This window comes from Sciurus carolinensis, chromosome 2 (assembly GCF_902686445.1).
Source record: "Sciurus carolinensis chromosome 2, mSciCar1.2, whole genome shotgun sequence".
In the NCBI taxonomy this organism is placed as follows: domain Eukaryota; kingdom Metazoa; phylum Chordata; class Mammalia; order Rodentia; family Sciuridae; genus Sciurus; species Sciurus carolinensis.
The window spans coordinates 12,561,291-12,683,186 of record NC_062214.1 but is presented as its reverse complement, the minus strand read 5'-3'; the positions used below and the strand labels follow the sequence as shown (position 1 = coordinate 12,683,186).

The following is a 121,896-nucleotide window of genomic DNA, read 5'->3' as shown; positions in this document are numbered from 1 at the left end:
AGCCACTAAGCATAAGGGGCCACCCTGCGGGGGGTGCTGGCCTCGCAGGGCCCCTCCTCCTGTTTGGCTGCAAACCTGGACATCCATCCCAACCACCTGGAAAACTGCAAATTCGAGGACGACCAAGCCATTTTGCCAAAACAGTTTAATTAAAAAAAGGTGAAGAATCTGAAAAACCTGGGAGGGAGGGAGGGAGGGAGAGAACCCAAATGACCACACCGTGAGTCCACTGGCTCAGTCACAAAGAAACACCATTGTCAAAAAGATATTTAAGTTTAATACAAATTTTATACAAAGAAAATGTGAAAAAATACTTCCATATGCTAAAAGCAATTATGCTTCACAAATAAGGCCAGCTAGGCTATTTTTTTTTTTTTGACAACTGCAATTCACAAGTGTTCTTTCTCTCCTGTTTTCTTCTAGTATCTCTTCTTATTTCTTCTCTAATATGGGTAACTAGCTGGAAACTGTACAGTTTGCATCCTCTTATCAACAATGAAGAGAAAGTAAACGAGACTAAAATGTACAACAGCATGTTCTGGAATGATATCGTACAATTAATATTCTCATATACATACATCACCTTTTGCTTTGATCAATGCTTTTTGTTTTACACAACATACAAAATGGTACTACAGCTTACGTAGTGTAACAGACAGCATGACGGGTCTTGCTTTCTCTCATACCGCCACTGTTTCATGCTCACATAAAAACATAGAGCTCCATTATATAAATAATACATACATGCTTCATTGGGCTCACGGGTCCTCTGTGCGCCTCTTGCCTTTGAGTTCCTGCTTCTGGGAAGTACAGCATCTCTGACGTGTGTGTGTGTGTGTGTGTGAGAGAGAGAGAGAGAGAGAGAGAGAGAGAGAGAGATTAAAGGAACCACAAAGCAAAGACAAGACTCTCTGTCGCCGTTTCTGACCCTGGCACTTCTGCGTTCTTGGCTCGGTGAGGAGCTGGGCGGGGCCTGCTTGCCCCTGAGCATCTTCTGTAAACAAGGATGTTGTTTTTCCCTTTTAGGAGCCATCACTGAAATCACACGAGGTAAACACACCCCTGCACGTGTCCCGGTCTGGAGAGCTCACGTTGGAACACAGTGACGTAGTATCTGCAAGGGACCGATGGCCTGGCACGCTGTGCCCATCCAATCCTGACCAACGTGCTGTGGACAGACGCAGGACAACGGCTCGCTTCCCTGGGTGCCAAGGATGAGGACCTGTGCACGGCGATCCCCAGGCCCAGCCCCAGGACCGCGGTGCCCGGGGCCGGCTGACCTTCCCGCCTCAACAGCCAAACATTCCTTTTGTTGTTGGGTGTTTTTTTTTTTTTTTTTTTTAAACTTGTTTTTCTTTTTTTATAAGTTAAAGTCGATACAAATATAAAAAGGGAAGGTACTCTAGATTCAGTGACATCCACAACTGTACATTATCTACACCTAAACATCAGGCTCCTGTCGTCCAGCAGTGCCCGGGCCACCGGCTCGGGACGCCTGTAGTGTCGGCTGCCCTCGGCCCCGGCGGCGGGGCCAAGTCTGAGTGTTCGCCACGCGCAAGTCTGAAGGTGGCTGCTCTCCCGCCTGGTATCCGAGTCGTCTCCCCCGTGGGTGGCCTGGGTCACAGCTTGCCCCTAGTCCCAGAAGGTGTCAAGCCGAGACTCTTTCGGGACGAGGCTCTTGGTGCTGGCGCTGTGCTCGGAGCGGGCCGACCCTCGCTTCTCTTCGCTGCCGCTCCAGCAACTGGACTTACTGCTCCGGGGATGGTCTGGGGAGGAAAGCCGACAGGTCAGCCCACGCACGCCCAGCGGGTCGCGCCGTCCTGCCGCTGGATCTCCTAGCCAGACGCCACCTCCTCCTCCCCACTCCATATGACACAGACGGTTAAAATACTGCCACCGTCCAGCTCCCTAAATCCGTGGCTCTCTAGAATACAGAGGAAGAACAGTTAGGATCTCTGCCTGAGGGGTTTTAGGACTTAACACACTGGTTCCAAAATCAGTAGGGTGTCGTGCTCAGAGAATAAAGATCAGTGGGAGAGGGGCTCGGCTGCCCAGGAAGGCATTTCTTGTGCCAGACCTGTACCCTCATCCCTCGAGGGCTAAATCATTAACTCCCAGGCACGTCTGTGTCAGGTGTGGCCTGGAACCTGGCATGCGGTGTGCTTACACCACAGACGTCCTCTCATCAATCTAGAGGTAACTTGAAAATAAGACTCAGAACCAAATCACCCATGCCCACCGAGGGGGAGGACCATAAACAGGAAGGACCGTGGACCAGTGGCTAAGCCCATCTGGACACACAGACCCAAGGGCTCCCAGGAAGGACACACTTAGGGGTGAAACCAGGATGCAGAGCCAGAGAAAGACCTAGGATGGCTTCAAGGACACATATACACAGAACTAGGTGGGTAGCCGAGAGAGAAGTGAGTTGAAAGAAGAGTCTAAGGAGGTGCCAGTGAAGGGCACAGGTCACACAGCCCAGGTCCGCAGGCTCCAGGGACAGCGGCAAGCAGAGCCCAGCAGCCAGAGCCCACAGTGCTAAGATCCCACGGTACTTAGGTCACTTACCAAGTTCAGACAGATTTTATTATTTATTTATTTATTTTAAGTATTCTTGAGGTGAGGTGAGGACATTAGGGCTGGAAGAGGTCAAGGGTCAAGCTTAGAATAGGATTGGCTGAGGAAGGGACCTATCACCTAAGGCGGCTGCGATTCTCGCTGCCTAGAAAGGCCTGTGTGGGTAAGTCGGCAGTTTCTGGAAGCCAGGGTGTGCAGAAGGGTGGGCCGCAGTCAGGCGTCACCAGGAGACCTTGTGAGTGACCGAATGCCTGCCCAAAGCGGGCAGTGCTGTGGCCCGCGGAAAGGGGGCTGGGGCGGAGCCTGAATTCTCCATGCCCTTCCCCATCGGGAAGCCTGCAGGACGGGCTCTTCTGGAACCTTCCTGCGGGTGATGCTGCTGGTCATCACTACACATGGGAAAAATCCCACGACGCAGTGGTGAAACCACACCAAGCCCTTGGGGCTCCGGTGACAGCTGAGACCGCTGGGGCACTGGAAGGCAGTGGAGCCGGGCGCAGCACGGCCACACAGCCTGGCGGAGGGATCTGGGGGCGCGGGTGGCCTCGTCCATGTGTGGAGGGGGACAGCTGGTGTCAGTCCGCTCAGATGGAGGCGGCCCTCCGAAGCCTAGCCCTACGCTGGTTCGGTCCTAAAGCAGCGGGCAGTGGCCACGAGAGGCGCAGCCAAGAAGGAAGCTGCAGAGCGCGGGGGAGCCCCCACGGGACAGGACAGGAGAGGACAGGCCCACAGGGAGGGACAGACACACACAGGACAGGCTCCACCGGCTGCTGAGCAGGGCATACTTACACTTCTGGGCGGGGTAGTTGGGGTGCGGCTGGTGGTCTGTGGTTGGGGCAGAGGCGGGCTGCTTGTCACACCTTTTGCTAACTGAAGAGACAGCAAGGCAGCCTCAGGGTCTGGCTCGGGCGCGGCGCCGCACCCGGGGGGCCGCCAGCGCGCACCCGGCCGCGGTCCCAGGCGCCTTGGCTCACAGCCCACGCTCCCCTGGGGCCCCCGGGACCCTAGGCTCTTTAGACACGTGTCAACCCGCCAGGACCGCCGCACACAGCAGGCACCGCAGCTGCGGGAGGCGCACAATAACCGAAAGCCACACGGCACGTAAGGCCCGACCGCTTGCTCCGCCTGTCGCCTCACTGAGCAAGGAAGACGGGGCGCTGGACGCAGCGGTGGGAGGCGGCACCGGGACCATGAAGGCCAGAGGCGGCTCCTCCGGGTGCAGGGAGAGGGCAGAGCACGCCGGGCAGAGCAGGTGCCGCCCGCGAACCCTCCCTGCAAAGCGAATCTGGCCCAGGAGCCGAAGAGCAGAAGAAAGGGGTCCCCAGAGCGAAACCGGTGGGGTCGGGGTTGGAACAAAACTGAAAGTGAGAAGGGGGAAGCCTGAGAATGGGACGTAACCACAGCCACCGCGGGACACGCAGACGGCCACCGGCACTTCGCCTCTGCAGACTCAGAGACCGACAGGAGGAGACGTGACTGAGGTTACAGAGCGTGCTCCTGTCCCCAGCAGGATACGATGGGGAGGAGAGGGAGGTCAGTGGACGGTGCCCCCAACTGACACAGCGCGCTCGTGGGGGTTAGGGCTGGGGGGCTGGGCCTGCAAGGTCACCCCAAAATAGTAGCCTAAGTCATACTGGAGGAGGAAAAGTCACAAGAGGGACCTCAGTGCTCACCTTTTGTCTAAAAACAAAAATCAAGAAACAGAGCTACAATGGCTACAATAGGCCATTACTGGAAAATAAGAAGGTAAGGGTCAGAAACAGCAGCGGAGACTGGGCCTGGGCGGTGGCCCTCTTCTACGTCCTACTCTCCTCTCGGCCTAAAGTCTCTTGTGTGTGTGTGGGGGGGGGGGGGGGGGGGGGGACGGGGGGCATAAAATCTTTTTTTTTTTTTTTTTTTTTTTTTTTTTGCAGGGCGGGTTCTAGGGATTGAACCAGGGTGCTTTACTGCTCAGCTACATCCTCAGCCCCTTTTATTTTGAGACAGCTCACTAAGTTGCCAAGGTTGGCCTCCAACATGTGACCCTCCTGCCTCAGCCTCCCAAGTCTCTGGGATTACAGGTGTGCCACGCACCAGGCTGGGGTAGAATCTTAAAAGGTGAGCAGGAGAGGCCTCTGCCCACATACCAAGGGGGCTCACGCCCGACAGGCTCCTCATTTGCCATCCTGGTAGGGGCAGGGGCAGCTGCGACACCCCCTGCCATGGTCCACTGCTACGCGCACCCCCACACCCCGACTCCGGCTAGCCAGATGTGGGAGACGGGCCAGGATGAGTCTTTCTGCTCTGACATGACCCCTCAGCACAAGTGGCCTCGGCAAGAAAGCAGGGAAGAGAAGAGGGCGCGGGGTCTGCTGTCCCGGGAGGGCGGCCCGGCCCGGCCCGGCCCTCGGCCTGCTCCTCCTGCCTGCAGGCCCCACTGGCTCCAAGCGCTCCTGCCCTTCCATTTTGGCGATGAGCCCTCTGGTCGGTGCTCCTGCTCTGCCAAAGTGCCTTTTTTGGTTTTATTTTATTTTATTTTATTTTACTGGGGAGGGGGGTGTTTTGGTGGGGCTGGGGTGGAGGCCAGGACCTGGTGCATGCTGGGCAAGTGCTCCACCCCTGAGCCAAACCCCAGGCCTGCTCCTGTGCCCGTGCCCAGCCTCTTCCCGGGCCCCGAAGTGGGACCAAGTTTCCATCTTCACAGAACACCTGGGGGGCGGCCCCTGCAGATATGGAAATCCTACGAGTCACACCATGTTGGTTTCTTCTAAAACAAAGCCTCAGAACAACATGTAGATTTTGGGAGGGTACCTGGGATTGAACCCAGAGGCACCCAACCACGGAGCCACATCCCCAGCCCTATTTTGTATTTTATTTAGATTAGAGACAGGGTCTCACGGAATTGCTTGGTGCCTCACTTTTGCTGAGGGTGGCTTTGAACTCGGATCCTCCTGCCTCAGCCTCCCAAGCCGCTGGGATTACAGGTGTGCACCACCGCAATCAGCAGCACTTAGATTTTAAAATGTCGTTGGCTTAGTAATGGCCCAGAGATGGATGGTGACCACCGTCAGCATCAACACGAGGTAAAGTATCTGAACAAAAGTCAGGGGGACAAGTTTAGGAGTGTGAGAAGGGGAAATGGAGTCAGGGTGGAAGAGCAGGAGAGATCGCTGGGCTGGGAAGCAGAGGGGCAGGTTTCCTAGTCACAGAGGCCTTTTGGGGTTTGTTTGTTTGCTTTGTTTCGTTTTGTTTTTGGTACTGAGGATTGAACCCAGAGGCACTTTAGCACTGAGCCATACCCCAGACCTTTTATGTCGAGATAGGGCTTCTCTAAGTTGCTTAGGGCCTTGCTAAGTTTTGAGGCTGGCCTTGAACTAGTGATCCTCCTGCCTCAGCCTCCCAAGCTGCTGGGATGACAGTTGTGCACCACTGTGCCCAGCATGGCTGCTGTTAAATAAACTAAAATAAAATATTGAACTCTATTCCCAGTCACAGCTGGAGGGTTCCACAGCCACATGTGGTTAGTGGCCACCTGTGTGCACAGTGCAGATACAAGAACAGGGCCCTCACCGTAGAACATCCCACTGGTGACGAAGTGGGTGGAGGAAGGAACCTGGAGAGAGATGAGCATATTTAAAGGCCTAGGGAAGGAAGCGGCTGAGCAAGAGGAACCTGGCTGTGACGAAGGACAGGAAGGAAGACCCGGGTCAGATGCAGCAAGGTCTGAGCGACTGGGAGGGAAAGGCAGAGCGTCCACCCATCCTGCACAGAGGGCGGCAGGCAGGACAAAGGGTCTGAAAGGGAGCAGGAAACAGGGACCTCGCCACGGTGGAGGGTGGAATTTGGGGCCGATGAAAGGGATTTGGGAAGAGGATCAGGCAGTGAGCATCTGTGTTTTTGAGGTCGACAATCAAGGTCTGAGGGGGTGATGGGACAAATCTGTGGTCTTGGGAGCTTCTCCAGCCGAGCCGAGGCTGGGGTGCAGGTGAGTAGTACAGTCAAGCTGCAGGGCTGAGAGACAGGAAGGCCGGGGTGGCCGGGCGTTAGCAAGGCTGCGGCTGAAGGGCTGGGCCCTGCTCACCGGGCCCAGCGAGGAGGGAAGGAGCAGAGGCTGGTGGAGCCGGACGCCAACACCAAGGCCGCATCTGTGCCCTGACCTCCCGAGACCTGTGCCGTTACACGACCACTTCTGACCTCCAGCAACAGTGATTTTATCTGGGTCCCGCGCACGAGTCTGGGGTCACGAGAGACCCGCAGCTAAGTCCTGCCTCAGGCGTCTGAGTCGGCTTCCCTGCGCCTTGAAGGACATGTGGACTCTTCTTCCCCAGGTACTGGGGAATGCGGCAGCGGGGTAAGCGCCTCCGGCCCCTCGGGAAGCACCAGTGAGCATCCGCTGCCCCCTCGAGGCTCCAGAAGGTGCTTTACGTGCCAGGCTCAGGCCCCGCTGCCGCTCTGCCCGCAGGCACCCCCGGTCTTGCTTCCTCACCTGCTCAGATACCAGAGGCCGCAGGCCCAGCACCGCCCACGCCTGCCTCTGCACTTCCAGATTCAGTAGCACCCCATCCCCTCGGTCCCTGTCATCTCACGCCGGCTTCCCTGCTACCGTGGCAGAGCAGAGCGACTGGACAGAGACCACGGAGCTTGCGGTGCTCCGTTTACTCTCTGGCCACCTACAAGAAAGTTTGCCAGCCCTGGCCACACCCTCCTGTCCACCACGCTGTGCGCAGTCCTCCTTGTTCTGGCGCATTCCACATGCAGGACCTGGCGAGTCTTCCCCAGGGCCGCCTCCACCGAGCCCCAGGGCAGCGGCTTGGACCCTCTCACGCACCTCCAAGACTGACACACCCACCCCCCGCTCAGCTCTGGGTTAAGCTCACTGTTCCCAAGTTCCATCAGGAAAGAAGCTGCCAACGTCGCGACTCTTCAATTCCCATAAGCAAAGCCAAGGTGTGATGCTCTGGGGCTGCTGTGCACTAGACCTCAAGTCTGCCGTGCCTCTGTTTAGAAACGATCTGGGATGCCGGTGGCATCTGGGGACCACAGGGGACATGTGAAGGGAGGTGCTCGATAGGCACTTCAATCAAATTCAGTGCCAAGTTGGCATCTGCCACACCATCCAGCTCCCTGCCCTTCTAGGCCTTGCCCCCCAGGAAACCTTCCCACCTAACAAGACATCACGTCTTCCTCTAAGCGCTCCACGTGCACAAGGGACATTAAACTTTTGGTTTTCAGTTAAAAAGAATCAGCAGGAAGAAAGGTTATAGGCCACCAAATTCAGCAAATCATCCTCAGTCCGCCTGCAATGACCAGCACGCGTTTAGGAAGGTGCAGGAAAAGACCACCCGGCTGGGAAAGAAGCAGGGCTCAAACCCAGAAGAGATCCGCACGTCTCAGAAAATCCCCCAACGGGCCGCCAGAGGAAAGGGCTGTCCGGAAAGGTCGCCCGCCTCAACCCTATCTTCACCTCTCTGAGGCCCGAGGACCCTCGGGAACTGAGCTTTACTGGGCTTTGCCCACCCTGGCGTTTCCCAGGGCAGAACCCTGCACCCAGATAATGTTACCTGGGCCCCACAAACGAACCACAGGTGGATCCGGATGGGTGCGCAGAGCTGTCGGGGAACTGCCTTGCCCAGCCACACCCTCACCCCACAAGCCCACCCACCTGGCACCCCAAGATCAGCCTGAGAACCACTGCCACGAACCCTGGGTCTCCCTGGCAAAATGGCTCCCGAGCTGCCCGCGTGAGAGGGAAAGTGCCATTCGCCCACCAGGGGGCGACATACCAGAGCCTTGGTTGGAGCCTAAGAGAATGGAGGAGGGCGTCTCTCTGGAGCCAGAAAGGTCGAGGGTCTAGAAATACAAAGAAAGATGGACTCAGGGCACTGGGCCGACGGAGCCCCCCAGGGAAGCCCAGGGAGTCCTGGGAGTGCTCACCGCTCCCCCAGGGCACCTCGGTGCCCTCTACCCGGCGCGGTCTGGGGGGCCAGGTCGGACAGGTGTGCCCACACCTTGTGCTGCGGCCCCCAGACTCATCGGCCGAACTCAGCACTGGGAAGGCCCCTCGCTTCCCGCTGGAGTCTGAGCTCAAGAACCTTCGGCTTCCTAAACTTGCCGCTGACCTACCAGCACCCTCACATATCTGCTGCACCACAGAAGGAAGTACATTCCTTTAAAAAATCAATTCACTTTTATTTCAAAGAAGCCTCTTATCAGGCAATACCATCAGCGAAACCGAGGTCTTTACTGATAATCTGATGATGTCGTTTTCTCCTAACACGCACCACAGTCCGCAATGGCTACCAACATAAAAGAGGATCCGTGTGCCCCCTCCCCCCCACCGAGATCCCTGGCACACAATCGATGTCACATATTCAGCCTGGTGGGAGAGGAGCGGGTGTGACCTCCACGGTCCAAAATGGCAGCACCAGCCACGTGCGGCTACTTGCATCTAAGTTAACTAAAACTGAATCTGAAGTCACAGTCAGCACTCAACAGCTACCGGGGGCGCGTGGCTACCACACTGGAGGGAACACGCCCATCACAGGGAGTTCTACTGGACGCACTGCTCTAAACTTTGAGGGTCCCCGGGAGCAGCTGCCAGGTCCCGCACACACCGAACCAGCCTCCACGTTCCGACACATCCACTGGTGAGAACGAGCCCTTGGCGAGACCCTCGGCCCCTGTTCCAGACAAACCCCAGACAGCATGGGACTTGGGGGGTGGAGAACACGGGGGGAAGGGTCCTTGACACACAGGGTGTGGCACTGGCCAAGGCACGGGGGGTCCTCACCGAGCCACCGTCCTTGCTCTTCTCAGCCGGCGTCTCCTTCTCTTTGGAGGTGCTGGTCGTGTCCGAGGCAGCGGGCTGCGTGCCGGAGGAGCTTCCCTGGGAGGACTTATTCAGAGTTTCCGTGTTCACCTCGGTGTCCGCTTCCTGCTGAGGGGCGGTGGCTGGGGACAAAGCGGAAAGAGAAGCCATGGGAAGCCAGGCACGATGGTCGCAGGCCCCTCCGCACCCCATGGCACGGGTGGCTTGGCGCCAGTCCACACAGCCAGGCTCTGTGAGGGGGGACGGCTGCAGTCAGACCCCACCCAGGGTCAAGTGCAGACCCGGGGGGCCAGGTACCCAGAGGTGTCCCGGGTCTGGAAGTCCAGATCCTGTGTGAAGGCGTCTTGACTTTTTAGTACTTAGCAATTCGAGTTTTAAGTCATTCTGGAAAGGAAAGCTGTTCTAGGAGCAAATGACATCCATCCACAAGAGCCCCCTTAACTCCAAGGCTTGGTTCTACCGGAGCCCCGGACGCCTGTGTTTGCCTGAGGCAGGTGGGAAGAACCGTGGGAAACATGACGTCAGGCAGAGGCACGGAGCTTCTGGTGACAGGGGAACATGGACGTATGAGGGTGACTTATGAATGAGCCTTCGCCATGCCCACATGGGAAGCTGAAGGGCAGCGTGGCCAGCCTGAAGGGACAGCGAAGGCCACATCACACACTCCAGGATGCAGGGAAGACACCGGCAGAACGCAACTCCACCGCAGCAGGAATTAAAGTCTCTGCAAGACATCTCCGTGGAAGGTGACAAAAAGTGGCATGTGCTGCGTGTTGGGGGCCTAGACCAGGAGTCAGTCGACTAGAGACCTGTTTTTATGAATAAAGTTTTATTGGCACACAGCCAGACTCTGGCTATAAAGCCCTTCAGAGTCTGCCAGCCCTGGACTGGCGTTTCTCGAATCTGAATCATCGCACACCGCCTCTGCAAATTTTGCCATGGACACACAACCTTGTGTTACGTATATAAAACTTGTGATAAATTCTTTTAAAGAGAGACAGCGCTTAGGATGGAAGCCAGGGCGCTCTAACCCCAAGCCACATCCCCAGCCCGAGACTTCATTCCAACCCCATGAAGCTAGAATCATCTGCCATAAACACTAAATGTAAAGATTAACCTTTGAAGTTTTATTGCTAAATCCCAACGAGGTGGTGTTCGCGGTTGTAGGCGCTAGGCCCGAATCCCGCGGACCCCGCTGCCGTCTCCACCGCACCTCAGTTCCAGACTACACTTCTGCCTCAGCCTAAGACTCCAGGTCATTCAGAGCTGTGGACCTAGCATTTGGCCAGACCGCTCTGTCTGGGGGGGCCGCCCTCCGCACAGCAGCGTGCCGAGCTGCGTCCCTAGCCTAAGAGAAGCTCCAAAGTCCCACAGAGGAGTCAGCCGCCCGATCCGTGCGTGGGCCCACCCTCGCTCGTGTGTCCCCAGGGCGCCGGCCACCCGCCCCAGCCTTCCGGGCGAGCGCGCTACCTGACTGGGTGCAGGACTTCATGTGCTCGGGCCAGTGGGCCTGCTGGCAGGGGTAGTCGCAGTAGCTGGTGTTCCAGCAGCAGTAGAAGATGGCCTCCTTCTTACAGTTGGCGCACCACTGCTTCTTCTTGGTCTCGTCCACCGCCTGCTGCTTCTCCAACTCCAGCTGCTTCTTCACCTCGGCGATGAGCCGGTCCCGCTCCTGCTCCAGGCTCTGCCGCATCTCAGCCATGGTCAGCTCTGGAGGAGGGGAGGGGCGCAGGCTTCATCACCGACCACAGCCCGGACTCAGGCATGGGGTAAACCCTGACTTGGAAATGCCGCCAGCTGTGTGACTATGGTCAATAACACAGCCTCTCTGAGCCCAGGTCATCATCCATAAACAGGGCATTGTCCATTCAGACCTGACAGGGCCACTCGCGACCGTGTTCATGAGGGTTCCAGTATGGCGACAACAGGAACCCCGTGGCAATCCTCAATCCCAAGAGACATCATGGACATTCCTCAAAGGAACCCGTCAAACAATCGTTGGCACTTTGTTTCCCTATCAAATACTTACTATCTACAGCTGTGGCTCTGAGTACTTTATTAATCCGTGAAATCCTTCTCATAGTTGAGGGGTAAGGACTACCATTCCACCCCTTTCCCAGATGAGGAAACTGAGGTACGCTACTGTCAGGAGCAGAGCGGGGCCCAGGACTCAGAAGTGCTTTCTTATGGGCGTGTCTTGTGGCCCTAGGTCAAAGGCATCACAGGGACTCTGTGGATGATCACTACGCTAAAAGGACACTCCCGGGTCACTCGGTCTAACCAGAGTGCTCTATTTTTACTTCAGGCAGTGAAGCCCATTTACTTCAGAAAATAAGTCCATTTGCAAATCATTCGCAAGTGGCCTAGATAAAATAAAAGAAAATAAATCGTTCTTCAGTTCCTTAAATACTCTTCCTGAAATTTAAAAAGATCAGTTCAGAAAATTAATCCTTTATAAGGACAAACGCAGCCAGGAACTGTGGTGCATGCCTGTCGTCCCAGAGATTTGGGAGGCTGAGGCAGGAGGAGCCAAGTTTGAGGCCGGCCTCAAGAATTTAGTAAGGAAGGCCCTCAGCAATTGAGAAAGACCCTGTATCAAAAATAAAAAATAACAGTGGCGCATGCCTGTCATTCCAGTCACTCGGGAGGCTGAGGCAGGAGGATCACGAGTTGAAAGCCAGCCTCAGCTAAAGCGAGGTACTAGGCAACTCAGTGAGACCCTGTCTCTAAATAAAACACGAAATAGGGCTGGGCATGTGGCTCAGTGGTTGAGTGTCCCTGAGTTCAATCCCTGGTACCAAAAAAAAAATAAGAAGGACCAAGCCGTGGCTCAGCGGAGAGGCCCAAGAGTTTAGTCTCCAAGACTCCCAGAAGAGAAGGGGCAAAGAAAACAACCACCCAAGGAGGATCTGAGCCTCCTGTCACTCCAGCCGACAGAGGGATTCGGGACAGAGAGAGAAATGCCGAGTCTTAAAGGAAACCCCACAAGCCATTCACGCTGCCCTACTGAGAGGGAAATGCACACGCCCAAGGAAAACGGGAAAATTGTGCGGTCCACCTGGGCCCGCCTCCAGGCTGCCCCGGACAGCCCTCCTGTGAACAGGGGACCCCAGCCCAAGTCAGGGCCACGTCGCGCTCTCCTGACGGTGTATCTGCCTTCCCAAATCCACCTGTCCCCGCCTCTGTCTTGCTCCCGCTGAAAGTCTTTTCCGCCCCGCAGGCCAAGAACCACGCGGGCCTGGGTGGGTGCCCTCTCCTCTGGGAATCCCGCAGACCCTTCTCAGGAGCCACCTCTCCTGTGACACTGGCTGCAAGCCATGGCAGGTTCTGGCCCCTGTCATCTTTTCAATGAGCAGCCAGTGTTGAAACCTGGGCATCAGAGACACCCGTCGGTGCCAGGCAACGGAGAGGGCACCAGCACCCGTGCGCGTCTGTGTGGCAGCAGGCCAGGGACGGGTGCTCCCTCCAGGCAGGGCCCAGAGGCTGCTCTGCACAATGTGACTTTGACACGACCCACAGGTGAGCGGAGGTGCTCGCAGCAGGTGCTCCGGAGGCTCTGCAGCCTCTGCCTCCACCGTGCTGGGGAAGCTGGTCCTAGCGGTACAGGAGGCTGGATCTGCCCACCTAGCCCAGGTCTTCCTAATGCAAAGCAGGTCTCCCTCCCCGGGGGCGTGGGGCCAGGCCAAGCAGCTAAGCGCCAGCATTCCACGGTCAACAGAAAAGCCTTCACCTGAAATCTGGGACACGACAGAACCTTCCACAGAGGGTTTCTGTAGGAACTAAATCGGGAAGAAGAATCCCACTGCTGATGTGGGATCGCGAAGCCAGAGCGAACGCTGCTCAACTCCCAGGGAAGCCACGTCCCGAGACACCCGCCGGGACCGAGACTCCCCAGGAGGCACGCCAACCCACCGGCCAGCCTAGCAACCGCGCCACGTGGAGTCTGTCCGCCCTCCAGATGGCACAGCTGTGACCCACTGCCAACCGGTATCAGGAGCCCAGGAAGAGACACAAGTTCAAAATTCAGGTTCTAGGGCCGGGGCTGCAGCTCCGTGTACAGCGCCTGCCCCTCACGGGGGAGGCAGTGGGTTCGATTTTCAGCACCACAAAAAAATAAAGATATTGTATCCATCTTCAACTAAAAAAAAATATTCAGAAAAAACGTCAGTTTCTACTAAATGCGCATCGATTTTGTACCACGAGGCTGAAGAAGCTTAAGTGGAGCCATCCTAAGTCAGCGACCGTGGGCAGCATCCCAGGAAGGCAGGGTTCCCACCACGCCTGGCTTCAGGGCGCCCCGAATCGCGCGTCCCGCCAGCCCAGCTGGAGTGTCCGCACCCGGCCGGCCTCACCCAGGTTGTGCTTCATCTCCGAGAGCTCCTGCTGGTGCAGCCACTGCAGCTTCTCAATCTCGATCCTCAGCCGGCGGATCTGCAACGGGAGCAGGTGCTGACCAGCCCGCGGCGGGCCAGGGGTTCCCAGCGGGGCCCAAAAGCCCGGCCCCTCATAGGCCGGAAGGGTTACAGGTTCGTGTGGCTGACCGAGGACTCAGGCAGTCGGGATGGGCGCCGACCTTCCCGTATGCCAGTCCAGAGACGGGGACACCACGGGAACCCAAACTCACGAGAAATGCTGGCTCAGAAAACCAGCGTGGGGACTGCCTCTCCTGGAAGCTGAGGACCAAGTTCTCACATAAACTCGACATCCAGAGTTTGGATGGGCTAGAGCGTCAGCTCCGTGGCGGAGCGTGTGGCGAGGTCCCGGATTCCACCCCGGCCCCACTAAAAACAACCGCGATCATTCTAGCCGGGCCTGGTGGCACGTGCCTGTCCCCCCAGGACCAGGAAGGCTGAGGCATGAGGATGGCAAGTCCAAGGCCCCTCTTAACAACTGAGCAAGACCCTGTCTCAAAATAAAGAGGTAAAAAGGGCTGGGATGTAGCTCAGTGTCAGAGCACCGCTGGGTTCCATCCCCAGTACCACCAAAAAAACAGAGCTTGGGATGTTAAGTCTAAGAAAATAGAATTAAAATAAATAAATAAAGGCAGCTGTGACTGATCACCTAATAAAACATCCAGGTGGACTCCATAATCATTCACCTGAAATCCCGAAGCCCAACATCTCTGAACATGAAAGGGTCACCTTGGGGAAGGATAGATTTGGAGCCACATTCCGAGAGAGGGAAAAATAAACGTGGCCTGAATTGATCTGAGCGTTTTGATTACCGGGTTGGCTCTCCACTGGAGCAGCTTGGTCACCCAAGACGATGACAATGTCCAGAGTCACTTTGGGTCGTCACAATTGAGCATTACTACTGACACCTAGTGGGTAGAGGCCGGGCCCTGAGCATCCCTAGCACAAACGCCAGGAGTGCCCAGGTCCCTCAGCACGCGAACACTCTCGTTTCAGTGCAAAAGTCTCTGTGCACTAAAAGCACTTTTTGAAAATAAGTTTAATCCCCCAAAAGGAATGCCAATCAAGTTTCATTTACTGTCATCGATTTACCCTCGAACCTCAGCGTTCATTCCCATTATCGCATATCTTTTTTAAAAAGCTGTTATCGACGCCTTTCCGCTTTCCTGGAGCGTGCACTACTGAATATGCGCAGGTGCTTTATGTTTACCGAGCGAGTCTTCCCACGCACCATCCCCTGATCTCACTCGGGGCCCCTCAAACCTTTCCATTCACCTTGTTCTCCTAAAGAGACCACCAGGTTCCCCTCCTGAAGATTTCCTCTGTCTGAGCAAAGCCAAGAACCCTGTCAGTGCCCGTGCCTGGGACTCCCAGTCTCCTGTCTGACCTCCCATGACCTCAGGAAACCCTGCCACCTGCATGTCACCGGGTGACCCGCTAGCACCTGGCCCACACTGTTCCAGCCACACAGCCAGCAGCACGTTCTTCAGGTCGGTCAGCTGGAGAAGGGAGTCTGGGGAGGTCACTGTGCTAGGAAGTCGCTTCCCCAGAAGTCTGAAGCTTCTCTGGGCTGTCTCGTAACTGTGGAGACTCCGGCATGCAAACTCTTAGATTAAGATCGCTTCTACAGAAAAGTCCAAACTTATGGAAAAGACTAAGGCGTCCAGCAAAAGGAATAGGGGTTTCCAGTTTCCCCCACGGACTAATCCTGCTGGGTTGACTGGGCTCGTTGATTAGCAGTGGATTTACCACAGACAGCCCGGCAAGTCTCAGCTGCGGATTGTGCCGCCAAGTGAAGCAGCAGCCACATACGCCCACGGCCAGCAGGGAGAGCGTGGCGACTGGAGCCAGGGCCTGGAGGGGCCCAGGGCAGCCTATGCCCCTGCGACCTTCACAGCGGCCTACGAAGGTCCGCCGCAAACAGGGAAAGCGCGCGTCACCACCAACCTCAGCGATCGTGCTTCCGGTAGTGTTTCTGGAAAGATCGTTGTATATCTCCGTCATCGTTCCTTTGATCGCGTCCATCATCTGAAAGATAAGAACAAGCAGTCCAGGTCTCACTCCGTGGCTTCTCCAGGGAACGGGAACCGACACCCACGCGAAGAACGCAGGGGTCGTCAACCCCAAGTGACTGCGTCCCTCCCAAGATGCTGGACCCTCTGACTGTCATGACGGCTAAGAAGGAGGAGCGTAGGGTGGGGTGGAGGCCAGGAGGAAGCCACCAGCCCAGTGTCACTGAGAAACCTAGAACCAGGCAAGGATCACCCGCAGACTGTCGCACGCTGAGGACGCAGTGGACAACTTGAATGCTAGCCCCATACCCCTAGGCTTGCAGCACAGTGGCAGCATGCACGCGGAACACGCACAAGGCCTGGGTTCACTCGCCGGCACACGCGCACACGCACACAAACCACCGAGGGAAGTGACAAGTTCCTCACGACGGATCAATTCCAGAACATTTTCATTACTCCCTGTTAGTCTTCACCCCTCCAATGTCCCCGTTTCGGCCCCACCATGTACCCCCCGGGTCTCTGACAACCCGGCCCTTTTCTGGTATTGAGGATCGATGCCAGTCGGGGGCACATTCCCTCTGAGCTCCCCCGAGTCCATTTTATTTTTCACACTGAGGCAGGGTCTCACTAAGTGGCCCCAGCTGGCCTCAAGTCTGAGCTCCTCCTGCCTCAGCCTCCACGATGCTGGGATGAGGGGCGTGCACAGCTGTCAATCTGTGCCCAGCTCTGCTCTCTACTCCGGTCGCTGCCTATCATTTATACTCACACACAGGCAGGCCCTGGGGCCGGCTCCAGGGCGTACCCACCGGTGTCGTCTCCTTCCTCTGTAGCCCACCATGTGGACGTGGCTGTTTGCACTTTAATGCCCTCAGAGGGCACTGCCTGGCTAGTTCATACCCTCTTCTTTTTCTTTAACTAGTCCCTGAAGGCATCAGTTAGCCTGAAACCAGCCCAGCACAGGGTGGCAGCACCCAGAGATTTGCCGACCAAATGTGTGTGTGGGAAGAATTTCTCTCCTCCCTCCCCTACCACAGGAGAGAGGCCTGGGTCTCGGGCCTGCTCTGACCCCGGCCAGGTCTCTCCTGAAGCACCAGCTCAGTGAGAAGGCAGGACAAAGGGACCCTTGCCCCGATGCCTCTGTCCCGCCACCACTTCTTACCCCTCTCCTTTCCCTAAGCTTCAGTTTCTGCCTGGAATAAAACACGGACGGCAGAGGCGCCCCCTGTAGGGTGTGCGCAAGGTCACATGAGGGAACCCGGCCAAGACTGGTGCAGGACCTGCCCTGGAGGTGTTCACAGGAAATTCCTGCTCCTGTCATGTTTTGCTGGGAAAAAAAGAAAAAAAATTGCGAGCAGGCAATTGCATAACAGTTGCCAAGCCCCCAGAGAGGAACCCCACGTTCACCCCAGAGGGAGTCAGATGGGTAAGACGTCTCTCGAGTCCCCCCCACGCCTGCTGCAGGGGCTTGGCCAGGGGCTGCCAGCGCTCGCACGCACTTCCTGTTGGACGTGGCCTCACAGTGGGCCAGTCTTCACGGGTCCCCCGGCTCTGCTGCCAGTCACGTCGATATGACACATTGAATTAAACTGCTTTACGAGAGAACTTTAGACAGTGGGGGAAATTCAACACGCCACTCGCGCAACGCTCACATTCCATTTTAAAGATATCATGGATTTGTGGAGTGACTGACTCTGACTTCCAAATATAGCCAAGACCTCGAGATTAATAAAGAGGGCATTTCTGCCAAAACACACAAACCTGGGACTCCAGCTTCAAGTCACCTCGGAGACGGAGAAGTTCATCAGAGTCCCTCCCCCAAACGCCAGTCCTGCCTGTCCTGCCTCAGAGGGAAGGGGCTGCAGAAGGTGGCGGAAGGGCCTCGGCTGCGGCAGCTAAGGAAGTGGGCTCAGTGTGAGCCGCAGGTTCAGGTCTCTCCCAACCCCACAGAGCACGTCGGCAGGACGGCGCCCCCTGCTGGCGAGAGCTGTAACTCCTTGACGCCAGTCTCCCTCAGGCTCAGCCTCGACGCAAACAGTAGCTGGTGAAATCAAACTTGGTTTTATCTAGGTTTTTAAACTAAATCGATTTAAATAACAGGAATGAAATTTAAATAAAAATATCAAGTCAAAACTAGCTCAAGTGATGAACAGGTAGGAAAACCACCCTGGAATCCTCCCTGTTCTGAACCTCAGGGACCCTGGTCTTCAGCAGGGGGACCGACACGCTCAACCCAGTGGTGGCCGAGACGGAGGTTCTGACGACCCATGGACGCAGCTGGAGAGCAGTTACTGTGAGAAGCCAGGGGCAAGTCTGCGGACAAGACCGGCCAGCCGCGGGCTCTGCATCCACACACACGCTGAGCCAGGTCAGGAGTGCTGTCCGGCCCGGGCGCCACCGAGCCAGTCCCAGTAGACACACTCAGCGCCAGCCGTGTCGGGGAGAATGGAGCCAGGCCTCTGGCCAAGAACCCTCGGAGGGCGAATGCTGACCTGACCACCTACGGGAGCCTGGAAGAGGACCCTTCCCAGTCAGCCTAGTGACCGGCCCCCAACCCAGGCGGATGCGGTGGCTCAGCTGGAAGGGTCCGGAAGCAGGAGGAGCAGCCCACAGAGCCCTGACCCCTGACCCACAGAAATCCTGTGGAGGGACGTGTGCACTGTTCTGAGTGGCCAAGCTCTAACTATGGACATCAGATGACAGTGGCACCTAGAGAGAAGGAAGGAGGAGAAACAGCAGAGCTGGGGTGCAGCCCACTGGGCACGTGCGAGGCACTGGGTTCCATCCTCAGCACCACAGAAAAGCACATAAATAAAAGGAAGTGTTGTGCCCACCTACAAGTAAGAAACATACACATGAAATAGGAGAGAAAAATAAGAAAAAGTCACTTTGCTTATTAGTTAAGGATAAACTCTTACTGCTTCGGAAGTAACTTACCAAATATTTGGATTATTATTAATTAGCTATTACAAAGTCATTAACAGAAATAACCCCAAACCAGACATGGTGGTGCACATTTGTTGTGATCCCAGCAACTTGGGAGGTTGAGGCAAGAGGATCACAAGTTTGAGGCCAGTCTCTGCAACTTAGTGAGGCCCTGTCTCAAAATAAAAAATAAAAAGGGCTGGGATGTGGTTTGCTGGTACAGCGCCCCCGGATTCCATCCCCAGTGCTGCTTTAAAGAGAAAGGACGACAGAGATACAGCCACATCAATGTTCATAGCTGCTCAGTTCACAATAGCCAGATTGTGGAACCAACCTAGATGTCCTTCAATTGATGAATGGATAAAGAAACTGTGGTATATATATATACAATGGAATATTACTCAGTCATAAAGAATGATTAAATTATGGCATTTGCAGGCAAATGGATGAAATTGGAGAATATCATGCTAAGTGAGATAAGCCAATCTCACAAAACCAAAGGACGAATGATATCGCTAATAAGTGGATGATGACACATAATGGGGGGTGGGAGGGGTTAGTGTTAGGGTTAGAGTTAGGGTTAGGGAGGGGGGCAAGAATGGAGGAAGGAAGGACTATATAGAGGGAAAAGAGGGGTGGGAGGGGTGGGGGGGAAGGGAAAAAATAACAGAATGAATCAAACAGCATTACCCTATGTAAATTTATGATTACACAAATGGTATGCCTTTACGCCATGTACAAACAGAGAAACAACATGTATCCCATTTGTTTACAATAAAAAAAATAAATAAATAAAAAATAAAGAGAAAGGACGAAGCCTCAGCGAGAAAGCAAGGCAACACGCATCTACTCAACATCCCATGGGCCACACACCTACTGCATGTCCTTGCAGTGAGAAGCAGGCAATCTCCCTACACTGGAGCCGCTACGGGTGGTCCCTTGAGCTGCCGAGGGGTCCCTGATAGACAGCTGCTCCTCGGGGCAGAGCACTCACGGTGCTGAGGAGAGTGAGTGGCAGCTTGGAGTCATCTGACCCCACAATGACCCCAAAGCACTGGCCCATAACAGAGCGAGCCGGTGCTGCGTGGGCGAATCCCGCCACTGTGTCAGCAGGACTGTGCCCGGAGGTGGGTCACGTGCAGGAGGGGACCCACAGCACCCAGTCCACAGCCTCCCGCCACGATATGCCACCCAGAGGTACAGGGGTGACCACAGACCGAGACGTCTGAAATCACGAGCCCCAAGTAAACTTGTCACACGGCTCTAGTCGGGTCCTTGGGTTGCAGCAGCGAAAAGCTCACTAAAAAGTCGCTTTCATTCCCCGTGACCCGGAAGTACAAACCACCCACTGGGTCAGCTGTCCTTCGCTCCAGCACTTAGGGAAAACCTGTCCCTCAGGAGCGGCCTGGATGCCAAGGGGGCGCCTACGCCTTTGCGCTTCCTGGTGGGTCTTCCTGGCGCTGGTCTGGTCCACTCTACAACGCGCTGCTCAGAACCGGCTTCCGATCCGGGGAAGGGCCGGGCTTGGAGGTCCCCTGGAGCGACCGAGTCCCCCGCCCGGGGCGCCTGTGACAGCCCCCACGCCCGCCACTCACTTTGCTCGTGTACTTGGCGATGTCCGCGGCGACATCGGCCGAGGCTGTGGCGATGGGCAGGTCGGCGTTGACGGAAGATGCAACCAGGGGCGATGGCTGTGTGCTGGTCACCAGGGTGATGGTGGACGTGGACGGGCTCTGGGTGACCTCCTTCTGCTGCACAGCTAGGAGAGCAAAGGGCCCTGGTCACCCCAGACACGTGGAAGGGCTGTCCCAGCACAAGCTGCGGTGACAAGGGCAGCCCTCCCTCGTACACGCCTCGCGGGCTCGTCTACTCTAAAGTGACCAAAGTAGCCGGGCTCCCGAGTCCTCTTGGTTTGGCCCGGAACTCGGCATAAACACTGACTTTTAATTTTTTTTTTTTTTTTTTAATGCGGTGCTGGGAACTGAACCCGGGGCCTTGTGCTTGCGAGGCGAGCACTCCGCCAACTGACCTACCCCCCAGCCCTCGGTAAAAACACTCGAACAGACACGAACTGTCTCTAAGACTCAAGGTCGCAGGTGGCACGGGCCTGGCGCCCTGAAGCGCCCGCCTGGACAACGCCAGGCTGCCTGAAGAACCACAGCTGGTTCCAGCCTGCGACCGGGTAACTGAAGGTGGGGCTCGGTCTTCGGGTCTCCACGGGAGGGTGGGCACCTCACCCCTTCTACCTTCTGCTGTCCACTCTCCTGAGCCTCCGCTTCACCCGGCGCTGCTCCCCCCGCCTGCCTTCAAAAGGCCCGAAACCTCTGCCCAGGCAAAGCAGGGGTTAGTTGGCCTGGACTCCCCTGCCCAGCCCACGAGTACAGTACTGGTTAGCATCGGTCCTCACCACCCTGACTAGTGGTGCGGGAACACACAACTGATGAAGATGTGTCATGTCGCCTTAACCAGCGGAGCAGTCCTGCCCAGGGTGCTACTGATTACGTTGGTCCTCGTCACTTTATTCTGACAGACCATTTGAAAGCTGAGGACCGTCATGTCAACCATCTTGCTGGCAGCAACGAACCTCCCCTGGGGAAGGATCGCGGGCTCACGGGTATGAAGACAGAAGACGCAGCCATGCTCGTCTCTAGTAACCTCGATCCAGCTCCGTCCCGACCACGTTGAAGCAGCAGGATGGCTTCAGCTGTCTCCCGACTTGACCTCTCCAGCTCTCCCGTCCTTCCTCTCCCCGTCTCCCACTTTGGAGGGTTTCGCTGCAGCCCCCTCCGAGGGCCAGCTGCCTTTCTACCTCACATCCTGCTGGGACTCGGGGACTTTCCATCAGGGATCTAGGGGAGGCTTCCCGAGGAACCAGATCGGCACCAACGCTCACAAACCTGGGCAAACTGATCCCGAGCAGATCAGCATGTCTGCCCTACGTCAGCTGCAGATGGAGCCTCCTGCTTCAATCCTGCAACTTCAGCAAGCAGTTCCTGCTGCTGGCCCACCTCACCGGGGTGGCGAATCCCCAGTTTTTAGAGTAACCTTTGCTACAGATTATCTCACACTGTACTCACACTGTACTCTTCCCAAAATAAGGCCCAGGGCTTCACTCATGTGCACATGGATACTTTATACAAAGATACATTTTTTTTTGCAGCACTGCTTATAGTAGGAAAAAACTGGAAGTAACCTAAATGCCCACCAGGAAGCAAATGCTTTAAATAAACTAGGGAATACTATGCAGCAGTCCAAAAGAATAAGGCAGGGCTGTATGCTCAGACATAGACAGACCTCTCAACATGCTGATGGGTGAAAAAAAAAGCAAGAATGGTACCATTTTTATGTTTTAAAAAAGAAAAAAAGGGAGAAAAAAAAGTACTTTTATGGTGTCACATATATGTGTGTGTATAAATATATAAAATTACATGTGCACACATGCATAGGAAAGGGTTCTGCAGTGACTGACCATGGCTACCAAGGAAGGGAGGAAAATGAAATGGAAGGTGAACGGGACAACATTCAACACTCAGATTCTTGTATAAATATTCTGTCCCCTTTCTAAGGAGAATATAGGTATGGATCACCTATAAAATGGACACACACAAAAAAAATTTTTTTAAGTAAAAAAGCAAGTTGCAAACCAGCTTCTAAAAATAATGCCAAATGGAACGCGGGAGGCCTTCAGGACACCACGGCCGGGACGCAAACAGGGAGGGAAAAAATAAAAGCGCGATGGTTTTTCTCCTGTCGATGCGGCCGCCGGGAGCGGGCGCCACAGCGGGGAGCTCGGTACCTTTCACGGCCTGCCTGGTCTGATAGCGCGTCCCCTGGGAAGACTGAGGCTGCTGCTGCTGCTGCTGCTGCTGCTGCTGCTGCTGGCGCTGCATCTTCTGCATGTGCCACTTTTGGGAGGACGTTTGAAACTTACTTGACGAGTTCCACACGACCCGCTGCACGGCCGGGGCAGTCTCCTTCGGCAAGAGTGGCCTCTGCTTTTTCACCGGGCTTCCTGTGACGGCGGCGGCGGCGGGCGCGGTGACCGAGACGGTGGACGTCGTGCTGGTGGTGGCCGGGACCCCAGCCACGGGAGTTTGGGAGGAAGAGCGGGTGAGCACCGGTGTTTCGGGGGGAGACTGGCTGCCCGACGTCGCGGACGGCGGCGCTTTACCTCCAACTGCAGCCGGTGCGGGAAACAGAGAGACAGCGGCGTTGGACTCGGCTCCCCGGCAGGGACCCGGTGCCTGTGCGCTCGGTAACACCCCACGGCCAGGAGTGCCCAGGGCGTCTGGCACACCAAGCACACCCCACGGAGCGGCAGTCCCACCACAGGCCTCTGGGCTGCTGGGCAGCTACTGAGGCACCGTCCATCTCTCCTCCACGGAGCCCGGCGGGCACCGCGAACACAGTCAAGACCCCCACAGGGAAGGACCACCAGTGGACAGAGCAGGGGACGCCAGAACCCCTGCGAGTGCTCGACCCAGAAAGGCCCAGCTGGACTCTGCCCAGGGGTGAAGAGGAGCCCCTTCGACTAGGGAACCTCCAGGCACGCACCCCAAAGGACCAGCTGGCTCCCCTGCCCGGGCCCTGAACAGCACTGGAAGCATCCCCAGGAAGGACAGTCTCCTTTTTATCCCTCCTTGTCCCCTCCAGGACAAGGTCTCAGGGAGGAGCTGCCGTCTTGACGCCTGACACTAAGAGGAATTCCGCCCCGTGGCCGGAACCTGCCCCCTGAGGCACCGCGAGCTGTGAACGTCTGCTCCCGCCTCTGAGGACAGCGCACTGCGCAGATCTTCCTCGTGCAGGGGTCCAGTTCAAGTGTCAAATGCGTTTGACTCTTTTTAAATGAGTAGCGGTTAATAAAAGTATTGCCACTACCTACACGAGCAGGGCTTGACGTTCCACAGCCGTGCGCGTGAAGGCCTGAGGCGAGACGCCCAGCGCCCTGTGGACCCAGCTCCCTGGAGGAGCGGGGCTGGGGGCTGGGGGGTTCCAGGCAGAGCGGCGGCCGAGGCAGCCTAGGGTGGGGACACTCTGGTAAGGAGGCAGCAGCACAGGAGCAGCGGGAGGCAGGGTGGCGCCAGACCCACTGGGGGCACAGAAGGGGTGGGCAGGCAGGGCGCTCGCTCAGCCGGCGGGTGGTTATGGCGCACAAGTCCCAGCCACGGGCTGGTGGGCTGGCCCCCGAGAGGACACCAGGGAACACACAGCAAACACGGTGCAGGTCAGCCCCGGACCTCAGACCCGCTCCTGGACATCAGACTCCCCAAATGACTGAGCTGGACTTGGGGGCGGGGGGGGGGGCAGTGCAGTAGGCTGTGGGTACAGAAGGCCAAGGAGAGTGAAGGGAAGGGACAGCAGCGGGGCGGACTCCGGCTCACGCTGCTCCTCTGGAGGGGAGCGTTCGGCCCAGCTGGTGAGCAACAGCCCGGGGGGCTGGGTGGGGTCTCTTCCTGCAGTGAGGGTGACCGGCAGGGACTGGACGCAGACCCTGTGCCTTCACCAGGGCTCTACTGAGAGCAGGCAGAGGCCTAGAACCCTGCAGGGCTCCCACCTGCAGAAGCGCGTTCAACGCCTCCCCCTCCCAACGACAAAAATACGTGGCCCCGCCGAGGGCAAGCCCAGGAGGTCACTTCTCTCTGACTTACAGGAGCGAGCGGCCAGTGCAGCGGGCAGCCGCTCTGCAGGGGTCGCTCTGGCCCTTTTCCTTTAGGAAGTGGGGTGGTCTGAAAAGACTGTAGGCTCCAGCCCCCCACAGTTATCATTCAGAAGTAAAATATCTTAATTTCTCGGGAACTCTGATGGCTTACTGGGGGTGCAGGGGGCACCTCAAAGAAATTTCATTTGTCCTAGAAATCTGGATTATAATCACCCAAAATGCATCTCAAAAGGGAAACTCCTTCACAGGGCCAGCACCCTAGACACTGCCCCATCAAATACCCCGACGTCTTCCAGAACTTGCCGCTGTGAATCAGCTTCCCTGTGGGGAAGGATAAAATGACTCCCGGGCCCAGGGGCCCAGCGAGGGAGCAGAGTCTCTAAGTGGGCTGAGTCTGTTCAGAGCCAGAAAAGCCACCGTGCTCTGAGGACTCGCTCTACCACGGCTGAAGCAGGACATCGCCACGCACACTCCCAAATGCCTTTCACCGATCCAAGTAGGAGGGAATGCTCACAGGTGAGGCCACCCTCCACTGCAGAGTCTCACACTGAGCTTTCAAGACCCAAACCACCACGGGGACTCTGGATTTAAGATCAATCAGTTCCGCCCCAATCCCTGGGAAGCTGCTAACTGAATGGTGTTCTACAATCTTCTGCTCAATCATCCAGAATCTACTCCGGGGCTCCTGGAGACATAGTATGAGGAAGAACCCTACTTGTTCTCATCAGCTGGAATGCTTTCGATTTTTGGAAAGTATGAGATCTTTTAAGAATCTCTTCCTTTTTTCCTTTCACTGCCAGGAAGCTCAGAGCCCAAATGGAAACTCAGCTTCGCTAATTCTAAAAGCTGAACAGCACATATTTCTGCATAAACTGTTCCCCAGTTATTCTACCTTCATGTCCCTTTCACACTGACAAACTTGTTTATTTTCATCCTGTTTCACGGTTATGCACTCTTGTCAATCTTTTGCAAATTCTTTCTGGAAGAGGAAGGGACACAAAACAAATCAATCAAAAGACCTGTTCCAGAAAGAACAGAACAGTGTAAATGCGCCACAGGAGTCCTGAACCACCTACACCCAAATAACATGCCCACAATCCTCATGGAACAAACGCTACTGCTCCTGTTCTCTGCAGTAAGCAGCAGCAATCTCGGACCTCAATTCAGGACATCACTGCATTTTCCAGAAGCATCTTTAATCTAAGAGATGGTTGGGGATGGTTGTCGGCGTCCTCTCTGCTCCTTCTCCCCGCGCCCCTACGCCACACGGAGACATCCTGTTCTCTTTTCCTGAGCTGTGGGATCCCCTCTCCCCACTAACAACCGAGGCTCCCAAGCAGCCCAGGGTGACCTCACAGAAGGAAGATTCTCAACACACATCAAGGCCTTGCTTTACAAAGCCACTAGGCCGGGGGAATTCAAAGGACATGGACTTGGTTCTTACTCAAGGGACTGAATGGGACGTTAGCTCCTGTCAGAAGTCAGGCACAGTCAAAAATTAAGTTACTGGACAGTACCCAAGGTCTTATGGCTACGACCTCTAATCTGTCCTCAGGCAACATTTCTCCGGGGACCCTTAATTAATCTTCAATACCTTCCGACGGCACACTGGACTCCAGCTACCACCCGTATGCCAAGCCAGCTGGAAAAAGTGCTGACAGCTTTCTCGAGGCAAGAACACCCTTCAACACAGGCCCAAGCTCCTTCTGGAGGGTCTGCCTGCAAGCGTAGACATCACGGCTGGTTCAGGACGGAAGAGGGTGCCCTGCTGAGACAGGGTGCCCTACCCAGGAAGTTTGGTGCCCCCCAGGGATATCTGACATATTTTTTGACAGCCACAACCAGAGGTACTGCCGCCATCTAGTGGTAGAGGTTGGGATGCTCCTGACATCTTCCACTGCACAGGACAGAGAATTCTGCAGGGCAAATTGTCAGTAGTGCCAAGCCAGGAAGCCCCGGGCTCGGGTCTGCCAAATGCAAACAGGAAGGACGTCAGGTCAGGTGGATGTCACCGGATACTGCCCCATAGAGCATCGAAAAGCTCTCAGGCACACTGGTACTACTTACCAAACAGTTTCACATTCTCATAAGAAAATTTATCTGGCGATGCTTGGGTAGTGACAGGAAGCTGGACTAATAAGGTTCTTTGGATGCTCCCAAGTGCCTGAGCCTGGTCAGATGTGGACATGTCAAGAAACCCTTTAGAGACACTAGTGGGCGCACTGGAAAAGCAGCAGCTTAGCTAAACAGGAGTTCACTAATCAACTACTGCTTTCTAAGTGGCTTCTCTTTCTGGGCTCCAGAAAGAAAGTGGTTGCCAAGCAGGCCAAGAACAGTGGGCCTACCTCTCAGCCCTGGGCCTGCGCTGGGGGAATTAAGGCCATCCAAGCTTTCCTTGCTCCACGGTGCTGGGAGCCCCATGGCTTCTGACAACACACGGGCAGGTGGGGTGCCAAACCTGGACACAGACACGAGGACTTACCGTCCTGCTTGGGAGGTGGCTCTTTGGATTCCTTCTTGTTTTTCCGACCCTCCCGCCCAGAATGGTCTTCTCCCAAGTCTATGACAAGTTCACTCTCCGAATCAGAGTCCAGGCCCAAGTGCACCGTTGGGGAATCCGTCTCATCTTTTCCCTTCAGTTTGTCCTTTGTGGGATGAGGTGACGGCTTGGCTCTCTCCACAGAGTCCTTCTCGGGCTCTGGGCTGGCCTTGGCCTTGGCGGCCCCTGGGTCTGCCTTCTCGCTGACTGGAGACGAACTTTTCAGCTCCTCTTTGACCTCCACGGGGTTAGTGGGCTTGGGCTTCTTTTTGGCAGCAGGTGGCTCTTTGTCCATTCCGCTGCCCTCTTTGTCCTCTGCGTCTTCTGGCTCATTCTTAGACTTCTGCTCATCGTCACTTATATACTCACTGTCACTACTATCTGATTTCTCAGAATCCTCCGAATCGCTGTGCTCCACGGCCGTATACACATCTTCCGAGATCTCATTTATGCCTAAATTCAAAAAGAAAATCCGGCATGTGACATAGTCGCCAAATAAAGGGCAGGACCAGAAAAAAGGCAGAGAGTTTCCATGCCAAAGCCTGGAACGAGAAAAACACAATCAAACCGCATCGCACTGGCCTGGTGGGGTCAGGGGTAAACTGAGGCAGCAACTGAAAACAACTGACCAAGGGGAGCTCCGTCTGCGGAGGGCTTCGGAGGCTGGGCTTCAGAGACAACGTGGGACCGACCACCGTGTCACTAAGTGCGAGCAAGCTACATCCGCGTCGCTGATAACTGGCTGAGAAGAGAGAGGGGGCAGGGAGGGCCGGGAGGGACCAGCCACTCAAACACCAGGTTAAAAAATAGAGGCTCAGAGAACCGCCTGCCCCAGGACACAAAGAAAACAAGGCGGAGGCAAAAGCAGAAGGCGGGCGTCCTCCGGATGCTTCCGAAGACTTAACACCCGTCATCAGGCCTCCAGAAGAGAGCCCGAGCCTTCAAGCCCATCTAGCCGTCAGACCTCTCACTAGGGAAGCCGTGCTTCGCACACAGCGTGTCTGAGTTTTGCTCTTTATGACTTAGAATTCAGTACCCAATTCCCACATCAGGAAGACTGCATGGAAACCAAGATGGCGGGCAGAGTCATCAAAGACCAGAAGACACTTTGGGACACGGGGCTGCAAAACAGCGGAAGGGTGGGGCCAAGCAGCCGTGGGCCCATTGTGGGGAAGGGGGTCTTCAGGTGACCCGAGAACCCAGTAGGCCCCAGCGCAGAGTCAACTACCAGGGCAACTGTACTGTCCTTCCACTCACAGAGGGGACACGATGGACTCTCACATGTCTACGTCCATCTAAGGGAAAGCACAGACGCCCAGGTGCGTCACACCAACAGGGACAGCAGCACATTCCTAACCGGTTCTGCGCAACCTCGCTGTGCTTCCTGCGATGAACCGAGTGTGGCCAGGCCAGAGGTAAATAATACTACGTTCCAAAAATTAAAATAAGGAAGAAAACCCAATCAGCCTGGGACTGTCTCTACCCAAGAGCCTCTTGAATTGTCTTGACCTGGACGCACCAAAGAGAAACCTGCGAAAGGACAAGAGCCGTGAAGGCCCAGGACACGGGAGGCTGGCAGAAACACTGGGGAAACACACCTGCCTCCACCAGGCCTGATCAAAATCACAAGAAAAACACAAAACACCCCGGGGTGATAGGACTTGGATCCTAGGCTTGTGCTAGTGTAGCCGATGGCTGGACACGGGAAAGACACATGACCACGAGTGTGGTAAGAAGTGCTTAGGAACTGGAACCAAAACAACGACAATTTAAATCCTGCTCCCGTTTTTATTGGCTGTGTGATCTTGAACAAGTGATCCACCTCTCTGAGCCTAAGTTTCTTCATCTGAAAAATGCAACTCAGAATAGTAACAATCTCCCAGAACAATCCATGCCTAGGGCTGAGCATGGTGCAGGATGTACAAGAGGCACTCAGTTAACATGAATACTAAAATTCTTATTAGCAATAATAAATAAGGGCATTACATGAATGCAAACACCTTCTAGTTCAACCACCGGTTCAAGGTCAGAGCAGCCAGGAACCAGCCCTCTCTCGTCCAGGTGGACGTCATTACTACAAACGCCAGCGAGCCTCAGCAAGCAACCCAGAGCCATACCTAACTGTGCTTTGCAGCTCTCTATGGTCTTGTCGAGATTCAGCTGGAACCTGCTGCGGATCTGCCGCTTGGGGGAGATGAGAGGGACCGGGGTGGACTGCTGCTGGACGGACTCGCTCAGCTCCTTCAGGTCCATCTCCGCTTTGCTCCGATCTGGAAGACACCATGGCAACGTGGTAAGTCCAGGCACTGGGGCCCGGACGGCGCTCACCACTGTGCTTCCTGGCAGCTGAGTTTGAACAAACGTGTGCACGTTTTAGGACAAGGCATACAACAGGTTTTGGTCATTTGCCCCCACAGTGTCACCCGCGTGGCAACATGGGGTGACTGGAAGGTAACGTCACTAAGTACCCGTGGCAGGCTGAGAGCCACAGGGTTGCTTTCAGAGGTAAGCTGGACGGTGCTGGGCAGAGTCTCTGGAACCTGGGGTCCTCCAAAGCCAAAGGAGTTCAGTCTCAAAATCAGATCCCACGCCCAGCGCCAAGCCCGGGTGAGGGAGGGCTTCTACCAGGGGAGGCTTGGGCCCCGCTGCCTATTATCCACAGGGCTTCGCTGTTCATTCTGGTCCACCCAATCTAATCTGGGGCTCAAACTAGAAAGGGAGGAGAAACAGGAGAGGCCGTCCTTCCCGCTGTGCCTCCCTTCGCCCGACAGCCTTCGCGGAGGTGAGTGAGTGGATTCGCCCTAGATGCTAACCTGTGGCCAACAGGTCTTCTCAGGTAGGAACCGAAGTTCCTCAGCCTGACTCCCAGGCAAAGCCCTCTGCAATGATATCCCCCAACCCAAGTCCCCTCCCTCGCTCCACCAAGGGCTCTTTATATGACCAAGTGGACCAAATTCCAAAGAGCCGGTGAGTTTACATTTATCAACTTGCTCTCCCACCTCCTCTGCAGCTGTTTGTCCCAAAGCAATGTAAAAACTATGGTGGCCGTAAAGGTCCATAAAGCAGTGAGAGGCGCTGTAGGGGGCACCTCGTCTTTCCCTTGACCTGCTATCCTGTGGCATCTCTTTCAACCCAGCCAATCCCAGATCACAGGTCAGAAAGCAGGTGGCATGTGACCACCCACCAAGGAGGACAAAACACCTCTAAGCCTGTTCCTACCAGCTGTGAGCTCATTCCCTGGACTTTCCTTCACCTCCCTGCTGAACCCACACCCAAGGCAACAGATTCATTAGACTGTTCAAGTAGCTCCAGGAGATCATCTCGGAGCTTCCAAAGCCCTTCACATTCACCCAGTAAGGGCATTCGCTAGCACTGCCCCAGGAGAAGCTAGCTCCTTTACAGTAACCAAAGCACTCGGCCCCAAAGACCCCACCCAACAGAAGCAACAAACTACTCCAACGACATTCCCACCCAGGTTAACTGGGAAGGGCTCTTTCCTCAAACCACATGCTAACCACAAGCCAGCACAGACCCTGCTGCTATTCAAGAAAGGCACCCCCAGAAGAGCAGGTGTGTGTGTGTGTGTGCTCCCGCGTGTGCGCACTGTTCACATGCTGATCAGAAGGCTTTCCGGGGAGGGCAGAAGCCCGAGAGCGAAGAAGACTCATTGCAACCTCCTGGAGGAAGAACTAGAAGATCACCTACGCCGCCTGGTCGGCAAGCACCCTGAAGCAAGGGCTTGCAGAGAGCATCCACGGCGAATCGGCGCTCGGTGCCCGGCTGCAACAGCCCGCCAGCCAGTGCTACATCCTGATGCCCCCAAACCCTGAGGTTTTCATGTTAACTTGACTCAAACCAATACGGAGGAACTGAGAGGCATAAATAAAAAATATACATATGCTGACGGATGGGATGGCTCCCGCCCTCGGGAACCTGCCTTAGGCCGCTGGGAGAGCTGGGAAAATGCCCCGGGGGACTCTTAGGGGCACAGAAATCACACACGCTGCCTTCGCCTTTGCCCCTGTGACGCTGGCAGCAGCTCCGTCCTTCCGTGGGGCTCATCAGCTACAGACTGACCTGAGCCACCGACCTCTGTGTGTGTGTGTGTGTGTGTGTGTGTGTGTGTGTGTGTGTGTGTGCGCGCGTGCGCATGCTCACAAAGGTGATAAACACAGCCCCGTAGGTTTACCCTCGGAAGACTCAGCTTTTGAACATTGACCATCAAGAACACAACAAAGGGAAAGCACCCTCTTCTACAACACAAGTTTTCTCCCCTCGATAAAATGCTACTGTGCTTTTTTTCTTGTTAAGAATAAGCCACCAGCCAGGCGTGGTGGTGCATGTCTGTAATCCCAGCCGCTCAGGAGGCTGAGGCGGGAGGAAGGAAGTTCAAAGCCAGCCTCAGCAACTTAGAGAGACCCTATCCCTAAATAAAATATTAAAAAGGACTGGGGATGTGGCTCAGCAGTTGAGCGCCCCTAGGTTCAATCCCTGGTACCAAAAAAAAAAAAATAGGAATAAGCCAACAAGAGGGGGTGGGGGTGCTGGGCTCAGCCCTGGGGCCTTCAAGGCCTTAGCCTTTTGCAATCAGCATTTGGGCCTTTCTCTCCTCCACAGGGAGAAGCAGCAGCTTCCCTCCTTCCTCTGGCTCATGGTAGCTTATCAGGACTTCTTCCACCCCTGCCCTTCTATATCAGGACCATCTTCAGAATCTACTGTGCTGCCAGGATTTTGAACTTTTCAGTTGATATGAAGACAGCTCAGCCTATAAATGGAAGCCAGGGATTTAAAAAAAAAAAAAAGTGAGAGAAGCAGCACGATCTTACATTTCTGCAGGAAGCACAAGTCAGAACAACCACTTTAGAGGTCAATTTGGCAGTCTCTCTCAAAATGTCAACTGCCCAAGGCTTCTGACCTCCTTCCACTTCTAGGAATTTCTCCTATGGATACTGTCCCACATGGGCAAAAGCAGTATCCATTGGACCTGTTTTTCAAAAACAAAAAATGGACAACCACCCAGAGTCGATACATAAGGTGCCTGGACAAATATTAAAAAAAAAAGAAAACAGTAAAAAAACCAGATCTTCTTTGTTTTAAAGCTGTTGGCAGACTATAATGAATGGACATCCAGGAGCTGGAAAATGGTGGCTCCTTCAGGGAAACAATTCATTAGACAAGAGACCCTGGCAGATGCACCTATCAATCAAAGCCCAGCAGAGGGCTTCCCATCTCATTCACTGTAAGAAAATGAGAGAACATCTGGGCAACCTAGGCCGGGCTCGCCTCCCTGCTCTTAAGGAAGGGCTGATTTCCAAGGGGCTTCTCTGCACAGAAACAAAGGTGTCCCTCCGTCAGTGACAGAGCAGAAATGATAAAGCTGGGTCTGACAACTCTCCACGGCGCTGTCCGCATCTCCAACAGAGCATCGGGGCACACTGTGGTCACCACCAGGAGCACTGGACTGCTGGGCCTGTTCACCTCTGCACAGGGAGGGAGACACAGGGTCTAGGAGATAAGAATTCAGCACCATGTTTCTCGGCAAATTTCAGTTTTTGGATGTATGATTTATTGCTGCCATTAAGTCACAGAAGGGGGTCTGAAACAAACCAGCAGGACCCAGCTTCCTGCCTGGAGGAGGGAAGAGGCCCAAGACAGCAAATGAGGCCAGTGAGCAGGCGGGGTGAGAGCCCAGCCCCACACGCCTCACCCACCCGCCCGGCATGCACAGGAACCATGACTCACTGAGCAAAGCTAAGGCACCAGCTGTCAGCCTGGGGCCAGTTTCTGTATTTTGGGTTGTATTTGTTTGGCTCCTCAAGCAGAATTATATTTTGCTTTTAATGCATATGAGCCAGTGTTTATTGTGTTTTGCTTAATTTGTGTTGTGGGGTAATGGGGATGGAACCCAGGGACATACTGCCACTGAGCTACACCCCCAGACTTTATTTTGAGGCAGGGTCTCATTAAGATGCTTAGGGCTTTGCTAAGTTGCTGAGCCTGGTCTCAGATTTGAGATCCTCCTGCCTTAGCCTCCCCAGTCACTGGGTTCACAGGTGTGGACCACTGCGCCCAGCGCCAACAGCCAAGTTTTAAAATCTAGGCGAGTACATGCGCATCCGGGGAATTTTGTTCTTTAATTCCAAGCACAGGTTCAACGGGCAGGAGCTTCCTCCTTCAGAAAAGAACTTTGCCCGTGTTATCACTGCCCAGAGGGAATCTTCACCTAGCCTTGACCCCCGGGCTGACCTCCCCAAGAGGCACAGGAGACTCCAAGGCGAGGAGGCTCTATCTTGTAGCACTGGGACTCGGGTTTCTCAGCTCCAGCTTTACAGACAGGCCTGAGCCCGAAGGCCAAACTCCACCCGATTCCTGTGTGATTGTGAGTGGGTGACTTTGCTTCTCTGTGCCTCAACTCAACCTTCCCCCAAATGGGACTATGTATTACCTACCTGAAAGGCTGTGGAGCTTGTTTTTATAAAAGTCATTTTAATCTACGGAGAGCAATATTCACTTTGGGGGGGACCCAGTTCTGTCTTAACAGAGGCACAGGTGCACACGAACACCCCTGGCAAGTCCTTGTCCCCAAGCACTCCCTGCTGGGCAGCGGGCCCGCCTGGCAGTGCTGGTCTGCAGCCATCACCATGACTTGCCTTTCCCGGTGTGGTTTTAATGAAATTCTGTCTCGTTAGACTGTCTCGTCCGTCCCTGGCACACTGTGTCCTTCCTGCCTGGTGGAATTGTCACATGGACAGACATGACCAAGCCCACAAAGCATGCTCTCAGTCCCAGGCAATGCCTGGGGAACCCCTCACCTCTCCACTGCCATTACCTCCACTGCCCCCAGCACGTCCAACGCCCATCAGGGAACTGAAACCCCACCCGTGTTCACACTGCTTCCAGGGAGGCCAGGCAGGAGCCTCAGCCTGCGCCAGGGCCCACGGCCATGCCCGCCCACCAGGACACGCCACAGAAGGATCCTGCACTCCCACAGTGCGTCAAGCCACGCTGAAAGACCCACAGTGTCACGAGGATGCCCACCCCACTTAGGGAAGGAGCTATTCCTGGTGCACACGACTGGCAGGGAGGAAATGTCACGCAAGCGGGCCTCCGCACGGCCTCTGTTCAGGGAGTGGAGGAGGGAGGCGGCCGTGGGAGAGGAGACCACAATTCTGGGAACAGGGAATGTTCCCAAGGCAGCGAGTGGGCTCCCATTCGTTCCAGGGAGGAACCAACCAGTCACTCTGACTCAGAGTCCCCAAGTTCTACCCTGGTTGCCCAGGTCCACCCGGACTGCGGGAACAGGTGACGCAGGACGCAGGAGACAGGGGCCCAAGGACAGAGGGCTGGGCTCCAGCCGGCTGCCTGTGGCGCTGATCCTGGGCACCTGAGCTGCTCTCCAGATCTGGGGTCTCCCTGCCTGTCAACCTAGATTGCCGGAACTCGCCTCCCGCAGACCTGGGCTCAGAAGACCCTGCGTCCCGCCTCCGAGTGCCCACTGACCTCTCCACCGCGGGCGCTAACACGCATTTAACAGACTCTACGGGGACTCTTGGCTCATCCTTCTGCCATTCACAATCAGGAAGCCCAGTTACAGGCGCGGTCCAGGAATTCCACGCTGTGAGGCAGACCCGGGCATCACGGGAGGCTCAGCAGCATCCTGGCCTCTCTCACTGGATGCCGGTGCACCCCCGGCACAACCAAGTGTCCCAGACATTGCCACACGTGGGGTAGATAGAACTTACCTGAGACCAGAAGGACTGACAAAGGACTATCCTAAGCACAGCACCCTGAGAGTGGTCCTTCTAAACCCGAGGTAGGCTCCCGTCCCTCCACCCCAGGGTCTACCAGGCCTCAGTCTACTCACCTTCTGCTCCCTGCCCACTGAGATGCAGCCACCTCAGCCTCCCGGCTACTCTTACAACACACCAAGGGAGTCCCTACCCTAAGGACCTCCAAAATCTTTTTTTCTAGAATATTCTCCCTCCTGTTACTGACATGGCTGGTTCTTCTTGACCTGCAAACCTCAGCTCACCCACCTTCAAGAGCCCCTCCTTACCTGCTCCACCCGGTGAACCACCACCTCTGCCCCCAGGCTGCCTACCTCCCCTCCTGTGGCTGCAGTTCACCTCCAAGAACCCTCCCGCCTGCCTACCTTGATTAACTCCCTGGCCCCAAGCTCTGAAAGAGCCAGGTCCTAGCTGACTTGCTAACCTGTCTCTCTCCCCTGTCTACCATACCACCCAGCATGTAAGAGATACTCAGTAAAAAGCGGGAGTTCCGATGGAATGGCTCAGAAAATATCTTCCTACTTGGTTGTCTGGCATTACTAGTGCAAATCTGTGACACTTTGGCCTAACATAGTATTTTTTTTCTAACAAAGTATTTTTAAAATAACCAACTGAAACCCAACGAGTTAAAAAAATAATGATTCAAGGAAAGAAGAAAATATTTTAAAAATTAGAAGAGAATTAAGAGAACAGTGTATCAGAGTACCCTGAGCAGAGGAAGGCAATACTGATTCAAGAAACTTCTTTCAGCCACGTGTATGTATTTACATATCAGCGAACTAGGTTATAGGATCAGGGAGAAGCAAGCTTGTAAACATTGTCCTAAGGCACTTCAAGACAAAAACAGCTTTGCCAAGTGGGTGTGGTTGCACATGCCTGTGATCCCAGCACCTAGGAGGCTGAGACAGGAGGATTTCAATTTTGAGGCCAGTCTCAGAAACTTAGTGAGATCATACCTTAAAAAAAAAAAAAAAAAAAATACAAAGGGCTGGGGTGTGGCTCACCTCACCCTCACCCACCCCACCTCTTTAATTTTCTACACAGAGAAAGCAGTTAAGGTTCAAGAACCACACATGGGGCTGGGGAGGTAGCTCAGCTGGTAGAGTGCTTGCCTTGCCAGCACAAGGCCCTGGGTTCGACCCCCAGCACCGCAAAAAAGAACCACACATAAAAAAGGACATTACAATCGCCAAGTCACAGCTGCCATGGAAAGACTCTTGCAGAAGTGCCAACTGACCCAGGTTAAGGTTCAGGATGCTTCCGGTGGTGGATGTTTTCTCCGTTTTCGTCATGATGGGCGCAGACGCTTGCGGGGAGAAGGGCTTCGGGCTGCCGGACAGACTCCCTGCTTGTCCCGTCTTCGTGGAGGCTGGTGAAGCTGAAAAGGCATGTCATCGTTAGAGGACGGACTTAGAAGCCAACAAGGAGAACTTGTGGGCACGGGGTGGGGGACACTGGAGAAGCCTGTTTCATTCTGGCCAGGGCACCATGGCACGTGGAGGGGAGGGCGGGAGGGCTGGCCCTTCGCCTCCAGCAAAGGGCTTTCAGCCGACACTGAACCGTTACAGCCACGAGGAAGGCGGCCTCCCGTCACTCCACTAAACACAAAGCTCTAAGACAAATCGGCTAAGCTGCCAACAAAATTGGTTTGGCCCATCCACGGGTGTAAATCTCAAAATAAACATCGATGAGCTCAACCAGCCCCCGGGAGGTCCAGATGTGGAGCTGAGGAGCCAGGCTTGGAAACGGTATGGCATCCGCGGGGCGGGGAGGTGGGGCGCGCACGCAGCCCGCACCTGCTGGGGACCGAGTCGGCCCTGGGGAAGGCTCAGCTACTGGTCCAGAGGTTCCCAGGCTGCAGGAAGCCACACTCAGCACCAGATGGAGGAGGGAGATGGTGGCCACTAACCCTTCCTGTGTGTCTGGAACTTCAACAGGAGGACAGAGTAGTCCCAAGGCCTGAGGCTTTCAGACCTCAAACTACCTACAACCTGCTCCTCCCTTGGCTGGGGAAAGCCGTGACAAATGACAAATGGCCCATTGTCCTCAGACAGGCAAGAAACATCAACTCTGAGGTGCTCTGGTCTAGACAGCTACTGATGGCAAAGGGGACAGGGATCGAGACTCCCCAGGGACTTTGAAAGCACCCATCCACTGGGGTGGCTGCTTGCCTCGGCTTCCTCGCTTGCCAAACGAAGCTGCCTGCACACCAGCTCAGCACACGGAGCCCAGCTCAGCCCCAGCACCAGGCCACTCTATCTTTAAGATCTTTGGTGGGAAAGACAGTAGGGGGTCCTGGATTAAGCAGAGGTCAGGAAGCAGACACTGCAGTTCCAATCCCAGCCCAGCTGCTGGCTGCTGTGTGGCCTTGGGCAAGCGTCCCTGCAGCTCCCAACCTGGCAGCGGCAAAAGGGAAGCTGATGGCTTGATATGAAGGAGGAAAAAAGCTGCACCTCCCACCACCACTGTGAGGGGTGCGTCCAGTCATCTGTCAATCTGTCAGTCTGCTCCATCACCTGACCTTACCTGGCATCTGCCGAGTACTTGATCCTCACGTGCTGTGAGGTACCTATTTCCTGTTTCCTCACTGACCACCAGGGCTTTGGTTCATCACTGAGCTCGTGGTTCCCAGCCAGAAGCCCCTGTGCCCCCTACCCGGCACCACCCTCACCAGACATGACTGGCAACGTGCACAGGCACTTTTGGTTGTCAGAAGACGAGGGGAGAGGAGCTGCTACTGGCATCTAGTAGGGAGAGACAGAGGACACTGCTACTGGCATCTAGTAGGGAGAGACAGAGGACACTGCTACATGTCCTTTGACAGCCCCACGACCAAGGGTGATTCTCCCCCTGTCCATTCGCTCCTCACTGTACACATCGCACCTGCAAAACCAGGCCTGGTCACATAGGCAGGAAGGAGAGATAAAGGATAAACTGGAGATAAAAAGAGACCTCAGCCTATAAAAGATGTAGGGCGGGCTCACTTCTGGGGATTCTAGAACATCAGCCATGGCCCCCTTTCCCCCCTCGGGAGAAGTCTGTATTATTACTACTTTTACATAAAACCTGCTTAATATACAAGAAGAAGAAGAGGAGGAGGAGGAGGAGGAGGAGGAGGAGGAGGAGGAGAAAAGGAGGAGAAGGAGGAGAAAAGGAGGAGAAGGAGGAGAAAAGGAGGAGAAGGAGGAGAAGGAGGAGAAAAGGAGGAGGGGGAGGAGGAGGAGGAGAAGGAGGAGAAAGAAAAAGCAGAAGAACTTTTTGGCCCCAAATGCCACTAATGCTGAGATTGAGTTAAGTCACGTGAAAATCCTTTCTCCCCAAGAAACGGGGCCAGGGGCGAGGCCTAGTTTAGCCCATCCATGCCAACTGGTGCTTAGCAAGTGCTCAGTTCACGTGAGAAATTATTTTGAGAATTAAGTTTTTAAAATATTAAATTAGATCCATTCTACTGTAAGGATCTGCAGACTTGTCCAGGCCCTGGCATGTAACAAACAGTCCTTCAACTGGGGGCCGTTACTGTCATTACCACTATCATTACCACTGAACAAGAAACAAGAATAAAGCCATTTTAAAGAAATACGACCAATAAAATCTTTACTATGGATTTTTAAATAATTTATTCATTTATGTCGTACCTCCTTACAGAAGAGATTTGTGGTAGCTAAAAAGATCCAAATAACATATTCCCCGGGTGGATTAAAGACCAGAGCTTTTCTAATGATTATAAACTAGCAAGTCAGGAATTGCTTGGGACTGCAGAGAACTGACAAGGAGGCCTAATCCTGAAGGGAGCAAAGCCTTGGAGCACACAGAACCCAATCCAGAGTCCACGTCTCCCTGCTTCAGGGTCAAGTCCAAGTGAAGAGGGGCCAGCAGGGAGTCCAGCAGAAGAGTCCCACCTGAGATCCTGCCGTGGGTTTTAGCAACATGCAGGTTGAAGTCACTGTCTTTTGTTTTTAACTCTATTATATACATTCATGTGTATTAAAATAATAATTGGAAACTTTCAACTCTAGCCATGTTTCCTTTGTTAATCAACTTTGAGTATTAGGATATGAGAGACACGTCCAAGCACATGGCTATGGCAAGAATGAGGGTAGCCCAAGATGCTGTTCCCATGGGGACGGGCCGGCTCCACTGCCCACCTGGACGGGAGAGGCATCTCCCACCCCAGGGCCCTGGGACTGCAAAGCCTCATGGACTCAGAAAAGGAACACGCCTCAGGGTCCAGCAACCCACAGGTCCCTTCCTGGAGAACTCACTATCCCCTTAAGAAAGAGACCTCCGTGCCCACCTCCCAAGCCACCTGTCCCACCTCCCCGGTTCGCACCATCCTGTGCCTGACCTGCCCCCTCCTATCAGTTCATGCCCTGACCAGCCGCTGCCAGCTCAGGTCTAACAGCAACTCAGCCTTCACCAGGTCTGTGTTCTCCATTGACCTCCATCTGTCTCCTGCAGTCTCCATGGGGTGGGGGAGGCCCCACTACCCCTTCTGGACACAGCACAGGTGCACACGCAGTGCAAACACACGCACGCACGCACACGCAAGACGGGCAGCCCTGGTCTGAAAACTCAAAATGCTCCAGAACTTGAAACTTTTTCCTTCTTGGTGCCAGGGATGGAATTCAGGGCCTTGTGCTCGACCACTGAGCACCCCCGGCCCAAAACATTCTGAGCACCTGACCTCAGGCAACAAGGCGGGAGCTACACAGGGGCACCAAAAACACCGTATGTTTCGTTCCGGCCCCGCCTCCGCCTCCTCGGGGCTCTCTGGCCACGCCCACTTCCTGCTGCGGGGGGGGGGGGCCTCGGGCCACTTCCCACCTCCGCCTTCACTCCTGCCCACCCAGCAGCTCACACTGGCTGCTGCTCCTCGGGGTCCAGGTCTCAAGCATCACCTCCTCTTCACCTCCGTGGAGCCCTCCCTTGCTGGTCTACCTAAGGAGACATCTGTTTACAGCTCCCTGTGGCCATGAGAACGTCAGATTCAAGGCAACAGCTCCAAGGGGCTGCCGGGCACCCAGGGCACAGCCTGACATGCCAGGCACCTGCTACATTCACTGAAGAAGGAGGACTCCGTTTCTGCTCTCATTACTGTGGTCACGACAAGCACCAAAGAAATGATAATAACAACCAAGACCTTTGTCATAGAAAAGTACCAATGGAGTCAATCTTAATATTAAATAGTATGCAGCTATGTACTGGGTGTGATTAATGATCCAAAAATAAAGGGCTGAGGATGCAGCTACATCTCAGAGCACTTGCCTAGCATGCACAAGGCCCTGGGTTCAACCCCAGCACTGGAGAACAAAACCAAAACACACCAGCAATAAGAATAAACAAACAACTCACGGAAAACTATAAACGGTCAACGAACACACGGGATCAATAAGCTCAGCAAAACGAAAAGCAACACTATAACGTACAGACTCATCTACATGTTCTTCTTATGTGCTGGTCAAATGGCTTCTAGAAACAACACCTAGCGTTGAGAGTAGGTGAGGAAAGAAAAACACATACAGATCATAACGCCTTTCACGAGAACGCTTGGGTGACGGTGATACGATCCAAAATTGAAGGGTATAAAATTCACAGACGCCAAAGGGGCCATGCTGGGAGCTCCCTCCACAGAGATGCTCGTAAAATGCACCACAGCTGTTTCTATAAAAACAAAAGAAAGGGGGACGGCTTGTTCAACCAACTGGAAAGCAGTGAAACACATCATGGGATAAATGGCCAGACAATTCTCACAAGAGTGGGGCAGACCTGTAGCGTCTGACCAGGACGGGCCACCCCAAAAACAGAAAGGGAAAAATCAGGTGTGGAGAGCCTCCCACGTGTGTGAAGCTCCTCAAGGCACACACACACCTTCACGTGAGCTGAACCTACTTTTCATCTAGAAGCATATTGCACAAAACATTAATAGTGCCAAACTTTGGGGAAAAAACTAGAAGGTCTTAATGTAGAGGTAAAAAGGCATTTATCTTAACCAGGCGTGGTGGCGCTCACCTGTGATCCCAGCAACTCAGGAGCTGAGGCAGGAGGAGCCCAAGTTCAAGGCTAACCTGGTCAACTCAGCAAGATCCTGTCTCAAAATAGAAAATAAAAAGGACTGGGGATGTAGCTCAGTGGCAGAGTACCTCTGGGTTCAATCCCCAGAACTGTCCAAAAAGGGAGAGGGCTTTTATCTTTTATTTCACTTCTTTCTATAATACTCTGGGCTGGGGAGATAGCTCAGTCGGTAGAGTGCTTGCCCCATAAGCACAAGGCCTCTGGGTTCGATCCCCAGCACCACAAAAAAAAAAAAAAAAAAAAAAAAAAAACTGAAGAAGTTACTTCTTTCTATAATGCTCTGATAATTGCTTTTTTTAATAACCATATGTATATATTACTCCTAACTTTTAAGAAAGGTGTCAACTAGAAGAATTTGAATTACAGTCCATATTGTCTTTTTTAAAATACAAAAGGAAAAAAAAATCTTTAAAATAGGTACAAGATTATATTTAACAGAAAAAAAAGAAAATGAAGGGAGAGGAATTCTATAATTCCTACAAATCCAGTGAGGTTCAACGGATATGTTCTTACAGACCCTGATTCTGGCTTCATATGCGGCCATCTACAGGAACCTGTAAGACATGAGGCTGGCCACATTGCCTAAAGCATTGGGAATTGAAAAGTCTAAATATATATAAGGAATATTGTATACTCAGGAAAAAGACAAATTCAATGTAAATATTGAAGAACTTCAAACAATCATATCAACAATGCTAAAGTTTAAAAGATTGATACATTAAATATATTAAATCCAAGGTTCTTAACAGGGACTGGAGAGGTAACTTTGCCCCCAGGCAATGCATGTCCAAAGGCATTTTTGCCTGTTACAACTATGTGATGTGGGTGCTCCTGGAATCTCATGGGAAGGGGTCAGGGACACTGCAGGACTGCAGTACACAGGACAGGCCTCACAACCCAGGCTTGTCTAGCTCAAATGTCAAGAGTGCCTGGACTGAGAAACGCTTCTTTAAATCATTCTAGACATTTGCGAAAGCAAAAGGACATTTGGAAATGTTCATTTCAATTAAACTTTGAAACGGACGCTGATCCTTTTAGAAAGCCATAAATCTTGCCCAAAGGAAGAACCAATTGCCTTTGAAGTCACAAATGATTTAATCAGATTTTGCACTTTGATGTACAATTCACGAGTGTGGGCTAAAACACATCATTTATTATCTACATTTACAAAGCCCTGGCCTGAGCTGCTAAGTGCAATTCTGACTACATGAAACATAGGAGTCTTAGAATTAAATTAGAAAAATGTGCCCCTTCCTTCTCTCCCACGCACCCCGCACTCGGGCAGGCGGGGTGTGGGCGGAGGACTTAATGATTCATGCTAAATGTACCTGACTTATAAACTTGAAAACAACCTCTATGTTCAGGGGACTGCCCCTCACACAAGCCCAGGTGCTTCCCGTACAGGCGGTGAGCTGCACGGCGGACCATCACCGGGTGGGTCCAGGGTGGGCTCAGAGGTGTTGGTCAAATGCTGTTCTGAAGGGTTATTTACTAACATGGAAACAGACCCAGAGGGTGAAGAGGCCAGGTGTGGTGGCATGCACCTGTAGTCACAGCCACTTGGGAGGCTGAGGCAGGAGGATCCTCCCTTGCATTCAGGAGTTCAAGGCCAGCCTGGGAAACTCAGCCAGACCCCATCTCAATAATGAAGATGAGGCTCAAAATTAAAACAAAAAAATCCTACACCGTCTACACCAGACATTGCCAACAAGGGATCCGTGAACTAAAGCAGTTCACAAATATAATCGATTCAGGATAGAGGAATTTTTTTTTTTTTTTAGAAAATTTGGGCCACTGTATAAAAACTGGGATTGTCTGCAATTGAAAAAATATTTGAGGGCTCTCTCGAAATATCACCAATCTGGCAGTACGAAGCCTGCCTAGCCCACTTAGCCAGGACTAGCGTCTGGGACAAGGTCCCAGTACCACTTGCTCAGCATTTTGAAAGGTGCTGGCCAAGACCCGTTAGTGAGCTATAAGCAGTGCCTTTATAATAAAATGCAAAAGAACAGAAATGTTAGCATGCATCCTGTGATCAGAAGACTAAGCCCCGTGTGGAAGTGCGACCCGTGTGCGTCCAGCGCACGTGTGCAGGTCAGGACTGCTGTGTCCTGCTGCGTTCCTCACCGCATCTGACCTCACGCACCGCCGGGCCAGCCCGGTGCTTGGGGATCTATCTTCTGTTTTCTGTTTAACAGTGTGACATATAAACCTACCCCCAAAATGGCCCAGAACTAACATGGGAGGGCTGACTATGGGAGGTGGGATCATCAATGACTTTAGTTTTTGTAATTAACAATTCTTTTAAACAAAAAAGTATCGCTGTCATAATAAAATGGAGAGACACGCTTCCCCTGCTCCCTAACGGGAACCCGCAGTGGAGCTACAACACCAAAGGCCATTAGCCCGGAGGGGTAAGCGCCAGGCTCCGGGGTGCCGACCCCAAAAGAGCTGAACAATGAAGGCATCAATTCTGGCCCAGGGCCGAGCCTCTAATCCTGCCAACGAAAGGCAGATCTCCAACTCTCTCAGAAACGTTATAGAGTAATTGCGCTGCTTGGAGTCTGCATGCGGCAGCCCGCACACTCTTCACTGCTATCAACTACCTACGAGGTTTTCCTAGCCTACGGCAGGACGTGTCTTTTCTTTAAAGGGGGATTTGGGATCAGCAGCAGCTTTGTCCTCTCTGCATCGGCCCTGGCTTGGGGGCCATGAATAGCTCTCCCCGGCTCCCTGCAAGAAATGCTGCGGCCACGGTGCCAGCAGAGGGCAGCAAGCTGCAGCGGACGGAGCCCGGTGCCGCCTCTGCGCTCTGCAGGGCCCTCAGCGCCCCAGAAACAGGGACACGCGGGCCCAGACGTTCCCCTAACCTGCCACCTGTGGTGGCGGCTGGCAAAGTGGGCACCCGGGCTAAATCTGGCTTGCCACCTGTTCCTGCATGGCCTGCAAATTAGGAGTATTTGACATTTGTAAGAGTCTGGGAGGGAAGAAGGAATCAACCGTTCAGATAAAGCAGGTGACCGACACGAAATTCGCATTTCAGGGTCCACCAACCAAGTTTTATTAGAACTCGGCCACCTATTGTCTACAGCTGCAAAAAACATCTTTAAAACCTAAAATATTTACTATTTGACTCCTTACAGACACAGGGGCAATTTGTAGATTCCCTGTAGGCTTCCTAGGCTCAACTGCCCGAAGTCTACAGGGAATCTACTACGTTCTCACCTAAAAACCCCAAACGACAAGGAGTTATGTCACAAAGTCTAATGCCATTTATCCCTCCCCTCCGCAGCTCCCAAAGGAACAGAGGCTAAACTGACCATATTAGACGCGTCCTAATAGGGCAAACTGTATTTCCCTGAAATGTGGTCCCGGAGAACTAGCGGTGCTTTACACACCAACAGGTTTTATTTCACTATAGCCCCTTATGTTAATATCAGTCAACGTCACGTCATCAAGAGAACAAGCAATTTAAACACAGGAGCTTTCACATTTCACTTAGCCGGGGACAAAGCCGAGTTGCAGATCCAACACCTAAAAATGGAACCAGGTGTGACAGAGGCACCACGCTGACAGCTCAGGCGACAGGGGCCGGCACAGCGGCCGCCAAAGCTGAAATGTCACCTTGTCCAAAGCACATGCTCTATGAAAACTAACAGGCACGCCGTCCAAAGCTGTGCACCAACCACACACGTGTGCCTCTCACTCTACAGAACATCCTCAGATGTCTCAGTTGGCATGGAGTAAGCAGAGACGCGCTCAAAAATCCACACTTTCCATTTCTCTGGAAGAATCTTAAGATCTGAAAGCCCCACAGCCACACTCGTGCATGGCAGCCATGGGTGAAGTCCCCCAAGATGGGCCACACTCGTGCATGGCAGCCATGGGTGAAGTCCCCGAGATGGGCCACACGGCCTGGGTGTCCCCGTCTCCACTGTTCTCAACGGCTGGCTACACAGAAAGTCCTCTGTGTCCACGTCTCAAGGCAGAACAACCCACAATGCGAAGACCACAATTCAAGAAAAGTAGCAAAACTACTTCCTCATGACAGCAACGAAATTCATAAATGTTCACACCTGACGGAATTTTGACCGGGAAGGAAGAAATCTTTAAGTCACCATTACTTTTCTCCCTCTCAGCCAGCATTCCCATTTGCATCGGTCTGACCCACGAGGGCATCTGCTCAGGAAGCACCCGGAGAAACGGCAGCCAGCACTTGCCCCTGACTCATCTTACCCTTACAGGAACCCCCGAGGAACGCCGCTGAGACCCTCACGTTACAGAGGGGAAACTGAGGCGTAGTGACCTTAAGCACCTTGCCCAAGCCACATCGCTGGTGAGTGGTGACGGGAGACCAGCATCATATGCTCTGCTCTGAACGTCAGAATGTCCCTAACAAGTAATGCAACCGTGAGACAGGTGACCCTGAAGGAGTGGGACAACTCCAGGGAGACCCGCAATGACTGCTTCTTTTTCTTTTTAACTTTATTTCACTTTTTTTAAAGTGGTGCTGAGGCTCAAACCCATGTGCTAGGCAAGCGCTCTACCACTGAGCCACAACCCCAGCCCCGCGATGACTTTTTACCTGACTTATCTCTGTAACATGTGCGTACTGAATGCAAATGTACTGAAAAATAAACTAATTAAAATAAAGTCCCTGGGGCAGCACAGGGTTAAGGGGAGTTTGCTGTGATGCGTCCAAGAGGCAATGACGTCAGAAGTGAACTCTAAAGGATTTCCGTCCATCTCCACCCAGCTCTAGGGACAAATGCTCCATCAGCCTTTTACAAACACGAGTCTCAGTTTTAGGCCCCAAAGAGCAAACTCGCTCCAGGGAAGCAAAACTCCCCGCAGCGCCCACTGATTGCCACAGGTTCGGGTGCTGAGGCCCAAGAGCAGCAGCAGAAGCCCTCCACACCCCGCAGCCTCCGGCCCCCTGTCCCACCCGGGGCTGACCTGTGCTCTTATCAAGGAAGTCCATGGACTCCTCACTGGCACTGAAGTGGCTGGAGGTGGTCTTCTTCTCAGGGTCCTGCTCCACGTCGGAGCCCGTGTGCACGGAGGAGTTGGTGCTCATGGGGGAGCGTGGCATGTCCGACAAGGAGATCCTGCGGCCTGTGCCCCCGCTCAGCATGGGCTTGCTCATCAGGATCTTGGGCGACGCCGTCATGTCGAAGTTGAGCTTGACCTTTTCCTGCTTGTCTATCTTGGCGGTGCCTGCGCTGGGGTTGGTGGGATCGAGCAGCATCTGGTACTGGCTGTTGGGCGTGTACGGTGTCCTGAATGGAGAGTAATTAAAGACCCCGAACTTCCTGCGGATGTTCTCCACGTACACCTCCATCTCTTGCATGGCGCTGTTGAAGATGCTTTTAGTCTTTTTCACAGAAAAGGGAATTTCTTTAGACATGAGGTAGCAATTATTTATTGGAACCCAGGCCCTGGGAGGGCAAAAGAGAAAAAGAGTTCAAGTCGAGTTTAGTAATTTGCAAGACTGTTTTTTCTTTCTCTTTCTTTCCTGAATACAAACCAAATTAGCCTAGCATGATTGCCAAGATTCTTAAACACTTATTCTCTTTTTAAATAAATGACTTGGTTTCAATGTTTAATTAATGATCCACTTAACAGGCATGTTCTGCCCCAAGGACAGAACACGAACAGCAAAACTTAGCAAAGATATTAAAAGGCTCGACAGTCTCAGTCATTTTAATCCATTAAAAAAACAATAAATCCCCTCTGGTTTTCAACTGGTAGAGAATTTAAAAAGAGAGAGAGAGAGAGAGAGAGAGAGAGTGTTACTGCGTACTCCAATGCACCTCCAAAAAGGGTATTCCCCAGATCTCCCTCAACTGCACACGGACAAAAACAGCTTTCTGTTCTCAATGCTATTCTTCCCTTTTTTTTTTTTTTTAAGTATTTTAGTTGTAGATGAACATAGTACCTTTAACTTAATTATTTGTTTGTTTATTTATTTATTTATCTGCAGAGCTAAGGATCAAACCCAGGACTTCACACGTGCTAGGAGGGCGCTCCACCACCAAGCCCCAGCCCACCTCACTGTTCTTCTAAAAGGGACTAGAAGGCAACTTTGGAAACCCACATTCCTAGAAGGAGGTGTGCGTTTGTGAATGTGATATACTTCGCAGGGAAAATCACTGCCAAGCAGCCCTCTAAGCCTTTGGGTCTGCAACCACCCACCTCCGGCTCCCGGCCAGTCCCATCTTCCCGCATCCACGCCCACATCCCAGCACGCTCTGCACAGACCCCTGAGAGCAGAAATACAACGGGGGCTGCTTTTCCAGAAGCAGCGAGCTGAGGGGCTGCAGGAGGGGGCTGGGACACACAGCCACTGTGGGTGATGGCGGAGCTGGCACGGGAACATCCAGAACACGGTTGGCAACACTCTTGATGACCCAGGCCCACACGGTCTGCAGCTGCTGACTGGTGGGAACGTGCTTCTCTAAGGAATCCTTTTGGGTTTCAAGCCAGGTATAAACCAACTGGGTGCCGGGCAGGGGACGCCTGCACCTGCCCCAAAGGAGAAAGAGGCACCGGCTTCCCTGCCGTCCGGAGCACAGACAGCACGACCTGGACCCAGCAGCACCCGGCTTCCCACGCCGTGAGAAGGAGCAGGACCCGGGGCTGGGCTGGGGTCAGTGGTGGAGGGCTCGGCTCGCATGTGTGAGGCACTGGGTTCCGTCCTCAGCACCACAGAACTAAATAAAACAAATATAAAATACACATAAAAAGAAGCAGAAAGTCCAGGCTTCTAGTACTGCACCTCCCGCCTCGTCAACAGGCAACACCGGATTCCTGTACTTGAAGCAGAATTCAGGCTTGTCACTGGGGGCAGAATTCGGCACTCAGGGTGGCTGAGTGCAACTCCCGGCTTTGTCAACACTGAACCATGACAGAAACCAAAGCTGTTCTCTGAGGGCCAGAGATGACCAGCACCCCCTGTGTCCTGACAGTCTCCTTTCTGCTGAGGCCTAAAGACTCGTCCCCCTCATGAAGGAGGGAGGGCTAAGAGGACGCAAAGGCCTGTCTTCATCCAGGGGCAGGGAAGGGGCGGGACAGGACGGATCTGAGAAGGGTCTCCAGGAGTGGACCTGAACCGGGGCCAGGCGTCAGCAGGGGCTCGTGAGCCTGCAGCCACATCTTGTGAACCTGGTTCTCCCCAGACTTTTACCTGACTTCAAGTACACAACTCTCTCCCGAGTTCTCAGGTGCCTTCAATGGGGTCTTGGGAAAATGTTTATTTCCCTCAAAGCAAGCCAAGAAAATATTTTAAGGGAAATTAGATTTGCTTTACCTATAAAGTCTCTGGGAGAGGACATGTCACGAGAGGTCCCGCAGCAGCACCCAAAGAGCCGGAGTGCTAGAGCCACACTCTCCTGGTTCTAGCTGAGTCACCCCTGGCAAGGCACTAACCTCTCCGGGCCTCAGTGTTCTTATCAGCAGAACAGATAACAGCAACTTTCAAAAACAAAAACATATACGGGGCGCAGTGGCACATGCCTATAATCCCAGCAAGTCGGGAGGCCGAGGCAGGAGTTCAAAGCCAGCCTCAGCAACTTAGCAAGGAACTCAGCAACTCAGTGAAACCGTCTCTAAAATAAAAATATAAAACAGGTGGGGGATGTGGCTCTGTAGTCAAGTGCCCCTGAGTTCAATCCCGGGTTCCAAAGAAACAAAACAAAAACATACACAGGGCATGGTGGTGCAGGCCTGTAATTCCAGTGGCTCGGGAGGCTAAGGCCAGAGGCTCCTGAGTTCAAAGCTGCCTCAGCAATTTAGGAAGGCGCTAAGCAACTCAGCAAGACCCTGTCTCTAAAAAAATTAAAAAATAGGGCTGGGGATGTGGTTCAGTGGTCGAATGCCCCTGAGTTCAATCCCCGGTACCAAAAAAATAAAATAAAATAAAATACTCACCCCTAAAACAAAAGAAAAAGAAAACAAAAGAGTGCCTAGTGCCCAGGCAGTACTCAATTGTCAGCTCTAAAAAATTCAGCAAGTGTGTAATAAAATAGTTCCTAATTTTTTGTTGTCATCTAGTTTTCTTTTTTAGACAGATGCTGATATTTTACCAGGCTGACCTCAAACTCCTGGGTTCAAGACAGCCTCCAGCTTCAGCCCCAGGTAGCTGGTGTGGCAGGTGTGCAACACCTACTCCCAACTCAGATCCTAAATTTCTAACTTAAGATTTGCTTGTGTGGGTCTATGGTAAAAAACTAAAATAAAAAATTAAAAAAAAAAAAAAAAAAAAAAAAAACGAGCAAATTCTTCTAAAACACAAAAGGCATGCACGAGACTCGAGACCATGCCTGGATTCGAGCAAGAGGCCCAGGCCCTCTCCAGCACTGACCAGCCTGACGGCAGCCTGTGCGCTGAGTTCTCACTCGGCCATCCTGACCCAGTTCACCTGGCTCCTGCATTGGCTCCACCACCCCCACGTGAGCTCCCTGGGCAGGGGACAGTGGGTTGGCCTCCGGTGGGCCTCCAGAAGCCATGCTTTGGGGTCTCACACCAGTAGGCGTCCAGGAGCCTGCCCACGGTGCCTGACTCTCTGGGAGGCAGGAACCTTCCCAGGAGCAGGGACCCCTCTGAGGAGCACCTCCCGGCAGACCCTGTCCTGGACTCCAAAGCTCTGCCACTGCAGCACTGTGGGCTGTCCTTACCAAACCCCCTCCTCAGGCTCCTCCCACCAAATTAAAACCAACAGGGCAACAGAGTCGCTCTGCAGGGGTAGAAGATGCTGGAGACGCTAAGAGGGGTTAGGAAACAGACTAACTGAACAGCTCCATGAAAGCACCCATCTAGAAGCACAGACTGAACCTGCAAGCTCTGCGGAAACAGCCTCTGTCCATAAGGTAGCAGAGCCCACGCTCCTCCTTCCTGCAACCTAAGTCACTTTTAGTGGCTGACTGGCAGGTAAGGACCAAAGAGGTCTCTGCGGGATGGTCCCAGAAGAGGGAGCTGGATTACTGACTCAGGTCCTGGAGTACTTAGTGCATGAAGCAAGCACTGCTGCCCCCAGTACCCACATTCTGGTACCGCTCTCCGTGCTATAAAATGAGAACCCTAAGTCACCAAGACAGCTCACATTCACCATGTCTAATAAAGATGTGGGCTAAACAGCCTGCTGTGGATTCTTCTAGCTCTTCAAATACAAAAACCAACTCCTGCCTTCCCATGCGATCCGTGTTCCAGCACCCTGTTATAATCACACACCGTGCAAACCCTTCCCTGCCTGAGCTGCTGCTCTGGCTGCCACTGTGCCCAAAGTTTTGCACCGGGTCCACCACTACCTCCTGATCTAGATGGCAAGCCCACCTGACCATCTGGGTGTGATCCATCTTCCCAGCCAGGAAGTCTGCCTGCCTGCTCACTCCTGCATCCCCAGCACCCAGCACCCAGTACCAGCCTTCGCGGGCACCCAATGTGTACTTCTTTGAATGAAGGTTTCATAAAAGAATTTCAGGAAGATTTCCAACAAGAGCCGTTAAAATCCAAATATGATACTTCCTAGCAAACCCAGTCCCCTATCAACGAATTTCCATCTGGTCTCCTGACAAAGCACTGTTGGGATTCCTAATAAGGAAGTGGATTACTTTGGAATTCACACTGTTCTTTGATCTGCAAGACCTCAAGCAAAATTTTACAAAGAGAGCAATATTTAAAAATATAAACTGCATTTTCTGTGTGGGCTCTTACTTGCGCTCCTCGTATTTAAACAGGCTCCCCTATGTACTTAAACAGGCTCCCCTATGTACTTACACACTCTCCATACTGCTGGGGAGGGGGCGGTTCAGAGCGTGCCTCATTTAACCTGCTCACATCACTTGCCAGGAGAGGACCCGGCTCATCTCTGTCTACCTGTTGTTCTCAAGCGCACAGGGGCTCTGCCCTCAAGGGAACCACTATTAGCTGAAATAATTCACTTCTCAGTGTGTGGAGGAAATGGGGAGGGCAGAGGCTGGGAGGGGAGGCTCACACCTGTCAAAACAGCAGCCCCTGGTAATTTCCCACGTTAGCTACGGAGAAAAGGGAACAGGAGGGGACTACCCAGCATGATGATAAGAGATTCATTTACTGGCAATCTGGGAAAATACATCTGATCCCTGAAAGCATTATTTTGAAAAGCAATTTGCACAGAGATTTAATTTACTACGGGAAAAATAAAAAATAAAAAGAACGGCAGCACTTAAAATAGCCCTGGAACTCATTCCAGCGCCAGTTAGATCAACAAAACCACTCAAGTAAGATTATTTTCTAACATACCTGGAAAAAAAACGGAAGCCCACACATTATCGGTATAACACAGCACAGGAAAATATTTCCAACTACGAGATCAATGGTTGGTATCATGACAATAAACAAAATAACAGTCACACCAGCTACCAATGAAAGGAAGAATGTGCTTTTAAAAAATGGTAATAAGAATAAAAATAATAGCCATACCCTCCACCTCTTTTCTTATCCAATGACAGTATCAAAGGTTCGGGTGAAGCTACATGTTCAAAGCCTGTTTTTAACTCCCACCTGTCGTGTTGTCCAAAGAAACGGGCATCGACCTGCCCGTCTTTATCCCTCAGGGCTTTTGCAGGCCAAAATGGAAACCCCTTCAGTTTTGCCCAGACCAAAGGATGTGGATTGCTCTAGAAGAAAAACAAAATCAGAGTTTGTACCCATTTGGGCAGCGAGACACACTTCACAGCTGGGGGGTGAGGCAGCAGGGAGCAGGGACCTCGGACGGCAGGAAGTTCCAAGCAGGGCCTGCCCAGGTGGAAGTCCCTAGGAGGTGTGGCCACACTACCTGACAGAACTGGGAAGGGGCGTAAATGGGGGGTGGTGAGAATCGAATGCCAACAAAACTAGGCTGCGGTCCTGACTCGCCGTCACCTGGACAGCCATGAGCAAGGCACCCGTCACCTCCCTGGGCAACACAGAGCCCCGACGCCCAGTGTGGGCTGGACACACCCTGTGCGGGCACAGAAGGCCGGCAGAGGCTGCCTTTGTTCCTTAGGCGGCTCCCCAAGGCCTGGGCTAGCCAGGTGTTTATCTCCAAAGGCCTGAAGGACGTAAGGCACACTTGGATTCCCAGCCTCACTTGCCCTGTCACGCCCCTCCCGCCTCCCTCCCCCCACACCTCTCTCTGCAAAATGCCAGTGGGCGGGCACAAGGCCGTGGCTTTGACCCCTAGCACCATAGAGAAAAAACTAAACACCAGCTTGGAAACTCAGATCCATGGCAAAAAACCAAGGTGTCTTCTGACCCCGCAAGAACCATGATTTGGTCTTTCCATGGCTGCCACCAGGGTACTCTGTCCTTCCAAGGACGATAAGGCCACACTGGGGTGAAGACCTGACTTTACCTGGCATCCCATGCCATGACCTCTGTCCCTGAGCTGGCATCTACTCTGCCCTCGTCCTTCACGAGGACAAGGTGACTGTCACATAAAATAAGATCGATGCCCTCAGTGAAGCAGTTGGTGTGAATGTTGAACTTTTTGGCCTGGATTGTCTGCAGAGGCCCCTGGCCAATGTCCACACCAGGAGCCGCATTTGCAAATTGAGGCTGGTGGGGGCGCTGCAGCCGCAGGTGGCCGGGTCAGCAGGAAGACCATCCCTCTCCATCTCTCTCCATCCCTCCACCCCAGCTGAGAGAAGAAAGTGGGAACAAAGAATCCCAGGAGTCCAAAGATGGTGAGGAGTCCAAAGATGGCACAGGCTTTGGTCTTTTTGACTAAAGCTCTTGGCACATGTTCAATGAAAAGTTGAACTTGCTGATTAGAAAAACAAAAAAACAAACAAAAAACCACCATGGACTGAAGAGTCTCTAACATTATTCCAGGAAAGTGTTTGTAAACCTCTTGAAACAAGCCCAAGATGAGTTGTAAATGACACACTCGTGGATATTCATGTGAATCTCACATTATTTCACGCAGCCTGTGACCCGCATCCCGCACTCCCCCACCGCCCGCATCCCACATTCCTGCCGAATTCCCTTCAACTCTGCATTCTGCAGTTTTCCCGGATTAACTGGTTCTAGCACGTGAACATTCAGCCCAGGAGGATTATTCCTCTCCTACCTGGGTTATTTTATCAGTAAAAGCACATTAAAACTTCATCCAAAGTTTCACCTCCTAATCCCCCTGGAGAAGGCTCAGCCATCAAAGGTAGAGTTCAGAAAACGAAATAAGGAAAGTAAATCCAACTTACACAAGGCTCACAAAACCAGTTATCTCGTTTTTGGCAAGCAGCTAGATAACATTCCGGACATACTTCAATTTCATTCATCTGTAAAACAAAAATACATTAGAAGACATCAACCGGGAGCCTCGCATCTGGGAGGCCTTCACAGATGCTTGATGGGTTTTTTGTTTTGTTTTGTTTATTTTTAAACTGTTTGTGCTTTTATCTGGATGTCCAGGGGCTTTTCTGTTTGGTGGTCGGGTTGGTTGGTTGGCTGGCTGATTTAGTTTACCGTAGGGTCCTCGCTGTGTTGCCCTGACCGGCCCCGAATCCCTGGGCACAAGTGATCCTCCCACCTCAGCCTCCTGAGGAGCTGGGACTACAGGCTCACACACCAGTCTGCTTGAGATTTCAGTGATTTGGGCCGCAGAGGGAACACCTTGGAGAGAGAGCCATGTGGCCCCGCTCTCGCACTCTGGACCAATGACACACTGGCTTCCCAGGACAACGCATCCCCACACAGCACCCAGAGCCCCCGTCCAGAGACCTCCCTGCACTGGGTCCCCCGCTCGGGGAACACTCGGCCAGGTCTGGAGACATTTTCAATGTCACACCGGGGGACGCTGCTGGAACCTAGGATGTGCAGGGCAGCTCCCTCAACAAAGGCTTCCCTGCCCCCACATGCCAGCCGTGCCAACCTGAGAAACTACCAACGGAACCTAAATGCCTGGTGCGGCCCAGCAAGGCCAAGGGCAACCTGGCCTCAGCCCACGCGGCCGAGCTCACCGGGTACCAGCTCTGCTCTCCAAGCCCTTCCGGCCGCTCGGGCCCCCACACACCATGCTGCCCTGCTATCCTCTCTAGAAACACGGTCCCTAGCCCTGTCACTATCCAGTGACGGCAATCCCAAGATCCGACAGCTCCTTTACCACCCTTTCCCAGTGAAGACTGCACACATCTCTAGAGCAACTTCCTGACTCAGTGCACAGCCGGGAAGCTCCTCCGTCTGACTTCGCATTCCACCCTTTACTAGCTCAGGAACTGGGAAAAGCCGCTCCTCTTCTCTGATCCTCCCCTCTTCCTCGGAAGAAAAAGGCTGCCATCAGTACCCAACACACAGCGTTCATAAAAAAAACTAAATGACACAAATGACATAGCAATCCACACAAGCTGACAGCTGTCAAAGACTTAGAGTGCAGTGGCCTGCCCAGTGTTCTAGCCACATCAGCTCAAAACGCCCAGCGAGGGGGGACTCTTGTTATCACCATTTTTTAGGAGGAGAAAATGAGGCCCAGAGAAGTCAGGTAACCCGCCCAAGGGTCACAGTACCAAAGTGGCTGGGTCAGGAAGTAAACCCAGGCAACCGGGCTGCAGGCTCCCCCTCGGCAAGGTGAGCCGTTCGCTCCTGCCTCCCACGGTCAGCAGCCACGTTGTTCCTTATCGCCTATCGCCATGCCAGGCACCCACGTATTCTCCAAAAAACTGACTGAACAGGTGAACAAGGACGGAAGTGAACGAATGGAGGGATGCAGCTTCTCCTCCCACCCCTCTGCTTCTGGGCTCTCCCAAAGGCACACAGCCAAAAACAGTTCGTCGCCACTGGTCATCCAACAAATGCAGACTGAAGTCACAGAGAGAGGCACTCTTTCTAATGACCACTCTGGAGGGACACCACCTGACCAGTCCACTCCAAGTTGCTGTGCAAGGTACACAGCTTTCCTGGAAGACAACCAGAAAACACCTACCTAAGCCTTCGCCATGTTCACAGCCTCTGACCTGGAAACGGTGTATACAAAAATTGTGCAAAGCAAACCATCAGAAGCAGAAGGGGCACCCCAAGACTGAGGGGCAATGATATGCACCATCGCCTTAGGTAAAATGCTGAAAAAACCAGGTTCCACCTAAATGATTGGAAGGACTTATTCAAAAATGTCCGTGGATACTACATAGCCATGAAAAACTCAGTTATTCCCGTGGGTTTAATTACCCAGAAAATAGAAAATACTCAAACTTGAAGTGAAACAGCAGATTATAAAACTCTCACTTCCTCTCTCTGTAGATAGGGAGACACACGCAGACATGGATGACGGCCAGGTAGGTTCTCTTTAGGAAGGGAGGAAGGGAAGCACAGGGACGGGTCTCAGTGTGTTATCTGTACACAGGTGATCTCATAAAGAACGCCTCCCCTGGTCACTCCGATTGCCATCTTGTCCCTCTACAGGGATCACAAGCCCAAGAGGTCCACCGCACCCTACCACCCAAACTGCAGGGCTCTGCGGGCAGACAGACTCTCCTGGACAGCTAGGACACCCTCCAAAACCTTCCCCTGTACATCAGAACCCAAACCTCGTCGTCTTCAGGAGGACAGAAAGGAGACCGACCCCAAGCCGCAGACTGTGCAGCCAGGGCCAGAAATGGTGAGCTCTAGCTACAACCCGGAAAGTTCAGGAGCCCAGCGGGGACCACGACTTCAGGGAGCAAACTACAGCGCTGCGTCTTCTCCCTCGGGTCACTGGGAAAGGAGCTGTTCGCCATGGCTGCCCCTCTTTGTTGCCTTTACCTCCTTCAAGGGAGGAGGTCTGCCCCTCAACCAAACCCACAATCACCACGGTCCCCCACGAGCAGACACTGTGGCTGCGGATCCCAGCACCCCGCTCCGGACGCACCTACAGCTCGGCGGGAAACACGTACCTCGTGCTCACAGATTTTGATGACTACTTTTGCTATTTGCGTCAATTTGTGATTTCCTAAGGGAATAAGAAAAAAGGATTAATTCTACCAGAAACACTGTGACGCACCCCCCTGCAATTAGAGGTCCACCGACTACCCTTTAACTCGCTTTCCTCCACCAGTTTCTGGTCCCGAACACCAGTTCCAATGACTCGCCCATCAAAACCAACCAGTCTCTGACCCCTCAAGGTCATCTCCAAAACTGAGCAACTGCTGTGGCTTTCCCCGGGTCGTGGATTCATATTTGGAAAAGGGTTTGGTCTTCCACAGGCTCAAAAGTCCTGGCGAGGAGCCTCACTGTCCCCATTATCCCAGCCGGCAAGCAACCCAAGAAGGAGGCACGGACGTCACCAAGTGGCTGTGCCAGGGGCTTCCGAAGAGTCCTCCAGAGGCCAAATGGGAAGCAGGGATGGACATCGCCTAATTAGCTCATAAGCCAAGGTCAGGTTGCTCCCACCAGACACTGAGTAACCAGGCGAGCACGGGACCAGGTCTAACCCAAATCCTCACCTTTGTACTAAATCAGAGGACGAGACGGTCGAAAAGTCACGTTTTCTTTGAACTTTACGGTATATGGAAGGTTTACATTTGTTGACAAAGAGATTTAACACACACACAAACACACACAATACCTAGATATCCGGCTTGCCTTGAACTTATTCAGTCTGATGACCCTGTAGCCAACAAACCCAGGAGCTGCCCACAGCAGCCTCTCCAAACAACCACGAGTCCCCTGTTCTCTACCGTCCCCACTGGCCATCCGGGCTGGTGCTGGTCTTCGCCTTCCACCTGACTCACTCACTCACTCATGCGGGGACGGGCCCTTCTCTGTGAGAGAACAGAATCTTTACGTTCTCCCCGTCCAGGGCCTCTCCTCTCCCTGCCCCGCCGCTGAGGCGTTAATGGGGCAGCACGCATGCTCACAGAACGCTGGCTAAGGGTCTACGCTTGGCCCCGCATATGCAAGAGGAAGGTCCACCCTTGGAGGAGTCCCTCTGGGTGCAGATATCAAGTCATTTCAAACAGCACCCTCAGAAAGCGTGGGATGCCACCAGGCCCGGCTCTCTACTGGCTGGCCATGAGAGGCTGGAACAAAGCCACCCGCGGACCCCGGGGCCTGGGGTGGCAGGGAAGGACAGAAGATGAAGCACAAGGAAAGCCAGGAGGTGGAGGGGCGGAGTCGCTGCAGCAGGCAGCACCCAGCACAAGCACTAGCTGACCTGCAGACCGGGGCACGAGGTGGGCAGGACACAGACCCACCCAGCCAGAAGGCGGACAGAAGGCCACCTCAGGGAAGGGGCCCAGAGGGAAATAAGATGGAAATTCCCCTCTATCCTGGCCACAAGGCTCCATCCTCTAAATCCACAAACATGGGCTGGGGAGATAGCTCAGTTGGTAGAGTGCTTGCCTTGTAAGCACAAGGCCCTGGGTTCAAATCCCCAGCACCCCCCCCAAAAAAAAAAAAAAAAGCAAATCCACAAACACACACCTGCTGACACTTAATCCAGAACATGAAGAACTCCTGCAATAAGCAACAAAAACAGACACAGTCCAGCTTCCCACATGAACAAAGACTGGGATGTTTTACTGGCAAATACATTACCATGAAGTACATGGAATGATGGCTCCATGCCTAAGTCATCGGGAAAAGGCAAATCAAAACCAGCGTGACAGACAAAATACTTCACGTCACCCCAGAACGGCCAAAAGGGCAGTCAAAAAGTCAGACACCACCAGGCTGGGGCCAGGATGTGGGACCTGCCTCCGGGGCGCACACCGACTCGACCCCTGTGCAAACACACTTTGACAAGGGTGCTCATGAAGCTGAAGAAGACCCCCTGGATGACCCAGCACCACCGAGGCCTCCGCCAAGGGGAACGAGCACACCTGCCCAGGCGCAGGGCACAAACAAACAGTCCATGGCGGCTCCATCCATGAAAGTCACACACAGAAACAACCCAAAGGTGCACCAGTACCAGCCAGGTGACATCCGCGGTGGCCTGCCATGAAGAAACACCACCATGACAAAGGAACAAACTGACTGAACAATAGATGCGCCAAATCCCAAACAGCAGGGTGCGCCATCCAGACAAGGAGCGCAGCACCGCCAACTCCCTGTATCTGGGATTCTAGGCCGCGTGAGGGACGGCAGAGCCGGAGCAGAAAGGGGCAGGTGGGAATCGGAGGGCTAGACCTTCCTTGGGTTGTGCGTGGTCACGTAGCTGTCGGAGTCACTGAATGTGCACACGACATCTCTGCGTTTCACTGTGTACGTTTCTACTTCCCTTCACGTAAGGAGTTTTGAAACGACAGTGAGTGGCGGCCTCACCACGCGCGACGTGCCACCCCATCCACACGCAGCGCTCTCGTTCCCCCGGAGCCCTGATGCTCGACTCTGCAGCCTGATTCTTCCCGAGGGCCAGCGAATGTGCGCCAGGCACAGCACGCCCTTTCCTGGGAACCGTCTGGGCCACTCACCCCCGTTATAAATGATGCAGTTGTGCAAGATCCACTTGGCGTCAGCCAGGAAGGCCTCCGTGCAGCCATACATTTTCTTTTTAGCGTTCTGGGAAGAAAAGCCACGGAGCACAATAAGCAGCGAGTCCACAGAGCCCGGGCACCACCTGCGTCCTCATGGCATATTCTCAGCATCAAGTGCCAAAGTAATTAATGCTCTTTGACTCATTTCTACCCTAGGAAAAAATGCGCCCGTCGAATTCATCACGGGAACTTGAATTTTCTTCTCGTAATGCTGTGGTCATTTATTAAGCAGCTCTTTCCAAGAAGAGGACGATTTCTGTATTTGTTTAGTATTTATTATAGAGTCATAGGCCTCACATAAGCCTCACGAAGACTCAGGGAAGCACTTATCATCACCCCACTTTACCGAAGGGGAAACTGAGGTATCGTAATGTTAAGAAACTGCTCCCCAGAGGGCAGCTGGGCTGCCGGCTGTGTTTTCTGAGTGCCTTCTTAGTCACACCAGACCAGAAGGGCGCGTGCGATTTCACCAACAGACTGGATGTACCGTTCACGGACTTCTCGATGGCAGTATGGTGGGGCCACTAGGAAATGAACCCAGGGCATTCTACCACTCAGCTGCATCCAGTTCTTTTTACTTTTTACATCATTTTTGAGTCTGAGACTCACTAAGTTACTGAGGCTGGATTTGAACTTGCGATCCTGCCGCCTCAGCCTCCTAAGTCACTGGGATTACAGGCATGCGCCAAAAAGCCCAGCAATGCATCCTCTTCAAGGATGCCTTTCATTACCCATATTTAGCTGCTAATGGTTTGAAATCAGCACCATGATTCTGTGCACAATCTAAAATGTTATGAGTATAATTTTCACCATGAAATTTTAGCAAAAACTTTTTTGGGGGGGAATGGAGGTGGTTTTACCAGAGATTGAACTAGGGGCACTCAAGCACTGAGCCACATCCCCAGTCCTACTTTGTATTTTATTTAGAGACAGGGTCTCACTGAGTTGCTTAGCGCCTCGCTAAGTTGCTGAGGCTGGCTTTGAACTTGTGATTCTCCTGTCTCAGCCTCCCAAGCGGCTGGGATTACAGGCGTGCAACCACCACCGCCTGGCTAATGTGACTTTTAAAAACACCTTCAGGCATTAAAGAAATAGCCTTATCGGTTGAGAAGCCAATTCTAAGGAGCTACAGCCTTATTGCTAATCTGGAGGTTTCCCAGATACTTAAATTTTCTCTTCTTCCTTCCTGCTGCTCTCATTAGCACCTCCGCATGAAAGAGAAGAGGAAGTAAGGCGCAAATCAATCAAATCACTAATTCTTAGAAGTATGACTCTTTCAGGTAAAAGCTGGAATCACTCCCAGACGTGCCGTGAGTAGATCTCTCAATGCCCCAACTGCAGTCCTTGGAAGAACGTTACAGAAGAAAAGTGAGAGTTCTTCTCTCCAAATAAAACCAGAGCAGAAAAAGGCAGGGAAATAATCTAACTTGAGATAGGACATGGGAAGTGAGGGGGATGCTTAGGCATCTCCACAACTGTGGGCTGGAACAGCGAGGCTCTGGGACGGAGGCCAACCTTTTCCAATGTACAAAGGTCCATGGGATGGAAAATATATTCCGCGTAGTCGGGATGCTGTTCCAACGGAACGGGTTTCTGGAATGCATCTGTCTGTAAGAGAAAAGGGACACATGCACAGGCTCGGAAGACCACCCAGCGACCCAACACAGGGCTCCAAGAGCTGAAGGGAAGGTTCAGTTCTAGAGGGACCCACGGAGGACGGCAGAGGCAGCTCCACCTGGCCCACCGTTCATGCTGCCTGAATTGACAACCCAGGGCCCACATGAACTTGCTTGGGTTCTGATATTTGCTTTGCTTTCAATATACACCCAGGTAGCAGGTTCTGTCCTCTTCCAATAAGGTTGAGAATTGCAACACACCGTGGGTCGCTGCAGAGCTGGTCCTGACCTAGAGGTAGCCATCACCAAAACTGACTTGAAGGTGAAATGTGTTTACACCTGAAGATGACACACCAGATCAAGTCCCTTGAGTGCCAAAAGATGTTTCTGACACGGTGGAAACGCAGACAGCGAGATTTCACCCCTCCTTTGCGAGGTCAAATTGCCTTCAGTACAAGGACTGCAAAAAATTTTCACCTTCATCCATTTGCTTAAGCCCTACTCGAATCAGCTCAAGATGCAGAGCAGCATGTGGCTGGGTGGTATTTACTTAGCAATTTTTTAAAAATCTGAAAGATTTAATTAAATCCCAAATTATACCCATGCAAAGAATCTGAATAGGTTTCCTTTTGCATCTGTGTTCACTTTAATCCAGAATCAAAGTTTGACCACTGTAAATTAAAAAGATGCTTCAGGGCTGGGTGTGGCTCAGGGGAAGAGAACTTGCCTGGCGTGTGTGCCAGGCCCTGGGTTCCAGTCCCAGCACGGGCATTTCCACAAAATCGGCAACTTTCTGCCATGAATGACTTTACATCCAACAGTTCAGCGTGAGAAAACAAAGCATTCTTCTATTTGCCCTTTGGTTTATAAATCGACAATTGACAAATCTACATCATCAATTCATTTTGTAAATGGTCGCATTAAATCACTCCACAGTAAAAAAATATCACAAAGAAATTTTTCTTTTTTTAATGGTTCCAAGGATTGAACCCAGGCACTAGGTTGTACTAGGCAAGCTCCAGCCCCAGTCCAAGAATTTTTTTTTTTTGCAGTGCTGGGGATTGAACCCAGGGCCTTGTGCTTGCAAGGCAAGCACTCTACCAGCTGAGCTACCTCCCCGGCTCAGCCCAAGAATTTTTTAACCAAACTGAGTCTACTAGCAGTTGTGCTTCCATTGATTGAGATTTTATTAAAGGGATAAACAGGTAACTAATTTAATATCTAATTGGCATGTCTTAAATTTCATCATAATAAATTTCAGAATATCTCAAAAGTTTTATTTTATTAAAGAATCAAAACGACAGGGATTACTAAAAACCCTAAGATACTACATGTCTGCATATTCATTGACTTATTAGCAAAATGAAGAACGACACAAAAACTACAGGGTACTTTGGGGGCAAATCAGAAAGGAGGAACCCCATTCTTAATCTGTACAGGGGAAAAAAAAGTCATAATATGTCCATTGAATTGTCATATTTTCTTTCTAAATTTTGTAGTTGTACAAAATGGACATCATGCCTTTGTTTTGTTTTTATTTTTTTTAATGTGGTGCAAAGGATGGAACCCAGTGCCTCACAAATGCCAGGCAAGTGCTCTGCCACTGAGTTACAACCCAGTCCCTCTCACATTTTTGAAACAAGATATTCTTCTGCTATCTTCCTGAAAACTATCACGATAAATATACACACCTAGGGCATGGCGGGCACTCTCAGTTGGGGTGCCAAGTGAGGGCACAGCCCGCCAGCCAAGTGTGGCAGTCTTCCTCTTGTACAGTTTCCAAAAGAGGCAAAGGCTGTACGGCCAAATTCACTTCAAAATTGACAGAACTAACCAAATTCTCACCCGTTATGGAAATCTCCCAGGTTGAATTTTACTTCAAGATTCCATCGCCAGACCTCAGTTATAAACCAACTGGGATGCCCTCCACTCTCAGTGGAAGGGAATTCCACCAAGGCCAGGGGAAGCAGCATGGAGCTCCTCCCTGGCCAATGGGCTGGGAACTCTTACTTCTCAACCAATCAGGATTTTAAGCACCCCCTGACTGTCCAATCAGGATTTCAAGCCCCACTGACTGTCCAATCAGGATTTTAAGTCCCCCCTGACTGTCTACTATGTTATCTCCTGACTAAACTCCTTTGGGACACAGAGAGCTCACTAGAAAGAATTCACTGAATGGCAACGTACCTGATATTCAATAAACAGATTTTAAAATTTGGACACACAAGAACCTCCCAAGAGCAGGGGCAGGTATCTGAAAAGCAAGCCGGCGAGGAACGGAAGGACGCTAACAGAACTAAGCGAAAGTCTTAGCTCCATGTACACTTGTATCGGCGGATCTTTCCTCTTACCCCGGGCTGTTTCATTTTCTGAATGGCAAACTTGAGCAGGTAGGACAGCTGTTCAATGGTGAGCATTGTCATGGCTTTGCTCTGGGTCTCGATGCACTCTGCTACTGTAATCTTCTACGAGTCAAAAATCACACACACATCCGGTTAGAAAAAAGAAAACCACCAGCCCCGGGGTTCATTCTCCTTCTACATTTTTTTTTTTTTTAAACACACACATAAAAAGCGATTCCCATCTAAAACAGACTAGTTGTTTCCCTTGGCAAGGGCTCTGATCTCCTAGACCATAATGTACTGGATCTGTGGGTAGACCCACTGATTACAAGGAAGTGTTTCTAGCTCAGGGAGACAACAGGATCCGGGGAAGGTACGGGGAGATGGGAGTCTGGAAAAGGGTCCTTATCACAACCTTGGTTCTCAAGCAAGGGATGTGAAAGGGAAGGTCACCAATGCATTCAGGGTGATCTCCCAAGATGAACTGCCATCAGCTGCTCATCTTGAGCCTCTTGAGGCTCTGAGCTACTGTGCAGGACACGGGCCCAGCACCATCTCAACGATGACATCGCAGACGGCAAGAGACAGGGCTCCCTGCAGGAAGAATCTGGAGGTGGGAGTGGATTGATAATAAACAGGACCTCGTTCTCCATCAGCACTGATGTAAACCCACTTGGGATTTGTGGGCAAACTTCCAAAGGGGCAGAGTCTACTTGTCTATTCCCACCGGGAAGAGATGTCAAATAAGGAAAAGTCCCATCAAAGAGGAGAGAGAGAAATGATGGAAAGCGGATTCTGCCATGGGAATGTGACAGCATATCTCAGGGATTCAGAAGATCCGTGTACTGGCCAGCAACACCGATTTCACATGTCATGAAATGCTGCTCAACCATCTGTGAAAAGAGAGCTGAGAAGTCTTCTTCGATGAGTTTGGACTATTTCCATTCTTCACATCTCTGGGAACTCTCAGATGTGTCTGGCTGGCTGCTGAGGACAAGGACCACTGAAGAGTCACTAGGAAGCTGGAAAGGGTGCATGACGACACAGCTAACCGCTTGGCTACTACAGCCTGAACTGTGTTGTTCAGGAGTCTGCCTTCCTGGCTGACCCTGGAAGAGAGTCAGCCCTGGAGCGTGCACGCAGAACTCCTGCTTCTTTGAATTCCAGTGTGTTGCCAGGTTCCACCCAAGGAGAACACTTGGGTTACCTGCCCAACCGTCCCTCACTGCTTCCCACCCCCTGCTCCTTCCTCCAGCTGACACTGCCTGGCTCCCACAACACAGGAAGTGCTACAGCAAGCATTTTCAAGCTCCTTTCGCACAGGAACTAGGGATCTGAAGCTCACCATTGAGGCCAGGGCAAATCGGCTAGAGAGTTAGGATAAAATGCTTCTGCTTGTTGATAAGAGATGCAAGAAGAGCTTTCCTCTTAGAGGACTTTGTCTGCCCACACAGGCCACTGGAACCCCAAGCAGCCACCTGATGGCCTCGCGGGGGACACACTGTCCCAGGATGAGGGGGACCGCTGGGGCTGGCCCTGTCTCTGGGCTCTTCCCACATGTGATGACAACAAACCCCCATTGTTTCAGGCACCTCCCAAAGAGGCGTCCCCAGCAGAGGAAGCAGCCCACCGAAGCCACTACCTGTTCTGCAACCTGATGAAACAACTGGGACAAGAGGAAACGGGTGGAGGCCCAGGTCTCACGCTGATGCCGCCGAGCAAGATCCAGCTCCGGACATGGCGGGCAAGCGCAGCCCACCTGGCTCTCCACGGGCAAAGCACCCCCGGGAACAGCACCCTTCCAGCCCCCGCCGTCACCACTCCGATGCCAGGTCACGTTCTGTCCACCTATTTTCTGTTCTCCTTCCCTGCACAGAAGTGGTTCCAGAGGCACCGTCCTGTCACTTGCGTTCTTTTCTGCAGAAGCCACCCGGGCAGACCCTCCACTGCACACCAGAAAGCGTCTTCATCTGAGACCTCATGCCAACATGCCTTGGAATCCAAGAGACAACTACACTAAATGACAGTTAGATGACACTCTTCTTTTTGGCCTTCGAAAGCATCCTTGTCAGGAGTTGCCAAGAACAGAAGCCGCCTCAGAACCAAGCAAGTCCTAGTAACTGGCCTAACAGGGAGTGAGTAGCCCGGGCTGTCTTCACCCTGCCCTGGACCCTGCGCAGGTTGCTCCCTCCACCTGCAAGTTGCCCCCAGACGGCTGCAGGGCCCACTTCCGTCCAGTCTTTCTCAAGCCTCAGGGGCCTTCCAGGGACACCCTGCAGCTCCTGAATTTCCTACTCCCCATCTTCAATTTGGACTTTTCTTCAACCTCATTATTAGGAACTTTTATTTTTATTTTTGTTCTTTTCTGCTAAAAAGAATATGATCCGTGCCTGTTTGGGGGCACTAGCGGATCCCCCTTGAGAAACACTTGTTGCATGAAAGAATGAATCAGAAGGTCACCGCTCAGAGCACAGGACCAAAACCGGTCTCCCCAGGTCAGCTGCTGCTGCTGGTCCCAGGATGCAGCAGGATGCATCCAAGAAAGGGAGAAGCTGGCTGGCAGATCTTTTCCAACTGGGTGAACTGTTAAGGATTTAAAAGTTAACGTGTAAGACGCTCACTATAGAAGAAGCAAAGAGAGCTGCAGATCTCAAAGAGAATCAAAGACTCAAGAAGAACCAAAAACAATATTCCACGTGATCTTTTCTCCAAGAGTTGCAGGATGGCAAGCAGCACAGGTGCCGGTCCAAAATGCGGGTGGCCAGGATAGAGCAGGGGGCAGGGAAGAAACTTCTCTTTTCCCTTTATCTGAATTATTCGAAAATTTATAAGTCAAAGGAAGAAAGAGAAAAGAGAGGAAACGAAGCAGGTAATGTATTCATTCGTTGGGAACTAACCTCACATTCAGGACAAAACCAGTCCCCCTCTGGTTCCGATGTCAGTCTCAGACACTTAGCGTGATAAACCCGGGGACAGAGCTCACAGCAAAGGACTTGGCCTTCCCGGTGACAAACCCAGCAGTAGAAATCATTCCGTCCATCCTGCGGTACAACATCAACAGGGTCTGTGGTGAGTGGCTGCTTCATATAGTAAAACGGACCATGTCTTAGTTCTGACTGAAATGTAGGCAAGAAAGACAGGTTTGGTTTCAAAACAAATGTGCATTCTCAACAGGAATTTGAACAAGTACATCAACAACAACACAAGAAAATTACAGCATTTCACACATCTGCTAAAGAGTCACGCTAGCTGGAGTTACTCCACTACGCAGGACATTAGCAGGTCATTACGTGCTATGATTTTTTTTCCCCTCCCTCCCATTTTAAAAGGCCATAGACTGAACGCTAATATCTCAGAGTCACTAGGCGGCCCTCGCATACCTGGGTTCAAATTTTAACTACCGCTAACCAGACGCATGACCTTGGACATGTCTCCCACTGCTGGGTCTCAGTTTTCTCATCTGTAAATTGAAGGTGAGGGCACCTAACTTCATGGGATTATACAGTGTTAGATGAGAGGCCATAAGGTGTGCATTTAACACAGAGCCACCATTACCAATGCTGCTACCGAGGTCAAGAGCCCAACGTATAAAAAAAAAAAAAAAAAAAAAAAAAAAAGAGCCCAACGTATTCAAGTTCACATTTACAAAGCCAACAGAGGGTGGTCATGTGGCCTGGGATCCTTCACCCCGTAGGCACTTGGAGATCTCAGCAATTGGATTTGAGTTACCAAAAAATGATCTTCCATTTTCAGAGCCGCCCCCCAATGCACAAAGTACTCTTGAACCAACGAGAGCCTTCCTAAAGCAACGTATCTTGAACACTTTAGGTCCCTGGAGTTCCCAGGGAGCCACACTCTTCATGACAAACAACACAGGAAGGAAATGGGTGGTAGAATCATGGTCGCCAGGCCTCTTCCCATCCCACAACGTCAGGAGAAATGTTCCTCCAGTGAGGTTTTCTAGAATACAGCAAAGCCATACTCCAAACGCATAAAATCACTCAGAAGAAACTCGTTAGAACTCTACCATGGAATCTGTTTAAAAACTGTGATAAAGCGTCAAACAGCCTGGTAACTAGCGGTATGATGGAGAAGGCTTGGCACACGCCTATAACCCCAACCCAGGAGGCTGAGGCAGGAGGATCTCAAGTTTGAGGCCAGTCTGGGCAACTCAGGGAGACCCTGTCTCATAATAAAAAATAAAAAGGGATAGGGATGTGATTCAGGGATAAAACACCCCTGGATGCAATGCCCAGTAACACCAATAAATAAATAAACAGTCATATCCCTATTACCTACCTTTCAATAAATATCGCTGTATAACAAGTTTTTTTTTTTTTTTTCCTATCATGGTTTTCCTCCAGAAAGATTTCATACATTAGTTGTTTGATATTATGGATAAGAATCATTTTCCATTACATTTTCTATTTGTAATGTTTATTGTTGGTACATAAAAAAGTTACATTTTTAATACTGACCTCATGTATAAACAGTTCTAATAGTTCTCTGACTGAAAATCCTGTTATTTCTCAGCCACATCAGTCTTGACTGCTCATGTCTAAAACTTTTCCATCACTCTGGGGGATCGTGGGGTTTGCTGCGGGTGCTCTTGTGCAGCGGTGAGGATCAGGACCAGGGCCCCAGCGCTAGGCATGCCGACCGAGCTACGCCCCAGCCTGCTTTCCTTCCTCCAAGGGCGAGGACCTCCAGCACGCTGACACTGCGGGCACCCCGCGTCTTGTCCCTGGCTTCTTCTTGAGGTCTAATGTTGTCACACTGCCTGCTGTTTCTACCCCTCCTTAACCCAGAGCCTCACAGAGCTCATTAGGCAGGTCGTTGTTGATCAGCCTCGCTGGCCCTCCCTGCTCCCAGTCCCCCCCGGGAAAAGGCTGCTTCTAAGAGTGAATGCAGAATTCTTCAGCCCGGTATGATTTCCCTTTCCAGACTCCGCCCACCTCTGAGCGCAGGGCAAGGACTCACGCCTGGGCTCCCTGCAGGCTCTGGTCCCCGGGCTCCACTCGAGACAGCACTCGCTGGGGGGATTCTGATGGTGTGGGGACTTCCCCCCGACGACAAGCTCGGGAACGTTACTTACTGCAAAATGTTGGAAGGGAAAAAACCCTGAGAAGTAGGAAGACGGCTGGAAACCTCACGGGAGGGGGCGAACAGCGCCTGGCGCAGGTTCTCCATCCGCGCGAGCGGCGGGTGGGGTCAGCAGACTGCGGGGGGGCTTCCTGTGCTCCCCAGGCTGTGCGGCTGCGTCCCTGGCAGATGCCAGGACACGCACACATAAAATGGTGACAACCGTGTCTCCAGGCATTGCCACACATTCCCTGGAGGGCAAAAGTGCCCCGGGTTGAAACCACTGGTATAGAAGGTCTGTGTCTGCTGGGAAAATGGGTGGCGGGGTCCTCGGGAGGATCGGGGAGGAGAAGAGGCAAGTTGTACCTATCAAGCAGATGGAGCCGTTTCCACCCCGAGTGGGGTCTCCTGAGGTGCTGGTATGGGTTTGTAAGATAAGTCACATTTGCGATGCCCAACTCCCTTTTAATGAGAGTACACCTGGGCAAGGTGGTGTGCTCCAGCAATGCAGCAATTAGGGAGGCTGAGGCAGGAGGACTGAGTATGAGACCAGCCTCAGAACTTAGCGAGACCCATCTCAAAAAATATGATTTTTTTCTCTTTTTTTTTGTTGTTTTTTGTTTTTTGTTTTGTCTATTGTTCATGCTTTTTCTTATAAACCCTTTGGTCAAGGGCTGACTTTCAATAGATCGCACCAAGGAAGCTACTCTGCTACCTACAAAACCCCGACCCAGAAGCAGGTCATCTACCAGTGGTTTAGTGCCAGGTTCCCCACAAACATGCGTTGCGTGACAGGCGAGAGGTGGTTTCCCAGGGCAAGGGGCTCTCCGCACCGACCTGTCCCAGCATGCGGCAGGACATGCCCCATGCGCAGACACCAGGCGGCCAAAATTGTTTTTTAAAGGGTAGGGACTGGGCGCAGTGGTGAATACCTATAATCCCAGTGGCTGGGGAGGCTGAAACTGGAGGATCATGAGTTCAAAGCCAGTCTTAGCAACTTAGCGAGGCGCTAAGCAACTCAGTGAGACCCTGCCTCTAAATAAAGTACAAAATAGGGCTGGGGATGTGGCTCAGTGGTCAAGGGCCCCTAAATTCAATCCCTGGTAACAAAGAAAAAAAAAAAGTTTGGACCAGGCATTGTGGTGCTGGCCTGCAATCCCTGTGGCTCGGGGAAGCTAAGGCAGGACAATCGAGTTCAAAGTCAGGTCAGCAACTTAACGAGGCCCTAAGCAACTTAGTGAGACCCTGTCTCAAAATAAAACATAAAAAGGGCTGGGGATCTAGCTCAGTGGCTAAATACCCATGGTTCAATTCCCAGTACCAAACAATAATGATGATAATAATACAAGAAGAGTTGTTCAGTTCCAAGTAAAACTGGAAGGATTCAATATGGCAGCTAATCTTTCAACCAGGTCCACTGTCAAATACAAGCCGGGTCTTTTTGTTCTTTTTGGTCTTGTTTTTTTGTTTTCTTGGTGCTGGGGACTGAGCAGAAGCCAGGTTATTGATCCTTCAGCACTAAGTTTCTCTCACGCCCCACCACCCTGGGTGGCTGTCCCTAGGGGATCAGGGCAGCCAGGCTGCTCCCCTCTCCAGATTCCTGGAGCAGCCTGGGGTGCTGAGAAGCAGCCACCTGGTTAATCTCCTTGTCAATCAGATACTTTCCTTATCTGCTGCTGGTAAGTGTTACCTGCTCCATAAAAATAATCCGATAACAAACATGGAACATTTTTAAAAGGAAAAGCAAATCATTTCAGGCAAAATGAGTTATGATTTTCCTCCCCTACGGGAAGCAGCCTGATAGCAAGGCAGACAGGTTACTACCTGTGTTACCATGGGATAATTATAGGTTGTGAGAGAGAATGTTCTATTCTCCTGCCCTTCCACAGCCTGGCATAACCAGACGAGTGGGAAAGACCCATCCATTCACTTCTCAGTGCATGCCAAGAGCGGGCCAACACTTTCTACAAAGGGTTCCACGGGAATGGTAAAAAATCGGTCTCTACTGCAAGTATTTGATTCTGGTCCTGTGGTGCAAAACCACACACAATGCACAAATGGAATGTAGCAGTGTGCCGATAAAACTTTATTTATAAAGTTATTTCTAAAACTTTATTTATAAAAACAAGTTCCTGGCCCATAGGCTGTCGTTGTCAACACCTAGCCTACATCAACCAGAGATTAGGTGCTCTGACTGTGCGCCAGGCCATGGTGTGGTGGATGGGGAGGCCACAGACTCGAACTCCTACAGAGGGCACTCGGGGAGCACAGATGAGTGACAGCAGCTGGATACCAGCTTTTGTCCTGCATTTGGTCAACGCGTGGGTGCTGACTACAAAGTATGCAAGTGCCACACAGCCCTGGAACAACCAAACCCTGGAGTGAGGAAAACTGCATCCACCTGTTAGCGAGTGGGATGGAGGGGAAGGGCAGAGCCCATGCCAACCGTGGGGGCCCCGACAAACGTCTCAGCAGCTAACACACTGCCCAGTCCAAGCAAGGACTTGCGTGAGACGGGCTGGTTTGTGTTTTTGTGGGTTGAGGTTTTTCTATCTTATTTTCTTTTTTGGTGGTGGGGAGGGAACCCAGGGCCTCCTATATGGCAGGCAATTTCTCTACCACTGAGTTACATCCTTAGCCCCAAATAAAAAGTGTTTTAAAGCTCTTCTTAAACTTCCCTTGGGGCTGGGTGTGCCGCAGCACACCTGTAATCCCTGAGGCTTGGGAGGCTGAGGCAGGAGGATCACAAGTTCAAAGCCAGCCTCAGGAATTTAGTGAGGCTCTAAGCAACTTTGTGAGTCCCTGTCTCCAAATAAAATATTTCAAAAGGCTGGGGTGTGGCAACCCTGGGCCCAATCCCCAGTACCAGAAAAATGATTATTATTTTTTTCAATTCCCCCTGGGGTTACACCTCAATAGTAGAACAAATGTTTAGTATGCAGGAGGCCTGGGGTTTGATAAGTACCACCACAAAAAGAAAAAGGGAAGGAAAAAAAGAAGAAAGCCTCCCTCTAAAAGTTCTGAATTCCCAATATGTGAAATTGGACAAAAAGGTCAATGAACTCAACTCACACCTCTTGATTTATATAAATGGTCTCCATCAAAAATGGAAATGTGTGGGTTTTTTTTTTTTTTTTTTTTCCTATAAGGCCTGAATGGCTTTCTTTCCAGAATACTGGAACACAGGAAAAAGAAAAAAAAAAGGAAGAAAAAAAGAAGAAAGAGGTAAAGAACCTTGACATAAGCCAAAAGTCAGAAAACTGTTCATCCCTCTCCCAGACCAGAGGCAGAGGGTTGAGCAGAGCTGACTCCCTGTGACACGGCAGGGAGGGGTGGGGAGTGCGGCCACAGGCCGGCACTGGCCCGGTGTCCACCAGGTTCTGCCCAGCTCTGGCTGTTGCTGGATTCTGCTGAGTGCTACAGTCTAAATGGGTGTGTCTCCCTCAAAATTCCCATGTTGGTATGGGAAGGCGGGGCCTCTGGGCACTAATTAGGTCATGAATGGGCTTAGTGCTCTATCAAGGGGGACAGAGAGACCCTCACCCCTTCTACTTCATGAAGACACAGCGAGAAGCCAGCAGCCTGCAGCCTGGAAGAAGGCCCTCACCAAACACAACCAAGATGGCGCCTGATCTCAGACACCCGGCCTCCAGAAGTGAAACCCGGCTATTGATAAGTGACCCAGTCCATGGTGCTTTGTCACAACAAATTAAAAAGACTAAGACTCTGAGTGTTCATAAGGACCTGAAATGCAAGCTTTTCTTTGAAATCTTAAGGTCCTCAGAGGTTGGTGGCCGACAGGAATCATGACACATTGGTCAAGCACAGCGCTTGGGGAAGGGGAGGGAAGGAGAAGGTAAGTACCCTGCGCCGTGTCTTTTAAGTTCCCTATGAGGAAGACAGCGACGGCATGTGAAGAATATCGGCCGTCCTGCCGGCTTTATATGCTGTTGGGAATTACAGGGTCAAAGGTCAGGAGCGTCTCCCCTTTGCAGTTAAGGTTTTCCACCCTTGCCAATCAAAGTCTCCTGGCCTTCGTGCCCTGGAATTTCAGATCAGAAAAGCAAACGTGCAATCAACCTTATGATGTTCTAGTCCAAACCCCTATTTTATGACATGATTGAAGCCAAAGATAAGCAACCAAGGTGACCACACAGTGAGTCTCCCAGACACCACGGACTGGACGGAGCCCTGGGTCCAAATGGAGCACTTCCCTCCTCTGCGAACACTGGAGAAGACGGGAAACCCGGGCAGGCTGGGGCCCGGTGTCCTTGCCCCTGGCCTGCTGTGGCCCACGGCTGAAGGCTCTCGGCATGCGTGAGCTCCCGCCCTGCGTCAAGCCCTGGGGTGACGCAGCCCTGCACACTGGCTAACTCTCTGAGGCTGTTGGTCCAAATGGGGGGACACCAACTCACAGACACAAGAGGGGGCCTGAGGCTTATGTGCTACCGGAACGCCTGAACACAAGGGTAAGAAGGCAGAGAAGCGAATACCCGAGCGGATTCGCTTCCAGAAGAACCATGAGCCGGTTCTGAGAGAACAGGTGGGGACTCCCACGGCGGCTGTGCGGGTGTGCGTGGCAGAGGGAGGCAGAGGGAAGGACTGCTCCCCGCCGGGAAGGACATCTGCTCCCCAGACTTCTGGGAACTGGTAAGGGAGGGCAGCTCAGGAAGCCGAACGGGGCTGAGGATTGAGGATCCTCTGGCCACCGTTTTCTTTCTGAGTCTTCAGTCTGAGCTATGAGATGGCGCCTGGGTGACCGGAACAGGTCGTCACCAGCGTCTGAGACGTGAGGAGCGATTAAACCTCTGTGTCTTCATCTGTAAAATGGGGACGCACACAGCCCTTCCCAGCAGGTCTGGCATAAACATGACAGATGTCTGCAACCGCGGGTGACACGCGGCAGAGTCTGCTCTGGTGTCATCAGACACTATTTTTACCCCAAATTGAAGTGTACTGAGGACCCACCAGTTTCTCCTCCTCCAGTGGGATCCCTAACTGACCGGGCCTGGGTCATCCAGCACGCAGCGGCAAGCCACAGGCAGCCACATCACTTTAACAAAAGGAAAAGCCAAGTTCCGCCATCAGACTGGTCAATCTCGAGGGCTCAAGAGCCACACGTGGCTCGTGCAGACAGCAGGCAGCAGGGATCTAGAACGCTTCCACAGAAACGGCCTGCTTCCCGGATCAGATGTGAAATTATTATTCTTGGGACACAGCCTAGCCTAGCTTTTCATTTCTGCTGTTGCTATTTGTGTGCCTGAGCTCAACGAGTCCTCCTCACGGCCCGGCACCATGATCCCCATTTCAGTAAATGAGGAAACTCGACACAAGGAGGTTAACTTGCCCACAGCCACGGCGCGGAGGGCAGAGCTGGCAATTCGCTCTATAATTTTGAGAGTGAAAATAGACTTGTGCTCAGACACACACACCTCTCCCTGGCCTGGACACTGAACTGCTGCTAGGTCTCTTCCCGTGAAAGCCACAACCTCGTCTGATGCCATCGTCAATCCCCAGGGCCCACTCCAGTACTAGAAAGGGACTCGATAGTTGAGGGGGTCACCAGGAACCTGCTGAAGAACATGTGACACACAAGAACACGTGACCTCACGGTCCAGAGGGGACAGACCCGTTCCACCACTGAGTCCACCCAAGGGCTCTCACTTTTCTATCCAGAATATCGAACATCTGAGAATGTTAAAGCTAGAAGGCTCCTTAGATGAGCCAAGATGGTGAACAGACTTTTCCAGCTACTGACAGTCCCATCAGCCAGGGGAGGGTGGAGCCTGTGCGCAGGAAGGGAGGGTGACCTGGGGCCATGCCTCTTACCAGGGGCCTCAACCCTTCATTTTACAGATGAGAAAGAGACTGGCAGGGAGCCGTGTTGCCCAGCGCTGGTCAGCAGGGGAAAATCCTCAGGCTGCCCGGGGAAACAGGCCTAGGAGTACGAGAAAAGGAACCAAGGAAAAGCCCCAACCCCGCTAAAGAACAATATCCTCGTCTCCTCTGGGTCACTGCTCTGTCCCCAAACAGATCTGAAAACCTGGAAATCTTCAAACAGGCCCTTTCTGAGCTGCCCTTTCTGTACATGCAAATGACTGGCAGGCCAGGGCAGCTTGCTGAATAAACGCCAGGACCCGGCTCTGCAGAGCCCGGAGCGCTGCCGCCCCTGGCCCGGCCCAATGGCCGGGGCCCCGCTGCCTCGCCGCGCCCAGCGGCGGCCTTACCTGCTCCTTGCTGTTACTGCTCAGTAAGCCCGGCTTCTTTTTCTTTTTAATGGGGCTTGTGGAGGTGTCCTGTGGCGAGTGGCCATTGGAAGAATGTGGCGGGCTGGGGAACTTCCTTTTCTGGGCTGCTCTGTCTGCGGAACCAGGATCTGAAAGAGACGCACGGGACCACACATTTACAGCAGTCGGGGCGGCCTGGCTCCCCCGGAGCGTGTGAGTGTGACGAAGTGCACTCTGTCCCCAAATTCCCAGTGTCATTTGCAGGTAAACCCCTCTTCCTGGAATACGCCTGCTCCCCTTTCCATTGCCTGAGAGGTCAGGCTCCTTCGGCCTGCGTGACGGGCTTTGTTGTGGTGGCGGTACTGCGGATTGAACCCAGGAGCACTCTGCCGCTATGTCCCCATCCCTTTTTTAAATTTTTATCTTGAGCCAGGTGCAGTGGTGCACACCTGTAATCCCAGTGGTTTGGGAGGCTGAGGCAGGAGGATTGCGAGTTCAAAGCCAGCCTCAGCAACTTAGCAAGGTCCTAGGTAACTCCGTGAGACCCTGTCTCTAAATAAAGTACAAAAGAGGGCTGGGGATGTGGCTCAGTAGACAAGTGCCCCTGAGTTCAATCCATAGTACCCCAAAAAAAAAAAAAAAGATTTTATCTTGAGACAGAGTCTTACACAGGCTAACCTTGAACTTGTGATCCTCCTGCCTCAGCGACCCAAGGAGCTGGAATTACAGGCATGAACCACCACACCCCGCTCCTTGATTGGTTGCCAAAACAAAAAATTCAGGGCCCACAGGCCCTCATGACACCAGATAAAGCTGAATAACCATCGCCCTGGTTTGGGTGGGAACGTGTCCTCCGTCTTGCCACACTCGGCTCCCTTCCCAACAGTGCCCCTGTTGACAGGACCATGACTGAGCTCCTAAGAGCCGTCACATAGGCACCCGCATTGCTCTTATGGCCAAGAATTTCTTTTCCACACCCACAAAGATGGCAAATCAGGAAACAATGAAAGGCAGGTCACCAAGGCCGCACACAGGGGAACGAAGGCACCCACGCTCTGTACAGGAGAGGACACCACCCTTCATGTCCGTTAAGCTAACAAAGCAGAACTGCGTAAAAAGAATAAACCCGTCCCTCGGGAAGTCCTCCCAGCCGCTCAGCAGTGGACAGTCTATTTGAGACCTTCGTCCAAAGAAATCAATACAAATTACATTTTCATTGATTCTCACCTGAAAAATACCAACCCGCTCTCATCAAACCACCCTCATTTCCCGCCTCCCAGCATCTCATCTAAACCTTCTTTGACCGCCATCCACTCGATCTTCACCTGCAAGGACCGGAGTCCGTCCCGTACCCCAAGGTGGTCTCCTCAGCTTATGGACAGCAGGGGCAGGGCTGGGTGCACCTGACATCCTGAAGAACGGAGGCCACAGACACCAGGAGAGCAGAGAGCACACCAAGGGCACCCGGGTGGGATGGGATGTGCAGGGCAGGAAGAGGACGATCCCCAAATGGTTCCTCCTCCAGCTGTACCACAGGCAAGTCTCCACACGCACAAATACCTGTGCATCCACATCTCCCGTCTGCAGAGGGAGGCGGACCAGTCCAACGCCACCATATGCAAGACCGCCCTTTGGACGGGAAGGAGAGGCAGCCTCTGGGGATGCCCAGGCCTGACAGGCCTCTCTTGCCTCAGCAGCAGGCCCCCAGAAAGTTCTGACAAATGACCAGCAGACCCAGCCCTGGTGGAAATTCGATGCTAACCGGAGGCATCTTGAGGGTGAAGACCCCAGGGCCTGGGGAGCATCCCACAGACACCCAAGTGGAGGCCCAGGGAGCCCCAAGGGTTGCCCCCCAAGGCACAAGAGCTAGTTAGTGAGAAAGCCCACTAAAAAGACACAGCCTGGGATAGGCACCGTCCCCAGAGAAAACGTCTTTCCCAGAAGGGCCACTTCCCTGTCTGATGGGAAGGTTCACTTTCTCCACGCAGCCTGACTCAACAGGCTCCTCCGGGAAGCCATTCAATAAACAGAGTCTCGGAGCAGAGCAGACACAAGAGGGTCCAAGCCCAGAACTGGAAACGAATTACATGTCCACAAACAAACAGCCAGTCTACAAGTGAAATGGAGTGATCCAGCCCTTAAGAAAGATGAGGCAGCCGGGCAACGCGCCCCACACCTGCAGTCCAGCAGCTCGGAGGCCGAGGCAGGAGGATGGCGAGCTCAAGACCAGCCTGCGCAACTCAGTGAGACCCTGTCTCAAAGAAAAAAATGAAAAGGCCCAGGGATGTGTGCGGTTCTGGTGTGCTCCCCAGGACTGCAAAAACAAGGAATCACAGGGCACCTCCCCAGGAACGGATGACCTCCCAGCTTCGGTGCCTATTGCCAAAGCAACATGTACCCAGCACCATTAATGGACCCATAAAAGATGTAACATGTACATCAGTCCTTGAACACTCCTGCTTGAACACAGAAGTACAGCCGGGCTCTACAGGGGGGCAGGTGGCTGCCTTGGAAGGAGATCTGTAGGGAGTGAGGAGAGATTATCTTTCCCTGTATACCTCTGTGTATTGTATTCACTATGTGCCTGGATGACTTTATCAAAATAAGGAAAATTGAAAGTATTTATAAAGTTCAGTTTCACATTAAAAAAAAAAAAAAAAAAAGCAGCAGGTGTGAACCAAAGTCCCTAATTAACAGAACAGGAGGCCCAATAGGAGGATAAAAAACGTCCCAGCTAGATGAAGTTGGGACTGGATCCCTACAGGCTTGAAGACCACAAGAAGGAGCTTGGGGTTTGCTCTACATGAATCTGATACACCGCAATAACTCTGCTCCAGTGTCAGAGTATAAATTTTTTTTTTTTTTTTTTTGGTACTGGGGATCGAACTCAGGGCCTTGTGCTTGTGAGGCGAGCACTCTACCAGCTGAGCTATCTCCCCAGCCCGAGTATAAATGTTTTAAGAAAGCTGTTTTGAGTCAGGTGTAACGGCACACACCCGTAATCCCAGCAACTCAGGAGGCAGAGGCAGGAGGATCTCAAGTTCAAGGCCAGCCTCCGCAACTTAGCAAGACCTTATCTCAAAATAAAAAATAAAAAGGGCTGGGGTGTAGCTCAGTGGTAAAGCAGGCCTGGGTTCAATCCCCAGCATCGCAAAACACACACAGAGAAAGCAATCGGGCAAAGGCTCTGGTTTGTACATTTCTGAGCAGATTCAGGGAGAAGAAAGACTCTCCAATGGGACAGTGAGGAAGGGCATGGAGAGGGGAAAAACCAGGGTGTTTCCAGTGTTTCTCAACCGGACTTTGGAAGGGACAGCTCTTCCTCGCTGCAAGGACCACCTCGACACTGCCACTCATTTCCATTAGAACCCCAGACACCCAGGGTACGGCCCTCAGCTCAGCTCAGCCCAGCCCAGCCCAGCCCAGCCCAGCCGTGCTCAGATGACCCTAAGGCCAGGACAGCACCAGCTCCTCCTGGCACCGTTATCTCTGTGGCTGAGGTCCCCCAGGGCGATGGTCCCCCAGGGCGATGGTCCCCCAGGGCGATGGCAACCGGCAGCAGCAGCACCTGAGAATATACTAGAATGCAAATTCTTGGGCCCTGCCTGGATCTAGAGAGTCAGAAACAAGAGGGAGAGGGCCCAGCCCCCTCTCTCTACAGGACGCCCAGGGACTGGGATGCACCCAGTTTGAGAAGCTCTTGGGTGTGTGTCTGGGGTGGACCGTGAGGTCTCGTGTCTGGGGACGCGCGCTCCAGAGTGCTGAGCCGTCTCCTTCACTTGCTGGGACTCCGTGAACAGAAGCCCAGCGAGGCCACCAGGCTGGAAAATGAGGCTAAATCAGAAAGAACCCTGCGCAAGCGTCTTTACCTCTCAGGGCCTCAGTGCCTCGTCTGCAAAATGGGAAAAGAAGGAAAGAAAGGGACCCAAGTAGAAGTTCTGGCCTGGAGTCCACGTCAGCACTGGGGGACCGTGAATCATGGGGCAGCTTTCTGCACGTGGACACGGCTTCCTGGGCAGAGGGCCCACAGCCTACTCAGGCTTCTCAGAGGTGACCCAGAGATAGAGACCACAGGGCCAGAAGATCTCCAAGTCCCTCGAATTCAAAGTCCTTTAATTCCAGGGGTAAGAGTCAAAACAACACCGGAAATTAATATTCTCATCAACCACCTAGAGCGACCAACGCGGGTGTGCCCAAGCCCACCAGGACACAAAAGGGGAAACAGAGGTCCTGCACAGCGCAAGGACAGGTCTGGACCAGGGTCACCCGCAATGAAGAGTGTTCCTAGCCTTCATCTCGGTAGAACATAAAAACCCCAATGGTCTGCTGTCACAAACACCCCAATTCCCCCCGGAGTTAATGAGAGTTCAGTGGCTGTATCCAAGGGGCAGAAATTTAATAGCCTCCAAACAACAGAGCCATCTGTCAGCAGCAGGGCCGTCCACGGCTCGCAGGCAGAGGTACCGGGAAATACCGCGGGGCTCTGCCTCCTCAGGGGCGGGAGATGGCGGGTCAGCTCTGACTCAAGCCCTCGGCGGGGAACAGGCCTCTGGTGGTGCCAGCGTGGTGGCAGAAACCTGGCTGTTGTCATGGTAACGAAGCCACCACAAGGACCTTTTCCAGAAAGCTGAGTCAAATTTTTTTTTTCTCCTTTAATGATTTAATTCTGACGAGGCCGTATTGCTAAGCACATTTCATCTGTGAACTTGGAACGATGACAAACAGTCACTTCAGACTGCAGCTGGGGGACAGGGTCACCTTTGATCTGAAGGGATTCTTCCTTTTGTTTTGGGACACTTTCTCTGGGTTAGTGAGACCCGTGACTCTATGGGGTTGGCCCACCAGCAACCTCTGCCTCCCCACTCCCCAAAAATAGGTCTGGCCCTGGGTGGGATCCCGTGGGTGCGCGGCCTGGGAACGGGGCAAGGAGAGCAGGGAGCCTTCCTCAGATCCGCAGGGTCTCCTGGGTGCCAAGCGTGGGGCAGAGCCTTCCCAAACCTGCCCTGGGAGCCACCAAAAATGATCCCGCACGGCACTTCCTGACCGTCCCATGACTTGAGGGAATCCATCCTTCGAGCTGACCGGGCCTCTGAGCTTTCCTGAGCCACAGGTATTAACAGCAAAGACTGTCCTTTGTCACATGCGATCAGCAAGCGCTGTTCAGAATGCTTCCCTGTGGTGCCCTCCAGGTCACCTGCCCAAGAAGGCACAGCTGCTGAGTGGCGGGCTGGGGACTGCGCCCAGGCCGCATGCTGACTCTGAGGCCCAGGTCCCAACCCCGCGCCGCAGGCCTCGCCCCGCAGGGCCTCATCCCCAGCTCTGGGCCCCGATTCCCAGGTCAGGCTCCAGGGCCTAACAGCTCGCTCTCTGCTTTTCTCTCTTTTTCTCAACAGCAGATGGAGCTGGGGGCAGGGAAGGTCCAACAAAGAGTTGCAGGGACTGGGAGGAGGGGGTGTGGCTCGCTGCGAAGAGGCTGGGGCTCCAGGTCGCCTCCCCTCCCTTCCCCATCTCCACCGAGGCCTCCCTGACAGGCCACACCGGGCACCCTGTCCCCCACCCGCATCCCGTGCCTGACTCAGCGCTGGATGTTCTCCTGGGTCTAGGAAACAACACCCACGACAGGGAACCGTCACCTCCCTCCAGGGAAAGGGCTGAAGCGCCAAGGCCAGGCCTCTGTTTCTGTGGGTGTTAAATTTCCTTAACAACGTCTGTGGCAAGTCTGCCGGGGCCTGAATGCAAGGAAAGTGGGACAGCCATGTCCACTGTCCACCTCAGCAGCAGGGGGACAACCTGCGCTGGCAGGGCCCTGGGCAAACTGGAACAAATTGGTCACTTGACACAGTAGTCAGGCACCAGGTCGCAGATGACCAAGACAGGGGGTCAGAAACTGCTCTCTGGCATTAACAGCCCACAGTTCTGTTCTTCCCACAGTGTGACCGTGAGCAAGCTACTCACCCTCTCTGTGCTGTTCTCGAAGATGGAGATAAGCTGCCTGAAGAGTTACCCAAGGATGAGATAAGTTCACTTTGCTCAAACTTTCCGTAGGAGACTTGGCAAAAAGGAAGCCCTGGGTCGAGGAGCTGCCTCAATCACTCTGCCTTTCCTTCCTCCTATCCTCCTCCTCCGCACCGCCACCGCGCCCAAAGCAGAGCCTGCCTTCTCCCAAGCGCACGTTCAATCAACCCCACAGATAGTTCGCAGCTATCGAAAACACCAGTCTATCCGGAAACCGGAATGAGCCGAGGATGCGAATCCTGCATTTCAATCAGACTATAAAAATGCCAGGGTTCCGGGTCCGGGCAGAGAAAGGTCAGAAGGGGCTGTGGCACCAGCTGAGACAGCTGTCAGTGACCACCAGCCCTCTGCACAACCCGCCTCGAACAAGACCACACGCGCTGCCTTCCCAGGAACAGCAAAGTCGACAGCGCTGACCATTCCCAAAGCGTGCGCCCTCCAGAGCCAGGGCAGGCACCCCAGCAGGCCTCCGCTGCAGGAGTCTTGGGGCCTCACCAGGAGTACCTACATCCAAAAGAGGCCAGGAATTGCCTCCTGGCGAGAGCAGGAATTAGGGCGAAGGACGGGGCTGGGGGTAAAACTGGCCCTGGAGCAGAGAATGTCTGAGCCACCAGCACCACGTGAGTCTCAACAGCTCTCCTTGACAATGAACGAGCCCCAGAGCACAGAAACCCACGGAGGACGCGGCGCCTGCCCGCCTGGGCCTGCCAGGACTAGAGGCTGGGCGTCCTCCACGTTCTCCTGCTGCTTCTCAGGATGCCCTCAGTGAAGGGGAGCTCCCTCCCAGAACCAGGAAATGGGCTGAAGGGGAAAACAAGGCCGTGGATAAAAGGGTCCCTCTGGACTTGGGAAAGTGTCCTTTCCCGGGCAGTGCAGGCAGCTCAACACCAAGCAAGCCACGGGCAGGCAGCGCAGGAGGGCACACTTACCAGCCATGGAGGAGGCCTGGCTCCTCAGAGGGCCTGGCCTGGCCTTTCCAAAAGAGACAGAGGCTCGCTCCTCAGACATTCCCGCTTCCGGCTCCTCGGCAGCCTCTCCCAGGGGGAGGAGGAAGAAGCAGAGAGGACAGGCTAAGAGTCACCACTTACCAGGCCAGCCCTGGTCCTGGACGCATTAGGTGGCCTGGTGGGGCAAGAACACCATCACCTCTCTGCAACCAGGCAGTCTGTGGCAGAGACCTGCCTTCACGTCCCAGAGCTTTCGCCTCTAATTTATCACCCTCGACAGCAGCACAGCTAAGCTGAAAGTCCTCAGTGCACTGCACCAAAGAGCCATTTACTGAGGCGAATGTGGATAAATACAAGGAGTCGCGGCTGCTCTGCAGGCCAGAGCGAGGAGAAGGGGCTGGGGTCTGTGGTGTGCACGTTGAACGTGCTTTGGAGTGTTTTAATAACGGCTTCCAATTGTCTTGCGTTCTGATGTGCTTCCTGGAAATGGGAAGGCCGTCCTGGGTGCAGGAGAAGAATCCACCCCTACACAGCCTCTCACAATGCCACCAAAGGGCACGAGCTGAGCTTGCTCCCACCCAGGGAAGAGGGGCTGATTGGAGAGGGATTCGGCGTCCAGCTCTCAGCAGCCTGAGCACCCAGCAACCTCACTTCTCCCTGGGAGCTGGGATGAGGCCCCAGGGACAGAACACAGCAGTGTCCGACCAGGGATTTCCTGGCTGGATGCCGAGCTCAGGGACTTTACCAAGAGGCAGGGCCCAACCCGCTCCAGGAAAGCGCCAGCCCCCACCGCGCTCAGCAGAGCAGGCCCAGGGCGGCCGGCATGATAGTGGCTGAGGGCCGCGGCCTCGCCAGAGGCCAGATCGCACCCGGAATGTGGAGGAACCGGCTGCCTGCGCATTATTCATCCGGGCCGGCCCGCGCCCACGCTGCGGGTTCTGGAAAGCTCAGGTGCAATGTGCAGCCCGGCCAGGGCCAGTGCGGAGCCAAAAAGAGGGCTCTGTGCCGCCTGCGGCTGAAGCCAAGAGTGGGTCTGCGAGGAGGAGGGATAAAGGCGCCTCAGAGGAGGCAGCCGAGGCCGAGGAGCCGCTGGGCAGGGCCGCTCCGCAGGCTTCTCTCCAAGTGCCCTTCTCAAAGGCCTCTCCAAGTCACCTGGTGCGCACCAGGAGACGCTGACACCAGGGAAAAGGGCCGACCCCTCGGGAAGGGAGGGCCCTGGGCGCAGGGCGGGACGCTGAACCCCGGACGGCGCGGGGTGCCAAGACGCCCTCCCACACCTACCGGCGCGGGGGTCACCGGCAGCCCCTGCAGTGCGGCCGGGGAGCAAGACGCGATGCGGCAGTAATGCCCAGCGAGATGCGGAGCGTGGGGGAGGGAGACGCACCCTGTGCTGCCGGGTCAAGACCCTCGGGAACACAGGCCAGCACAGGGCTGAGGTGCGGGAAGAGGGCCAGGCGGGCCCTGGGTCTGCAGAGAGCTAGAACACACTCAGTAAGCACGACTCCTGAATGCTGGACTGAACGCTCCGATACTTTAAAATGGCTGCGGGGACAGGGACAATAGGATTTATGGAGCACTCACTACATGCCAGGTGCTGTCCTGGCCATGGGCCACGTCTGTGTCCCCAGTAACTGGTATACAGTAGGAGCTCAGGGCAGCCCTCACCCCAACCTCCCGTCAATCCAGGGCCACACTAAATGTTGAATGTTCAAAACAGTGCAGGGCAGTGTTGGTAGTCAGAACTCAACTTGGTAGTCACAGCCGGGCAGAGAGAGGGGCTGCTACTGGCACGTGGTGGACAGAGACCAGGGGTGCTGCTAAACACCCCACAGATGGCCCACAACGGTGATCAGGTCCAAAATGTCCACTGTGCGCTATCAAGAACCTCCCCGTGAGCTAGCGGGAGAGGAGCCCCGACCCTGAGTAAATCAGCCACCGCTGCAGCCTGTGCTAAGGACACCCTGACTCCACCTGCCTTTCAAAGAGAAGAAAACAATAGGAACAGTCACTCAGAGCAACTGAGCAACTTCCAGACACCTGGGCCACCAGGGAAAGAAGGCTCTGCCCTCCCGAGAGAACAGCCAGAAACACAAACAGCTGCCTTTTGTTGAGCACTTATTATCTGGGAATCATTTTCTAAACACAAGTATCAATTTATTTCCAACTCACCACAGTTTTGTAAGATGGCAGGTTCTCAGAAGCCCCATTTTATTGATAAGGTAACTGAGGCTCAGAGGAAAAAAGGCCCGTGGTAAAGTAACTAGTAAACTCAAAATGTCTGGTTGCATTCTAGACCAAAAAAAAAAAAAAAAAAAAAAAAAATCAGACAAGAACCTAAACGAAAAAAAAAAAAAAAAACCTAAACGAGAAACATCAAGAATATGTGATTATGTACTGGGAGGAAGGAATCGCCAGCGAAATACTTCCCTATTTTCTTTTTGTCCAGAGCTCAGAAGCTACTTTAGGAATACTCCCATCCCAGGGCGCAGGGAGTGTGCTGACTCAGGCCTGTCATCCCAGGGAATCAGGAGGCTAAGGCGGGAGGACTGTAAGTTGGAGGCCAGCCTGGGCAAATTAGCAAGACCCTGTCTCAAAATAAGAAGGGATGGGAAAGAAAGCTTGCCTGGAATGTGCACGACCCTGGGTTTGATCCCCAGTACTGGAAGGCAGGCAGGCAGGCAGGCAAGTCCAACCCTGCAGGCTCAGGGTGCCCGGTCTTTACCAAGCCCAGCACCTACAAGGTGCTCTGCGAAGGGTTCTCCTGCCCCCCACCACTTCTGTCACTCAGCCCAACCTTCACAGCTGCTGCCGTGGTGCAAGCCCATGACCACCCGCCGGCTGGTCTGCTTGCTTAACAAGACTGGGCACTGAACGAGGCAGGGCATACCCTGCTTCCTCGTCCTCTGCAAGCCTCTTATCGAGACCTAGTGTCCTCAGCGAGCAGCCCTGCTCACCTCTGTTCTTCACTCACTCAGCTCCAACCTCAGTGGCCTCCTTCCTGCTGCTCAGACAAGCCAGTCCCATTTGCACAAAGATGGACGTCTATCTAGAATGTTCTATGCAATCTTTTCCATGGTGGCCAACTTCAACTCTGGGCTCAAATATCGGCTCCCCAGAGAGACCTTCCCTGCCACCCGGTCTCCAGTCTCCTCATCTTATTATCCTGAAGTCATGGGGCTTCCCCTCGGTAGCCATTCTCACTGAGATCTATCAAGTTATTTTCTGCCAGGCACAGTGGCACAGTCTGTAATCCCAGCTGCTCGGGAGGCAGAGGCAGGAGGATCGCAAGTTCAAAGCCAACCTCAGCAACTTAGCAAGGCCCTAAGCAATTTAGTGAGACCCTGTCTCAAAATAAAAAATAAAAAGGGCTGGGGTGTGACTCAGTGGTTAAGCACCCTTGGGTTCAATCCCTGGGAACATAAAATTTTTTTTTTTAAAAGTGCTTTTCCTCCTTGCCAGCTCCCTTGCTCCCTGTCTCCTCCTGACTGTGAGTTCCACCTCAGCATGCCTGTCCTCTGCCGCAGCTCAGTGTTGGGCATACAGCCTGGCCAAGGTGCCCCCAAACACAGCTGGACCATGACCGGAATGGACAACAGCGCCGGGTTAGCCAGGACCAGAGGGGCGCAAATCCAGAAGCAGCAGGGATGTGGAGCCAACAACAGGGACCAATTTACAAGAGAGAGCCCGGGCCATTCCAGGGCCCAAAAGGGACCTGAGAACAGGAAATTCCCCTTTCAACAGGTACAGAGCCATCCTGACCTCAACAGGCCCATTTCCCCTAAGGGAAAGGGATTAAGTGAGGATTTATACCCTGAATGTGACAGGGTCTGCTCTAAACACAATTGCTGAAAAGCAGGTGGGGGACCCGTGAAGCCTCTGGCCACCCATTTCCTACTCATCCCACCTCCTGGGGAGAGCTATTGTTCTGGAGTCACTGGTCAGTAGAAAAACAGAAGTGACCTTCCCTGGGCCCCAGCTGAGCTGGCCTCTGTGCCCTTTGTCCTAGGGGCCTGTTAAGTCTGAAGATCTCTGGAGGGTCACCCCCCAGGCCTCAGCCACTCTGGGATTGTCCAGTTCTGCACCTGCACTGTGAAGCCAGGCTCATCAGGCAGGCCCTGGGCCCCCTGCGCAACGGCAAGTCCATCGCGGCCTCTCAAGTTCTCACCCCGCTCGGGCCCAAGGGGCAGGAGTGGAGAAGTCAGGGCTCCCTCTCCTGCCTCCGTCCAGCTTCCCCAGCCTGTCCAAGCATCTGTGGCCCCCAGGCTTAGTCTAGATTCCAAAAATGCCCACCTACCTACCACATGGCCTCAGATCTTCCCAGCTACACTATTTCCGGGCCCACAAAATGGCCACCCGGTTTGAAAGATGGTCCCCAAACACTGAAGTGCCAAGGGGGGAATTACAAGAGGCTCACTAGGGAGGAGGAGATGACAAATCAGGTCAGCCTAGGAAGGAAGAGAGACCCATCTACAGTAATGGAGGGAACCAGGGATCTAGAAGGACAGCCACCACTGGTCAGTTGGTCCAGGGGGACCACCAGCAGAGGCCCGGGCCAGAGGTGGCCAACATGGGCATCCACAGACTGAATACAGTCCGCCCACCGATGGGCATTACTTTTATAAAATTCTGAGTCCGTTGGCAGTATTTTAAATTGGCAGCTGGGCACGGTGGCACAGGCCTATAATCCCAGGGACTCAGGAGGCAGACCAAGGCCAGTCTTAGCCTCTTAGCAAGACCCTCAGCAACTTATTGAGACCCTGTCTCAAAATAAAAAAGGCCGGGGAGGTAGCTCAATGGGAAAGCAACCCTGGGTTAGATCCCCAGTACCAAAAATAAATAATTAATCGGTTTGATTTTTAAAAATTAGGGGTGCAGCTCAGGATAAACCACCAGACTAGCAGGTGTGAGACCCTGGGGTTCAATCCCCAGTACCGCAAAAAAAAAAAAAAAAAAAAAAAGCAAAACTGAATTTTAAAAACCAGATTTCTTCCTAAAGAATCAGGTGAAATCAAATCAAAATATCAGGCCCCGCAGGGCCCTCTCTTCCATTCGAACACTCGCCCAGGCTGCTCCTCAGGCGGAAGGCTAGACTCCCTGGTGGGCACAGTCCTCGCTCTTCTTACCTTCCAGGTAATTACGCTAACCTTGAGAATCCCTCCCAGGACAGGGGAAGAGGAGGAAAGAGAAGGGAGAGGAAAGAGAGGGATGGGGGAGACAGGGGCCGGGGAAGAAAGTTCTAGAAAGTTCAACCTCCTCAGAATGGCTTTGTTTATATTCGTATAATCATGGGGGGGGGGGGTCCAGATAGAAGCATACCAGGCTATTAACACTGGTTACCTGCCCAAACAGGGGGCTTAGCTTTTCCTCTGAACAGCTGGACCTGTTGCAAGGAGGTACACGATTCTATTGCAATTTGAAAGGACAAATCCAACAGACCATTTTTTCCCTTACAATTAATTTTAGTTCTAAGAAGATACCCTGGTTGAAAAAGAAGTGTGCTCAGCAGCTACTAGGAAGAGATGCACAGCTTGGTCCCCAGGGTGCAGGGACAGAACCACACAGCAGGTGTGGCTTTACGGGAAGCCAGGAAGGCAGTCAGCTCCCCCCCCACCCTGAGGAGCCTGACCCCAGTCAGTGCCAGGGTCCGGCAAAAGGTAGTTTATCAGGACCTGGACAAGAAATGCCAACTTGGGAAGACAGGAAGAGAGGTCTCATCAAGCAAAATGTGAACTCCAGGCCGGTAAGCAGCCCGAGCCGCAGGCCCTGGCTGGCTGGCTGCTCCCACCTACAAGCCCAGCTCACAATAAGCCCATTCACCTTCCAGAGCCGCAGAGGAGGGCAGTCTGACAGCTCCTGCCATAATGCCAGCCCTGTTCTGTGTCCCTCCTGCATCTGCGCTGTCTCCTATGGCAGCCTGGAGCCCCATGGGGCCGCTGTGCACTTGAAGTCTGGCTAGGACCGCTCAGGAAAGAACTCTTATTTTCCACGCTATAAACTTAAATACATAACTGCTATCATGGTGGCCTAGAGAAGCTAGGCTGCCACACTGGCCTAGAGAAGCTCAGTATCAAGACCCGGAATAGGCCTGGCAGACAGGACCCCTCAGAAGTATCTGCCTGGAGGGACCCGGAAGGTGAATTCAAGGCCTAGAGGTGTGGCGATGGACTTGCCTGTCATTCCTCCTTCAGTCTAGCTTGAAATTCCTCAAACCTTTAGTAAGCATGAGCATTTCTGATCAAAGCTGATTCCCTTCATGGGCAATTTAAGGCAGTTTCAAGAGTGATTTTGTGTAAGTCAAGGGCTCATGAGGGAGGACCAGGGTCTCCAGGGATGTGGCGAAAACCAGGGGACAGTGTCCTCGGGGGAGAGCAGCCAGGAAGAGCTGTCAGCAAGGACACATCACAGGACAGACAGGAGGCCAATCTGCAGGGCCCTGCGGTGCTGGGGCAGGCTGGAATCTCTGCCCCGACCAATCAGCAGGAGCCCTTGGAAACAGCAGAGAGTCGGACAACTGGACTTGTTTTCAAAGAAGTCAGCAGAAATATGGTGTCGGGAAGGAAAGAAAGCAGAGGCAAGGGGCCATGTCAAAGAGTACCCCGTCCCTGGAGGGAAAAGACAGGCCCCAGGTGTTTCATAGGGAACAGACATCTGAGTTAGGCAATTATTTCCAGGCACTGAATTATGCTAGAAACCAAGCCATTCTCTCCACCAAAAGGCTGATTTTACTTCATTCCCAAAGATACAAGTTCTATCCGTCAGATCGACAAAGTTTAAACATTCATTCAAAACACAAAGTCACTGCACACCACACCAAAAGGCACAGTGCTAGTTGAGAGCAACACAGGTAAGAGAAGGGTCAGCAAAAACAACTCACCCTCACCCAGAGCCTCAAGCGAAGGGGTGGGGAGGGGCGTCAAGGAAAAAGGAGAGGAGCTTCCAGGTGTGAGCAAAGGCCCTGTGGCCAGCAGTGACTCTTTCAAGGATCTGCAAGGTCGAGTGTGTATGAAGACAGAGGGGAACACAGAGAGCGAGGAGGTCAATGAGGAAGGCAGCAAGATGGCGGGGGCATGCATGAGGATTTTACTGTGTTCTTTATCCTAAAAACCAAGAACAGCAGCAGGGGAAGGCCAGTAGAATAGAACAAGGAATGGGATTTGCTGTTCTTTCTTGGCCTAGAGTTGCCTGATCCTCAAAGTCTTGAGAGAAGGCAAGGATGGGATGGAGCACACACACCAGGATAGCAGGGACGAAGATCAGTAGAGGTGTTCCTTTACAGTCTGTGAAATGCCCATCTCTAGGTTGCTAGGAGTGCAGGGGTGGGCAGGGGTCCCCGGGAGGTTGAAGTGGGCCTGTAACACTGCACTTGCTCCTGCCTCGAGACATGGCCTTCCCAAACGCGCTGTGTCACTGGTAAAGAATCCACCTATGAGCCACCCTGGTGGTGCAGACCTGTAGTTCCAACTACTCAGGAGGCTAAGGCAGGAGAACGGCTTAAGCCCATGAGCTCAAGACCAGCCTGGGCAACATAGTGAGATTCTGTGTCAAAAAGAAAAACAAATCCACAGGAGCCAAATAAAGTTCAGGTTTGAGGATCTCTAGTCCAACAACCTGAAACCCCAGGTGCTCCAAAATCTGACACTTCTGGTGCTGGCAGGACATCACAAGTGGAAAATTCCACACCTGGTCTCATGTGACGGTCGATCACCAGAGAGGCCCACTAAAGATAACCACTGCCTAAAATGGGCCGTGCGTCGAAGATGCGACCGAAACTGTAATGAATTCTGTGTTTAGACTCAGGTCCCATCCCCAAGGTACCTCATTATGTACATGCAAATATTGCAAAATCTGTCACAAAATCTGAACTCCAAAACACTTCTGGTCCCAAGTATTTCAGATAAAGGATACTCGACCTGCGACTATTATTCAAAACTTTCAAGTGAAAAAAAAGTGCCAGAATCTCTAAAAGCCCTCCAAGGCTTTTCTTGGAAGAAGAAAAAGATGTGGCTCCTTTTTCAGGCTGAAAAGAGCCTATTTTCAGACCACGGTCCTTTAGAATAGTAATAGTCACATAAACAAGTACCAGGGTCAGGCTTCAAAAGCGGAGCAGGGGCACACTTTCCCCAAGTGAACCCCAAAGCTAAATTAAATCACACAGGCGTCACCAACGGGGCTCCGCATACAGACACACAGACGTACAGAGGCAACGCTGGAAGAGAAGGTAGGCTGCTCCCGGCTGGGAAGCCGCAGCCAGGCATCTTCTGAGCTCTGGGATATTTTAGACCTTGTTAGGAGAGGAACAATCTGGTAGTTATCTAACTCACAAATAAACTCTATACTGTAGAGTCCATGGATGGTACTACTTGGAGAAATAAAAAAGGCAAAACAGAGTTGAAATCACGGATGCTCACTTCTTCCAAGAAAAAAATCTCCGCGCTTCTGCGCTGCCCTGTGGTTTTAAAGTGTTTACGGTTCCATTTTCTTAAAGAGTTTCCTTGAAACAAGAGAGAAGGTCTCCATCTCAGAGTCATCCTCATAAACAATCCCTTTGTGAGAATCTTAATTTACATACAACAATGAGAACGAGGATCCTGTACTAATTAAGGTCTGGGGCTGGTTAGCAAATTGCTATAATTGTATATTCTCTAGCATCCTGTCTCTGAAAACATCTCCAACCCAGGCAAATCTCAGCAAGAATGAGACTGTGCAGGATTCTAATGTCTTGACTTCCGCTGCATCTGCGCCTGCTCTCCAAGTGGCTCATTCCCTTGTGATATTACACAGACATTTTTTTAAATGTTTTCAGCTTTGGCAGCCGGGCATCTGCATTCCACAGTCATTGCAGGCAGCCCGGACAGGACAGCCTTTGTGCGGAGACAGGAACGCACCGAGTCCATCACTCTCCAGGCTTCAAGACCCGGACCTCCTCGGGGCTTGTCCTGACTCGCACACAGTGTGGCCAAAGTCCTGCAAGCACTCTGCCATGACCAGTCTAATGGAGAATGCAAACTGACAGCCCTCGGCCACTCTGTCTCAAGATGTATTTTGTTGGACTCATGCATGGTCTGTGAAAAGCTGGTGTCCTTAGACCACATCTCTCCTTTTTTTTTTTTTTTTTTTTTTTCTTATTCTGGGGATGGAACCCAGGGATGCTCTCGCACTGAGTTACATTCCCAGCCCTTTTTTATTTTTCATTTAGAAACAGGGTCTAAGTTGCCAAGGCTAGCCTTGAACTTGCGATCCTCCTGTGGCAGTCGCCAGGTTTACAGGTATGCGCCACCACACCCAGCTTGCAGAGACCACATTTCTAAATCAGATAAACCGTATCCCTAGGGTCAACAATGAAATGGAAGCACCCTCATTCACAGAAGCCCCCAGAATCCCAGATGCCATCAGCAAACACTGACCTACTTGCTGGGCCCTGCAAGTATTTACCTCAGAACCCTTGACAGGAGCCTCGATTTCCTTAACTATGAAATGGGAACAATATACTATACCAAAGCATCATTATGGGAACCAAATGTGGTCATTTGCAAATTTTTTGTAAGTACTCACAAAACATCAGTCACATAAACACACCTGGCATCCGGATGTCATTTCCAATTTATGCTCAAGCATCTTTCTGTCTGTCATTAATCTTGGACACAAATGTCAAACTGTCATCTTGAAAGCTTGAAAACTTTGTCTTCTGAGAAGTAAACACTCTGGAAAATGCCAAGGCTGACACAATGGCATCGAGGGACTTGGGAATTAGTGAGTACGTTGGGGCAGAGGGGTGCAAATTGAAAGGTAGTCAGAGAACCTGAAAGGTTGTAAGGACCAGATGTCGGAAAAGGATCAAGACTTCTGCGCCAATGATCAGTGCCTAAGTTTCCCGAGTAGAGTACAGCTCGGGCCTGTTTTCCACCTGCCAGCAGAGAGTAATGCTGCCAGCTTCCCAAGATGCCAAGATGGTCCCCTTCTGCTCCTTTTGAGAACTCTCTCTTCCCTGAGGAGACAGTATTGGTGGGTCCAAGGTGTCTAGAAACTAGCCCTTCCCTAATCAAAGGACAGACGCATGACACGTGGACCCTGCCCTGCTATTCCTAAGAAGGCCACAGACTGATTCCAGTCCCCGGACTACCAGCCTTCCCATGAGCCCACTGACCATCTTCCTTCCTGTCCAAATGAACCAGAGCTGGCTTCCACTGCTTCATAACCAAAGAACACAGACAGAAAGTGTCATTTGGGGACCAAAGCACCGACTTTCCCAAACAAGACAAACAGGCTAGAGGAATAACCAGTGTGCACTGAGTCTAGAGCATTGCACTGGGGACTCGGAGGTAACTGGAGCTAAAACAGAGTGATCAGGCTCTGCATCCTGCTGTCCACTTTCACAAACGTCACACTGGCTGGGTGAGTTGGCACACACTTACAATCCCAACGGCTCAGGAAGATGAGGCAGGAGGATCCCGAGTTCAAAGCCAGCCTCAGCAACTTCGTGTAGGGCAGCCCTAAACAACTCAGTGAGACCCTGTCTCTAAATATTTAAATACAAAAAAGGGTGAGGGTGTCGCTCAGTGGCTAAGCACCCCTGGGCTCATTCCCTAGTACCCAAAAAAAAACAAAAAACAAATGTCACCTTTGCCCACAGACTTCAGTTCTTGGAGTCTCAGCAACCCAGCCAACACCAGGTCACTACAGGTGTCATCACCTCACCCAACCCCGTGACTCTCAGAAAGGTGTCCTGGAGACAAAAGCACCCTCCCCGAGAGAGAGAGCCTCCCCAGAGCACCCTGGGCAAAGCGGAAGTTCTCCCTCGAAACAGAGTGACCCCTCCTGCTCAGGGACGGCCCACCCAAGCAAGGGCACCCAAGCACCTGAGAAATCACTCCAAACAGCTTTCTCCAAATGCTGCAGAGGCAACAGGACAGGCAGGCTGGTGTCAGGATCCCAGACAGAGGCACTTCTACCTGGTCCTGACCTGTGCACTGGGGCACCCCAGGTGATCCCTCGCTGTGCCCCTGCCCAGTTCGGACACACCTCCCTGCACACCTTTCCTAGAGACTGAAAATGGGGGAAGAGCAGAACAGCAGGGGCACCAGCTCCTCCTCCCTGCAAGCCTGTTCCAGCCCCTGGCACCTCCCTGGGCACCCGACAGGTGGGCGAATGTACCTCGGCCCTCGCTCTACATCCTCATCACCCCAGCGGGAGGAAACCAAGCCACAGCGAATCCCGAGCTAGGGAAGAGGCGACCCTGAACCAAGGACTCGGGCTCTAGGAGTTTGGCTTTCAAAACTGCTGTGCCATCCTGACCCCCAGAGGGAGAGGAGGGGTGAGCAAGGAGGCCCAGGCCCTTTCAGAGGAGGCATCTGCATTCTGGCCCAGCAACCAACAAATAAGGTCTAAGAGCAATACTGGAGTGATCAGGAAACTTCTGGATGCAGACAGTGCTCGATCATCTGGACCCGAGTCATGGTCCCACAAGCAAATGCTCCGTCACATTCATCAAGCTGTACGTTACAGATCAGGCTAAAGATGTACCAGGACTTGGTACACAAGCAGCAGACAGCAGGAGCCATACTTCTCACTCTTAGTTGGGAGATTTCAACTAAGGGGACGAGGCTAGAACTGACCGTGCGGTGATGGGAAGGCGTGGGGGTCAAGCGTGTGATCTCATGTTGAGCTAATACAGATACAAATGGGCATGTGCAGAGATACTTACAGACAGGTGCATCCCGGTAACTACACACGTAAATGCTTCCCTGCTCTGTCAGTTCAGAGAACTAGAAGCAAAGGGTGGCCCAGTGGACACCAGTGGACACCCAGGAGCAATGAGCATACCCAGCACGCAGATCTTGGTTTCCAATACCATTTCCCAATTTAAAAACAAAAAACAAAGCTAAGTGAGGCAGCGCATGCCTGTAATTCCAGCTACTCAGGCAGCTGAGGCAGGAGGATCTCCAGCTCAAGGTCAGTCTCTATAACTTAGTGAGACTGTTTCAAAATAAAAAATAACAGTGGTTTACGCCTGTAATCCCAATGGCTCGGGAGGCGGAGGCAGGAGGATATACAAATTCAAAGTCAGCCTCAGCAAAACCAAGGCACTAAACAACTTGGTGAGAGCCTGTCTCTAAATAAAATACAAAATAGGGCTGGGGATGTGGTTCAGTGGTTGAGGCCCCTGAGTTCAATCCCTGGTATCAAAAAACTAATAATAAACAAAAAGGGCTGGGTACATAGCTCAGTGGTAGGGTGATCCTGGGTTCAATCTCCAGTTATGGGATGGGGCGGGCCTGACTCCCAGCTTCCAAAATGGGAACAATGTGCAATAAAATAAATAATTAGCCTGGTATTATAACCCAAAGTATAAACCAATTATCCTTAAATTCACACTCACATAAAGGATTAAGTAAACAGGGGAGAAAAAACAAATCTCCCATACAGAAAAATTCCAGATAATCAACACAGAGCCCCGGCCCTCCCAGAGGCTCGGGCATCTCGGCCCCTTCCAAAGGACACCATACGAGACGGGAGGAACGGTTACCATGGCCAGGTGGCCAAGGTCGGCCTCAGCAGCCATAAGTCCCACTGATAACAGGTATCCTTGATGTGGTGACGGAAATGGCATTCTACCCCAGCAGTCTTCCTCCCAAAACCCATAATGCCAGTCTGCCACCGTCCAGTCCTGAGAAACACCGCACAAACCCAGGAGGGGGCAACCCAAACACCTGGCCCATACTCCTCGAGACTGTCAAGGCCATCGAAGACAAGCAAAGTCCGCAAACCTGTCACAGCCGGGAGCCCGAGGAGATGGGACAACGAGGGATCGAGGATGGGAGTCTGGAACAGAAAAGGGGCCTTACTGGACAAACTAAGGAAATCAGAGCAAAGCAAGGGCTTTCCTTGGTGATAACCTGCTCCGCCCGATCCCGAGTCCAGCAAGCGCAGTACCCCAGGATGCCAGGGACGGGGTGAGGCGGGCGGGCGGCGACGTGGGAACTCTCAGCGCTGTCTTCACAACTTTTCTGGAAATCTAGAGAGACTCTAAAATGAAACGTCCATTCAAAAAACAACAGGAAATGAAGGAACGACTCCTTCAGACCAGGCAGCCACGAAGTCACCCGCGATGGTGAATCCGAGCAACAGACGCAGGCGGCCAGGTCTCAGGGCAGCGTGTTCCAGAGAGAAGGCACACAGGCCCCAAGCAGGGCACAGGAGGCGGCCAAGGAGCTGGAGTGGAGTCGGGAGCGAAGGTCCAAGGAGAACATAAGTCACAAGGAGCGGAGCAGGGCTGTCCCAGGAGGCAGGGCACAGTGACTTCAGACTGGAACGGAGGGTGCTGGAAGGCCAGTGGAGGGAGCCAGCAAAAAGAGATGCTTTTTAACATCATCCTGGCTTCAGCGGGGACAGGCTGAGAGCGGGGCAGACAGAAGGACCTCGGCCACCCGAAGCAGTCGTACTAGCAGCCTCCTCTGCTGCCACTTGGTGACGAGTTTGGAGCACCCAGGCGTGTGATGAAGGGAAGGGAGGGTTCCCCACATGCAGGAACGGAAGAGGCATCTCCACAGGCCCTGAGTAGGGCAGCATCCTGCCCTGGATGATGATCCATGACTGTGACCTTTCTGAAACAGTCCCCACGAGGGTCCACCGGGCCCTCTGGGCACATCCAGGATGGAGACGCCTCCTTGGATCCAGTCTCAGCTCAGTCCTGCTGTGTCACTGACCACCCAGAAGACCCTCCCATCTGGAGCCTCAGGTTCCTCATCTGCAAGGGGGAACGACAGCTCCCACCTCAGGAGGGGACTAGCGGCCCAGCACAGAAGTGCATCTGGAATCCCAGCTGCCTGGGAGGCTGAAGCAGGAGGATCACAAGTTCAAACTTAGCAAGACTCTGTCTCAAAAAAAAATCAGCTAGGTGAGGTGGCACACGCCTCCTGCTGAGGCAGGAGGATCTGAGTTCAAAGCCAGCCTCAGCAACTTAGTGAGGCCCTGAGCAACTCAGCAAGGTCCTGTCTCTAAATAAAATATAGAAAGGGCGGGATGGGGCTCGGGGTTGAGCACCGCTGGGTTCAATACTAAAAAAAATAATTAGTTAATTAATTGGAAATCAAAGGGGCTGCGGTGAGGCTCGGTGGCAAAGCACCTGCCTAGCACATGCAAAAGAAAACTGACCACAGGAATTCAACAAGAGCAGGCACCAGGTGTGGGCACGAGCCTTCATAAGCACTTCAGCAACACAACTGCCATTTTTATAAGTTGGGGAGCCTTAGACTCAAACTCGGCACCCCTTTCAGACAAGAAAACGGCAGGTCAGACACAGACAGCAAGCAGCAGAACAAGGACAAAGGCCAACCACGCCTCTCCGGGCTCACTGAACAACCACAAGCAGGCAGGTGGCACAAGTGTCTCCAGACGCCACTCTGGGAAGCACCTCCTGCTCGCGGTGCCCGGGACTCTCCTCGGCAACGGAATCTCAGAGGCCCAGCCTCCTCTCCCTGCTCCCCAGACTCAAATGCCATACTGACCTGTCATCACAGTTACTGGGGAAGCCGAGGCAAGCTGGAAGCCAGCCTGGGCAAATTAGCAAGACCCGGTCCCAAAATAAAAAGATCCGGGGTGCAGCTCAGCGGGACAGAGCCTATCAGGCACACAGCCTGGGCTCACACCCTGGCACTACCGGAAATGAATAAATAAGTAAATATGTGTAGTGTAGTACGTGTGTGTGTGTGTGTGTGTGTGTGTGTGGCATGCTGCCTTATAAAAATTCTCAAAACAAAATTCTCAAAATTTGTTTCGGGAATCTTTTTTTTTTTTTTGCGGTGCTGGGGATTTGAACCCAGGGCCTTGTGCTCGCGAGGCAAGCGCTCTACCCACTTACCCACTGAGCTACATCCCCAGCCCTGTTTCAGGAGCCTTTAGGGAGTCACTTTTTGTGATCCTCTGGCCAGATGAGAATGTCCTTCTGGAAGGCTCTGTAAGCACCTCTCTGCAGCCCCTCCCACACCCTGACCCAGAGCCCCGCGCTCGGACAGGCACTCAGGCGGTGCTGAAGGAATGAATACCCTGGTCCAGACATTAAGTTTGGGGACAAGCATTTCCAACAAGCAGACACCAACAGGACTCAGCAGCTCACTTCTAAAAGCACACCGAGGAAAGGTGAGTGACCGCTCCCTCAGGGGAACCCTGGAGTCTCACAGAGTACCAATTCCTCAGTCACCTGAGACGGGGGCGTCCACCACACACCCTCTAGAAACTAGACTTGCCCTCATTGGCCACACTTTGCCCTAAGTGCAAACACTGCCCCCAGCATTCCCGAAAGCCTGGCTCTTCCTTCTTATCTCCAACCCAGAACACTGTTCTCCAAGCAGCAGGTCAACTTCATCCCACTTGAGATCCCAAAGAGGCCTGCTGCTAAAATCAGGAAGCCAGCAGCAGCTGCAGACTCCAGTGGCTTCCAGAACACGCTTTATTGAAATTCTGACTCCTGAAGGAACCACCCTGGGAGACAGGTTGCCAGCCATCCACAGGCCCGACCCAGGCCTAAAACATAATGTCGAGACAATTCCCGACAAGTAGGTAACACCTACGCACACAGGCGGGGGAAAGAAACAATCAAGATTTCTCCAGAAATCAGGTTCAGCCAAAGGGTCCACATCTCACAATCCACAGGGTGCCGCAGCGCCAGCTCAGAGGGCCACCCTTCACTGCACCCCAATAACAAAAAGCAATCCCCATGTCTTCCTTAGCGAGGAGTAGATAATGCAAGAGTTTTACTCACCTTTGGAGCGAGTAGAGATATCCATGCCCTCTACCACCTCCTGTTCTGTTTTTATTTCCTCTTCAGCCAAGCTGAAACAGAGCAAATTACGTTCATGTTTAGGTAGGCTGAGAACCTGCCTGCTGGGGGCAGCCCTTGAGAAACCCAGCCACAGCCCACCTTTAAACAAGCCCCATCCTTCTCCACCGCAGGGGCAAGAACACACCTGATTTCAACAGTGTGGAGATTCCTAAAGGACTTCTTTAAAACACTAGGTGGTTCTTTAAGTCAAATTACTATTCCAGTTGCCATGCTATGGGCAATGCAAAAAGGCAGATCTTTTTGGATACACAATTACAACCTACCCCCTGGGCCCATGAGAACCCAGCCTTCAAATAAACCAGCTTCTCACCACCAGCCCTGGTTCAAAGGCAGGCAGGCTGGCGGAGGTGTTTTGCAGAGTACCCAGAGTTCTGCTCTCTGAATTCTACATGAGTACTTCCAAGACCTCCCCCCTAAATCTTACAACTCTCTGATGAGGCAGGAACATGAGAAGGAAAAAAAAAAAAAAAGAAAAAGATACAGGTTAAATTACAAAGTAGAAAAATATGTCGGGAGTGGAAGCAAAATAAGCTGGTCACAAAACAATTCAAACAATCAGCATCCATTCCACGAATTAGGCTTGGGGTCTCTGCACCCCCACCCCCTGGCTGCTGCTTCCTTGTATAGCAGGCATGGCTTCCTTTTGAGCTGTGACTAATTATCCTCCACCACAAAAACGGAATGAGGAAAGACCGTGTAAAAGCACAAGCTGAGAGTCAAGGGTTGGGGAGAGGAGGAGGGAAAGCAAGCTCCCTTAGCTGGAAAGTCTTCCAGAACCTTCTCTCCCTCTCCGCTGGGACTTGGGCCATTCCAGATCTTCCCCCCACGCCACCTCACAAGCCAAGCCCAGGGAAGAAGTGAAGTTCTGCATTTATAGGTGTGAAGGGCATGAGGCGCTAGAACTTTCCAAACATGCAGGCTGACACTGCCACGGTAGGACTCAGCCACCACTCTAGAAGCGATTCCATCAGACCGCGGTTCAACAAGAAGCAGGGGTGCATCGCCAGCTGATATGGCTGGAATTTTCCACTGGGAAGACTCAAAGCCAGGACAGGAAGAAGGCTGGAGAAGAATGTCCTGTCTGTGTTCGGCCCTCTGAGACAGTGACAAGGCAAAAGATGAGTCCCCAAAGGCAGCCTCGGGCCTGGAAGCCCAGTGTAGCATGGAGACGTGTTTAGAAGATTCCCAGGTTTGCTGGGAGGAGAGAGTTCAGGATGGGAGCTGTACAGAGAGGAAAAGATCATAGCTCAGAATTAAATCAGAGGAGCTTGCAGGCCTCCAACTTAACTAGTCCCCGCAGAGAAGAGGAGGAGGAGGGTGGTTTGGGTGTACGTCAGAATATTAACACATTTAGCATTCCGATATTGGACCCCATTAACAATTTAATTTACACAGCATCTGTAGAGAAACCAGTGACACAAATCACCAAAGAAACAACTGACATGTTGTCACAAATGGTTTTCCTCAGAAGAAAGCAGCCTACTAAATTTAAACGCATCACTAACATACGATAATAAAACGGTGACTTATTGAAGGTGATTTTAGCACTAATACTTCTTTGCTCCAACTTCAGAGGAACACCTCTCAGCCCACGATACATCGCTGGAACACACATGGGTTGTCCAACTGGATGCTGTTGCTGGGGTGGTTCTTGCTTGGAATGACTGGAAATAAACTTTAACAAAAAGCCCCACACAGCTCTCGGAGATGGGTAGATGGTTAACTTCAAAAGGTTAAAGAGCAACCTTGATCTTTCTAGCAACTAGAATTCAGTTTCCCTCTCCAGCACGAAGTCTGTGAAATCCTAAACTTCTTGAAACCGATCCCATATTTTGAGTGATGCAGAAAACGCTAATCTGTGCTCCAACTAAAATGTACAGTGGTGAAAGAAACAATTAGGCCTAACACAGCCAAAAAACCCACTTGAAGGATTTCTGCTGCGATGAAAACATTCAAAGGTGTATTGATCATGGAGGAGGAATGCATTCACGAGAACAATTATTTGGCTTGTAACAGCCTGGAGGAGCTGAATACTTCAGGCAGGAATGCTGCTGAGAGGCTCAGAAATGCAAACTAGTTATGGGGTAGCTGTTTGCTGCTGAGTTTAAGATAATCAATTCTGGAGCAAAAGAGAGAAGGGGAAAAAAAAGTTAAGCTGTTTTATCTTTCCAAGTATTACAAGTGGGCACCATAATCACCTAACTTCAGCAACAGCACCACCAGCTTGAGCCCAGGATTTCAAGCACAATGGTTAAGAAAACCATCTTTTTTACAGACCAGCAAGCCATCCTTTCAAAAGAAACCTGTGCACATATATGCACAGGCACATGCACACGTGTGCAAGCTCACACACTCTCTCTCTCTCTCTCTCTCACACACACACACACACACACACACACACACTTATATTTGACTAAAGGAAATTGCAGTATCTATGCATTAAAAGAAGGGGGAAAAAAAAAAAAAACTTGATTTACAAAAGCAAAGACCAGAATGCACAATTAGTCATTTCCAATAGCCACATCTAAAGGGACTTCCTTTTCTCTACACCACTGATCTCAGGTTTTTTGGTTTAGTGTTAAGTACTGGTATGTTATGGGGGGAGGGGGCTACAAATATCACATCAAAAGGGGCAGTGAGAAAAAAGATTTGTGCCTATCTGAATGCCCAACAGATCTTGGTCAATTTAGGTTTAAGAACTGTTATGTCATTTTGTGGGGAAAACAGTCAAATATTTTTTTTAAAAAAGAACAGGCAGCTGCATCTGGAGAGAGATGCTTTGAACTTCTGCCATTAACACATTAAGTCTTAGAAAATACACATACGCTCCCTTCCATATCTGCTGGCTTCCTGCAACCTGATCATTTAAATCAAAAACAAAGGAAGGACGAGTCCTGGTTTCAAATTGACATTACTTTTCTTTTTTTTAAAGGTCTGTTGGGGAGACTCGGGGCCGCTAAAGGAAAGGGTGAGATTAGCTGAAAAATCATCCAACAGTCCCAGAGGAAAATTCACCATCAACTAGTTGTATACATTGTAGCCACCGCCACCACCGCCACCACCACCGCCACCTTTTTACACTCGCATTTACCCAAGTCACTTGCCTGTGGATTTCACAAACTGATACAGTCCAGGCTATTCAAAGAAGGAAGAACAGCACCTATAAACACAACCAAGACCATCCCCCCTCCTGCTCCCCAAAAGAATAAAAGCTTTCTCTCCCAATGCCAAAGCAAGAAAAGTCTGTGCTTACTTCTGAACCTGCATGCACTGAAAAAAGAGCAATTAAAAGTTACAGATGGACTGCTGCACCTCCATGCTTTAAGCCTTCTGGTTATTAATTCTGAGGACTCAGAAGGACTCAGGACTGGTCCGCAATTCCCAAGAATCTCATCCCTTCCACACTTCCAAAAGAGAGAGAGAAAGAAAAGAAAAGGCATCTAGGTTTGACAGAAAAATGCCTGGATTCACAATGCCCAGACACTTCTTTTCCCTAAGTGCCCTTATCATTTGACTCTTAACCAACAATCTCTAACCCAGCTAGAATATATAACCAGCATGCACAAGACTCTGGTTCTCAGATGAGAATCATCACACGGCAATTCAAGAATCATGCATCATTCGACAGGACTTTTCCTGGTTTTTTACTTTCATTCAAAATCCCCAAAATGGTCCAGGCTGTAAGAAATATTTAATCCCCAAGGCAGGAACATCTTCCTCTTCTAGATCACAAAATAGTGAACATCCAAATTTAAAAAAGAAAAAAAAAAAAAAAAAACACATGCTTCCCTAAAATCTGCAATTAATTTTTTTTCTTAAATTGGCAGGGGGAGGGAATGGTTAGCAGAGCAGCTTTGTATAAGCACTCACCTAAAACAGGCAGTCATCGGTGGCTAAGCTATTTATGCAGGATTCTTAAAATGGCGTCTGGCAACTCTGCCTCATTCCTGTATTGAAGCTAAAATGGTAGCAGTTTGTTCAGTAGCTGAGCTTGTGTTTAAGCAGCCCTGCTAGTTTCAAAGCCACCTTCCTAAATATCAGAACCAGGAAAAGCCCGACCAAAGGACACCAACAACCCAACGTTTAGAAGCTTAAAAAAAAAAAAAAAAAAAAAAAAAGAAGAACCTGCAATGACAGTTTGTGAAGTCGCAGGTTCCTAAGGAAAAGCCTCCCCTTTTAGACTCTGAGCCTTCAACAGGAGGCTCTGTGATGGGCCCCCTGGTCCTGGAACTAGTCGGGGAAGGTTAGGAATCCCGCAGCCCCATGGCAGACGCACAGACAGACAGGTGTCTGTGCAAACATGTTCCCAGGGCGCAGGCTGGGGGTGGGCTGGGGGTGGGCTGGGGGTGGGCAGAAGCCCATTCCCCCGCTCAGTGCATGGGAAACAGCTCTGCATCCACACAGCAGGTAGGTAAAATGAAAGTGCTTCTGGAACAGCAGGTATCTGAAAAGCTACCCCAGAGGGCTGCACCCCAGGCTGAGGCCAAGGTAAAATTAAAAGCCTGAAAACGGCCACCAGGCACCCAGCCCTCTGAAGAGCCACCCCTAAGACATCAAGACATCAAGGAAAGCCAACCCCAGTCTGCAGAGGAGAAACCCAAGTCCCACGTTCCCCTCTCCAAGGCACAGGATACTCACAAATTAGATTTCTGTCCACCCCCAACAGGGCCCTGAGAATTAACAAGGGGTTTTGCAAAACCCGTTTTCAGAGGCCAAACTACCAGCCTCATGGTGGAGAACGTCATTTACTGTTAAGGTCTGAGAATTGGCCTCAGAATTCCTCCAGTGCTGGGAGCGAGGCGTTTCAAGGTGACTGCTTTTTGCTCCAGGGGAGAAAGAGGGCACAGAGCCCAGGGCCAAGCTGGGGCAGGGACGGGCACTGGCTTGGCGCCGGCCGGTAGGTAGGTGACCGTGATGGGGAGGGCCAGCCTGGCAAGCTCAGGCTGCAGAGCTGGCGTGGCCACCGCCTGCTTGTTTGTCTGTAAGGAGAGCGGGCGGGGGAGGGGCCGCCCCAGTGCAGCAACCTGAGGCCAAGGGTGAACCCGGACTTGTTTGTGCATTTTAAGAACAACCGCAGGCCTCCAAACACGCAGGCTTTCAGGTCTCTGCGGGGTGGGGAAGGCCCCCTTGAAAGTATCTTTCTTTCCAGGGTCAACCAGAGGCAAAACGAGATCTAGGGCTGACAAATGTTGCTGCCTCTGCCAGAGGAGAGAAGGGGAGAGAAGGCAGAAGAAACAAAGAGATCACCCACTGCAAGTGGTTGGTCCTTCCACAACCTACCTCTGCCTGCAGGTTTTCTAGGTTACCAGCTTTCTAAAAAGTTACTCGTTTTCCACTTCTCTTTTTAAGATCTGCTGCAGATTCCCTACTGGCTCTCCCAGGAAAAGAAAAGGGGGGATGTTTTGTTTAAAAGAAAAGGGGTTACAAGAAAGAAAGGAAAATAGCTATTGTTTTCATCCCTAATTTATAACCAAGAGGCCTCATTGTTTCTTTCTTTCTGACTCAAATCTTTGAGCTGTTAATTATAAAAGTAACTGGACTTGGCTCCAACCGGCTAACTATGTTCATGCTCAGCAATTAGAAAAACTCTGAAGAAAGTTTACTGAGTGATTATATATAATTAATTCCTAGTTACAGACTGAACACTGACCATTTTCTGGAGCTAATAAAAGCAGTTGCTCCCCCTCCCCCACGTGAATGCCACTTAATTTCCCAAAGCAGAAAGTGCATCCATCCTGGAGGGTCTTAAAGAAAAAAAAAAAAAAAAAAAAAAGAGGAATCAAAAGCTCCAGTGTGTCTGTGTTTGTTCCTTGCAGCTGTCATCCTCTTTGGGGACTGAGGAGGCAGCAGGAAAAAGGAAAACAGCCCATCACTCTGTTCCTCCCTCTGCAATTTACCAGTGTGGCAGAGGAACATTCTACCTTGGTGAGAAGGAAAGCGGGGGAGGGGGATGCCCGAGGAATGGAATGCAGGACTCTTCAGCCTGGGGACCCGCTTTCCCTAAAAGGAACAAAGATGGTAGAAATTTCCAGAACACCCTTTCTCAGTCCGGCCACTCCAACTGTCAATCGTTAACCTTTCCTCCCAGTCTATTGGTTCAAGAGCGAGAGAGAAGCAGCCCATTGGGCTGCTTGGTGGGCCAGCACTGCTGTCCCTACCTAGTCCTGCTGCAATGCAGACATTCCTTCCCTTTAGGAACTGGAAAACAAGGCGACTTTGAAAGCAATTAACTTTTTACCGACCCGTGCTTGGTGGTGGCCACAGTACCAGAGGAAAAGTGGCCAGCTTGATCCAGGGCTGGGAACGTGCTGGGCGGCACACTTGAAAACAGGTCTCGGCTTTCCAAACCTGTGGGGGCCATTTTCAGGCAAGCTTTTAGAGGACAAATGCTTTGCCCCGAGTCTCCTTCCAGCCCAACACACACAGTATTATGCAAACGCTGAAGGCACCAAACCAGGCTTGTGATTAGATATTGCTCCTAGGGAGGCCACAAGAACCTCAATATGTAATTTCCATTTAGAGCAAGGAGATAAGAACAAAGAAAATAGCTAAGAGTCTGAACTTAACTTGGGGGGGGCGGGGGGGCGGGGGGGCTGTTCAGTTTAAGGATAAAACATCACCAACCCTCTGCGCTTTGACTCTGGGATGCTGGCCCGTCTTGGACTTCAGCTTAGAATCTGGTGCATTTTTCCTTATTTAATGCACCTTCATCCAACTGGTGTCAAAAGTTGGGTGGCTGGATGCTAATTTAAAAAGAAAGATTACCGACTCCATCAGGTTGGCATAACACAGACACTGAATGTATTTCTAGCATTTGCAATCATGCTGGATTGGTCTCCCAGTTGGAAATTTATGTAGTGAATTTCCAGGGGAATTCTAAAGCAAAAGGCAAAAAGTTGACTCTTTTCACTTTTAAATTCTAGCTACAGCATCCAGAGATCTGGGGAAAGGTAAAAAGTGAGAAATAAAGCCAAATCAGGTCAGCATGCGTACAGACGTGTGGGTCAGGCACAGAAAAAGGCCAGATCTGTTGGTCAGTGAAGTCCTGAATGAAACCAAGTTTGGTGGTGGGTGGGATTTTGCACTATATGTAAGTACCCTACAACTAAGTACTGACACCCTCACCCCCACACGCACACCACCAGCTCCCCGTCCCCCATGTTTGTAGGGCTCTGTGACTCTAAGAACAAGCAGTTTCATTACACTAAAACAAGCAGATCACCTACCCAGAGTTCTAAGATCCAAACAAACCCAGTTAAAGGTGCAGAAGCAAGTGACAATGTACTACTGAACATTTCTCCCCTGGCTGAGGGTAAACAGGAAGTGAAATCTTCCCTCCTAGCTGCAGGTTATCAGGAAAAACAGTGGATTCAAACAGTCACCTCAACTCCAGACACTCTTCAAAAGCTCCCATTTTGTTCCTGCTAATGAAGCCCCCAGCTGCTGTAGCCCAAGATCCCCTCTTCCAAACAGTCCCCAAATGTTCGCAAAACTCTTGATACATGGTCACAGAGGAAATGGATTGCTTTACTTACCCAACAAATGTTCAAGTAACCGTCTCATTTTTCCACAGTAAGGAAGAGAGAACAGGCTGGCAGATTTGGGACTTGATCAAAAAGGAAATTTTTTTAAACAGTTACATGGTATTATTAAAAACACACACCAGCACCACAACAATACAACCCAACAACTGGATATGGAATGCTGTCAGGAGCCACAGACATGATTTTATTTCCTCTGCACTCCATCACACAGGAGCACAGAGGATGATACAATGTTAAAAAAAAGGCAAGAAAAATGAAAACAAAGATAAAAGATACATTAGTTCATTGAACATCATGCAAGAGTAGAAAGCTGAAGGCTTCAGAGTCCTCCCAGATTTTTTTTTTGCAGGATGTTGTCCAAGATTCTCCCACCCCCCCACCCCGCCCCCCCAACCCCCATCCCTACTCCAAAAACTTCCTCCAGAGCCTAGCAAACACTTTCAGAAACATTGGCTGGCTGTAGGCTGGTTTGCAGAACACTCTGTATCAAGCTAAGTCAGGAAAAAAGGCTGAACCATGTAGTTTCAAGGGAGAAGCTCTGGAGAGGAAGAGAAAGAGGAGGAACACACCCCACCACCCACCTAGGCCCAGAGCCACCCTCGCTCCTAGCTCTGCTCTGCTGAGGGCTGGGTTCTCTTTCAGATGCACGTCCTCTCTTGTCAGAACTTAGTCCAGCCTTCCCAGAACCTCTCTGGAGAGGCAAACTTGCCTGCTCTGCTGTCTGCCATGAGCGCTCCTTGGAGAGAAGCCTGCGTGTTCACCTTCCATTTTCTTCCCCCAGCAGGCATGTGACACAAGGAGACAATAGTGCAGGGGAGAGAGAGAGAGAGAGGAAGGGGGAAAGGAGGGGAGAAAAAGGAAAAGAAAGCTTCTCTCTTGGCATACCAGGGTCTAGCTTCAAACTATTCCAGAAACACCATGCCCTGGTGGAAGAAAAGGTGTGCCAGGCCCTTGACAGTTTGCAAAATCAAGCTATGGCTAATGGCTACTTAGCCATGTGACCCAAGAGAGCAAAAAGAGAAAAAAAAAAAAAGAAAAAGAAAAAAAAGAAAAAAAAAAAGGAAAAAAAAAAATCTCTCTAAACAGTTCCAAGTTAACCTAAGTGCTCTGGGGTGAGTGAGGCACGGCCAGCCACAGACGTCACACTGCTCGCCCACAACTCGGATGTCTCAGAGGGAGGGGGAAAAAGATGGTTAAAAAGCCGAGCTTACCTCTGTGGATGCATTGTTAACACTGTGTAATGTCAATACTTATAAAACATGGAGGACAGGCTCCTAGTTCTCACAGAAAAAGGGTTTGGCACTTCGGCTGATGATCTGGCCGCCTAATAAAAGCTCATCCCCGATTGGCTGCCCCGGCAAATCGGAGTGTAAAGCCGCCCCGGATTGGCTGAAACACTTCCTGAGCGATTATCTTTGTGAGGCTCGGGTGAGCCAGAGCCATCCTGTGCATAGAAAAAGACAGGCTAACCTAGGCCTTTTGCGGCAAGAAAAACTTGGGAAAGGGGCCCCCGCACGCACTTCTCCCACACCCTGGCTGGATTCCCCGGCACTGGCAAACCAGTGCGGCCGGCCTGGCCCGGATGCCACTGGAAGGGCGCACTGGGGTGGGCTGGAAGGGCTCACCCTCACCTGGCCTCACAGCCATGGCCTTTTCCGAGGAGGAAGGCCGGCCCTCTTCTAGAGAGAGCCGGCAGAGGGGTTCTCCAGGGGGAAGCTTGAGCAGAGGAGCGAGGAGCCCCAGGAAACATCAAAGGGACCGAGAGAAAGGGCTGGAGGCAGGCCTCACAGCAGCACTGGAGCCAGCCTAGGAAATGGCCACAGGCAGCCCGGCTCCTCAGAGGAAAGGAGCGGGCCACTGCGGGAGGAGGGGAGAGTGGTCAAGTTTGCCTAGTCATTGTCAAAATGCCTCCTGGAGAAGCAGGCCAGGGAGCCATGGCCCGGCTGCAGTCTAACCTCTGGCCCCCCTCCGCCGTCCTCAAAGGAACAGCAAAATGGGTTCCTGCCTCCCTGCCAAGATGCCAAGGGGGGCCCTCTCCGTGCTTACCCTAAGAAAAGCCAAATGCGTTCCTAGCAGGCCACATGCCTCCACCTACTAACTTCCCTTCCCCTCCAGGCCCCCTCCCCCACCGCCGAGGCCTGCTAAACCTGTCAGTTAAACAAAAATCTGACTTCCGTATTAGTCTGCGATGGCTCCAGCTTCCTGCCTGTTAACCCTCTCTCGCACTCTGGGCCTGGCTGGGAAAAACTAGGCCCTGAGATGGCAGAAAAGGCCTGTGGAAAAGTACCAGCTGCTGCTGGCCAGGCAGATGCAGTGAGAGAGAGAGAGAGAGAGAGAGAGAGAGAGAGAGAGAGAGAGAGAGAGAGAGCGCTGCTGTCTCTCGCCTCTGCTTCCCGAGGAGGCGTGGACCTTCTGAATCCAGGGCACACAGGCAGTCCGCTTCTCGGTCTGAGAAGCCATTTAAACCCAGAGGGAGAAAGAAAGATGTCAAACCCAGCCAGGAAACAAGCACCCCATTACAGTCGGCCTCCACACCCACAGACTAGCCCTTCCCACCATCATCCCTGGAAGTGTGTTCTGGGGGCTGGACCCTCCACAGTGGGCAGACACATCCCAAGAGCTTCATAAGGATTCCTGCTTCCATTTATTTCTACGGAGAACGGCATCCTTTCGCCCCCTAAGGCAGATGGAACCACTATTTCACGCACAGACCTACACTTGGCAGCCCCTCCCGCCCCCCATCTCTGGCACTGCTCCCCAGTAAAATATTAACTAGTTTTTCAGAGCTGCTTATAATTCCACCCGTCTCAGTAGTATTGGGAGGTCAGTGCCTGTTTCTTCCTAAAGCTGCCTTTGTGGAAAAGGCAAAGAAAGGCAAATCCAAATGGGTCTTTAAAATGTTCAAGGTTGCTTTCTATTTTGCTTTCTTAACCAGGAGCTTAAACAAGATTTAAAAAAAAAATGCAAACCGGAACAACAGAAGGTAACCGAGTGCCTTCCTTTAGGGGCTGCCCCAAAGGTCTCCACTCTCCCCCTGAGAAGCGGACCTGTGGACTTTCTTGTCCCACACCAGCCCACAAAGAAAACCAAGAGCAGATCACCCAGAGGATGTGCATAAATAGGAGACCAGGAATCCTAGGCTCAGGATCAAGCTGGGAATCCAAACACCCGGTCCTGTAGAGCAGGGCCCAGGCTTTTGAAAAGGGACAGGATTTTGTTGTTCTGGGTTGCTGAGGCTGAGATGCAGGGAGGGACATCTCCACTGCCACCTGGGCTGACAAAGGTCCGACACCCAAAGCAGCAGGCCTGGGCCTCACCAGAAGGGAGGGGCCGGCTCTTCCTGGGGAGGGGAACTTTGGGAACCAAATGGCAGAGGCCTGAACAGGCCCTGCGGCAGCAGCCGTTCAGATCGCAACACGGTTTCTGCGGGTGCTGCTTTTGGAGGAACAAACGGGCCTGGGGTTGTTGGCGGATCTCGTGTGCAACCAATTCCACAACCCGATGAGGAAGTGAAATGGGCCGCGGGTGCGCGGAGGATTTTAACCCTGGATTAAAGCGTGTTGCATAAGCAGCTGCCGCATCCTCCCCCGCCCTCCGCCCTCTCTCTGATCACTTGATCACTTGAAATGTTTTCTGGGGCAAAGAGCAGGAAGCTGCCGCCTCACTCTGGCAGCTCAGCTCGTCTGAGGAATGCTGCTGGCATCCGTGTAGGTCTGAGGTTATCTGGGAAACGACAGCCCGGCTGGGGACAGAGACAAAGGTAGGGTGGCAGATGGAATCCTGGGAGGGATGCAGATTGAAGAGGAAGCCAGGGCAAGCCTACTAAGGGTCGTCACTCCTGGACTTCGTGGAATGTGGCTAAGACACAGGCAATAAAGAAAACCAAGCTGCAGGCCTCAACCTGGAGATCCAGTTCTACCCCTTTTGAAAGCCCGGATGCAATGGCTGCTAAATTAGTGCTGTACGGACTAATTTCATGAAGGAAGGAGCACTGTTAGCGGCCTGGGAGTGGGCCCAGAGAGGTGAAGTGAGCTACCCAAAGTCACGCAGCTGGCAAGTGCTGTAAATCAGACGTCCAACCCAACTGTGACCCCATATCCCTAAAGCCTGTACCTTCCCCTGCCACTAAAGACAGACGTAAAAGCAAAGCTGAAGCAAGATCAGCAGAAACAAAGAGGTTAAATTCTCCAACAGCAACTGCCCCCTGGGCTTTCTTTCAGGAGGTCCACCCCTAGAGATCTGCTTTGCCCAAAGGATGATTGAACTAGGCGAGGCTTTACCTTAGACTCATCCAGGGCCCCTCAGTACTGACTGGGGCCCAGAGAAAGCTTCCCTCCCCCCAAGGACTTCCCAAGGAGATAATGCTTGGCCATCTTGAAAATGTGCCTTTTTACTTCTTGAAATCCATGGTTCTCAACCTGGTCGATTTTGCTCAGCACCTCGGGGGAATTTTGGCTCTGTCTGGAGACTTGTGGACTGTCACCACTGAGACGGGGAGATCAGAGATGCTGCAGAATGCCCTCCCATACACAGGAGAGCCCCCACACAACTAGGAATCACATGATCCAAAATGCCTATTGTGCTGGGGCTGGGAATCCCTGGCTTAAATGGAAGGGAAGAAAAACATCCAACCATTATGCCGCTGGACTGGAAAGCCAGGACAGGCCTCGACAAGCAGGTTCCTTGGTGAGATTAGTAAGCAACGAGCTAATAAAAATAGATTAAAACGTGCCTCTCTTAATATTCCCAGGGGACAGAGAGAAGGGGGACAGGGATGGACAGTGTCACAGCCGTGAGGCTGGCCCCAGCTCTTCCCCAGCGACCTCCCAGGCCGAGGCCTGGCCTTGCAGAAATGGCTCTCCCCCCCACTGGCAGGCGGCCAGGGAGAGCCGCCCGGGCGGGGAGATAGCCAGAGTAGCTGCCCGGGAAAGCGGCCTCCGGGTTATCTGCCCCCCGCTCGCAGCAGGCTGGTCCGTTATGTGAAATGGACAGGGCTGAGCAGGGAGTACTTGAGGATCTCGTTTTGTTTTGTTCCTTTTTGGCCCAAGAGAACCGAGGCCAACTTGGGGCATGGCGACATGGAGCTGTCCCCCTGGGCCTGGGACAGCCAGGAAGAGGCAGCCAGGCCGTGTCCCTCCCCGGGAGAAGATATCTACCCCTGGGGGAGGTGGAGTTGGGTTTTTTTGTTTGTTTGCTTTTACTTCTTTCTAGGAGGACTTGGCAGGCTCGGGTGGCAGGGAGGGCCTGGTGCAAAGGGCAGGAGGTGGGTGGACTGGCGGTGCCCCATCAGGCAGATGGCACGGCACCAGAGGGAAGGCAAGGTGTGGGGGACACAGGGACGAAACAAAACCTACATACAGCAGGCCAGCCGAGGCCGGAGCTCTGCTCTTCTGAGTGACCGTTCGTGTGCTGTCTCTCCCCTAGGGGAGCATGGTTCTCAGGGGGGGATATTTTTGCCTCCCAGGGGACACTTGGCAATGTCTGGAGACACTTCAGGCTGTCACATGGGGGGCGGGGCGTGCAGGTGCAGCTAGGGCAGAGTCCACGGTTCCTGCCAAACATCCTACAGTGTGGCCGGGTGGCAGGAGGCCCTGGGTTCAAACCCCAGCGCAGGAAGGAGGGGAAGAGTGAGCAGGAATCCTGGGGCGCGCAGTACTGCCCCCTCCCAGGGCATCGGCCGGTGGGCACCACTGGGCTGGGCAGCTCTGCCCTGGTCAGAGGCTTCTCCTCAGTGTGCTGCTGGGTCCAACCCCAGTGGCCGCTGTGGATCAGAGCTCGGTCGCCCCAGAGCCCTGTCCCTGGATGGCTGCAAACAGCCTCCTACCTGAGCCCCACCCAGGCCTGCCAAGGGCTGCCGCACCACACGGGCGACCTTAGCACACAAGTCAGATCCCACGCCTCCTTGGCTCAGGATCACCCGTCGCCCTCAGTGACAGCCCATGTTGTGAAACTGGCCTGCTGCCTCACCAACCGAGCACCCTTCCCTGACTCCCACCTCCCCACGGCCGGGCTCACTCCGATCCTGCCACACGGAAGCTCCCTCTGTCCCTCCACCTGACTTGTCCCTCCCTCCCTGGGGTTTCTGCACTTGGCCTCTCACGTGGCACGAGCCTCCTCCTGGAGGCCCGGGCCTCCCTCCCCAGACGCAGGCCGGTTCTTCCCCTAAGCCTGGCTTGGCACAGCCTCTTCCTTCCTGCTTCGGAGAGGATTCCCCGGCGGCGCATCCCCTCCGCTACCAGAGGCTTTCCCGTCTGAGCCCCGCTCAGCAACTCGCATGCACCCTGAATCTTTTTCCTCTCTTCCCCACATCAAGAGGCAGAGCTGGCAGCGGTGGGGTGTGCGGTCGCGGTGCCAGACTGTCTGGGTGTGGACCCCAGCGGCCGCACCTGCCAGCTGTGAGGCTCTGCCGGAGGTGTGCGCTTCTCGGCCTTGATTTCCTCAACTGCACAATGGGAGCAGTGGTGATGTCCACCCGAGAGGGCTGCATGCACCGTCCCTGTCCAGCAGAGACAGCACCCACCGCGTTACTGTTACCGTGTCCTTCCCTGCTCACCCGCAAGAAGGTGCTTTCTGGATGCTTCTAACTCACTTTCCTTCCTTCTTCTTCTTCTTCTTTTTTTTTAATTTATTTTGATTCATTGTACACAAAAGGGGTACAACTGTTGTTTCTCTGGTTGTACTCCTTCCTTCTCTCACCATGACCTTTCCAAAGGAAAATAATGACAAACAGCAACAGCTAGCATGTTACACATGTGGCACTGGTGCAGGTCAGCTAGCCTCACATCTCTATGAGCTGGGCACCATTATAAGCATCAAGCCCATTTCCTGGATGAGGAAACTGAGGTAGCGCTATTAACTCACTACTTGCTTGCCACCGCTAAGAGACAGGTTAAACAGATGCTGTCCTGCCACACGACAGAACACTATGCAGTTGTGAGACAAGAATCTGTTAGCCAGGCACAGTGGTGCACACCTCTAATCCTGGCTGCTAGAGGCTGAGGCAGGAGGATTGCAAGATGGAGGCCTCCCTCCCATATGCTGGGCTAGTGCTCTACCACTGAACTACATCTCTGGCCCTTTTTAAATGTTTATGTTTAGACAGTGTTGCTGAATTGCCCTGGCTTGGCACTTACAGCCCTCCTGTCTCAGCTTCCTGGGTAACTGGGATTGTAGGTGTGAGGCACACGCCCAGTTTTTTTGTTTTTTGTGAAGTGTGTGTGTGTGTGTGTGTGTGTGTGTAACATGTTTGCTTATGATGCATAGATTCTCTTGGAAGCATATTTAAAACTGCTAACAATGGCCGGGCTCGGTAGAGCATGCCTGTAATCTCAGGAGCTAGGGAGGCTGAGGCAGGAGGATCGTGAAGTCAAAGCCAGCCTCAGCAACTTAGCAAGGCCCTCAGCAACTCAGCAAGGCCCTCAGCAACTCAGCAAGGCCCTCAGCAACTCAGCAAGAGCCGATCTCTAAATATAATTTTTTAAAAAAGGGCTGGGGATGTGGCTCAGTGGTTAAGCACCCCTGGGTTCAATCCCTGGCACCAAAACCCTGCTAACAATGGTTGCACCCAGGAGTGCCAGGTGACAAGTCAGGGATGGAAGGGATGCTTTTCAGCACCGCATCCTTTTTTACCTTTTGCATTTCAACCGTGCGAATGTTACTTTATTCACTATAAATCAATAAATTTCACCTTGGGGAAAATGGTAAATAGACCAAAAACAAAGATCAGCACGTATTCGCTCCAGTAATGCCTGCACTTTTCTTTTTTCTTCTTTTGTGTGGTGCTGGGGTGGTGATCCAACCCAGGGCCTCGACCCTGGCTCCACCCCTGAGTCACAGCCCCCCTCATTGTTTTTGAGCTATTCTGTAACTGTAAGTTGTAGAAATGATTCTTGTCCCTAGAAATGCAAATGTAGTTCCTTGGAAGGCAACTAATTGTAGCCAGTTTTTGCATCCCATGGACATTATTCAGCAGCCTTATCTGTGCAGTACTTTAAATCCATCCTCAGATCGGATGTCGTATCTTTCTAGTTCCCTCATTCATGAACAGTGCTTTTTTTATTTTATTTTATTTTTTTTGGTGGCACTAGGGATTAAACCCAGGGACACTCTACCACTGGGTTATTCCCAGCCCTGCTTTTTCATTTTCTTTTTAGACAAGGTCTCCTTAAGTTGCCTGGCTGGCCTTGAACTTGCAATCCTCCTGCCTTAGCCTCCTGGGTACTGAGATCATAGGAACCTGGCTTCACACCGCACCGCTAACACACCCCAGCAATTTCCACTGTGGGTTCCGGCCTCCCCACATCCCTCGCTACTGTTGGATGCCGGACCCGCTGAGTTTCCCCAGCACTGCCCAGCCCAGCCCAGTCGCCCCGACCTCTACCTACACCCCGCTCTCCCCAACACCATGCCTTCCTTCCCACCCTCAGGCTTCTCACCTGGGCAGTGACACTGTGACTTCAAGGCAGGCTCTGGACTCAGCTTGTTGGATAAGGGGACGCTCTGCCCAGCTTCCGCCCTTATTGCCTGTGAGAAGCTGAGCAAGTCACTGAACCTTGCTGGCCTGAGTTAGCAGTCTGGGACAGGAGACTGAAGCCCTTGCATCAGAGTCGGGAGGATTATTTAACCCAGGCTCAGAGTATGTCACTCAACAGATGTGAGATTTTTTTTTCTCTCCTTAAAACCTTTTCCTGCAATAATTCCATCCCCTGCCATGGCAGATCCCAAATCTAAATACCCGGGTCTAACCTCTCCCCGATGCCCAGACCCGTTCCTAGCCACCCAACAGGCCTTCTCCTCTTGCTGTCCATCCAGACAGTCCACAAACACGTATGGAGTGCCTGCTGTCCTGCTTAGTTGCTGACATCTTGTCTGTTGCTTCTGCTTTGAAAGAGCTGACAGCTGAATGGAGGAGGCAACAAGTACATGAACAACAAGAATGTCAAACTGAGCCAGGCGTGGTGGCGAACTCGAGGATCACAAGTTCCAGGCCAGCCTCAGCAACTTAGCAAGGTCCTAAGCAACCTAGAAAGACCCTGTCTCAAAAATAGAACATTAGTGCAGGCCATATAGCCCATCTCAAAAATAGAACATTAAAAAGACTGGGGAATGTGGCTCAGTATTAAAGTACCCCTGGGTTCAAACCCAGCTAACAAAAAAAAAAAAAAAGTCAAATTAAGACACTTTGCTATAAAGAAGCAAAGGAATGGGACAGTGGAGTGACATGGGAGCAGGAAGGAAGGGTCAGCCTCAGGCAGGCGGGGGAAGTTCCAGTGAGGCTGTGACACTGGAGCTGGAGCTTCCAGGTTGAGGAAACAGCATGTCCAAAGGCCCTGAGGCCTGAACTTGATGTTCAGAGGAACAAAAATGACCAAGAGCAGCTACAGGAGAGGTGCAGAGGGCCCAAGCATGGAGATACGGTCAGACACAAGATCACCATTTCTTCCATCATCCCTCTATTCCTCAGACTCAAAATATTCCAGAATGTTCATTACATGAACCGTGTGAATCTACATCATGTACAACCATAGAAACGAAGAGTTGTACTCCATTTGTATACAGTGAATCAAATGCAGTCTGTAAAATTAATTTTTTTTTTTTTTTTTTTTTGGGTGCTGGGGATCGAACCCAGGGCCTTGTGCTTACAAGGCAAGCACTCTACCGACTGAACTATCTCCCCAGCCCCTGTAAAATTAATTTTAAAAAATAAAATAAAATAATAGAAGAAACAAAATAAGAAAAAAAATATTCCGGAATGTTCTCCTTCCCACCCATCCCCATGTCCTCCACATCCAGTGCACCCAGATAGTTGAGACACGCAGGCACAGGACCCCAGCTACAGCCAGGAATAACTGGCTCTTCACGGTCCGTGCAGAACGGCAGACACAATTTCCATAACCACCTGCTACCTGGTCTCCATCTGTAAAATAAGGACGCTTCCTTCTCGGCTCCCAGGACTGTCCTGAAGGTAAAGTGACTCATGGGTATGAAAACACCTGCTGCAAACAGTGGATACGAATGCGGCCGCGATCACTTTCATCACTGTTAAAAAAAAGTTAACAAAACTTCGGCAACTCCTCACCAGTTCAATGGCACCAGACTCTCCCGGTAGAGCCTCCCCATGCGGCCTTCCCCCTTCCCGGGGACAACACACGGGGCTGGATCTCTGGGTCCCTGAGGATTCCGCCTGATGAAATCACGCTCCTCTCTCAAATCCCAGGTCCAGACAGCCCTTCCTGATTTCCCACCCGAAGGCTGCGTGGTTCCTGAATCCTGACATGGCCCGGGCACACGGCCCTGCCACAGTGACTGACGTGACACGCCCTGCTCACGGGCTGGGTCAGCAGGGTCCCCTCCACCTGCTGCTTCAGGCCTCCTCTGTCCACTTCTGCTCCCAGCCCAGGCGCACACCGTCGGCAAGTCCCGGGTCTCGGCCTCAGAGCGGGCTGAACCTGCCCTCCGTCCTCCCACACCTGCTCCCCGGGCCTGCCTGCCCTCTGCCACCCACGTCACTCTGGACAACTGCAGAATTCTGCTCCGGTTCCCAGACGGCCCCCAGCACCTGTGGCCCATCTGCAGTCGAGGCTGGGGGCTCTGTTTTCACTGGCCTCCGGCTTCCGCTCCTGCCCCACACCACAGCCACAAGCATGCTGGCAACAGGCAGATGTCACCTGCCCGCTCAAGGCCTCGGGTGAGCAGCACTATCCACAAGAGCCCAGAGGACACAGCCCAAATGTCCATCACCGGACGAGCATTGACCCCCCCGTGGGTAAGTCCACAGGATGGCACAGCCCGCGGCCGTGAAGAGCAGGAAGCACGATCCCTCTGCCTCATAGACGCCATGTGACCTGAAGAGCATCCTGCCCTGCATGGTGGCGCGTGCCCGTCATCAAAGCTCCAGGCCAGCCACAGCCACTGAGCGACACCTCGTGAGGAAATGAACGTTTTTAAAAGGCTGGGCTGTGGCGTGGGGCAGAGCACTTGCCTGGCACGTACAGGGCCCCGGGTTCCATCCCCAGTACCAAAAAAAAAAAAAAAAAAGTGAATTTTACTGAGGGTGGTGGCGCACCTGTAGTCGCAGCTACTTGGGAAGTTGAGGCGGCAGGTCGCTGGAGTCCTGAGCTCCAGGGTTCCGCATTGTTGCTTGGCAACGCAGGGAGGCACCCATATCAAAAAAGGGGGGGGCATTTTTTATTATGTGGATTTTGCACCATGGTGGGGCCTTTTCCTTCATTTATTTCTTTCCTCCCTCCAGTACTGGGGTTCGAACCCAGGGGCACCTACCACTGAGCTGCAGGGGCTCCCCAGGTGCCGAGGTTGGCCTGCTGGGACGGGCAGTCCTCCGACCTGGGCCTCCTGAGTAGCCGAGTAGCAATTCCAGGCAGATATTCCGATCTTCCTTTTGATGCTGAGGCTTGTAGCTGTTTGTATGTCACTCTCCGACTCCTTGGCGTATTACTATAAAGTCCCCGAGTGTGGACCCATGTCTTCCCACGGTCTGGGGCCCTCCCTCAGCCCCCGCCACTGTGTCCTTCCGGAATTCGGTGTTTGAGTGACTAAGTGACTGCTGGTCATGCGTGGGGCATGTGGTCTGGCCTCCTCCTGGCTCCTCACGGTGCCTCCACTCTTCCCTTCCCCCGCTCAGAACCCAGCCCCCAGCCCCGGACCCTCCAGGCACCCCCAGCTGTGTCTGCTTGTGGTCTCCCCAACCGCGTTGGAGGCTGGACCAGGGCCTCTAACCGGCTCTCTACCACTGAGCTCCGGAGTCCCCAGTACACACCGCCTGTTTTTGTCTATCCTTGAGCTAAAAAAAAGTTTTCTTACATTTTAAAATGATCGAAAATAAAAATAATTTGTGGAATGCATGAATTACACGAAATTCAAAGTTTGGTGTCCAAAAATAAAGTTTCATCAGAACACAGCCCTGTGTGTTCACTGACTTGTTGATGACTGTTTGGGGCTCCCATGGGAGGGTCAAGTACCTACCCAGAGGCCACAGCTGGCCCGGAACATCGAAAATATTTAACTATGGGGCCATTTACGAAAACATTTACAACCCTCATGTTTGGAGAAAACCCCGCGCTCTGAATAGGGCCTGGCAGCCCTCCCCTCCCTCCTCTCCCGCTGGCCTCGGTGTCTGCAGGCTGTGTCCCACCTCAGGTCCTGTGCACCCGCAGCCCCGCCCCTAGAACACTCCATGCGGAGGACTCCTTGTGGCTCAGCTCCCGCCACAAACACCGTCTCTTCCAGAGGCCTAGGGACACCAACTCCCTCACGGTTTCGGAGACATCGCCATATTTCCCTCTGAGGACACAGCAAACTCTGAGCATGCTCGACGACGGGCTCCATGTCTGCGTACGAATGCAAAGATTTTCTGACCAGGGCTCCCCAGGGCAGCACGGTGCCTGAGGTATAGTAGCTGCTCAATAAGCATTTGCGCAGTCGGGCCCTGTGGTGCACCCGTGTAAATCCCAGCTACCTTGGAGGCTGAGGCAGGAGGATTGCAAGTTCAAGACGAGTCTGGGTACCTTAGCAAGACCTCTCTCAAAATAAAAAAGGGCTGCGGATGTAGCTTAGTGGTAGAGCACCCCTGGGTTCAATCCCCAGTACAGGAAACAAACAAATCTCTTTGTCCAATGAATGACCTCTTCTTACACAAAGTAGTTTCTATACCACATCTTCAGTAGATCAGCCAGGAACACCTTCTTGCACAGTCTACTAGGTGGAACCATACAAGGTTCCATTTGTACATGATTTTTAAAAAGCGAACTGATTTCCTGTCACCTTTTTACGGCACTGCAAGTGCCCCACACAGGCCAACTGTCTCCTACCAAACTTTGGGGGCCTTTGCACATCCCCATCTTCCGCTCAGATCTAGCACCAAGTGCCTTCACCTTCTGGGATCACATCAGGTCCCACAGCAGTTTCGGTTTCTTCCCAGACTTAGAAACTTCTAGAATTAATGTGCTGTATTTATTTCTCAGGGCAGGAAGTTTCTCATTCACAAACACTGGCGACTTTGGAGTAGGTTCCACACGGGGAAGTCTCAAGGTCGGACGTCTGAGTGAATTAAATCCTTGAGCTTTTGTATAAACTTTAAAAAAAAAATTCCCCTATTGCTGGGTACAGCACCTTGATACGGAATTACCAAGACACTGGAGCTCCTTCCACAGGCTCTGGTCTCCTCCTCCTGCAGCCACCCCAGACTGAGGAAACCTCCTGAGGACACCACCCTCACCTTTACCTCGCAGGAGCCGCTTACTGTGACGGAGGCTCACCAAGCCAGCCTCTATTCTGAACCTCGTTTAATGGAGTCATTGAGTTAATCCCCCCAACAAACCGGAGAGGTAAATACTATTATTACTCTCATTTTACAGGTGAGAAAACCGAGGCGTGGAGGGATGGAGAAATTGACCCAACTGAAAAAGGAAGTACTGATAGGAAAATGAAACGCCAGCTCTCTTCATCCAAGAAGCCCCTGCGGCGGAGGAAGGGATCCAACGCAGAGGCGGACACCTGGCCTCCAGCAGGAACCAAATTAGCAACCAGCCACCAAAATACACCAAAGACAAAGCAGAAATCCAGGCGCAGGGGATTTGTCCGAAACTCAACATCCTGTACCTCCCAGGGTCTCCCACCCACCCGTCCTGCAAAGTCCCAAATCTGGATGTCACCCTGGGCCTCTCTCCCTGGTCTCCGTCCTCGAGCGCCGTGGGACTCACCTTCTGAGCTTCTTCCACTGTCCACTGTGGCGGCGCAGCTCCATCCTGCCGAGCAGTACCCTGCCCCAGCGCCACCATCGTCTGTTATCTGGGCTGCAAGGGAACAGCCTTCCCACCCGCCCCCTGGCCCTGACTCTGCTCCCATCCCCCACCCTGGGCAGCACAGGGATCTTTTGAAATTTCGATTTGGATCAGGTCACTTCCCCATCCCCAACCCCCACCTCCAAAACCTCTTAAAGGGTTTCCCATTGTTCTTAGCCAAAGTCTCCAATTCTTAACCAAGCCACGGGGGGCCTGCCCCGGCCCCTCCTCGGCTTGGGCCCTGGGATCTGAGGCTGGGCCTCGTGGATTCAAACCCGGCTCTGCGTTCGCTCACTCGTGGAAGTAAGGAACTTCATCTTTCTGGACCTGTGACCTGGGGAGGAGACGCCCTCCCAGAGCATTGTCAGGATCCAGGATTAGTTCACGCAGCGCAAGGGCTTACCCAGCAGAGCCTGGCACGTGAGCCAGGGCAGCGGCTGCTGTCAGCAGTTAACTCCTACCCATCCTTCAAAACCCCAGACGAACTTCATTTCTGCCGGGCAGTCTTTCCAGACCTGCTCCCCAGTAAACTGCGGTGCTTTGGGCAATCGTGATTTAATACTTAACGTTCGATCACGGAGTACAGATTCTGGGCTGGGGGTGCATCTCAATGGTAGAGCACCTGCTTTGTGTGGGTGAGACCCCAGGTTGGATCTCCCGCAGCACCAAAAATATTTATAAATTCTTGTGATGGATACTGACTTGATTCTGTATCTCCCGAGCACACAGTAGGTCCTCAAAAATTACTTGGTGGATGTTAAGTGAGGGAGGGACTGAATGAATCAACCTCAGGAGGCTCAAGTCCCCAGTTTTCAAGTCAGAGAAGCAGCAAAGTGAATTTTAATGAGGCTGCAGGGAGGCGGGAGCCTGCTGGGGTGGCCCTGCTACAGAGAAGCCGTAGGTTTGGGAGGGCGGCTGGGGGCTGCTGAGCTTCCTGTAAGAGCTGCCTGCTGGTTACTCCCCGCTTACTCAGCAGTTCCAACAAAGGAGCCACCAAGGCCCAAAGGTGAAAAGGTGGCCGATTACGCTGGGTGGGACATCCGGTGGCAGAGCACGCCCTGACTCGGGGTCTTTCTCCTCACTGCTGTCTGGTCCTCGGTGCCTCCCGCAGTGCCCTGCTCACCAGCGCAGGCTCCGTGACTCACCTCCATGCCTCCTGTCCCAGCTACAGCCAGATGCCAGCACCTCCGTGGGATGACCAGGTTGAACAAACACAAAACCGGATGCCCAGTTCAATTTGAATTTCAGATAAACAAGGACTGATGCTGGAGAGCGCAGCCTGTATTTAAGCTGGCGCTCCTGACCCTGGTCCCATCAAGCCCTCCTGGGCAGTGTCTCCTCACAGTCACCTCGGCCTGGGCCTCCCTGGAAGTGTCTCACCCCCTCTGACCTCTGGTTGGAGAGGGAACACCACCAGCCACTTAGGGCAGAATAAGGACTCAGAGGAAATGACTTACCCAGCTCTTGGCACACAACACAGATTGCATAAAGAACACAGATGGGATTGGGGATGTAGCTCAGTGGTAGAGTGCTTACCTAGCATGCGTGTGGTTCTGGCTTTGATCTTGGAGGAAAAAGAGAGAGAGAGAGAGAGAGAGAGAGAGAAACTAGGCCATTCTTCTATTCCAATTTGCAGGGAGCCACCTGCTTAGGGGCCTCTCACAAATCCTTCTGAGTTACAAGCGCCATGGCTGAACCCATTTTACAGAGGAGGAAAGCTGAGGACCCCACTGCTCAGTGAAAGGGACAAGAAACGAAGTCGCTGCCTAGTCTCTGGGTCAGTCCTGCCGAAGCTCTTCTGAGTCTGTATTTAATGTTAAAATATGGGACGCCGTCAGATGCAGGCCCACCTTAGCCTTGGCCACACAGGTGCACTCAGGGAGCGGGCGCAGGCGCTTGGCCCTCTGCGTGAATGGGAGACACGTCATGGACTCCTGTAATAAGGACCATGGGACCGGGAAGGAAAAATGCAAAAATGGAGTCGTTCAGATGGGCCCCTGTCCACGGCCAACATCCTCCCGGGAAGGGAGGTCGCACGGCACAGGACAGGCACAGAGGGACAGGGAGAGGCGCAGCTACTAGTCAAGCAACACCAGAGTCAGAGGAGGCCAGGAAGGACTGTCCCTGCAGGCTCTGGGTGGAGGGAGCAGCCCTGCCCACACCTGGGCCTCCAGAACTGAGGTAAAGTGTTTCTGTCCGCGGTCCGCAGCTTCCTGGTGGCAGACTCCCACCCAGCTGTCTGATTCCCTCCGTCCTGCTCACCGAGGCTCGGCCCCGGCACGCAGGCCTCCCTCTCGAGGCCCAGGACTCCCGGTCCGGCCTCCGTTCCGAGGGCCAGGAGGCGGCGCTGGGAGCCAGATGGGAGAATCCTTGCATTCCAGGGAGAGGACACGGATCCTGAGCACAAGCGTCGGACAGGCGCGTGGCGATGGCCGGAGTGCGTGGAGGAAGTAGAGCAGGAAGGGACCCGGGGAGCTTGGGGGCAGCGGGGTGGACAGGCCTCCAATAGGTGCCAGCGGAACTGGACACAGAGGCGCGCGCCTGACAGGAGGATCCAGGCCCACCCGATTTAGAAAGACCGTCTCAGAAGAATAAGGAGGGCTGGAGACGTGGCTGAGCGGCGGAGCGGCCTGGGTTCACCCAGCACCAGGGGAAAGCGGGTCGGGGGATGTAGCTCGGTGGTGAGGGTCACCAGGTCGATCCCCAGCACTGACCCCCCCCAAAAGAAGAGGTGAAGACCTGGAGGGAAGAGGCACGGAGTCTGGCACGGCAGCACTTAGTAGGCAGGGCCAGTTCTGCCCTCCAGGGAACATCTGGCAATGTCTGAGACATGGGGTCCCACCCTCCTCCAGGGGCAGAGGCCAGGGGGCCGCTGGGGCGCCCACCACAAAGAATGATCCCGCCCAGAGGTACAGGGGTTGAGGAGCCCCGCTCGGGGGACGAGCCACCCCTGCCCCTCCCCAGTGTCCCGCATGGACTGAGGGACGTCAAGGGGTACCCTGGAAGGAAATGGGAGCATGAGACCAGAGGTACCAGGGGAGGGCGGACGGGAAGAGAGGCCAGAGGTACCAGGGGAGGGCGGACGGGGAGACGTGTCCAGCCGTTTTATTTTCTTCTTGGGGGAGGTTGGGGGGTGTTGGACCCAGGTCTCAGGCCCCTGGCAGGCGCTCTACCACTGAGCCACACCTCCAGGCCACTTTAGAGTTCGATTTCTATAGCAAAAGTGACAGGAAGCCACTGGAGGCTTTTCAACAGAGAGACCACACCGAATAGGGGAACTGAGGCTCACGGCTGAACAGAGACTGAAGGGGGCCAGGGCAGAGGTGTGAAGACCAGCAGGGTCGGTGGAATGTTCCAGGCCTGAGATGAGGGTGGCTCAGGCCCTGGAGGTGGACAGAAGGGGTAGGATTCTGGATGGCTTGGAAAATTCTACCCCCAGGGCAGTGGGTGGGGTGGACAGAGGAGGCAGGGAAGACTCCAAGGGCTTCCGCCTGAGTGGCCAGCTGGCAGCGGGCAGCAGGAAGGACAGGGGAGGGGACCAGAAGCTCCGGTCATCCCAGTGGAGATGCCAGGGAGGCTGCAGGGAGGCTTGGGCTGGAGGCCCTGCTGGGGCGGCCTCAGCACCTGGACTCTCTAAGCCATGAGGAGGGGTGAGGTCACCTCGGACTGGAGATGGAGGACCTGAGGACTCAAGGGCCGTCCCTGTTCCTGCTGTTTCCACAGTTGGAAGTTTCGGCTGAGACAGTGGCTTGATAGGCAGAGAACCAGGCCAGAGGGGCATCCATCCCGGGACCCAGGGAAGAAAGTGCCAGAAAGAGGGAGGACAGACACCAGTGCTCCTGAAAGGCCACGCTGGCCAAGGCCGAGGGGTGAGCCCACGCGGTCCAGGAGACCAGCGAGCAGAAGCCCCCAAGGACGACCTGAAGGATCGCCCCTCGAAGTCGTGCGAAAGGAGCAGAGAGCGCCCGCCTGGCGCGGCGTTTCCCACTTGCGTGACCTTGACCGGTTTCTGGCAGCTCCAGTGACTCCGCAGAACGTGTCAGGGCAGCTCGGAGAGTGAAGTGCTCTCAGCCTTGCCAACCCGGAAGAATCCTTTAAGGACCAGGGGTGGCAGTGGCCCACTGAGCCTTCATGTAGAAACACCGCCACCGCAACACACTCTGAAGGTCACGTAGCTTCTGCCCACGTGATTCTGCAGAGAACAGATGGAGAATTCCCAACCTTTCCCGAACGGGA

At 52.7% G+C, this 121,896-nt stretch overlaps 1 protein-coding gene across 26 annotated transcripts; it reads right to left on the bottom strand.

Annotated features, from left to right (window-relative positions):
- Positions 1–257: 257 nt before the first annotated feature.
- Zmynd8 (zinc finger MYND-type containing 8) lies at positions 258–105,949 on the bottom strand. 26 transcript variants are annotated; one of them, XM_047535220.1, is made up of 24 exons: positions 105,908–105,949; positions 105,073–105,305; positions 96,237–96,307; positions 73,518–73,666; positions 65,106–65,324; positions 62,218–62,331; positions 59,766–59,858; positions 58,188–58,275; positions 55,671–55,726; positions 53,007–53,084; positions 51,328–51,443; positions 45,745–46,226; positions 35,954–36,094; positions 29,047–29,199; positions 26,873–27,382; positions 22,528–22,908; positions 20,327–20,490; positions 15,745–15,825; positions 13,738–13,816; positions 10,856–11,095; positions 9,347–9,507; positions 8,340–8,406; positions 3,367–3,447; positions 258–1,766 (listed from the first exon to the last, which is right to left on the bottom strand). In XM_047535220.1, exons 2-24 carry the CDS (start codon positions 105,084–105,086, stop codon positions 1,633–1,635), a joined length of 3,672 nt encoding a protein of 1,223 aa, XP_047391176.1. In that variant the 5' UTR covers positions 105,087–105,305; positions 105,908–105,949; the 3' UTR covers positions 258–1,632. The 26 variants fall into 26 exon arrangements, with proteins under 26 accessions (XP_047391176.1, XP_047391201.1, XP_047391209.1 ...); XM_047535245.1 differs by having other exon boundaries at positions 22,663–22,908; positions 105,908–105,946; XM_047535253.1 differs by having other exon boundaries at positions 22,663–22,908; positions 65,106–65,249; positions 105,908–105,946.
- Positions 105,950–121,896: the final 15,947 nt, after the last annotated feature.

Coding starts and splice junctions, on each gene's coding strand:
- Zmynd8 (XM_047535138.1), bottom strand. CDS start 97,561: ATGATCTTTTCCTCTCTGTACAGCTCCCATCCTGAACTCTCTCCTCCC. Junction 29,200..35,953: donor CATCCTGAACCTTAACCTGG/GTCAGTTGGCAC, acceptor GGTGTCTTCCAG/ATCGGAGCAAAGCGGAGATG. Junction 9,508..10,855: donor GAAGTCCTGCACCCAGTCAG/GTAGCGCGCTCG, acceptor CTTTGTCCCCAG/CCACCGCCCCTCAGCAGGAA.